This window comes from Chamaea fasciata, unplaced genomic scaffold, assembly GCF_029207755.1.
Source record: "Chamaea fasciata isolate MVZ Bird 193981 ecotype frontalis unplaced genomic scaffold, bChaFas1.0.hap1 SCAF_1, whole genome shotgun sequence".
Classification (NCBI taxonomy): domain Eukaryota; kingdom Metazoa; phylum Chordata; class Aves; order Passeriformes; family Sylviidae; genus Chamaea; species Chamaea fasciata.
Genome location: NW_027094086.1, coordinates 60,180,946 through 60,323,049, shown reverse-complemented (window position 1 = coordinate 60,323,049; position 142,104 = coordinate 60,180,946). Strand labels below are relative to the sequence as shown.

Here is a 142,104-nt window from a genome sequence, read left to right as displayed (position 1 = left end):
CGTCCTTGGATTTAGATGAGGCTATAAAGGGACAAAGGACTAAAACATCCTACTCTGTCTGCTGGGGGTTAAACTGGCTGTGACCTCCTTAGTAACTAGCCCCCCCCCCCCCCCCCCCCCCTTGCGGGAGCCTGTGTTTCAAGCCTACTGACAGGGGATCCAGATCTCTCGGATGAAGCCAAAACCTGCCAGTTCTGTCTGCAGTCGTTGCAATTATTGCCAAAGTTTCTGCTCTCTGTTGGGTATCTCCTGTGCAGCTACATGAAACAAGAAATTGAAAGGTAGCTATCCTTTTCAAAACTTACATAGATTCTTCTTTCAGCTGTAGGTCTTGAGAGGGATCACAGAAGTTTGGCTCCTACTGAGACCACTTTCATTGCAGGCTCACCCCCTATTGGGCTCAAATCTCATGCCCAGCTCCTCACAGATGATGTGACCTTCTGCCCACTAATTCAGAGGGACAAGTTTGTCCCTGTGAGACTCTTCCCAAGCCATTGCATAGGGTCCAGAGAAACACATTTGGGGAATACAAGAGGACAAGCCATCAGCAGCCTTGCAAAAATGAACCTCCAAGCTGCTGTGCCTGGGTGAACCAATTCCAGCTCCCTTTCCTGATTCTGCAGAGAAAAAATTCCTGCCATGTTTCCAATGCCTTCCTATTTGTTTGCTATAAGAAAGGCCTGATGATCATCACAATGGCATTTGCTCATAGTATTTGTACAACATGACTCTAATACACATCATAATGTGACTCATTTTGTCCCTAAACATTACATAGCTTAATTTAGATGGAAAAATTAGCACAATTATGAACTGAAGCCAAAAAAGCCATGCTGGGATGTTGCAGTACATCAAATTAAAATGCAAGATAGGCTAAATAAATATATTTTTATTCAGATAATGTGTCAGTCTGTAAGCAAGGCATATGTCATCCTGTGTGAGATGTTTTTCTGAGTGCTGTGATTTTTATAAGAGCACAGCTCCCTAAAAGAGCAGAATCACACTGGTGCTGGTAGCTGCAGTGTGGCTGCTCTGTGCTGGCCCTGTACCCGCGCAGGCAGCCAGGCAGCTACCCACTGCCCAGGGACTGCTCATGTCCTAGAAATACCCATTTTCAGAAAGCAGAAAAAGATGAAAAGCATGAGGGAAGCAAAGCAAGCAGTGAACAGCACTGGGTAGCAGGAACGGGTTGCTGATTTTCTGTTAGCACTGGCCTGATCCTTCACCAGGAAGAGCTTTACACCTAAGTGGAAAGAAGTGCACCGGGATATGCAGTTGGAGTTACTCACACTAGTGCTCCTCCACATTTGTGTAATTTGTACCTCCTTATTACTGTGATCAAGGTTTGACATGATCTGGAAGAAGCTGACTTCAGTCTCATTACTTCAGTTCCTGATTTCATGCTCATTACCCACAATAGTTTAATGCAATTCCTGTGTTTTTTCTATCATTATTTTACCACCGATGTTCCTTTGTTAAATACACAGAGAAGCTATAAATGGAGATGTCAATAGGAATGAATTTGTTAGATTGTTTGAGTGAGCCTAATTCCCCGTGACACTTATTAACACGCAGCTACATTTCCGTTTGCAGAACAAGGCTTCTGGCACCATGCAGCATTGTCTGTAAGCACCTATAGCTGTCGTCCAGAAGCACTCAAAGTATTTCGGACATGCTGCTAATTAAAGCCCAGAGCTACAAGAGGATTTAGGTGGGACCAGCATTCCTGACAATTGTAAATGTTGAATAGCAAAGTAGCACAGCTGCTTTGTGCGTATGCAATACGCATATGCTGGTGCATGTGTTAGAAGTCCAACAACCCACCCAGAAGACCCAGCTGCTCAGGGAAATTGTTCTGTAGCTTAGGTTTTCCTGATTGAGCTCCATCAATGGGCTCTTTGTGGGAGTAGATGAGTGCTGGTGTCAACAGCAGAGTGGACAGGACCACCATAAGGCCCATATGAATGGCTTTATCCTGTCAAGGAGCCTCCTCCTACTGCCTGGGGATACCAGGCTGCTGCACTGAAAATGGTCTCATGTGCTGAGATATTTGGTAGCATCTGTGGAAGTCAGTATGAAACTTTGTAGGGGTGTGGTTACTGGTGAAAATACTGGTGCCTATAACCCTTGAGGAGCTTTGGCTAGTCTGAGTTTCAGTGCCGTGGGGGGACTGAGAAGGGGAAGTTCCACCGAAGTTGCACTGTAGGGCAAACAGCCTTTGTTCTTTTTTGTTTGGGTTTGGTGTTGATTTTTTTTAGACTTTCCATTATGTACAAGCACAGAGGTCAACACAAGAAAGCAGGTGAAAATCTGATTTCACGGCACTTTTTGAGATCTTTGCTATAGGTTTCCACTGCACTTCATTCACTTTCTTTTTATGTGCCCAAACTTATGTTTGTAACAACTCCTTTGATTCTGAAAATATTCCTTCTCCTTTGTTCCCTCTGTCATTTCATTGGCATTGCAACAATATTCATGAGGGATTCAGGATTGGTAAAATTAACTTTGGATCCTCTTTTACTTTAGAGGATGATACAAAGACAGTGTAATTGGTAACCTGTGTATTATATAGTGACCTACTACAAGTAGATTACTTATGGCTAAAAGACAGTATTGAGGGGTTGAAAATAAGACCAAATGTTTGGTTTGGATTGGAAGGCTTCCTGCTGGATATCTGTGAGTGGTTTTACTTGCTAATTGCTGATGTTCAGTATTTAGCAATAGAAATATTATTCTAGTATTCCTATTTAGCAATGGGAATACTGGAGAGGAGGACCTGGAAAAGCCACAAATCCACAGTGTTGCTGAAATCTGGAGGAGGACCGGATGCCAGATACCAAGTATTAACTTTGTCATTATGTCTAATTATATAAACTGGATAATGGAGGGGTCACGAATATAATGCCGCTCTTCTTAATTTCAGCATCTTCCAAGTCTGTTCTCTCACTGTGAGGTAGTTGCTCTGTCTGAAATAAGACTCCTCACAGGAGAGAAGGACATATTCTCACTCCCACATTAAAACTGCTCAGAGCTAACAATGATGCTAGTTAATAAGTTTAAAGTATCAAATGAAGAGTTGCAGTGAGACAAGACTGAAGGGGACCTGCTCTGAGCCTACAGATATAACTGAAAGTGCAAACCACATGTTTTTGGGCACAGAAGCTCTTCTTCTGTGGGAGGGATGCAGCAGACAAAACCCAAGTCATGTGTACTGGGAGTTCAGTAATACTGCAGAGTTTATCCTGGCAGTACTAATCCTTTAGATACCTCAAGAGAAGAGCATGCCTTGTAACCATGGAGTAGTGGGGAATGCTAGACAGAAAAAGGGTGATTAAATCATTAGCCCCCATCATACAGACAAGAAATAGGTAACTATCATGTTAAGGGATTGACTGGGATAAGGACATGGGAGAATTATTGTTTGGTTTGAAATCAGTGTCTCAACGATTTTTTTTAATAATAGTAGAACTATTTATTCTATTTCCCAGTCTAGTATTTGGAAATATTTTGTGGAGCTATATTAGGGGGTTTTTTGTGTTTAAGATATGTCATGACATGCATCAAGAAAGGCTCTACAGGATGAAAACAGAACCCAGATGCAAAGAGTGCTGATATTTCAGTGTTGGAAAGAATGGCATGCCAGTTTCCTGCTGTGCCCTGGACCGACACATGGCCTTTGGGACATTTTTCTATTTTAGGTAATGGGGTGGGCTCTCATGAGAGAGGAACTGATAGTGCTATTTTAACACCCCGGTTTTAAGAAAAAGCCCACAAAGCTAGAACAGTTCCTGCTACAGCTGCATCTTCAGCCTCAGTCTCAAATGTCCTCAACCCCAAAACTATCACAAGTGATCCTTATAACTGAGTTCTCCTCTCTGCATATCACTGTGTGAGAGAGCCTGGAGCCAGTGCAAGGTGTGTGCTGAGTTAATGAGATTGACCAGAAATGGAGAACATTGAGAATTTCCATGAAAGGGTAGGAAAGCCTGTTCGACTAGTTAGATCCCAAAGAAACCGTTGCTGGCTGCAGCAAACTTGAAGATGAGATTTTCTACTTGGCTACAATTGGGGTTTTGTAAACATGGATTTCTGTTTGATGGGCTCAAAGAGGGAAATGATGGTAAGGGAAGGAAAGCCTCCAAATCCCTTCTCCAAGCATTAACTTCTACTCCTATCTATCTTTAAGCAGTGGGATGATTTCTTTTTTCCCCCACTTTTTTTTTCTTTAAAGAGGGTGTTGCCAAGGGGTGTGCTATGACAGCAGCATCCTGCAGTATGTTATTTGCTTCCTTCCTAATCAAAATATTATGGAGATGTTATTGCATATCCCTGCTGTAATTTTGGAAATGTAATCCCCAGCATTTGGGGGATCACACTCCTCCCTGCCATGTAAACTTCCTAAGCGGATTCTCTGCCAAGTTTTCAAGTGTTCCAATTTCAAGTCATTTTGATCTTATCTCTGTTATGTTTCCATAGTGCATTTTACCGTTAAAGATTCTTTATCACAGTCAGAAATCACATACAATTACACTCAGGATCTGTGAACACAGGCCATGCAGTCCAGAGCTTCCCTGTTTAATGAAGACCAAGCAAAAAAGTTACCTGGGCTGCTCCAGAAATTCAGTTTGAGGAGAGGCACAGATTTTGTAGCTTTGAACTGTTTGAACAGTTTGAACTGCTGGAATCTGGCTCCCCTAACCTTATACCACATGTTAGACATAAAGATGACCCCTCTAACTTTATCTGGTTTGGAATTTAAATCTTAATAAACAATTCTACAATTTTCTTGTCTAAAAGCAGCAAAGTTCTGCCAAGAAACCCAAGTTGACACGGGTATAAAAGAGAAGTTTTGCCTGGTGTCCCTCAATTACGAAACAGCACAAATAGGTAGTAAATGTCCTCTCCTGACTCCTGAAAGCTCTCTGTAGAGCTGAAGTGTCCTAAGGGAGTTCCCCCAGCAGCTGCTTTTCACTGCTTGTTGAAATGCCTGCAGTGCGTAGCAAGGGCGTCGATGGTTTGAGATCCCTTCATAGAGCCTTGCCTTCAGTCGTCAGCTGTGCTGCTAAAGATGACTCCCCTCAGCCACACGGCTTGGAAACACCCGCAGCAGCTCCGGCACAGCTGCGCTGCCTTTGCTCCCGGCACACAGATTAATTCAAAGATGGAGAACATCGTGTAACAGCCCAAATCTTTATGCTGATCCTGGGGCTCTTCTTCCTTAATGGGGAAGAACACTGTGTACTTTAGGAGGATTCCATGTTTGATGATTTTTTTTTTTAAACACCTCTTCTTAACTGCTTGCTGTTCTGCCCGCTTTCTTCCACACCAAGGCTCTCACAGCAGCACATTGCATGGCAGTGGAAGACACATTCATCCTTGTGAGACTCAGACTCGGTAATCCATGGATTCATTTGCACTCACACACTCAGAGACTCACTTCCACATCCTGAGTTAAATTCAAGGACCGACATACAAGATAGGAAGCATAACTTCTAGTATGAATCTTTGAAAATCCATAGTATATCTTGGATCAATGAAACACTTCACACACCAAAATGATGCATTATGCACAAAATGTACTTGTGTAGATATGTTGAGGGAGATGGAGGCAGAGGCTAACTGAGAAACCAATGGAAAACTGGCATTAGGAGAAGAGCTTTGGCAGCTTTGACCATCCCATGGAGCAGGCAGGAATGTGAGGTACTAAGGTCGCAGACAAAAGCAGAGAGTAAACCCAGGGTGCCTAATTTACCTACCTTGGGAGCAGCGGAGGCTGCTGCTCCAGGGCACTGATGACAGTGTGCCATGGCAAGGTGGGCACTGCATGATCCACCAAGCACTGAATGAGAGGCTAAAGAAAATACAGTGGGACATCAATAGCTCTGCCATACCATGTACTAGTGATAACCAACCCCATCTCCTACAGAAAATGAGCTTCACACCCTTATGAAGCAAACCAGCAGCAGTGGGGTCCTAATAGTCATTTTGAATACTGCCTCTTATTGCCATGGAAAAAGGGTTTTTGAAAAGCTATAAGAAACATTTTTACATCAGCCAGATTCTTGATAATGCACAGAAAAGCCCTGTGTCAAAAACTCCACGTGATACTAGTGAGACAAGTAAAACATTCATTTATGAGAGTTTTTCTCCCCTGGGAGCTGCTAGGGTTGCTGGAACGTACTTTGCAATCTTGGATGAGCCTTCTCTGGTTTATACCCCATCCTCCCTTGGATTTCAAATCGCATGCAAACCAGTACTCTCCTGCTGGGACAGTCATGCAAATAAACAGCTCACTGTTATTTTACAACTCCCCTTGATTTTCACAGTGAGACATTTCTCAGCAGCAAATGGCAAAAGCAATACCACATAGCATCATCTCTCCACACTTTCTTGGAGAGGTCTAGCACTTGCAGCTGGGCATTGCACATCCTAGAATATGGGCTGGCTTACATATGAACTTCCCTGTCTTCTATTTTCTTTATTACTAGTTTTAGTAAGCCTTTACTTATGTTAAGTATTTCTTTTTCTTATGAAAACTACTGGCAGCAGCTGATTCGTGATGTTATTCAGCTGAATTAACCAATTCATTCCCCACCAAAACCAGTGTACGTTCTGCCCCTCTATGTCACGGACAAAAAGAGTTTTCCCACCAAGACCCACTCAGAACTGATTCAGCTGGACATGCTTGCTCTCTGCCGTGCCCTGTACCTCCCAGCAGCTTGTGTGCTTGTTACAGCTCATGTACAGCATGATATCAGATGTTTGCTATCATGAGTGGCCAGCTACAAGCAGAGCTGAACCAGTGCCAAGCACAGGGGCTGCCGCAACACTTAAAACACTTAAGCATCCCAAACTTCCCCTCCTGGCAGCAACAAGTATCAGGTGTCATTCATTTGGGTTTGTTTGGGTTTTGTGGGGGGGTTTTTTTGGTTTTTTTTTTTTGTTGTTGGTTTTTTTTTTTTTGTTTGTTTGTTTTGTTTTTTTTTTTTTGTGTGTGTGTGTTTTTTTTTTTTGTTTTGTTTTGTTTTGTTTTTTTTTGGTTTTTTTGTTTTTTTTTTGCAGACCCAGCTGTGAGGTCAGGACAGGACAACATGGGAGGAGCCCCTGGCAGGGCACAGAGGGGCACTGGGGACAGGGAGAAAGCTGCTTGTGGGGGTGCCAGACAGCACTGTGCTGAGGGATTGGGAGCAGCTGTGCCTTGATTTCATCAAGGGGGCTGCTCACACATAACAATCATCCTGCTGCCTACCTGGTTGGAGTCCAAGAGGCAGCCAGTCTGTGGTGAACTTGTCTGACCAACACTTTGCATCTACCCCTTGGCACTGGGGGTAGAAACCCAACAGTTTCTTCTCTGTAGTCCATTTCTGTTGTAAAGCTGAGGGTGTGATATGAAACCAGGATGTGGTATGAAACCAAACATTCCTTTAACTTCAAAAAGGGGATGTTATACCCAAACCCATAACTCTTTTGAACAAGTACACATTTTTGTTTCCTGAATCAATCTTTGCCCTTGTGTTGTCCCTTTGACAAGTGACTGTTAATAAAATTCAGGAGAAGGCTTGACACTATTGCAAGTAAGGGCTTCCTAAATACCTTGATCAAGAAAATAAGGAAAAATCCCTGATCAGTATATTTCCTTTAAAATGTACATAAATTCAACATATTTGCTAAAAGTAAACACTGTATCGATGTTTAGTCTTGAACTTCAGCAGGACAGAACTGGCTTAGATTTTAGGCAACATTTTTTAAGAGTGGAGGCCACAGAGCAGTGAGACAGGCTGCTGAGAAAGGCCGAGATCCCCATAACCCAAGGTGTTAGGGAGCAATGTAGCAAACATCTGTGTAGAGTAGATCTCACTTTGGGGCAGAAGAAATAACTTCTGCAGGTCTGAAGTTGCATCTGTAGGCTGGAGGATTAGGTGGAGAGAAACTTTCTGGTGAGGTTCAACAAGAGAAAGTGCAGGGTGCTGCACCTGGTGAGGAACAAACCCAAGTACCACCACAGGCTGGAGGCTGACCTGGCAGAAAGCAGAGAAGGACCTTGGAGTCCTGGTGGGTGACAAGCTCGCTGTGAGCTGGCAGTGTGTCCTTGTAGTCAGGAGGGCCAATGCTATCCTGGGGTGCATTGGGAACAGTGTGACCAGCGGGTCAAGAGAGGTGATCATCCCTGTCTACTCAGCTCGCTGTGAGCTGGCAGTGTGTCCTTGTAGTCAGGAGGGCCAATGCTATCCTGGGGTGCATTGGGAACAGTGTGACCAGCGGGTCAAGAGAGGTGATCATCCCTGTCTACTCAGCCCTGGTGAGGGCTGTGTCCAGTTCTGGGCTTCTCAGTTCAAGAAGGACAAGGAGCTACTGGAGAGGGTCCAGTGGAGGCCACAAAGGTAATTTAGGTCTGGAGCATCTCTCTTATAAGGAGAGACTGTGGGGACTGGGCCTGTTTAGACTGGAGGAGAGAAGACTGAAGAGGAGCTCTCATTAACACATGTAAATATCTCCAAGGTGAGTGCCAAGAGGATGGTGCCAGACTGTTTACAGTGACAGGACAGAAAGCAGTGGCTGTAAACTAAATCACAAGAAGTTTCACCTCAACATGAGGAAGAACTTCTTTACATGGAAAGTGGCAGAGCACTGGAACAAGCAGCCCGGGGAGGTCATGGAGTCTGCTTTTCTGGAGACATTCCAAACCCACCTGGACGCTTTCCTGTGTCACCTGCTCTAGGTGACCCTGCCTTGGCAGAGGGGTTGGAGTAGATGATCTCTAGAGATCCCTTCCAAACCCCAACAATTCGGTGTTTTTGTGATTCTATCTCTTCCAAACCCATTTTAATTTTCTAGGCTTTTAGCTGTCCTTAACAAATGTCCCCATTCAGTGTAGGATAGCAGCCAGCAACAGCTCCCAGCATGGTGTCAAGGTGGGGGATAGATGCCATGCGGGATACAGGAGGAGCCAGGAGGGAAGCTTCCAGAGGCTCATCTCCTCCCTGAGCCACAGGAATGGTGATGGAGGCAGAAACACTGTCTCCTGCTGAGGATATGTGGCTGCTCCACACCACACATCACAGGCCAGGACTCCGTCCCCATCATCATCATCAAATGATGTCTTCACCACCTGGCTGTGTGGCTTCTACAGTCACACTTTTGTGCTAAAAGAAAAATAAATAAAAGTGCCAAAGTGTTCTTCTTTTAAGTTACTCTGTGAACGAAATTCTGAGGTTTTAGTGCATTTTATTTTCCTGGATTGCCAAAATTCTGCTGATGAGGAAAGTTGCTGAGGGTTTATTTTGTAATGAGAGGGCACAAGATGTAGAACACACCCTGGGATTTGCATAAGGCAACTGAGCACAAGCTGCAGTAATTTGTATTTATTTTATTGTGTCATCTTTAAACATTTTTCCTGCTCTTTAAAGACTGACTTACTGTCAGGAGAAGTAAAGGGTTTTACATGTGGCAAAGAACTTGTTGTCAAGCAGTGACCTCCTGGCAATTGCACCACCATGCTCAGCTTCTGCCCTAAGAGGACGTTTTACCAAGTTGCTTCAGCAAGAAATCACTCTCTTCCATTCAATGCCATGGATTTGTCTGATGATAAACCTTTTTTAGTTAAACATGTTCCTCATCTGTGCCTGAGTTTTCTCAACTCTCAAATATCCACAAAAGAGTTATGTGGCTGCTGAGTGTTTGCTGGTTAGATGGGCCCTACCAGTTCGACACATGACCCATGTTTTCAGAACAAGAGGGAATTATGGCTGATTGTGATTTCTGCTTCTCCCGATAAATTGCTTAACTTCACAGAGATGGTACAAAATGTCGTATCAGAAATTTATTTGGGATCTTTTCTGAGAATGAGATTTTCACATTCTGGTGAACTACAACTTTTATTCAGGGTTTCAGCATCTCTTTCTGTCAAGAGGCATCTCTCTCAGGCTTCCTGCACAGCTGCTGAGGCTTACCTGGGCCAGGGGCTTAATTTAGCTGATGCTCCATAACCAGCTCTTCAAACTCCTTCCTTCTTTGTCCCTTTTCTCTTCGTCGTCTCCTTCAATGGAAAAATCTGGCAAAGATGTATCCAGATTTAGCTGTGGTACCTGTGGGTCTTTCTCACTTTGCTTCTGCAGTTCTATAGTCCCATGATTTATCTACAAATTATAAATTGTCTTCCTGAGAACCATGCTTCCAGCCCATAACCAAATTGAGATTGCATAGACAGTAGGAGCTGGTGCTTGGCTAACAGTGATTTCATTGGATTTGCATTTGCTCTCCAGCATAGTATATTTGTGTTAGTTAAACTTGACCTTTTTTAAAAGAAAAATTACATCTTCTATTCTTAGATAAGTTTACTAACTGTGTACCAAAATGCTGTACAGCTCTGTATTCCCACCATGGATGTTTCAGGGGCTTCTTTTGTCAGGTGGGGTTTTTTTGGTTTTTGGGGTTTTTTTATCTTTTCAAACTGTCACAATTGAAAATTTATCTTCAGAGTTTAATTCCCAACACCAAAGTAAAAAAAAAAAACAACTCCCACTATTTGTTAGTAGGTGAGAGAATTTCCATTGGTGAAGTTGTGCTCAGAAAGCTATACCAATATACTTTTATTTCTCACAGTTTGAAATTTCACTCCTTTTAATAGGGCTGATTCCCAGGCATCAATTCCCAATTACTCTGGGGTGATAAAAGACATATATCCCAATTCCTTCTGCTGTCCTGCTTCCCTCCCCACCATGTAGAAAGCCATAAGAGGAAAAGTTGTTTCTCCACCCACCTTCAGTCTGTTGGCAACCACGAGGCTGTTTTGTACCCAGTGGTTGTGGATGCTGCAGTTGAGGGTGTGATGCTGTAGCTTTCCACAAGCTACTCTGGAAGCAGCTGAGATGGATGGAGCCACCATCTTTCCATGACCCTTGGCAGCTTCGCCTGCTCCTCAGTGCTCTAAGCTGTGAAGCTTCACATGGTGGCTGTCTCAGCTGTCACCACTGCTGGCCTGCCCTGAGGAATGTCACTGGCACCTTGTTGAAAGCCTCTGCCTGAGGGATTTGTTTGCGGTCTGCACTCTGCACAGTGTCCGCAGTGCCAGGATGGGCTTGGGGGAGAAACTGAGCGTGGGAGACCAGGACTTCTTCCTCACCCTCAGGAAAAGCCAGGAGGCTAGCCCTAAGCCAAAATGGTCACAACTGTGTGCATGGTCCATTGCTCTTGATGGGACTAGTGTTTCGATCTGCAGTGGTTTGTGTCTGATGGTTCCTTGGCCTGTCCATGGCTTGGGAGAAGAGGACTTAACTCCAGCAACCAGAATGGATTTTTGGTGCATCAGGCCATTAAAAGCAGCTATTTCTGTGCAGCTTGGGATGTGAAGCTTGCAAGCTTCCTAGCCTCCAGGGACAACTGAATAAAGGTCATTACACTCTTGGATCTTCCTGTGCCAGTTCTTTCCTCAGCACTAAGATACTCAGCAAAAGAGTTGTGCAAGTAATACTTTGAGAAGCAAAGTGCCACAATGCATTAAAGAGAACATCGTGAACATGATCAGAAGTGAAACCATGCAAGCAAAGCAATGGAAAGCTTTAGGCAAAAACAGCTACCACTGAGTCCTTGGTCCTGGGAGTGTGTTTCTGCCCAGGGCAGGTGACAGCAGGGCTGTGGGGCTCAGGCAGAGGTGTGAGGAGCAGAGGGGGAGCCCAAGGCTGAGCACAGAAGGGCTGAGCAAGCAGTGAAGGCATGCAGGGCATTTCCTAGCCATGCTCGCAGCAGTACATTTACTCAGTCTGTCTCCTGGGACACTGGTGCACAATCCCTCCAGTGCCTCCCGGGGCCACTGTGACTGAGTACTGAATGAATGCATCAGCCATCTGGAAAAGAGCTGCCTTCTGCCTCAGAGTGTTGCCATCTCTTGGCTATTTGGGTTGTTCCCATCTGACTGTTTCTCCCATCTCCATGGTTCTGTGATACTGTGCAGGTCCTGGCAGTGCTCCCAGCAGCACCATCTTCTTTTTGTTCTCTATTCCGCGCCCATGCAAAAGTCTTGGTACTGCCTGCAGGTACCGACATCCTCCTTGACCAGGAACCACAGTCCTACTATTACGTGTCTTACCCTGCAGTTCCTGAATACCAGCCACATGCTCACCTTCAGAAAGGGCAGGTTGTTCTAGCAAGTGGACTGGGGTTTGTGGGTTTTTGGTTTGGGGTCTTTTGTTGGAAGGGTAGGGTGAAGCTCTAGGACTACAAAGAAACCAAAAAGATGTGTCTTTTCATTTATCCCCTTTTAAACCTGCACAAAACTTCTGACCATCTCACCTGGTTGTCAAGGCCTGTACTTCTGTCAGAGACAGAAACAAAACTCTGAGTGACAACATTCCTGGACCAGAAATTTTTGAACTCTAGATTGCCTGTGTCCAAATGTAATATCTTCTAACATTTCATTTGAATTTGAGCAGCAGATAGTAGACTAGAAAACAAACCCAGCTCTTTAAGGTAAGACTCAGATTAAATCTTTCATTTAACACTCTCTGCAGATTTTATCTCCTAAATATTTGATGTTATCCTTTAAATGCCTACTTCCTGGCTCTTCCTTTTGCAAGTGATGAGAACCTATCTAGTCTAGCAACTTTGTATCTTCTGAATAGATCATGCTGTATGTGCTTATGCTGGCAGTCATTGCTTCCTTGATGGAGGAAATGAAAGGAATCAAGTTTTTCACCAACTTGGTGATAAAGAGAAATTCAATACCTTCATTGCCTACGCAAGCAGAGAGTCTCTTTTTAATCACATAGTACTAAAAGCAAATGAGTTTACCTCCAGATCTCCTTCCATGGATTCATAACACATCCCACATTCATCACATAGAATAATGAATAAATAATGTAGGAAAAATGCTTCTAGCTATGAGTGGCATTCTTATTACAGGAACACACAGCATTTCAGACTTGAGAAATCTGAGGAAACTCACTAAAATGAGCTCTAAAATAGCTGCCATAAAAATTCACAGAAGGCTGGTATGAAATAGAGGTGGCTTCTTCCTACCAGAAGCATCAGCAGGCTAAGAGCAACTGGAAAAAAGCTGCTGCCACTGAAACACAAAAACAACAGGAGTGGGATCCAGACAGTGCTACCAGAAGCACCTCTCACCCCGTGCTGTGAGGCATCAGCCCAGTGGTTGGCCCACAATCACACAGTCGTTAGGCTTTTATTACTGAATTTTAACTACAGCATGCTCAGTAAAAGAGAACCTCTCCATCCCTAATTTCCACACCTGCTGGATAAATCTGTGAGGGAATGGCAACCTCACATGAAAACTCCCTGGCTTTAGCCTCAACAGTGGCATCAGGACCCAGTGCAGCTGGCTTTTATTTGTATTTTTAGGTAGTGATCTGGGGGCTGCATGGCTATTTCAGCTTTGTTGGGCCACTCTCAGACCCTTAGGTGACAAGTCTGTCCCTGGCACATCCTACTGGCAGCTGGTCTGGTGGGGCAGAGCCAGGCAAGGGGGGTGCAAGGAGGTGCTGCCTGCGCAAGGAAGAGTTGCTGTGTGCATTGCCCCATCACCCTGATGCTGAGCTGCACTGCTGTGGCAGGGCTTGCCAGTGATGACAGACAATGTAACAGAGTGGAAGCACTCTGTTGAAAAAAACCCCAATCACAAAATTAATGCACTGTGTAGAGGTAGTCATTTATCTGATGTTGGGTTTTGAGCAGTGAAACAAGTAAAGACAATAAATGAGGAGTGAAATTCAGTGTAAGTAGTTTGTAAGTCATTCAGTGAGAATTTTATATATCTTTGCATGCAGAAAAGTTCTTATAGTTACCAGCTTGGTAACACTACCTTTGGTTATGAAGGTTTTATGTATATTCAGCAAATCTCATATGTCTTTTGTTTGTTCTCTTAAACTAGTTGTGGCATGGGGCATGTAGGCATCTTCCTGACACAGCAGAGCTGCTTCACTGCCCTCTGCCTGCCCCCCCCAGTGCTGGTGAAAACAGTTATTTGTCCCTAGCTAGAGTTGAGTCAGTTGTCCCAAGACAGTGAATTCTTCATGAATTTCCATTTGTATTTGGGTAATTAATCAAAGGAGTTATTTAGCTGTTCCCAACACTTGCAAAGTAGCAGCAATACCATAAATCAACTATTCCTGCCTTAATACACTTCAAATACTCAATCTCCCAACTACCAGTCGACTGTATATGAAGAGGGAGCAACACCACATATGAGCAGAGCACTCACTGTTGGTAGAAATTATGATCCTCTGGGATGCTGCAACTCTGGCTGAAAGGATGAAGACCATTCCTAGTTGCAAAGTAAGAGGAAAGGTCTGAAAAGGGATCTGCTGCTTGGTGTATTCTGTATTTTCTGCACAGAAAATTGCATTTTTGCCAAATATAGTGAGGGTGTCAGTGCATGGGGATTGGGTCATATTGTCTGAGCCTTCTGCACAACAGTCTTTGGACTGAATTACCTCAGCTTTTCACTTACAGACTGTGAGAATCCAAAAGGCTTTTTATGTCATTCCAGTTGAAATAAAACCCTCTTCATACTGAAAATTAATTATTGAGTGTTCTGCTGCTTTATAATATATTTATGTGCTCTTGGGAACCTCTTTCTGTTAGAGCACAGAAAGCAACATCTTCAACGCAGCTCAGGCAAGAGAAGTGCCCAGCTCTGCTTTGCGATGTCTTCCCTACACGCAGATCAGGAGGTCATGTGCTATGCACAAGCAGTGGGCACTGCCCACAATGGGTATGCCTGGATCTTCTGTGCACTGGCTATGAAATGGAAGATAAAGAGAACCCTGATGTTCAGGATAATCTGCTACTCCTATGCAAAGTGCTTTGCTCAATGGACTTCCCTCAAATTCAAGTTAAATGAGCACTGTGCAAGCCTGCAAGGAGCTGTATTCTATTCTCTACTGAGGTTTCCAGCTGGGCTTATGCCCATGCCAAGTGCACCTTCCAAGGGTGTGGCAGGCATTGTGGCTGGCAGCTGCCATAATCCCCTTATTCTTGCTTCCCATTCCCAAAGAGATAAATGTGTGCAGTGGAGTGTTTTGGTGACATTTTTGCCTCTGGCTTGTGCAAATTGTTTTGTTTTGTTTTGTTTTGTTTTTTAATGAATGTATTTTACTGTCATATATATGTTAAGAAAGGCCAGCTAACAAAGAGCAGTCTGAGCTGGGGACTGGATCACAGAAGCTCACCAGCTCTTGTAGCAGTCCTCTCCACCAGCACGAGCCAGCCACTGAGAAACATGTCCCTGTCTCAGCTGGCTTTGCTCCACTCGTGGGGCTGTGGAGCAAGCAGCTGAGGGGTGACAGCTCACCCACAGTCAGGTCTGACAGATGGAGGCTATCTGGATGGAGCACAGCTTTTGTCTGCCTCCCCTGTTTCCAGAAAAGAGGGCTTGAGCAAGAGAGGATTCCTCACCTCTGCTTGCTGGAGCTCACTAGAAGCAGGCAGAGTCCCTTGGCTGTGACTGAAAATGAGAGATGAAGGAAAAGGGTTGAAAGCTCAGTGTACTGCTGCTCTGGTAGCTTGCTCTCACTCTCAAAAAGCAATTGAAAAAGTAAAATCCACAAACTCATAGGGCTGGGTCAGTCCTTCTGTTGCTGTTATGCTGTTAACATGTTTTGTCGTCCTCCTACGCTGAGTTTCTTTCTTCTTATGCTTAACCTTGACCGCTAAGGAAAAAAAATCATCTAGCAACTTCAAATTCAGTGATTCATTCCACACATTACTGCATTTTCTAAAACACAATCTACTTTAAAGTCCTAATTGCAGGCTTATTGCCCGCCTCAAAAATTTGCTTTTGGCCTAGAAAATGGAAACAGCTGTATTCAGGTACACTTACAGAGTTGGGCCTGCCAACACAGCAGTTATGGATTGCTTACCTGGATGCTAAAGCAACTGAGGACAAGAGAGGATTTCACTAAAACTTTTGAGAGAAGGTCTTTGCTTTGCTTTAATCAGTCTTAAATCTCCAGGTATGGTACAAGAACAACTGGGTACTCTGGGAAGAAGTTTGGGTGAGTTGGCATTAGGCAGCATGCCAGCCATGTGGTGCAAGGAGAGTCAGAATCAAGCTGTCACTCCAACAAGGCACTCAGAGGACAAATATCAATAAACCTGAAGAAATAAAAATTAAAACTCTATGGAGGTTTCATGTATGAGAAGGCTCCTACATGTATGAGGTGTGTCCTTCAGGTATTTCCTTCCCACCTCCAGTTCCCTACTTCCCCCAGCAACATCCTCTCTGCAACTTGTCTGCTCCATTCATCATTGGCAGGCTGGAACAGCATTGCTCAGATGCTAAGAGATAAAAAACATCATTATTTGCTTTTAGGAAGGAAAACAGCAAAACCAAAGGGCTTGGATTCACTCAACTCTTTATTCAAAATACAAGCCCTGAATATCATCTTGGGAGAGTAACCAGATTTGGTTCATGGCCAGCTGCATAGACCTGACTGTGTTTCAGCCAGGGGGCTTTGCCTGCTCCCCCTGCACAGAGGAGGTGTGTGGCTCTGGAGGAAATTCCCCCTGTGTTTCCCATGGCAGCCTCTGTTTTCACAAATAATTTCCCAGGCAATGCTGGCCACACCTGGAAGCCCTAGCATAAATTTGTCTGCCTAGCATCTTTCTTTAGTCTTTTCTAAGTCTTAAATTTACCAGAAAACTTGCCAGCAAGATTTAGAGACCAGATTGAGATTAATTTAAAATTTGGCTGACAAAAGAAGGCTCAGAAGGAGCCAGCGCTGCACTGAATATGTCACCAGCTGCCTTTCTTCTCTGCTCTGCTCCAAAAGACAGCCTATCTACTTCAAACAGGCAGCCTTACTTTTCCACCTTTCTCAGATGTTTTTAAGCAACCTAGTTTCACTAGAGAGCAGTCCATGAGGGCTGGGGTTTCTTACTTTGAAAATGTGAGACTTTCTGGGCATCAACTACCAGGAGAGTGCCAGTCACCAAAAGCAGGCAATTTTGGAGGGTTACCAAAGCCGCTGCAGAGGCAATTCTCCACGGGGAGGAGAAAGGTTCAGAAATTGTTCTCAGCCAGTTTGGTCCACACTGTGAAACCCTTGCAAAAAGGAAATGGTCTTCCTACGTGTCAGTTTTGACATTGCCATCCTGTTTCTTTCTGCATTTCGCATGCTAATTGCTTGGAAAGGTGGGGGGTAAAAGATCTTATACTTAGATCTTTGTGTAGGTGCTGTTGCTAAGATGCATGATGGAAAAAAAAAAATCCTTTTTTCTTGTGATTTTATTCCCATCCCGGCCATACTCTGCAGAGGAAGAGGGAGGAGGGGTACCATTCCCTTGCACACCAACCCAGGGTCTGGCAGGAGGGAAGGGTGCTGTGGCAGGGGGCAGACACCCTGTGAGAGGTGGGGAGAGGCCCTTCCTGGGCCTCAGTGATGGCAAAGATGAGCTGCTGTGTCCTGGGCAAGGCCCAGTGCTCCTCACCAAGCCAGTCCTCACTCAGCTGCTCCATCCTTGCCATCCTCCCTTGCAGTATCATCTCTCTGTCCATCTCTAGGACTGTGAAATCAAATTGAGATAAAATATACTTCCCCCTCACCCCCAGGTTTTTTCAGTTTTTTTTGCAGCACTCTGCACAGAGAGCATGAAGTAGGGCATGCTGGTGTGTCTTCCACATTAGCTGCTTTGTCACTCAGCGTAGATCACTATTTTTATTATCACAAATTTCTTGTCTCCTCTGCAGTTTTGAAACCTGTGTCGAGGCTATTAGATCAACCACAACACTGTCCTCTCCTAGAGGAAAGACCCTCCCCACAGGGATATGCTGTTTGTTTCTGGTTTTCCTTCTTTTTGGCCAGCTTATGTTATTTTCTATTAGCCATGAATATTATTTCTGAATTGCCTGTTGTGCAAAATACTAAAACTCTTTAACATCAGACTGAGCCATTTTTTGTTTATTGTGAGAAACTAACTCCACAGTACACTGCTGTTAAGAAGAACCTCAGACTAGCTTCAATACGTGTGTGTGCGGTCTCTAAACAAGAGTTAAACTTGCTAGGAAAAGAAAATTCAGGAGATGCAAACAGGAAAAAAAGTAATTGCATGAAGTGACACATTTTGCAGAAACTCTTGTTGCTATTTTTACTTTTCTGTGTTGTACCGCTCTCTCTGAAGTTGCTCTCTCAGCAAACAAGGCCAGGATGAAAGACGAGCTGATTAGCAAAATCAAGGCTGCTGAAGAATCACTGATGCAGTGGGTGGTGATCTTTCCCTGAGCCAGCTGAGCATTAGTGCAGCAATGCAGCACGAGGGACCCAAAATCCTGGCCATGTACAGACAATGGAAGGTTTTAGGTACCTTCTTTGAGTGAAGTTTGTTTGGGGTACCATGGCCAACAACTGCCATTATTTAAAGGTAGAAAACCTGCTCATTACTTCCTGTCTATAACTACTTTATATTTTCAGAGTAGAGAACTGAAGATGCACTCAAATATTTGCAGAGATTTCCTCATTCTAAGATACTCTACAAATGTTATCATTGTTTGTCCACCCAGCTGCCAGAATTTCTTAATGAAAGATGTGGATGCGGCTCTTCACTACATTCTCTTGAGGGACCTCAGGTCCACATTCCTTCAACTGACCCCCTTGTGCTTTGCAGAGGAGGGAGAACTGTTACTCTTCAGTTAAAAGCAACCAAACCCAAAAATACCAAATAGGTCTGCTGTGGTCATTACACTGTTTCTGAGCTGCTAGTCACTTCAACAAATTGCAAAAAGGTAGACACTGCGCTAAAATATATATATTTTTTAAAATTCCTCTTTTCTGCCCTACTTTGTAGAAGCAAAAATGAAGCAATCCCTCCAGGAGAGCTATTAGCAGCCCTGTGCACATCCAGCCCCTGCATATACCCTGTACCACTTGCTCAAGGAGGAAGGCAAACAGGGCGGGGATGCCTTGCAGTGTGATTTCCTTTACCACAGGTTCCGTTCTCAGCTATGTATTTTTCCTAGGGCTTCAGATAAAGGAGAAGTAAATCCTGCTGTTGCAATTATTCGGAGAACTCGATCCCAGAGCATTACCAATGTACCAAGAGGCTGCAAACACAAAACAGGGACATTTTTCTGAACAATTTCTCAAAAAGCTACCTGAAATACAGAGCGGAATAAGCCCATCTCAGTTTAACCTTTTTTTGTCCTTAACGAAAGTGTTCTCCTCTGCTCGCACATGCACAATAGGCAATATAAAAGCTTATCCATCCTTTGGAAACAATTCCTTGTTTTTCTAAAGCTAAGTTGCTCCAGTTTTAATACAACCCCACCGCTGACTGTGTCATGGCCACCTGCAGTGTATGGATTGGAACTGGGGAAAGATTAAAAGCTTGAGTGCTCAAATTGCCACTATTTAGGAGTAAATGCTAAGATTCCCGGGACCTTGGCATCAGGTGTCAGGGACACACGGCCTGGGAGATAGCACCTAAGTCAGGGCCAGTATCAGCAAAAGTTTGACAGAAAACAGACTGGGCTTGAAACCAAACGATCCCCCCAGTGAAGCTGATGTTACACCATCTTTGTCATTACCTGTATGAGCTACAATGAAGTGATGCCTTCCTACAAAACAGAGGAAGTTTGAGGTTTAGGGTTGTTTCAGCCCTTGGAAATACAGAATCTGTGTTAATCAAACTTTCCCACCTGACCATTCAGATGCCACTCTGACAGTCACACTCCCACCACTTGAGATTTTAACTGCTGAGACCAAAGCCCCAGCACAGAGGGAAGTTCCACTGAACCAATGGGTCCCCCATTTGACACCCTCCACACACCATGCTCACACAGACAAGTTTCCCTTATCCCTTCAATCCTAAGTATCCCATAGCAAAGTCCCAGACATCTGGATTCTTTAAGTAATTTAATTGTGGTGCAGTGGCATAATAACAGCTCAAGCGGGGCGGGGGCAGAGGAGTCCCAAACAAAGGAATTCCTGGGCTTTGATACCCTTAGAGTCTATGCACCCACTCTTCACACTGCCTGAATTTCATACCCATGTGTGCAGCTTTATTTGCAGCAGCAATTCCTTATGTCCACTAGTCCCTGCTAAGTGCTCTGCAAGGGAGATGTTAAACAGTAATTTATGGCATTTTAGGGACTGACGAGAAGAATGCATTGAAGGCAAGGGAGAAACGCTGAGACTTGGCAGTGTCCTGGAGATGGAAGCAGCTGAATCAGACTGCCTGAGAAAAATGAACACTTGCTCCTTTGGGAGCAGCCCCAAGCAGGGTCTGAGCCATCTCACAACTGAAGCTGCCCATCTCACCCAGAGTTTGCCAGAATATGGAAGAATGTCTTTAAAAAATAACCCCTTTGGCATAGGAAAAAAACCCCACACTGTCTTGCAAAATATCCATTATCAGTTCTGTCAAGAGCCATCTCCCTGCAGCAGAAAGAACACTGCTGGTTGGAGCTGGAAGAAGCAAACACTAAGGGAGAGGGCCAGCTCCTGAACTCCTTCCAGCAGCTGGAGAAACTGGAAACACAATGTACACAAGGAAGTAAAGGCCCCCAAACTGAAAAGTTCACAGGCAGAATTATTAATGTGGAGGAAAGGCATTAATCCACAGACATCATTTGTTTGACAGTGTGACCTGGGAGTTTAAAATCAATGACCTGGGGCTTTCACTCCATTTCCAATGCTTTACCTAAAGGGAAAGAAGGGGACCTCCTCATATATTTTTTTAAATATTACTAAAATAATGTTGTGAATCACCTTGCAATATCCTTTGCCTGGGATGGAGGACATACAGCTGAACAATGACTGACTTTCTTGCCTGTATTTTCTCCAACACCCCAGGTAGTTAGTATTGGAGAAAAAAAGTACTATTAACAAGAATTATGGTTGAGAAAATTGAGATGGTCTTGTGGCTTTGGCATAGGCATTAGAATATTGTCTAGACCTCTCAGGTCAATTTTAAAATTTGTTCACATTGATAAAGATATAATATAGTTGATACCTGACTCTTAGTAAGACATAAAGTTTTGATGCTTAGCAGGATTGAGCATTGTTGTTGGTTATGCTGGGGATAGCAAGCTCCCATATTATTATGGTATGCAAATTGCTTCTCTTTAACAATTTATAGAAACAATCTGAGGTGCTTCTGAGAAAAACCCATGGGATTTAATCATCAAAGGATGAAAAATCCATCCTCTATTCTTTGCTGATGACAGTCACCTCACTGGATTACAGAGGAATAGGTGACAAAAGAACTAGGAAGAAAGAAAAAGCAAATAAACAACCAGATATGAAGCTTTCTTACAGAAGGAAAAAGGTAGTAGGGATACTTAAATTGCATGAAATAGCAAAAATATTCCCATCCCAGTCAAGAGCCACTGGAATGCGCTGGTCCCCTCAAGCAGTGGGAAAATTTAGCACTCGGCTGAGTGTCGCTGAGAAATAAATTTAACAAGTAGAAATCCAGTATTACTCAATAGCTGCGCTAGCAAAACAGCACTGAGTCTAACCTCAAGGGATCCCCTTCTCCCACTGCCCTCCCCTAAGACAGAATTAACCATTCTTACATTATTCCCAATAGCTGCTTTTCTGCTCTGTTCTTCAGAAGCCTTGTATATGCTTTGTAGGTTAAAGCAGCACTCTGATTCACTCAGCACTGACTCACCCAAGCACTGTCTTTTGCTGCTTCACTGTCTTGGCTGTTGGAAAGTCGTTTTTCCTAACTTACTTCTTCCTATTTTCTGCTTGTTTGCTACCTAATCTGCCTCCTCCTTTGCTTCCTCCATTCTGCAGTCTCACTTCATGACACCTGGTCCACAACAAAGGTTAAGAAGAGGTCTTGAGTACTGCTCTAATCTCCTGTATTTGTTCTCTCTCCCTCAAATGAAGTAGCTACAGTTTCTCCAATCTTCTCCTTAATTTCCCATTTCCTAGCCCTCAGTACAGTCTGGTTGTTCCCCTCAGGAACATCACCAAACAGTCTCTATCCTCCTTGAACTGAGATGTCAGAAAGTGGTGTCCTGCCTTGGCAGAGACCTTATTAACCTCAAACACTGCCTGAATTACTCTGTGTCTCTGCCTTTGATAGCAACCTGATGGCAAGCTGTCTGCTGGTTTTGGGTGCTGTTGCTGAATCCCCTATTGCTGCCTCCTGCCGTCTTTCTGAAAACATGCTACTAAAGTAGCCATCCTTCAGCCTGCGTGTGTAAGGATTATTTCTACTGGAGTATAGTACTTCACAGATCAGTCTCTTGCATTTAATTGTTTCCAGACTGCTTCTCCAGTTTGTCACTATAAGCTTGAATTTTAATTCTGTCCTCCAGTGTACATATGCTGGGAAGCCTGGCATCTGCAATTGTAATGAGTGTGATCATATCTATTCTGGGATATTAAATATCATCTAGGATATTAAAGTATATATTGAATAATACCAGATCCAAGGTTGAGCCCCACAAAATCATGCTTGACCATTTTCTTATCTTTTGATAATGAGCCACTTGGGAACTACTTAACTGAGTACAATTTTCAAGATTATATTCATTCTGTAGGAGTTTTGTCCAGCATGGTTTGCTTCCTCCCTTTGAACTGAAATAATATTTTGCTATGAGAAGATAGTAGGCCAAGTGATACTGGAATAAAAAAAAAATGCTGTCTTGGAAGAAGCCAAAGTCACCTTTGATGTGCTGGTGGGATGTGGTAGGTGTTGTAGATTGCAGTGTCACCTCTGAGTGTACACAAATGCCACTCACCCTTGGGGCATGCAATGGGTTCCCTGCTCACAGCGGGGTGGGGAACATGAATGGACACCAGAAGGGCACCAGGAAGAGGAACAACACATGTGCCATGGCTCCTGCTCACTGCAGTGTGTGTCTGCTGGGGAATTGAGCAAAAAGCTAATGCACTACAGGGGTCCTAAGGAGCTACTGTCCTGTCTGCTGTGTGAATGGTTCCTGGAGCCAGCCCTTTTTTCAGCTCTCCCAAATGCACGGTGTATATTTCACACCCTTGTGAAGATTGGTGCACAGGGCTCCTAATATCTGTGAAGTTGTATGCTGTGAGTCATGTCTTCTACTGGCCTGGACTGCTGACTCTCCTTCTGGGCAGTAAAAGGGGGAAATTCTCCCAGGTTTTCTCTGGAACTGAATATCCCTACGTAAAATAATAATAATGATAATAATAATAAAGTGCTTAGATTTTTGGAAAAAAAAGTGCAAAAGGTTTCAAGAGTTGGAAAGAAAAAATTATACTAAGCTCACTCAGACACTGACACAGACTGTTTAAACATAATCTAAGTCCCTGGAGTCCCTGTAACTTGCAAATGAGTTAAAAACTAGACAAGTTATTGTAACTCTATTTATGTTTTGCTAGAGGACTGACACTGCAGCAATATCATGAGCAAAACTTCTACAACTAATGCATATGAACACTCACTTTGCCAAACTGACCAGTGTCAGCCCCCTTTTTCTACATTCTCTTTCACACTGTCTCCACCTCTGAGTCATCTGCCCTTTCTTATTCACTTTTTTCCCCTCCTTGTTTTCCATGTAGATTATCCCACCAAATGTGATCTTCACTCCCAAAACAGCCTCAGAACAAAGCAGGGCACTAACTACCTGTGTGACCTGCAACTTTCTGTATCCTGAGATTCTTTCTAGTGCTGGAACAGGAGGAGATGTGAATAGGGCAGAGCTGTTTCAGACATAGAAAATGGCCCACTCATCTCTCCTGCTGTTTGTAGAGGTGTTGGTAATTTAAGGTTGGGCTGAATTAAAACAATCCCAAAACTTCTAAATGGCACAATTTTTTACACTTCTTTTTAATTAGGAATGGATTTTAGTCCTGTATCTGAAGATAAAACATGAGAACACTTGACTTTTTCCTGGATCAGAAATTCTAATAAACTAAGTTGCAGAGGAAGAAGAGTAAGGTTGGAGTAATTTAAAGAAGCTGCTGTAGAATTTGTCTCATTTTGCTTGATCCACCCTTGTTTTTGACATTTCCCCAGGCTCCCGTGCTTTTTGTTGACAGGTTCTTAGAAAATGGGTGGTTGCTTTTTCTGATAGCAGCATCAGATGTGGTTACATGAAAAATACACACGTGAGAGTTTTGCAGCGGATGCAAAATTGATTGGGGGCTTTTTTTTTTGCTTTTTTTTTTTTGCCTTTTTTTTTTTTTTTTTTTTTTTTTGTGTGGAGTGGTTCTTTATAAGCCAACAGGTGAAAAGAACTTACTGTGTTTCAAAATAGCTGAACAAGAATGAGAAAAAAGTACTTCTTGTGGGTACAGAAGGGAAAACCCCCAGATATGCTACAAAATAAAGCAGGGAGGAGGTCACTTTGTTAGGCTGGTGGTTGAGATGGTGGTTGAGATCAGTAAGCAGCAAAGACAAATTGCCAGGGCAAAATCCTACTGCCCCAAAGGCAAAGATGAAGCGGGGAGAAGGGTAACCTGGGCATCCATCTGAGCCACCTCAGATGTTTTTGTCTGTGTTAATTTGTCCTGTCTTGAGGGAAAGAGCACTGTGCTCCCCTGGGGAACAGGTCTCTGGAGGAACATCGCATGCTGAGAGCAATGCAGGTGAGGCTGCTGCCAAGGGACGATGTGGCAAACGGGAGCGAATCAAAGCAACTGCTCTTTGTGCATCTGCAACGGAGGCTGAGTCATTACCATTCATCACCAACCCGACTGGTGTGTTAATTCTGGTGACAGTTGTTTTCGGGAGAGAGGACAGCTTTTGATGCCTTTTAATTCCTGAAAATAAAAGAAAAAAGGGCTGTCAAGGTAACAGGCATCCAGAGAGGCTGACTGAAAACAGTGGGTAAGGAAATAGCTTTAAGTCCCAGGGAAATGCAGCATAAAAGGGAGCTGCCACGATAACCAGGACAGTGTGGCTTGCTCCTTCACGTTTCTGAAGGAAGCGATAAATGGCTAAAACTTGCCATGCCCAGGTTACAAATGAGCTCCAGTTGTGGGACAGCACAGGAAAGTTAGCACTGCTGTATTTTTTCTGTGATTCTTCCTGCTGGGCTGTCTGTCTGGTTTGAGTATTCACATCTGTATTTGTAGCATCATTCATCGTGAAACTTTTTCTAATCAAGCCCAAAAACCTTCTTCAACAGAGCAGAAGCCTCTTCTGGCCTACCCCGGTCCTCAGAGACTGACAGGCTCCGCAGCACCCTGGGGCAGTTTAGGCATTCACAAGGGCTCAAGATTTCTGCCAACCACTTCCTGCTGTTTCAAGGAAACCATGTGCAGCAGCTGCTCTTTGCCGGGAGTGGGTCTTGCCAGGAAGCTTTAAGATACACCCTGTGGCTGTATTTCCTTCAGCACTTCTCCTTTCCCTCAGCCCCAGAAATCATTTCACATGCTGGCCCCGCCAGCCTCTGCAAGCTCAGGGGTTCCCAGCCCTGACCCTGGGAGGCTGCACCTGGAGAAGTCCCAGCCTCCTGTGCCAGCATCCCTTCCCTCCAGGCTGATGCTTCTCCTCTGCAGCTTTCATGTCTCTTACTATTCCTCTTTTCATCTCTCTCTCTCTTGCTGATCCCCTCTTCTTCTCTGCTTCCTCTCATCATCCAATAATGGTGTTTCTCTCTTTTTATGACTTTTTCCATCTACTCAGCACCACGGCAGGAGGGCCATACTGAGGCAGAGGGATGCTCTTGTTGAGTACCATCTAATCAGAGATGGTCCTTGCCTGAAAAAATATTTTCAAATAAGCAGAGCAAGAGAAAGGGTGAGGGAGGATGTCTAAAAAAGGAGGAGTGACTTCCCCAAGGCTGTCCAGCAGGGCTAGAAACAAATCCTCTTCCTGTTGGACTAAACTGTCATGTCCGTGGGGATTTGAACAAATGTAATTTGAAAGCAAAAAAGCCAAGTATGAGGGAGGCATATTGGGAATGGAGTTCCTTAAGGAATCTTGCTGTCATGGTAGAGGAACAACCCAGTGGGCAAACCACAATGCCCTGCCAAAAACCAGTCCTGGGATGCTCTTTGCTTCAACCACATCCACGTAGGAAAACACAGCTTCCCAACCCTGGCAAGGCTGCAACTCACAGGCTGTGCAACCAAGACACCTGATGTGACAGCGAGGGGGAGGCATAAGCAGGTGAGATGCAGCATCACTTTCCAGGGACTCTGTACCCAGAGGAAGACTGTGCCTGAGCTGGGAAGGGTCTTCTCACTTTCCTATGATGACCAAAGTGCTGCCATAGGATTTGCTAATGAACATAGCCTAGGCTGGGGTGAAATCAGGTGCTTCTAAAGGACTTGTCCCATCATCTTTAGTTCAAGTCATGCAGTGCCTTGCAGACACCCACTGGGAGAGCTTTACAAAATCCCAACATAATAACTAGAGAAGAGCTCATTATGTCTGTGACTCATCTGCCGGAAGCTGCAGCAAACAGGGCTGCTGTGCTGGTAGTCTCACTTCCAAGGGTGTGGTGACACATGCAATTACTAGACTGAGTAATCACTGCTCAGTTCAGGTTTACTCTCATTACATTCTAACTTCTGATAGCAGAGCTGTGGAGGGCTGCCTGTGCTAGGCCCTGTAACAGACAGACGTATATATGAAATATCCCTAAGTGGACCAATTAAGACAGCAGGGCTAAGCAAGGCTCAGACACTACCCAAAGGCCAAACATATTTTTGTACAAGTTTAGAGTAAGTTAGTTTGTAGGTAAGGTCCTCTCATAAACTGAGGGACCTGACACAAAGGAGCAAACTTGCGTTATAAAGTTCAAGAAACACAGAGACAGAACAGACCAGTGTGATGCTGAATTAGTATGACAGAGATACTCAAATAATACGCCTATTGTTGGCAGAGAGCAAATTTTACTTTGGTGTTGTTCTCTTGTACACCTGATCAGGAAGGTCCTTAGGTTTGGTAGTGCACCACAGACTGTGACTCAGATGAGTGTAAGTGTGAGGATCATGTCCCTGCCAAGGCATCTGCCCATGGGACAACTGCCTATGGGACATCACCTATGGTTTTCCAGCTCATCCACATGTCCATTGCTATGGGCCACCCCAGCGTGGGTGAGAAAGTGATGTCACTGCTGCCATGCTAAAAGAAAAATTAGTTCCATGAACACATGACAGTGAGAGAGCCTGGGGGTTTCCTCATGTCACACCGTCCCTGGGGTGAAAGGGAGGAGTTGCTCTGCAGTCCGAGCAGGGTGAGTTGTTCTCCAGCTCTGCCTCTGCCACCAGAAAACATTCCCATTCATATGCAAAACTTTTAATACCCCAGGCTGACAGGGCTGCCGCTGCGCTGTTATGGCACTCAGCAACAGGGCAGGGTGCATTTCGAGCCTGTCCTGTCTCCTCTGCCTCAAAATTAACTTCTCTCAGCAGTTAGGACACTCCGCCTCAAAGCTCATCTCAAAGGCTGACTGTAAAAACAAGAGGCGCCATTTCTATGAATGAGATTGTTTTCGTAAGTGCAGATGCGGAAGCTGTTACCACCAAAATATTTAGGAAACTGGTGAAAGGAAACAGTCGAGCTGTAGCCTAGGAGCAGGTTCAAGCACTCAGCTCTGGCTGCACTCTGAGTTACGTCCTTGCCACGATGCAGCACTCCCAAGAAGATTTGACTGCACCCGGAGAAGAAGATGATTCCTTTGGGGAAGGTAAAGTCATCTTTTATTAAACTAATCCTTCTGCTACTCAGACTAGAGACTGGTTACTAGCCCTGGTGGTATTTCTTGTGTAAATCTGAAGTTGTCTGTGGGCTTCAAGGTCACAGGGTGACCAGACTCTTTTTCTCCTTAGAGAATGGAAAACAAAGGGACCACAGATACAATAAAAATACTTTCAGACTGGTTCAGCAGCTTCAAGGAAGTTACTGCAGAAGAAAGCTGGGGGGACACCCAGTGTATTTTCTACAGTGGCTGCACTGTGCAAAGTAGCACATTGAGCATTCAACACCACAGGTGCATCTGTCGTTAAAGTAGCAGGGGCTCTTTACAGGGGCTAAAGGTGACTTGCTAGTTAAATATCTGAGCAGAATTAGCATCCACCTCTCCAGCTGCCCCAACCTGGGATAGAAAGCCGGTGTGATAATTTCTTATCCCTAAAACAGCTTTTGCTGGTGCTTGATTCCTCTTTGCTTGCATCCTGTACCATCATTTACATGTGTACTGAGTGCTATCAAGTCAAAATAGCAGAAATGCGGAAAAGAGGGCCCAGAGGAGGAGGAATAATCTGGCCCTTGGTGTTCAGTTTCTGCCGCTGCTCACTGCTCCCCTTTGCACTCAAGCCAGGGGGAGAACTTGCTCATGCAAATCTTCTCCCGGCCCCCAGCCCTCACAGTTTCTAAGGGAATTGAAGGCACAAAGAGCTGCCTGGATCCACTCCAAAGACTGTGAACCTTTAAACTCACTTTCAGTACAGCTTCAGCAAGGCTCATTTAAACAAAGCTCAGCTGCGGTTGGTATGGAAAACTTAGCAGTGAATAGTGCCAAATCAAGTTATCTGAGCCCCAGTGAAAGGCATCAGCTCAGAAAAGAAAGCAGTCTCAATGATGTTCTCTCTGAACTCAAATACATTTCTCACGTCTCTATGCCCCCACTTCTCACCCTGTATCCCAGTCTGGGCTCAGAAGGGCCCAGAATGAATTTGCAGAAAGGAGAGGTCAGTGCATTTGCAGTGTGGAAGAAATCCTTACCGTCCAGGAAACTCCTCATGCCAGTGAGCAAATCAACTGGCATTGAAAGTACCCCACTGCATTTGCTGCATCCTGCATTCAACACAGGCAGATGCTGCTTCCCAGGATAATCATCCATGTGCTCTGACTTGATACAGACATTTGCAAGTGCTCTGAAGAGCCAGTGGTTTTTTAAGCTTCTTTGCAGTTTCTGAAACCTTTAGCCCATGTTCTTAATCAGAAATGTAGAAGGGAAGGAGAGAAACGTGGGCAGGTTAGTCGACATATATATATATATTGTGTTATCTGAAGGGAATGATACACCACTTCAAAAATCTGTCCAGCCCCTCAGCTAAGTTGTTTCTGGCAGGGCTGATCCAGAAACAGCTAGAGGAGGCTCTGCTTTTCAAAGGCAGAAACATTTTAAAAACCTCTCCATGACCCTTCTTGGAGCAGGAGGTTGGAATAAATGATCTTCTGAGGTCCCACCCTACCTGAGGTATCCTACAAGTATATGAGTTGGTGACATCCTCTTCAACTCACCTACGTGTAACTGGGAACAGTTGTATCCCAGCTGCTCTCTCAGACAGGGATTGTTGGCTCCCAAACCTGCCAGCTGGAGAACCCAAACAACACAGGCACAGTGCTAGACTTCCCCTTCAGCCCCCTGTCCTCTCTCTTGAACGGGTTAGCAAGGAAACATTAACTTTTGGCTGCTATTTCTGGAGCGCTGTTGACCCTGGACAACCCAGTGCGCTCCCTCGGGCTGGGTGGGATGTGAGCAGGGAGGAGCCAGGTCCGTTTGGGTCACAGGGCAGCCCCCGCCCCGCTCATGCTGCAGGCTTAGGCGCCAGCCAAAATTTAGTCACAGCCAAAGCTTAGTCGCAGATTTTCAGGCCAGATGGAGGCATTTGTCAGGCACTGAACTCCCAGCCCAGTGCAGACCTCAGCTCTTAGGGCATGGGCTAATTTTTATTATTTTCCACATGCAGCTTGATTTGGAAAATGATGGCAAATCTCTATCCACCTTTTTAACTCATCCCAAGGCTTAGTTACCATCACAGTTAAAGACAGCTATCTTTTATTTCTTCTAGCACTGATCTGTCTACTTTTTTGGAGCTAGTTTCCCTCCTGTCCAGGAGAGCTAAGGTTTTACTATTGCTGGTGCATATAAAATCTCGTGTAACTATCTACAGCCAATACTCAGACCACTCTTATCCTTTGCCAAGCAGACTATTATCAATAACTGTTTCCTTATAGAGTTTTAATCTGCTAAGCATTTTCATGGTTCTTGAGATCAGTCCCTTGGAGAGATGTGGACACCAGCCCAGTGCTCCAAAACTGTTAGACCAGTGACAAATCCAGAAGTTACATGATAATGTTTACTCATACTTTTAAAGTATATATATAATGTATCAGGATCAGTTCAAGGATCTGCTGAAGTCCTTTCAGGTTGCAGCATCACATGAGAGTTTGCTCTTCTCAGATTTTTCTCATTAATCCTCAAGTCTTTCAGAGTCAAATTTCTCAGGACAATGTCAATGCTGTCCTGTCAGGATGGCTTATCTCCCTTGTTCTTAGCTATCCCCATACTAAAGCCTGATGAATCTTCTCACTTCGAGTAGCCTGTTTTCCACTTCTCCAGGCATTGTGCCATCTGCATACTCAGTCAATCACTGTTTAAAGTTCCCTTTCGGATCACTGACAAAAAAATAGTTCAGTCCCATGAGGGATAACCAGTCTTTGTATGTCCTCTCTAGAAACTGGCATCCTTGATGATTTCTCCGCTGGGAAAGTATGTAAAGATCTCATGAAGTACCAAGTTTTATTTCTTACCAAAGTCTGAGTCCACTATCAATACAATGATTTTCTCTAAAATCCTAATGATTGCCACTGCTTGTACTCCATCTCCTTTAATTTTGCTTATATGACTTCTACATCAACTATTCCTTGATGAGGCCAAGACCACTGCCAGGCTATCGCATCATTAGTGACACAACATTAACATACAGCTCTCTGGAATCCCTCTGGTGTTTCAAGTTTGCTGAAATATCAACAAGGAGTTTGTAGGATAACTCTTCTCAAAATTACGATTTTAAATTCTCTTCTGGGAAAGATCAAGGGGAAAATATTTTCCCACTGACATAGACTGTCAGATGGCATTGATATTTTCCCACATGCAAACCATTTGTTGAAAACTTCTGTGTTTTCTTCAGTATAATTCATAATTCCACAATTTTCATTTACTAATGCTTCAATAGGCATTGTTTTTCCTTATTATACATTGAAATCGCAGGTCACAGAGCTGGGTGTGACGAAATAAGCTACAACTATCTTCACAAAAATGCAGTAGGTATTCAAAGCTTTGAAATGTTCATCCTCAAAGAAATGTCGTTAGCTCTTTCCCCTTGTTTTGTAATAACAGTGACTTGCACTTGACACGGTGCTCTGTACTTCAGAGGTTTTGCAGAGATTTTGCAAGAGACTGTGCTTAGGTTCAATGAAGCTCAACTCCCTCTCCTCTGCAACGTGGCCAGTGTTGAGCAGGGCACAGCTGTAGTGTACAAAAGTTTCAAAATTAAATTCTCTTAGCCATTTGAAAGCACAGGAAGTGATAGGTTTAATTTCTTTTAAGCCCTACTCACTGTGTTAACTGAAAGCAGGTGTCTTCAGTTACTCTTACAATTTTGTTAGGTCGAAACATCCACTTTGGGTAAAATGCTGTTTAATTTTTAGTGACTCTAAGTGCCTGAGATTCTGAAGTTATATTTCATTAAAAAGAAATCCCTTCCACTAGCACTAGGCTTCCCCTCATCACTGCAGCCTGCAGTGATGGTGTGGATTTTCCCTGACTCTGTCTAAAGTGAGGAGCCAAGCCTAGAGAGTGAGAGATCTGAGCAGGAGTCAGCTCTCTTGACAGACCCCGGTTTTCTTGGGAGAGCTGAGGGCTCACATGGAGGTGTGATGCCACCACACCAGCACAGTCTCTGACTTGGACCAGAGGCTCAGCACAGCAGGAGCTCCTAGATCAGGCAGACACATCCATGAGCAGAATTTGCAAGCAGTCAGCAAACATGGGGGGCATATCACAGAATCACAGGATATACTGAGTTGGAAGGGATCCATCAGGATCGAGTTCAACTCCTGGCCCTGTACAGGATACTCCCCCCAGGAGTCACACCATGTGCCCAAGAGCATTGTCCAAACGCTTCTTGAACTCTGCCAGGCTAGTGCTGTGACCACTTCCCTGGGGAGTCTGTTCCAGTGCCCAGGCGTCCTCTAGGTGAAGAACCTTTTCCTGATATCCTGCCTAAACCTCTCCTGACACAACTTCATGCAGTTTCCTTGGGCCCTGTCACTGGTGACCACAAAAAAAAAAGACCTGTGCCTGCTGCTTCTCTTCTCCTCACAAGGAAGCTGTGACTGCAGTGAGGTCTTCCCTCAGTCTCCTCTTCTCCAGGCTGAACAGACCAAGTGACCTCAGCTCCTCCTCATGTGGCTTTCCCTCAAGGCCCTTTGCCATTTCTTGCCCTCCTTTGGATGCTCTCTAACGGCCTAGTATCCCTCTTATACTGTGACACCCAGAACTGCCCCCAGCACTGGAGGTGAGGCCACCCCAGTGCAGAGCAGAGCAGGACAATCCCCTCCCTTGCCCAGCTGGTGATGCTGTGCCTGATGCCCCCTAGGACAGGGCTAGCGTCCTAGCTGCCAGGGCACTGCTCAGATTCAGCTTGCCATCAACCAGTCCCTTCCACAGAGGCTTCTCTCCAGCCTCTCATTCTCTAGTCTATACACACAACCAGGGTTGCCCCATCCAAGGTCCAGAATCCAGCACTTGCCCTTGTTGAAATTCTTACAGTTGATGATTGCCCAGTCTTCTAATTTGTCAGGGTCCCTCTGCCCTTGAGGGGGTCAACAGCTCCTCCAAATTCAATATTGTTGGCAAACTTGCTTGGTATTCCTTTGAGAATTAGGTCTAAATATTTTGTTAGCACTGACCACCCTATCTAAACTGAGAATGCACAGGAAAAGTAGAATTAAGCTGTGATTCATTGCTGATATTTTCATGCTCTACACTGACCTCTCCTCACACCTCCACTTCCCACTTCCTGTGTATGCCCTCTGGTTGTACTTGGCGTAACCATAACCTCTCAGGTCAAAGCCAACACAAAATCCCATCACTGTTACCAAAGAAGGGGGGGGAGGGGGGGGGAACCAATGCTGTCTTTTTCATTGAATTCATTGTGTGTGCTCCAGTTCAGTAGACCAGAGCCCCATTTTAGATGGTGCATTGTACAGTGTCAGAGTCCCAGGGCCCTTTCCTTGCCCAGGACTGACATGCTGTTTATGACATACAGATACATTCCAGCACTGCCGCCCATCAGGGCTCCTGGGAGAACAGTAACTGCATCAAACGTTTAAGGTGTGCTTCAAAAATGCACCAGATGCCTTTACATCCTTGTAAAGCCTGCCTGTCTTGTATAAGAGAGAAAAGAGCTTTAGTTCTGGGGTTTGGGACCAGCTTTGAGGCTTAGCTGAAATGAAAGGCAGCTGCTGTACATGGTTATGTGCACTGCCTGCACATAATGAGGTTAGAGATGTTAGAGAAAACTGAGGATAAAGCCTTGGATGTTAACTTATAGTTGAGACTCTTTATTCAGTAACAATTTAAGCAACTTTTAAGCAACTTTTCTCTTTCCCTAAAGCAATACTAGACACCTTGCTTTTCTCGGACGTACAACTGCAGTGGCTTGTCAAAACGTCACACAGGGTCATCCATGTCACAGCTTGTCTGTGACCCATGGGACCAGGTTTCTTTCCATGCTGTACCTAGCCCTGCTTTGGTGGACCCCTCAGGTATGACCCCTCCCCACAAAGTACATCAAAGTGGTGTAACTTTAGGAGAATTATGTCTTATAAGGATACTCACGTGTTCCTATCAGTATGGTATTCCAGCAGATGCCTACCTCAGAGATACAGAGATACTGTTTTTCCTATGTTTTCACCCGGAAGAGTTTGACATGGCTACTCTTTATCCAGCATACCAATTCCCAATACTTCAGGAGGCTGTTGTAAGGATGAGCAGCCTCGCAATGTATCAGGCATGGGAGCTTCTCCTTCCTGACTGCTGGGAGACTGTGAATCAGTGTCCTGAAAAGGTTTACAGATCCCACCAGCCCTACTTGTCCTTTTGGCTTATCTCACATTCCTGAAGAAAGTGTGTGCTGCACTACCCGCAGCCCACAGGATGAGAAGTCCCATCACCAAGGCAACAGTGTCTGCTTCATCCAGATAGATGGATTGTAGTGAGATATTTGGCCTATAAACTCAGATTGGAGCATCTTTCTGCAAGAGCATGATCAGACCTATTTAACACACAGGACAAGGATGGCAAGGAAGAAAAGGGGGCTGAAATGGAGCATTTTTGTTATTCCTGTTTACACTAAATGCTCCACTCACCTGCTTCTTGCAGCTGCTTCATTTTGGTTGTGGTCCATGGGCAGACACAGAGTTATGCAGACGGGGGAGGGAGCTTTATGCGGTCAGAGGAGTCAGTTTGAGACGCCCATCTCCACCCCAGGCACCCCCACACTGACCCACCCGCAGTGCTCTGGCACTTCCAGCTGTCATGGGCAGCTGGAGGGTTATTTTTAACAGGACATTGCACTCCATATATGAAGCAGAAAAGTTTGAGCCCACGAGGCCCAAATGAAAAAAAAAAAAAAAAAGAAAAAAAAAAGAAAAAAAAAAAAGAGAGATTGAAATGAGGGACATTTTCTGCTTTGTTCTCTTCTATTTTTTAATAGAGACCTTTGATCTTTTTGGTGTTTCCTTCCCCTTTTCTGTAAAGCAGCTTTTTTGGTTCATACCTGTTGACAATATTTCTAGATCACTAATAATAACAAGAGTGAGGGGAAAATCCAGGTCAAATAAACAAGTGGCATTTAACCAACCCTCAGAGAAAAGAGGAAGGTGCGTACAAGCCAGAGAGAAACCACTGATCAGGTGTGCTTGGGGCACCTTTTAAGCTTGCGAAACAAGAGTTGCACCAAAGGCTGAAGCAAAATTGCCTTTCATTTCACACATTTTTCTCCTCCTGTTTTTACATAGCATCTTTACGAAGTTCCAAGAAATACAAGCTTTTTGTCACTCAGTCCCGTCACTAAATTCACAAAATAAATGTGCCTTGGCTAATGTGAGCGAGTGGCGTAAACAACTTCACCCCTTTAATAATTCGAGGCACAGCTCAGCTGCCTGTGAAATGAGCTTCCGCCTGCCAGGATGCTGAACCAAAGCCTTGTGGTTGGCGTACCATGGGTGTGACAGGCACAAAACAACCGGGTCAGGAAGTACAGAGTTAAAAGGCAAGGAGTGAAAACACATTCTGTGTGTATGGCTGAGGCAGGGTGAGAGAGGGAGAGACTAGTCAAGCACTTGACAATGTCACAGAGGCACTAAAAAGTTGATCGTGGGAAGATTTCCCAATAGTAGGATTTCTCCTATGTCTCAGCATTGCTTGTGGGGGTGAGGGGTGTTGTCAGGCCACACAGAATTTTAAGCAGTGTGTTGTTGATCTGGCCCAGGAGCAGGGAAATTATTTGAAGCAGGGGTGATGCTGTGAAAGAGTCCCTGATATTCCTGTGTCTTTGGCACTTGAAAAAAGGTGAAGCAAAACTGCAGTGGAAATCCTGAGCATAAAAGGCTTCAATCAGCCTAATTTATGGGGGCTGGCATTGGCTTACTATGGTTTAATTGCAGGTAATCTGGAAGTTGGAAAGTTCAGAGATGCAGAACTTGGAAATGATACCTTCTAATAGTTGATAAGTCTGGAAGACAAGAAGTGAAGCAGAAAGATAGGAAGCCATAGAGAGTGAGAAATTAAACTGGCATTTTGGAGAAAAGTCCACTGTGACCAGCCCTTGCCTGAACAGATGGCAGTGGACAAACACACCTGGCTGCACACAAATTGGGGCAGTTTGAACGACCTCTATTCCAGCCTTCTCTGAGATTTAGTGTTCTAGCTCCTCAAACTGGTTACCTTATGTTGCCCTTAGTCAATAGTGAGCATGACTGAGGAGGGAGGGCAAGAATGGAAACAAGAAGTCCCTCCAGGTGCCAGTTCAGGGCATGGAAATAGGAATCCTTCACTGCTGGAAGACCTGGGCTCTTTCACTGACCATGGCAGTCCCCTGGTACTAGCCTGGCAGCAGTGGGCACAAGTGTGGTTGGTGCCTGTTGGGTTCCATAGCCCAGCATTCCCATCCACAGGGCAACAGGAGGCAGATCCACTGCTGGAGTTGGGTACACTCATCTTTGTGGCAGCAGATTCATCGAGGAAGCCTTCCAGCAGCTGCCTACCTTTAAAGTGGTATTTACTTGAGCTTTGCCTCTAGCCAGGATCCAGTAGCTAAGGTAAAGCCCACACTGGCCTGGGTTAGGTTCCCCCAGGGCACAGTGATGCTTTTAGCTATGCCCCAGTGGGAAAACTGCCTGCATTTGGTACTGCTCTGTTGCACCGTGGTGGGGGAGCTCAGCACCCAGGCTGCTCCTGTGGCATCACTAACCAGAGCCCTGCCCTGGATTTACTGCCCATGTCGTGACATTGCATGAGCCTGCCTACAATTAACCACAACCCATTCCACAGAGAAGAAAAGACACTCAAAACAGTCCAGCAAAATAAACGCTCAAGCCCAAAATCCCAGGTGAAATGACCACCCTGGGAAGCAAACCCCAAAATCACCCCAAAAACTCAAAAGAGAGAGCTCTCTGAGGTGCCTACAGCAGTGCACACAAGGGCTTGCAAAAGCTCCCCTTTCATCACACCAGGCTGCACCCCAGGCCAGCCCTGTCTTCCTGCCCTCCCTGTGCCCAGCCCTAGGGGAAGTGACCTGCAATGATGAGCTTTTGTGCAAGTGATCCTCTCTTCATGCTGTATTACACCAGAGTGAAAAGCCCCCAGCCCTCCTCACTCCCTGAGGAGTGCACCTATGGTTCAGGTACAGCAGCAGCTGAGCAGTATCCAGGAGGTTCCCTGGAGGGGAGAACAGAGAGGGGCTTGGCAGGATGGCTAAAAGCTCTGTGAATATACTCAATACGTGTCATTAACACAGACATTAAATTTTCAAGGACGCCTGCAGGACCTCAGGGAGATGTGCTTATAAAATCTCACACATGAGCTCCACGGCTTTCTCAAATTTGTGATTAAGATGCCAGTAGCTAACAAGGTTGGCTAGCGTTCAGGCTCCATGGCATAAATGGAGCTTTGTTCACATCCCTCTTATTTCATGGTAGCTCAGAGCAGTGGAAGAGCTTTGTTGTGAACGTGGTTATTGTCTACAAGGCACCGTGCTCTTTTTAGCATTTGGTTGTGACTGTGTAGAAATGCACTTTACCCACTGAGAGCTCCTGTAAGTTTTGGAGTCCTGCAACACTGAAATAACAGATTGCCTTTTCTCGAGGGTCTTGGAGAAGAGAGATACTTTTTAGATGTAGATAGATTTGAAACCAGATAGCATCTCTGAGATCCTCATGCAAGAAGTGCCACACTAGCAATCCCAGCATACACTTAGCATAGGAGGCTCTTTTTCTTTTTTTTTTTCTTTTTTTTTTTGAGAGGGGTGGGAATGTTGAAAAGAATCCATACAAAAATATTCTCAAAGAAAAAGAAAGCCACAGGAGGAGCAGAGCATTCCAGCACTGCTGAGCTCAGCTCTGGAGTTGGATGTCGGTAGGGTTTTTTTTCTAATTTCCCCATTGAAATGCAGGCATCTCAGGAGGTCCTGATGTCCTCTGACTCTTCTGTCACTCTGGGGAGCTTCCTGCCCACTCTATTCCCGACGCCTGTTGTGAGCCAAGGAAGAGTTAGCTTAATCAGCAACACCAGCCTCTGGGTAGTGCCAAGTTGTTGTCATTAATCACTTCAAAAATCACTGCACTGAAAATAGTACACAGGGTCAGATATTCAAAAACTGGCATGGTTTCACTGGTGTCATTTAACCTCAGCCACACAGCCAGAACACGCCCCTAAAGAAACACTTCTTGTTTGCTTTACGTATTATTTGTGAATTTTAAATCCACTTACACAAAGCTGCTCTTCACCTTTCCTAGAGGAAATAACTGCTATGAGTGGTCAGTCACCTCCAGGTGAAGGCAGGCTGGACCAACAAGGAACCTGTATCTCCCCCCCCCCAAGACATGCCTGGGGGTAATGGTCTGAGGGTTTGGTCGGAGCTTCTCTGTGCTACAGACCACCCCCTCTCCCTTGGAATCTCAGTCCAAATATTTGGCAGATGCACTTGGGGCTCATTACATTACAGAGGCAGCATGTTCACTGCGCTCCCCCGAATGGCATTTTGTGTGTGCTGCACTTGTTTTGTATTTGCTATATTTAAGCCACAGAAATATGCGCTGGTGAGGAAAAGAGGGAAGTGGTGGTATCTTGGAGGCAGGGAGGGAATGAAAATCGTTTCTCAAAGCTGCAGCCCTCTGTGCAGAATTTTGGGCCACAAGAAGGACAGAGGAGCATGGTCTCTGCACCAAGGACCTCAATGGGTCACCCATCAAGGGAATGATTACAAGGCAACTCTGGTGTTACACTAACATAACTAAGGATGGAAATTGCTTGGAGCCTTTGTAACTGAGGACTCCTTCTGGGTTTCTATTATGAATCTGCCCTTTTAGGGACATGCAGGAAGATAGGTGTGCAGCACTTCAGGATTCATACGTGGAACTAGTTTTTTTAAACTTGTCCAGCATTATTTGCTCTTTTGCTTCCACCCCAGCCTTTGCAGCTTTCTTCTACCTGACCACTGTTTTCCCCAGACCATGCTCATCACCCCTGCAGCTCCTCCCCTTCTTGCCATGACCTGTGGGGCTCACAGAGCAGCAGGAAGGCAGGGCCTGTCTCTACACTGCTGCTAGGGGTCTCAGCAAGGCAGGCCAAAGTCCTGCTTGCTTCTGACTTGCTCTTTCAGTCATGGACTTAGGATACCTTTGATGTTTGCTGACATGTCTTATGGTGTCTTCCCCCATATAATACAATCTTTCATGATCCTTGGTCCTTCCAGGCCAGTTGTCTGCTTCATGTCATGGGGTGGAGGAGAACCAGAGTGTGCTTGGACATGTATAAAGAAAGCTTTTCTCCTCCTCTGTGCTTCAGAGCTTGCCTAAAATTCTTTTCTCAAATACAGGTGAGGGTGCAAGGGGAGTATGGAGGTGAACATAGGCCGGGACCACATTTTAACTGTAGTGCTGATGTAACCAGCAAGTTTCAGTAGCAGGCATTACTGCTTGATAACATGGGAAGAGATTGGCACAGTGCCTAAGAGAACCCCAAACAGATTCAGAATCTCAGCCTGCTGTCATGATGGACGGTGAAGGTTGTGACATGGAGACAGGTCTGGGCATTTGAGAGCCAAGAAACAAGCAAGAGGCAAGAGATTACCTAAAGATTCCAGAGGATCCCAATGAGGAAGCTAGGAACATACTGGCTTTCTTTCTTCAAAGCTGAATCCATTCCTGGAAATGGTCCAACAGGGTGTTCTTGATCTTAAGCATGATGGTTGTACTGAGACAGGCAGCCCTGAGCAGGAATCTCACATGCTGCAGACCCATGGAAAGCAATGTGTTCTACTCTGTATTCCTCTGGGCAAGTTGGTTTCATGGCTGTCCAGCAGCAGGACTTCAAGCCAGCCCATTCCCAGCAGCATGGATGACATAGTCCTGCAGTCATGCTCCCAAAAAGCAGGCTGATAGTGCCATACCTGTCTGTCCAAGTCTCCAATCCCTCCTACAGCAGCTTTGATCATCTCATAGTGTAGCTGACTTCCAGCTGTCCAGGAAAGCAAAAATCAGCTTCCAGCAGTTTTTCAGGTGCCTTAACTAGAAAACAAGGAATGATTTTCAAAAACAAGAGACAGGGAAAAAATAAGGCTAGAGCTGCAGTACTAGACACGCCATCCACACACTTGGTGTGCACTTAAGAGCTGCTCAGCCAGCCCTGGTTGCTAAGCAGTCTGAGAAACTGGAATGTGCTGCTTCCTCCAACCCTGCATGAACACTGCCATGCAAAACCTGCCCAGAAGAGGCATCAGTGCTGATTTTGAAACAACTTCTGGGGAAAAAAATGCAATTGGTGGCTCCTTCGTCCTGCTCTCTCAAGTTACATAGTGAGGATAGGTAGGGTGTGTGCTTGTGCATACACATCCCGCATATCAAATGCTGCCAGAGGCACAGGCCATTGTGGGAATTGTTCTTGATCTGAAGGCAGTTATCTCAGACCACCACAAATGCAGCCAGGTGGGACAAAGAACAGATAAAAGAAGGATTACCTAGGGAAAGTGTTATCTCTGTGGTACACCAAAAGCTAAAGATGACTCCCCTTTTTGTCCCTGGCCCTCTCCCTCCGTATCCATAGCTGTTCTTTGGCATACCAAATGTGTCCTGACCACCATGCCACAGGACACTACCACTCCATTATGCTTCAGTCCTTCCCAAGGATCCAGCTGTGCTGAGCATCTGGCCAAAAGTCCCAAATGGAATTTGTTCCTGAATCACCGAAGATCAGCACTAGTAACTTTTCCCCACAAAGTGCCCCGGAGTAGCAAGTGGAAAGACTTGCAAAAGCACCCTCATGAGAAATGAGGAACTTGAGGGTGGAGCAGCAAGACAGTGATGGGAAGTAAAAGGGGGGAAATGATTGCACAGTGGTTAGAGGAGAGAAAAACAAGTGGGTATCAAACTCTTCTAGAAAGAGAACAAGAAGTGTTACAGGATGACAATGAATGTCCAACAAACTGGACAGAGAAGGTGTAAGGAATGGAGTCAATCCAAAGACAGCATAGGCAGGGTGCAGTAGGAGAATTGTGGCAACACTTTAATATGTATAGCTAGAAAGAGTAATGGCAAACTTGCATACAGTCAGAATGTTAAAGCCCACATCTTGCCCAGATTGCTTATGGCAGGGGTCAGGGTCTTGTCTTTTACCTCTCCCCTAAAAGCTTTCCCAAATGATGGTTCCAGCACCTGCCATGTTCCTCACTCTCAAATATGATCATTCACCTGTATTTTTGGACCAAGATCCCCAGGTAAGAGCAGTCAGGTTTGCACCCTGTGTTCCCACAGAATACTTCCCTGGGTGTGATACCTGCTGGAGATACCCTGTGGGATGTCCATCAGCAATATGAAGATGCCTTGTGCATCCCTTCTAAGCATGGGAGTTACACAGAAACACAGCAAAGACAAGTTACATCAGGAAAAAACAGGTATAAATTGTCTTCCTTAAAGGCTAGGGCAGGCCTGATCTACCTCAGACACCCAAAACTCAAATCTGTGGTCTGCCCAACCATCGCCCCACCTCCTTTGGCCTCTTGCTGCTCTGCACATGCTAACAAGAGACCTCCATGCAAATTGCTGTCTGCTTGCTCTGCTAAGCACTGCCACCCACCACCAGTCCTTGCCTTCAGGTGAATGGGGTCACCCAGGCCTGAGCTAAGTCTTTTTATCTGCATAACAGACATACATCCCCACAGAAGCCGGGAAATTTCAACAATATCCCACTTTTTTTGTGGGGTCCACACAGAGCCCTCCTACACAGTATCTTATGGGGAAAAGAGAGTTTCCCCTGGACCTCTGTCCAGACTACTGGGTCGTGCTCCCCCTTTCCAGGTTTGTCTAGGTCTGCAATGGACCTGAAAGCCTCCTGCTCTCTTGACTCAGAGGATTTAGTGGGCTGGGTCTGTGTGGCAATGGGAAAAGTGAAGTCTGTCCTTATATCCACCCCCCCCAGAGCGATGTGTAACTGATGCATATCAGCCAGAAAATCCTGCTCAGCCCTTTCAAGAAGATTTCAGAGTGCCTGGGAGGAGCAGAGCATTTAGGTATTCTCAGACTATAATCTCTTCTCTGATAATCCTGATTTACTCTTTGGCCTGGAAGCAAAGGCTAATAGAAAGCAAAGTGCCTCAGCAAAGCTCAGCAGGTAATTTAGTAGCTCTGGTTTAGTTGTCTCAAGTATAATGTGGGGTTACCACTGCTGAGAATTAATGTTTGTGAAGGTGCACTGGAGCTGTCACGGAGATAGAAGTACACCATAATTGTCAATTACTGCTTTGAAAAGGTCACTGTTTTCTGGAGACAAAGCTAAAATCAGCTGTTGTCACTTAGAAATTTCACTGGGGACACTCATGATGACCTATTTTTAACATAACAGAAGACTACGCTGCAATACCGTGAATAATTTATAGGCATAGTAGCATGATCACAGCCACAATACAATGGCAGCTTCAGTTCCTGCCTGATGATGGAGGGAGACAGAGCTCTCTGGCAATTTCCACTGAATTAGCAAAACAAGACACACGTGGAATGACTGTCCCAGCCTTTCAAAAGCATGTGTGTCAGGATGAATACATGTCCAGAAGGACTAAGTGGGGCAAAGATTTTATCTGGAGCATCCATAAACCTACTCAGTCTCCCAGCTGTTTCAACAAGCACTGGGGGCAGAGAGATGGGAGTGTATGTAGGGCTTGGCATGATGGGGAGGAGGAGGGTAGCTTTCTGCATTTGCTATGCTAAACTATATTGAGAAACCAAGAGAAACAGCTCATACATCCCTATCACATGTATTTTGCATAGGATAGAGGGTATTTCCTTGAAAGAGGAGGCTGCAATATGAATGAGGTAATTTGCATCTGCATCCTTAAGTGCAGAAAATCTTCTGCAAGATAAGATCAAAAAGGCCAGAGGGAATCGGTAACAATTGACCAGAACTGTAGGAGGCTCCAGGTTGAAGTAAGGTGTTGCAATTAGTCTATGGCACCGAAAACCTTTAACAAATTAACCAGGCTTTCACAGTGAGAGCTGCCACCCCCTAAAAGGCTGAAATGGACTCAAACACATATTAAGTGTGCATGATGAGACATTTATAGCTTTCAGCATTGCCACAAATATTTCCTCTCCTCTTTCCCTGGCATTCCATAGCCCAAAGTGCACAGCTGCTTTTTCCAGAAAGCGACTCCTCCGCCTTTGCCTCAGAGTTCACATCCTATGTGACACACATGAAATGGGGGAATAGTTGATTCAGTCAGAGATGTAGAAAGGTCACCCTTAAAATTTTGCCTTGGAGCTACAGCAGTGACACTGTGTTGGCAATAGCCCCTACACTTTTTCTAGTGGAGAAATGGGTGCCTCTGGAAATACCACAGACGTGATGGCTGTAGAGCCTGTCTGAACTCAGAAACCTTGGAAATGCCCCGTAGGCCCCAGAGGTCCACACACCAGCGTGAAGAGCATCCTTCTCTGCTTTCACTAAATCTGGAGTCATTTTCTCTCATTACTACTTTCTAAAGGCTATAAGGGTTTATTTTCAGCATATAATATAAATAACTCATGTTCATTATTCCTGCTGAAAATTACTTAAGATGATAGATCATCTGGAATTGGCAGCTTGGATTTTTTTATTCAGGGACAGTTTTGGGGGTAGTAAAATATGCACAATGCTCTGTAAAAACCTAGCTCTGTCTTCCTTGTCATTTGCTTAACTTCTTTATACAGTATTATCCTCTGTGTGACAGGTCAGTGTACTCAGCGAAAAACATTTGCATTTGAAGTGGTGAGTCTACCTATCCTGACTCAAAAGATACAGGAACATGGAAAGGGTATCAGCATTGACTCCTCACGCCTCCTTCTGAATTGTGTTTATTTACCCACCCCATAGATTTGCCAGGGATTGCTTCTGCCCCTCGCTCCCTTTTCCCCCTTCCCCTAAAAAAGAAGGACTTGCAGCTGTTTAAGAGGCACAAGGGAGAGCTTGTTGAAGGACCCTACAACAGCTTTAAATGCTGGCAGAAGAACAGCGAATCGTATAGAAAATGCAACGTGTATTTGGTACTTCTGCTGGCTGATATAAAGTCCAGTATTTTAAAAAGTCACAGAAGAGAAATTAAGAAGTCCTAAGGGTAGCAACAAATATATGTAAAATCCATGTCTCTCCAGAGAGATATATTGATAGTAAATAGGACTATACATTTTGGAAGGAAGACTAAATTTGAAGAAAAGACCTCACAGTCTCTGGGAAAATACGGTATTCCTGCCTTTTTTTCTTGGTAGGTATAACAGAAAAGATGCTTAAAGGAAGAAACGCAAGGTCCATTCATTGCAATCTTCTTTCATATACATTCGCCTTTAACTGCTGTCTTCAGCCCGCCCAGTATCCAAATTTAGAGCTTTCACACACACTGCTGAAGGGAGCGGAGGCTGCACCGAGTGGTGCACAGACACGGGGAAGGCAAGCGGCGGCAGCCCGTTCCCTGCCCCATTCCAGGCGAGAAGGGTCAGAGGGATTTTGCGGATGTTCCGTCTTTGGGACAGACGGCCTGAGGGGCCAGACGCATTGAATGGAAAAACGGAAGGGCCGCACCGCCGCCTCTCCCAAAAAGGTACGGAGGCACCGGCAGCGCCGGCTCCGCCGCATCCCGCGGGGCCGAGCCCGGGGGACTCCGCACCCCCGCACTGCCCGCGGGGTGGGGGCAGCGGCAGCAGCGCCGCCTCCGCCCCCGCCTCCGCCTCCCTCCCGCAGCTCCGCAAGGAAAAGCCGGCAGCGGCTCCGCTCCTTGCCAGAGCGGCGGTGCGCGGCGACGGGAGACGAGCTACTCTCGCTTCTCCTCGTTTTTAATTTTTTTTTTTAAAATTTCATTTTAAAGCTTTAATTTTATCCTCTTTTAAAAATCATTATTACTCGCTGTTTGTGAGTTTTCCAGCTGCGGGCGCTGCCGCCCGGGATGGGGCACCGCGGTGCCCGAGGAGCGCTGGGCGGCGGCGGGCGAGCGGCGTCCCGGAGCGGGCTGTGAGCCGCGACAGCACCGCCGGCAGCAGCAGGTACCGGCCGGGCTCCCGGAGGGGTGCGGGGCCGAGCCCGCGGGGGAAGGAAGGGGCGCTGCCGAGCGGGGACGTGGCCGAGCCCGGCTCCAGGGCTGCGGGGCTGGAGAGCCCCGCTCACGGGAGCGGGTCCCGACCCCGCTCATCTGCCGGCGGCAAGGTTTTGAGGAGGGCAAAGGAGCTCTTTTGCGGTGTCCTGGGCATGGTTTTGGGCTGTGATTGTGAGGAAAATCTTGAACGTGGGTGTTCGCTGAGGGACATGAAACTGGCTTAATATTTTCTCACAGAGCGTGGAAGTGCTTAGCCCTGCTTCCATAAAAAAAAGTCTCGGCGTTTCCTTAGGTCTTGTCTTTCTATTTCCAGTGGGCTTTTATAGCATTACTGGTTAGGGGAGAGCTTAGACCCTCTTAAGTTCCTTTTCCAGTCCTCTGGCTCGTTCCCAAGTACTGATGCAAACACATTATACACTGGCATTGCTCTTCGGTTTACCTTTGAATGCCCTGGATACAAAAGGTCACCCTAATCCTGTGACTGGTCTTTCTGTTGCTGTGTTAGCCGAGCATTTTGCTGCCTCTCATTCAAAGTTTCAAAAAGCTTTCTGGAAACTGTATGCTTGTGGCTGTGCTGCCTTTACACCCTTTCATCCATCTCTCTAGGAAGGGCTGAGTGTATTCCCAGTGTAATTTCAGCATTCATTAATCTGGCCATGCATTCAGCCACGCTCATTTTAATTACCGTGTTTGAGCTGCTGTCACGCAGCTGGAGCCCGGGGCAGGGAACGCGCTCCCAAACAGAAACATCATCTTCTCCAGTGGTTAATTAGGTTTTCACAAGTATCGCTCTCCTGCCTAAACAAAAGCAGGAGCATACCCAAACAGAGCTTTAAGGAAGAAGACAGGAGGAAGGTGTATTTCCTGAAAGATTCCTGTGCTGGTTGCCCAGCTGTCCTGGAGATCTTCACGCACTGGGAAGACACATAACCTGATGTGTTTTTTGTGACCAGACTCAGAAAGGTATCCACTGGGATGAGTTTGGAGCCCTGCTTTATAACCATAATGGGCAAATATGACAGATTGTTCCGCGTTTAAATGAGTGTGGGTGGGTATATATGTTGCACAGTGGGAGTCTAAAGGAAGCAAAGTTTATCTTTTTTTTTTTTTTTTTTTTTTTTTTTTTTTTTTTTTCTCATAAATCCTGCGTTTTCTAAGCTGGTAACTGAAGATTAGGACAGTCACTTAAGATGGTGTCTGTGCTGCTTGCAAATGCTGGTAAGCACTTGGGCAGTGTGAACTTTTACAATCCCAGCATCCATAACCTGATGCTGGTTTAACTTTTGGCATCCAAGTAGCATTTCCTTCACAAAGTGTGGGCTTTGGGGGTTTTCTTTGTTTGGTTTTTAAGAAGCAACATGTTAAGTTTCTCTCCAGGATGCTGCATAAGAAACAGAGCACTTAGCTTTGTCTTGTTGCTGCTCCTCTCTAGAGTGACAGTACAGTTATACCAGTTATATAGTTTTTCCTCAGCAGAATTAATATTTCTTAAATGCTTGGGAACGTGTAAGTGGAGAAGTGTGTGGTTTGTGAAGGAGCATCTGTAAGTGAAAAAGGTGCTTTTCTTCCCTTGCGCTTTCAAGGCACATGACCATTTTATTCACCTGTATCACAGAACAAACACTTGTGCAAAGAGTTGTACAAAGCACAGCCTCAAAGCTCACAGTGGCATGTTTACATGCCATGCAGGGTTACCTTTTGCTCTTTGATATTTTTAAACCCGAAGAGGCAGAATGGTAACTTCCACACAAAGTGCACTGCTGGAAAAGGTCTGGGGAAGCCTCCTTGCTTTCCAGCTGGGAGAAGTGGGAGTGAGAACTAAAGGCAGCATTGGCTTTTTCCAAAAAAGGGATGGCTGGTTTGACACTCTTTTTTCCCTGATGCTATACATGTGGCAGTTACAAGCTGCTCCCAGACAACCCACTTAACTGGGGTAGTTTTCATCAGGCAAGCTAGGCTGCAAGCAGCAGGGAGATAGACAGCCTGTGTCTGTGACCATTCAGCCTGCACAGAGCGTCAGCTGAAAGCAGACTGGGAAGGAAGTGAGGATAGCAATGCCTGAATATACACTCCTGGCACGGGCTTGTTAGAGAGGGTTGGGATGGAAATTAGTATCAGATAGAGGCCTGTCACATCACTTTAAAGCTGTGTGGTTCCTGGATGACTCTATTAACAAAATGGGAGGGGGAAAAAAAAGGTTATTTTCTCACTTAGCAGGAGCTTGGAGGTCATTGTTTTGTTCGCTCAGCTTACAGTGCCTGCTGATTTCCTGAAAGGGAGGTTGCTGAAGAAGTTTCTTAGTAAGAGATTTTCAAAATTAATCAGGAAGAACACACACTGATTTTTTTTTTTCCCCCCTCCACTAGTTTTGCACAGATTGTTGCATTGACTCCAAGATATGCTTGCCCTTTTAGGAGGCAAAGATAAAGAACTGGGCCCACTTGGAATTTAAAGTCAAATGTGAAATCTTTTGAGAGCAGAAGCAATTTTGCCTTGGGAGACTTAACAAACCATGGTGGCTGTGCTTTAAACACATAACAGAGTCAATGAGAATTTAAGTTGCCAACATCTTTGTTTCCCATGCTGTCCTTCAGACAGTTCAGTTACACCAGAGCAAAGGCAGAAGGGCAGTCGTGAGCAGGGGAGCCAGGCAGCTGGAGGAGGAGTGGCGGGATGGGCTTTGCCAGCTTCCCATGAGAGATCTGGAAGGAGATCGGCAATGGAAGCCAACCCTGGATGCAATAAACTGGATCATATTATATCTCTCTGCCTAATGTCAGGAATGGCTTAGCTAAGGCTGGGCAGTAAGCTCAGTTTGAGGTCCGTGACTATCCTCCCCTACATACCCCAAATCAAAGCAGAAACTGCATTTTCTGTTCTGCAGCTTTATTTCTGCTCCTCAGTGCTAATGCTGCTCATGCTCTCTCTTACCTGCACCCACGTGGGCTGTTTGGCTGGCCTGGGGCTTGCTTAATCCTGTCCTGTCCCTTCCCATAAAGCTGGTGCTCTGGCACCTGAAATAGCTCCAGGCAGGTATTTCAAGGGGAAAGGAAGCAGTGGGTACCAGGTAATCTCTGGGAACTGGTGTTATCCCCATCTGGCAGCCTAGGGACAGACAACCTTTGTCGTAATTCTGTGGGGACAGCTCTTGTTTTACAGCAAGTGGGCACCAGTTTTATCTCAACCTTCACAAAATCATAGAATGGCTTAAGTTGAAAGGGACCTTTAAAGGCCATCTAGTCCAAGCCCACTGAAATGAGCAGGGACTGGTTGAGGAACTTTCAACTAGATTAGGTTCCTCAGAGACCTGTCCAACAAGACCTTAAATGTTTCCGGATGGGGCGTCTACCACCTCTCTGGGCAACCTGTGCCAGTGTTTCATCACCCTCATTGTAAAAAAAATATTCTCATGTCTAGCTTAAATCTGCCCTCTTATAGTTTAAAACCATTACCTCTTCTCCTATCAGTACAAGTCTGCATCCAGGGGATTTGGAATAAATCCCTTGAATTTTTGCTCTTCAGCTCTAGCTTTGAAGTGTTTTTGCTGCTGGCTCTGGTGCTGTTCAGAAGAAAGAAGATTCCCTCTCCCCAGTCCCATCCAGATTAATTAGGGAGCTGCAGCAAGGCTCCAGGAACCAAGCCATGATCAAAATCAACAATCCCAGCACATGCTGCCCCATGGGATTTGGTAGGTGCGGAGAAGGGCAGGTTTGTGGTGTACTTGAATTGCTTTTTGGTACCCACAAATACAGACCTTGCCTTATTCTTTGCATATAGGCTCTGCACCCAGTGGCCTCAAGAAGGGAGTCCTCTAAGCAGCATGTCACTAGAAGTAACTGGCCTTTCTAAAAGTTATCTTTTTCTTATGTCTTTTTTGTTGCAAGGGTATCCTGTAATTTTTACTTCCCAACCAGCACAAAAGAAATGACGGATTAGCACAGAAGTACACGAGCATCTTTCTTCTTTTCAGTGGGAGGAACAAATTGAAGCTGACAGCTCCCTGGAACCAGCGCAACACATGAAGTAGTCACAATAATACATTTTATCTTCCAGCCCTTTTAGAGCATCAGAAGCTTTCTGGTCTCTGATGCCTCCAGTAAGCTGACCTTGGCTGGCAGAGCCAACCACCTCATTACTGCTGTCCCACTGCTCACAGCCTGCCCTCTCTCCTGGCCCTCAAACAGCCTGATTAGCTGCAGCAGCAGCTATTGCTTTCCAGGTTGTGCAGCCTGCTGCTAACCCTTCAGTAACACCAGAACTGTTTAAATAATGCCTTCTGAAATCAAGCCTTTCTTTGGGTTTTTTAAATTCAAAACCCTTATCTAGCTGCAATGCCCAGAGATTTGTCATAGACAATTTTGTCCTGAAAAGCCTCATCAACAGGAAAACTTCTAGTGATCCATTAATTCTGAAAAGCAGTTGCAATAGAGAAAATCTATCTGGTCATCACTGAGGTACTGGTTTTAGCTTGTCTTTAGCTCTACAAAACACCGGGCTAGACTAACCCTATCTTTTACTATTTAGACATTTCTATTTGAGCTGACCAAAGGAAGGAACTCCTTTTCAGTGAAATCTGTAGAAGACAGGCAAATAGGCATCTGTAAATAGTGGCAGGAGATTCATGTTTCAACAGACCATGCAGGGCTGAACACCAGTTTCCCTTCTCTTTCCCCGAATTAACATCTTGCTGTCTGAACAGCCAAAAGTGCTTGATTTGTGCCTCAATGAGGTGTCTTTCTTCATTGTCAGGTTTGTCTTGTATCTGCTAGACGACTGAATCTGAGAGAAAACCAGAGGTTTTTTCCTCTGACTGAACAGAGGAAAAAAATTTTTGCTTGTAGTGAACACACCCCTTGAAGGATGTGTCCCCAAGGCTTAGAAGCCTTGGGTATCTAGGCTTGTGCTTGGAGTTGAGATGGTGACACTGCTCTGTGATACTGCTGCAGGCAGATAGGGCAGACAGTGTAGCTCTGTGTTCAGGGTCTGATGGGCATGTGTAACATGCATAACATGGGGGAAAATGCCTTTTCCATAATTAAGCAGCTTAACATCCTCTGTTAGTACTCAATTTTAAAATGTTTGGTTTTCCAACTTTTGAACTGTGGTGCAGAAGTAGTGGCGTATGTTACAGCTTTGTGAAATAATATCCCTGCAAGTAGTCCTTGGCCAGTGAGTCTCCTTGGGTATGGACACACCCTTTTCTCTGGTCACCCCTGCAAGTATCACTGGGTCATGGCAGCAGCAGCTATCCCTGTGGACTTTCCCAACCGTACAGGCACGTCAGTGGGTGACAATGCTATTGCTAATGCTCAATTAAGTGTATAATGTGTTGCCCTGCATGATTGACTGCTTTTTCCTTGTGTCTTCTGTACATCCACAAAATAGTGTTCTGTTAGTTCAAAGAAGGACTTGGGTTTTCACAAAGAGGTGCTGGTGGCATTGGAAGCAGTTGGCTGTGAGATGCTCTTTGATCCATGAGACTTTTTCTTGAATTCAGTGTGACACTTGCAGGCCACATCTACTTAGTTATACACAAAATCTTGTATATAAGAAGGGATGTTTGCTAAAATAAACAGAGAAGAATGTTTAGTTTATTAGATGTTCAGATTAATAAAGCCAGGAGCTGGAATTGCTCACTGCAGTAAGTCATCTGTTCTACACAAAACCAAACCAAAGCTATATTAAAAATGCTAAGACTCAGCTGAGGACAGAGAATTATCAGCTTAAAATTCTGCCTGCATAAACTAAGGTTTTGCTTTCTTTGAAATCAGAGGGGGACGTTGTCATCATCTCCCCAGATGACAGCTGGACCACAAAACCTTGTTCCATCACACTGGTGCTGGACTAGAAGGGCTTTCAATACATGTGATTTCCATGCCCTATGCTGAAAACAAAAGTTCCCTGAAGGTTAGATGGCTTTTCATGTGCAGTTATCCAGCAAAAGGTTGTTTTTTTCCCATTCTCTCCTAGCTCTACCCTTAAAAAGAAAATAATCTTCTTTTCTAGCAGAGAAGGTGGCAGCAGTGGATCCAGTGTAACGGCTCCTGTCTTAAACTGAACCCTGTATGCAGGGTTCCTCCAGGCCCTGTATTTCTTGTGGGCATGTCATGCTGCCACCAGCTGGGGAAGACGACTGCCTCCATTCGCAAAAGGGCAAAATAGTTTTCTATCATGAAAAGCTGTGATATCCTCCTTTTCCAATATCCTTAATGATGGTCTGTTAATACAACGTGAATTGGAAAATGCAGAAATCAACATAGAAGGAAAGAAGAAAGGAAGGGCAGCAGAGGACAAGCTATGGGGTCATTCCTAAAAGCTTGTCATTAGCCTGCAATGGCCCCAGTAGGTCTTTCTTTTAAATGGCATACTGTGGAATAGCAGGGATGAGCCAAGATGTGCTGCCTTAATTTGTGCAATGAAAAGTTACACAAGATAATTACCTTGTAGTTCAGTGACAAAAAGCACTGTCAGATCTTTTTGGTTCATGCTCGGTTTATCTGTAATGTCTCTGTGTCTAGAAAATTCAAATGGTAACTAATCCTATAGCATAGCTGGAGCATATGGCATTTTAAACTCAGGATTTGGTTTTTTTTAATGTCCACTACAAATAAAATTTACTAGTTAAGCCTGACTAGATCTACCTTTTGTAGATTTAAGGGTTTCATCAGGTTTACATTGGCTTTGTCTGTGACAGTGAGCTACAGGCATTTGTGAATGTTTTTGGGCAGGAACCACAGCAGGCACAGACTAGCCTGTGTCTATGGCATTAAACTCTTCTGCCCTTCAAAGGAGGAAAGTACTTCAAGACTGCTTTAGGAATGGTCCTTGGTCCATGCTTCCCAAAATACGCACAGTAGTTATGTAAGAAAGCCCTATCTGGCCCAAACCAGAGCTGTGCCAGTGACTGTTCAGCGTAACCTCCTTTGCCCCAAGGGGCAGAAAGCTATTGCAGAGTCAAGAGAGAGCAACTTTTCTGTACTGAGAATCTCAGAGTTGTAGAATGGTTGGTGTTGGAGGGGACCTTTAAGGGCCATCTGATTCCAATCCTGCCCCCATCATGGGCACCTTCCAGTAGACCAGGTTTGCTCAAAGTACAGTCCAAGTCAACGTCAAATGTTTCCAGGAATGGAGCATCTGCAGCTGCTCTGTCGTAGATGTTCCAGTATTTCAACACCCTCGTAAATAATTTCTTTCTTACATCTGGTCTAAACCTACCCTCTTTTAGTCATAAAAGATTGTCCCTTGTCCTGTTACTGCAGGGCCTGCTGCGAAGTTTGACCCCATCTTTCTTCCAAGCCCCCCTCAGGTACTGAAAGGCTACAGTCCAGTCTCTGGAGCCTTTTCCAGTTGAATAACCCCATCTCTCTCAGCCTGTGTCTGGAGGAGAGGTGCTCCATCCCTCTGATCATCTCTGTGGCCCTCCCCAGGATTCACTCCAGCATGTTTGTGTCTTTCCTGTGCTGAGGGCCCCAGGCAGGGACGCAGTACTTGTCAAGGGGTCTCACCGGAGCAGAGGGGCAGCACCATGTCCCTCACCCTGCTGCCCACGTTGCTCTTGATGCAGCACAGAATACTGTTGGCTTTCTGGGCTCCAACTGCACATTGTTGAGTCATCCTGATAAGTGTTGAAATGATATGTGGTTTCAGAAAGTGGTGGCAAGGAGAGCAGGTCTCCCTAAAATTCTAGATATTTTTTCCAAGTGCATCCTATAAACACTTGGGTGTCTATAAAACTGTTCTGCTCTTTTTGTGGATGCCTGGTATATGATAACTGTGGGACAGGGTTGGGATAGCTGTGTCTTCTGTCAGTCTGCACATAGCAATCACCTTTTTTATTTTGCTCAGCTTCCCCCTTAGTAATCAGTCTTCTTTTTCCGGCACCAGTGTCACTAACACAAGCTTTTTCCAAGAGGGACCCTAGCACAGCCCCTTACCCCTTTATCCTCTTTCAGATACTTCTTACAGATCCTTTAATGATTCTGACCAGAGAAATTGGTGGTGTTTTGGGAGAAGTTTAGGCTGTTTCGTCATATTAGATATGTGCTCTTGTATCCTGTGCCTTCAAGAGGTTTTTAAAGCTTAAAATACTCTAGCTGAGAGAATAATAAACTCTGCCATAACTTCAAGTAAATTTTCCAAAAGGCATATATGTAAGAAGACTGAAGTTTTGAATTTGAAAATGAACAGACGCCAAGAGACAAGTGAGTTGCATCAGAGCAGACAGCCATTCTTGGTTGTGCGTGGATAGTGTTCAATTACTTGATGTCCTGGAAGAGAGCTTCAGACAGATGCTATAGCCAAATGTAAATGAAGTAACACAGGACTTTTATGGCAATGCTCTTTAAGCGGCCATACTTGTGAGGTGTCAAAAAGATTAAATAAATCCATTTCTGCAATGCTTATGTCTGGGAGAAGAACATCCAGCTTTAAAGATCTTCATCCTAGGACATATAACGGTGTGTCTTCAACGGTATTTTAGTGAGTAGTGTGCCATTATGACACTCCTGGAAATAGGACCGTCACATAAACATCCACGGAGTTTTAAGTCACCCTAATCCCATGTATTTAAAGAGGTGCAGCAAAGCATTTGTATCTCATTAGTGGCTGAAAGGATTTGACAACAATGATGTTTTACTTTCCTTTCAGGGATGGAAAGCCTTCTTACTTGTTTAATTTAGCTCACTCATGCTTATATTAGAGCGTACCTGGAGTGGGTACCGAGAACAGCTAGTTTTTCTGTCTTGGCTGAGGCAAAACAAATAATCTCTAGAGCAGCCCACTGGTTACCCAAACCATCCTGCATGTGTTTACTTGATGCATTTACTTTCCTGCAGTTGCAAAGAAATGGTATGCTCAGCTTGCTGTCCTTGCCCATGCCGCTACCATCTGTATTAAATGGGGTTGTAAGCAGCAAAAATATTGGTGCAAAGTAATTAAAGAAATCAGCATTCTCAAGGACAACTTTGCTAGCCATTGCTTTTTTCTCCTGTCATGGAGAAGATTTTTATATTCGTTCCTTGCACAGTCTGAGAAAGTGAAGCCACTCTGTGCTGCTTACACTTGACGTGCAGATTTAGGTCACTGCTCAGATTCATCCTGGATTTTGCCAAAGGACTCCCACTGGAGTTGCATCTATTGACATCAGGGCTGTCTGACCCTACCTGTACTCAATGTTACTCCTGGGCTTACTGTTGGTGTTACTGTTGGTCAGTAAGGGTCAAGGAAGACCTACCCACAGCACTCAGGGGTTCCTAAGCCTCTCTGAATGCTAATGCTTGCCAAAATGGGCAATCAGTTGGTCACTTTTTGTGGTCTGAGCTAAGAAAATTCTACCCAACGTCTACGGTCAACCAGGCATATGCTAAAAGAAGTAGAGAAGTAGCCAAACTGCTCCTAGATGGAGGAGTTCCCACAACCTCTTTTGCATCCTGCTAGTCCTACTACTGGTCATAAGATTGCTTCTAGTAGTTTATCTCCTGATGCAGGGATAGATAGCAGAGCTGCCCAAAGTCTTGCACCTTTATTACTATGCAATGCTGCCAGAACAACAGTGTGGTTAATTGTGTGCTCAGGCCACTCGCACTGAACCGCTTGTTAGGGATTTTGTGCAAGGTGGATTTAAAGCATGAGAGGATTGTTCTCAGTTGGGTTTCAGAAGTGCTTTTTCTGTGGATTATTTGCCAGCACTTGAATGGCAGTGGGACTTCGTTTTTAATTAAATCCTACATTGACATAAAGAATTATCAGTGATGAGGAGAATTGGAGTTGACTTCTAATCAAACATAATTCCGCATACTGGGGTGGGTTTGAGATGAATGAATGTCAAATGTAATTAGATGGTCAGATTCTGATCTCTCAGCCACGCTCATAAGTACAGTTATAGACCAAATTTTGCTTATTTATGCTAATGCCAGCTGAATATCATGATTGCCCTGTGTCTCTAATGCTGTAGGGAGCAAGATTAGGGACGGCTCCATGTGGGCTCCTGCGCATGCTCAGCCCAGCCACCAGTGTGAAATAAATGTTGGAAATGGAAAAAAAAAAAAAAAGGAGGTCAGCTGCCATGAACCCATCTGTTGTGTGTGGAGCCATTTAGGATCAAATTTATTTTCCTTGGGTTTATTACAGTGAAATAACTCATTTGCATTTCCCTCTCCTTAGGTTTTCAGCTGTACCAAGGGGAAGGTGCAGTGTAGTTCTTTCTCTGAGGGGAGGTTAAGCAGAGGCTCCCTGGCAACAAAAGCAGAAATGGAGGCATTGCACTGAGAGCTCTGGTGAAGCAGTAGCTGTAAAAAGGGGAGGAAGAAAGCTAACTGTGGTATGAGACAAAAAGGGTGCTGCTTTCACCTTAGCCACTGCCTATCCTTATTTCTGTGTTCTAGCAAGGTGATGAGAATTAGGGCCAAAGGCATGTTTTAAAACAAAAATAAAATGAAATGAGAAGTTCTCACATTGGCTTTGGTACCTAGACTGGTGTGAGAGATGACTTACTGAATTTATGGAGCTATATTTCAGTGGGAGCATCATCTATCAGGTTCTGTGCATTTACAGCCATATCTACCTTACCATTTAACTCTTGACCTGGATTGTGAGCTTTTTTCTTACTGTTACTATTGCTTTTGGGTTTATGTGCATCATCTAGTTTAGGTAGGAGGAGCAGAACAAACAACATGGGCTGTTCCAGATGGTAGACAATTTGTATTTCTACTCAGGGTGTCTAGTGATGAGCTAGCAAATACTGTAGCATTTGAATTGAAAATGCCCTTACGTGCAACATTTAAAATGTTCTTACAGAAATGAGACAATAAAGTACAAGCCTTGCTATTAACCTTTTTCCAAAGGCTTGATACTATTTGAAACAAAAGCTGAAATTTGGTACTGAAATGCTACATTTTAATTTATTAGGAACAGGTAATGGCACCTTGTGCTCACTTGAGTGAGTTTCTGCATGAAAAAGTAAAGCCCTCAGCTTGTGGGCTTAAGAGCTATAAAAGATGCATCAGTTGCATAAACATTTCTTTGTGCATTGTAGAAACTGAATCCACCCAAATGGAAGGTATTGAAATACAGCTAATAAAAGAATCACTGTAGGTGTCCCTGATGGACATAAAGTCATCAGTGAGAAGTGTGTTCAAGCCTTCAGAGAGATCTTGCTGGATAATCAGTGCTGAGGATGTCCATGATGGGGAAGAGGCCACCTCAGCAAGAGCGGGATGAGCTAAGCTGGGCTAAGCTAAGCTGATTCTTGCTGCAAGAGATGGGGCAGAAATTTCTCTTCCTGTGCTGTGGCTACCAATGCCTTTGATGCCCACCCAGGTGTGTCCCATGTGCTCCCAAATATCTGGTTTGAAGGAGGGGGCTCCGTCTGAGCTGCAGCTCCTTCTTTGTGCAACACTGCTCTCTGCAGCCATGCAGGTAAGCCCACATGGCTCTTTCTGTACTAAAATTAACGTCTGAAGCTCATGGATCTGCTGGCCTTTCACCGGCTCATGTAGGCTTGGGAAGCGTGCTTGTCAGTGTAGCCATATGCTACTATTTAGGAATATCTCTAAGCCTTGGACTTCAGCGGAGCAAATGCAAATGATTTTATTCTGGCAACCAAGAATAGTTCTTCAGATGGAACTCACATGTCTGTACAGCTCTAGCAAATGCTGCCCTGCACAAGGGAGGAGCAGCCCAATCACCAGGAGCATAAAATGTGCCATGAAGGTTGTAATTTGGGTAATTGAATGACCAACAGAAGACACCTTTCTGCAGGTGCTTCCAGGAGACCCCCACCTAACAGAAATCTTCCTCACATATACAGAAATTATGAGCCTGCTCACTCATGCCTAAGTTTTTGTCTTGAAAGTGTAAAAACTCTTGTTCAAGAATTAAATTTCTTGTAAAGTTTTCATAATGCTCCTGAGCACTCTTACCCTCATATCACTGTCAAATTTTTATATAAAAAAACCCAAAGGGATGTCTACTTTTTCATCCAAGATGCATACCACTCTACCTTCTAGGAGCCTAGGGAACATGGAAATCATACATTCCAGGTGGTTACTTGGGCTACTGGCCATGCTGGCCTTATATTGCCAAAGTGATTCAGCTAAATCAGAGGGAAAACGTTGGAAAATAAATATGAAAAATTACTAGACCTGAGGCTACAAAAGCAAGCAGCATGAGTTGAAGGTGCACAGAATGAGCTTGGCACTGAACTGAGCCTGTGTAAGTTTAGAATTGCATTATGCTCTTTGGGCTTATGAATGCAAAGCAGAAAGAAATGGCTGTTTGGGAGTAGGACATGACTTCTAGGGCATAACAGTTCCTTCTCTTATTGTGATTGTCTTTTGGAGAGATGCACGGTCCTAAATGTCATCTCATTGCATTTAAAAGTTTCTAACTTTGTAGGCCAGCCAGCTTAATAAGCAGAATACAGACCTTGGCATAGATGAGAGAGGAAAATGTTCTTTTCTTTCATTAGTCACAAAGACACCAGCTCATTTGTCAGACATACCCCAGGTTTGCAGGTAAGAAATGTTCTTAGCATGCCAAACAGAATCAATTGACTTTTATTGCCATCCACTCACATTAGTTAGTGGACCCCCTCAGCTCCCCTTAACCTAAGTAATTATCACTTAATTTTTAACAGACAGCCTGCAGATCATCATACACCAAAGAATCAACATACAAACCATCTCACTTGGAGGGATTACTTCTCCTTAGATCCAGAATGGACCTTGAACCATTTGTCACACAAGAAAATAATATAGGAAAAAAGGATTATCAAGGATGGTTTGTCACGCAGTCCTACCCCACATTCCCATTTAATCAGTGATTGTATGTAATCCTGGAGTGTCCTCGAAGCCCCAGCTGCAGACAGCTTCCTGACACCTTACAGCAAATTCTAGACCTGGAACCATAACTGTAGCTGCTACAAGGAGAGAACAGGAGGAATCAAGGGCACCATCACCACTCTGTATTGCAGCTTTACGTGGTTGCTAGCACATGTCTAGCAAAACCAACTTCCCCTCATCGTGTGGTGAGCAAAAAATACCATCTCCAAACTGGTCATGGGGAAGAAGCAAAGAAAAAAAGCTGTGCAAAAGTTAGACTAGATTTGGTAAATATGTTTCTGCCTGAATTTCCCTTCTTAGCTTGAATCAAAGTCCACACTGTTTATAAAATATTTTGGCACTGTGGGAGGTAGAGGTCTGTGATGAAGAGAGGGCAGCCCTCTGGAAGTGATTGTCCTTTCCCCACTCATTAGCTCAGGCTCAGCTGTTTCCCCATTTCCAGACTGAAAGGAGAGCTGAGAAAGGGGACTTTTATTTCCCTGGGGACAGAGACATCATCAATTATCTGCCATTCTCTGCTGCAAGCTGTCAGCGAATAGGGCAGAGGAGTACTGATAGGATTTCACCTTATCCCTTGACTCACTGATGGGCTCATCATTCAACTGCTGTGCACTTAGCATGGGCAGTACTAATTATATTAATTATACTTCTGCACAGGGCGTGCTTATATTAGCAGTAAGGAGAGTGGTGTCTTTTTAAAACGAAACATCCCTGGTTCATTAACTATATAGATTTAAAAGTGTAAGTGTAGTCATTATATCCACTGCTGAAGTGGATCTCTCAAATCACGGAAGCATTTAATATCATTTTAGATGTGCCACTTGCATTATATTGAGAGCAAAATTTATACTGCATGTAAAAGACAGTAGCATTATATCACATAACTGCTAAATGTAGACCGAGAAACTTGATCACCACCTTGGCGTAGCACCAGAATCCCCTTAGCAGTGTTCAGCTGTGGGGATACCCGTCAGGTCAGTAAGAGATCTGGGTGAGTCCTCATGGGCTGAGCCTTACTGAAATTATACTACCAACTGCATCCATGCATATCATCAGGATACAACTGTATGATTAAATTCATAGGTAGGTTTATGTAGTTGATAGCAGACAGACCTGTGAATGGTTTAAGAGGCAGAAAAAAAAAACCCAACCTCTCAACAAAGGGTATCACAACAATGTGACAGATACTCATCACTCAAAGTGTATTTGCAAGATGAGTATCGTTAATAATCCATCAATGCAGTGCCCATATGCAGCCATTGTCTCTGTGAATCTGGGCCAAGGGGCTGATGCAGAGTCTGCAATTTTCTGAGGTTGGTTGGAAGTGTCTGAGATGTTATATTATGAATATTAGTTTAAATCTTAAGAACAGATGGTGTTTGTACAATGGAGTCAACCTTTAACCTGACCAATGGAAAATAACTGAACAGAACTGGGAGATTTCACTCGTTCTGACTCTGTTACCTCCTTTTATCTCAGTTTTTTTCTGTACAGAAATTAAACATACATTATTCACCAAGATTATATATAATATATAGGGAGAGGCCATGAGCCTATCTGGGCTCTGAGTTCTGACCATTTTATGCAAAAGCAAAGCAAAAGTAGCTCCAGGCAGGTCTTCAATTTGCATTTCAATTGCACTTCTTGCACATTTTTTCTGGTATCTTGGGGAAAGTCTCAGCTACTAAAGCCTTTCAAAGCCATCTGAGTGCTTGAGCAAAATAAAGAAAATAAATAAGTACATTCCTTTTCCAAGATTATTTATTTTTTAAGTTTGCCCAAAGGAAAAGAAAATCAAAACAGTTCCAGTGTTTCTGCACAGTCAGATTTGAACACTAAGATTCTGTTCAGAGTGAAAGCCATTCATATTCTGTTCAAATTAATAGAGAAGAGACATCATGCAGAAGATGTTATTTTCATTTTCATAACAGTTTTGAATCTCAAGCCGTTTTTTTTCATAGCCAGTGTGGTTGTGATGAGCACCCAACTTCAAGCTTTGTTTTATCTCTCTTATTTTTTGAGGAATGGTTGATGTTTATGCAGCTAAATCTCCTCTGACTATCAGTGTTGTCTGGCTCCTCCTAGGTCTCCAGATGTTGTCAGGGTGTGTGTGTTAATCATCCTGTCAAACGATGCAAGTGCTGAGCACTTGCAAGGGATTTTCTGCTCCTTGGCACTCTGAACCCAATTTTTAATGCAAATCCTTGTATGGGAGCATGCAGATTGCAGCCTAATTGTCTAAAGGCTATTTGCAAACCCAAAGGGAACTTGCTGTGCAGACCCCCAGAGTACTGTGGTCAGGTGGTTTCCGCTCTGTCTCTCAGGAGGTGGCTCTCTATGGAGTTTGAACTGATAGGCATAAGCTGGCACAGGGAAACTCTGTACCATCTGTAGGGATGTGAGGTTTGACCCTGGAAGCTGCAAAATGCCTTCTGGCAAGTGCTGTGCCAGAAATCAGCAAGCCTGAGCACAGCTCAGCCCTGCAGAGGTGTGCAGAGAACCTTGTGGATGTAGGGGTGAGTACAGAGCCAAATTTGGGCTCTCATTGACTGAAGACTCAAGCACCTCCAGCTGTGGCTGGAGCATGTTTATTCCTGTAGGAGTTAGCCAAAATGCATCCTCTCCATGTAACTTCTGAGTTTGTGAGGAGCAGCTGCTCCAGAGCCTCCCTGCTCCTCCACTCTTTCCCCTAACCGTGGTTTCTGCCCAATACAGGTGCTCGTGGTCCTGGTCTGCCTGACAGCAGCTTCTCTGTCCCAGGGGTTTATCCTTGCTGTGGTTAAACTCTCTGAGCCCTGAGCTGGGTGGGCTGCATCTGGACTGGGCCAGGGACATGAATGATGAAGTACCACTACCTGCTGACCACAGGGGAGGAGAAAACTGTCTTTGCACCCTGTGTGTTATCTCTGAGGCTGTTCTGTCAGGGGAGCAGCCCTCACTTCCCAAACAGGAGGATGTACTCTGGTTGGGTGGTGCAATAGAGAAAATGTCTCATTAGCAGTAGTGCTGGCAATGCTGTGACTGGAAGAAGTGTTTCTGGCAGATGTCTTGCAGAAATATTCCTGAGAAAGCAGCTCCGTGGGCAATGCAGTCTCCTCCAAAGAGAAACAGTAGTTTGCCATGGCACCCACTGTACTGCCACACCAAAGAGTATTTGCCCAGCTTAATGCTACAAATTAAATATAACTGAGCAGTGCACAATGTTTCTTCACATATTTGCTTTCTGCAGTGAATGTTTGCCATGCAAGCACCAACCATGTAGCTCTGCTGCTTATCATTAATAAATACATTCAGTTGTGAAGGCTCACAGTGTAGATCTCTGGCTTTCACAAATGGCTGTTTTTTGGGCACTTGCAATCATTCCTGATCTGTGGGATTGAGAGGGTGGTTTAGACTTGCTGTCACCCCCTCAGCCCTGTGGGTCAGAGTTTTACAGAGCATCAGCTCCACTGCCTGCAGGCAGCTCCAGCCCTTGCCATACCATCCTGCTTCATTACCAAGCTCATCCCTCAGCCCAGCTACTGGAGTGAAATGAACTGGGGGCATGGGGCAGGCTCAGTCCAGCTTTTAAAATAAATGGAAAAAAATTGCTAAAATCCGTCTTTTTCATTTTCTGTCAGGTTATTTTTAAGCTGGCCTAGTTTCTCAGTCCATTTCACAGCACAGTGGTGTCATCAGCTGAACTGACATCCCAGCAAGGATGGAGGCAAGTGAGAGGATGGGTCCTGCAGGACAGGGGAGCTGTGTCTGGCAGCACCCACTGACCAGCTCCCTCTTCTCCAGCATCCCCATTTTTCTCCTGCTCCCTGCCCTGTGTTGGCTACGGTGTTCCCCACAGATCAGTGGGGCCATTCCTCTTGCCCGAGCAGCACAAAACCAAGCCAGCAGAAAAATCAATTTAATTGTCTGCCGAGGGCAGAGACAAGAAAAACAGTGGATTAAGGAGGAAAGGAAGATAAAGGCATCCCCCTTTTCCCTTGTGGCAGCAGATAGAGCTGTTGTGAACCGTAGCACTTCTCTGCTATTTATTTGTGGATGGATTGAAATCACCCTAATTTAGTGCAGATGCCAAGCTGGGCATTGGAAATGAGCACACAGAGGGCAAGGGCTTCCTCCCTGCTGAGCCCCACCCCCCCCCCCCCCCCCCCCGGACACATGAAATGCAGAGCATACAGTGCCTGGAGCTTGTTTGCTCCTCTCCCTGCATGGTGGAGGGCATCCCTCTTATCATGGCATGTCATGGCTGCCCGTGGCCCCACCCTGTCTTCTTTCTCAGCAGCCACTGGGCTGAACAGCCATGGGAGCAAGGATCAAAGTGGTGCTGCAGGGCGTTCATGATGTATCAATCCTTATTAAAATTATTATTGTATGTAATCACACTTTGCAGTCATGGTGAGTGCCTCCTAAGAGCTCTGCACGCTCCCATAATAATTCCCAGGACAGATGGGAACACTGGGGCTGGGGGTGAAGCATGCCAGGCATGGCAGAAATTTGGATTATCACACTGAAGTATCTCGTTTCCAGTCCCAGATCCAGACCCTCTTTTGTCTCTGGTACATTTTCAGTAGACCCTGGGCTGGAAGTCATAAGTTAAAATAGGACCATTTTGGTTTTGAGTGGGGATGATTTGGAAATGCAAATAAATTTGTGCTCTGGCTTGCAGCCCCTCGTGGGGGTCAAATGCCCTGTAATGTCACGGATGGACGCCAGGCTGTCCCACCTCACTGCCTGCCTTTTACCATAACTCCATCCTTACTGACATGCTTTCTGTTGTTTTTCAGGAATATCTCCGAGGCTCCCTGAAATCATGTCAATAGGATCGCATTCATTCTCCCCAGGAGGTCCTAATGGGATTATTAGAAGCCAGTCCTTTGCTGGCTTCAGCGGGCTTCAGGAAAGACGGTCCAGGCAAGTGCCCTTGCTCTCTAAGGGGAACTTCAAAATCAGGCTGTAAGGGCGTCCTGGGCTTTAGGGGATGAAGGGGGAAAGGAGGTGAGAGAAGACTTCTTTCTCTCTGACTCTCTACCAAATAAAGTATCCTAGGCTAAAATGCCTCTGTATGTTGTTTGTATAATTAAGATGTTACCCTCTGCCTGGTTGCCTCTCCCCCATTAATGCAGGGCTTCCTCACATGCCTCAGAGCTGTGAGAGAATTTCAGAGAATAATTTTAACTTATGCAGTGATCTTTTCAACATGTGAAATGTGCAGGAACACTGCACACAATACACTTGCCATCAACTCCTGTTTAAGACCACTGCTGCCTAAAAGACAGTTTTCTCATTGCTACACCACTATGAATTCAAAACAAAGCTCTTTCCCTGAGATTGGCTGCAGAGCCTTTCTGTTCACTGTCCCTTAGCTAGACAGGACTTAGGGCTTTGGGTCAGGCATGCCCAAGCCATCCAGTCCTGGATGCTCCCAGAGGCTACTTTACAATTCATTTTAACTTGTGTTGTCTCCCAGTGCCAGACCACCAGTTAGCAACTGAGGAGTAACAGCAGGCAAAGTGTTGCCTCCTACTGTCAGCCCAGGTCAATGATGGTTGTTAGATGCTGACCTACCTGCCAGCAAAGTCCCCGAAGAGGCACCTGTATGCAGCACAACTGTCCTCACTTTGCCACACACTCCACACTCAAGACCAATGGTGTGATGCTGTTCCCCAGAAACTCTCTTAATCAAATCCCAATCTTCCTTAGGACCCGCAGGCTTTACACCTGAGATTATCTAGACTCCCCCTTTTTTTTTAGCACACCTGTATGTAGCTCAGCTCTCTCATGGGCTTTCTAATGTGAGTTAGGACAGGCATGGTATAAGACAGAGAAATGTCTGATGAGCCTCAGACTTGGCTTTGCATTTCCAGACAAGCATTTGTCTTGAGAAGCACATATCCGAGGCTGCTCAGATTCTTAACCTGTAAAGAAATGCAGTCCTTTAAGTTGCAGGCACAGAAGCAGATTCATTTTTCCTAGCAGAGATAATATCAGAAGATTTCTTCAAGCTACACTCCCTTGAGATTTCTATGATTTATAGGGATTTCTTCCTCTTTGATGTTCATTTTGCAGGTGTAACTCCTTTATTGAAAATTCCTCTGCGCTCAAGAAGCCCCAAGCAAAGGTGAAGAAAATGCATAATTTGGGCCATAAGAACAGCACCACACCCAAAGAACCCCAGCCTAAAAGGATGGAAGAGGTCTACCGAGCCCTGAAGAGTGGCCTGAAGTAAGAGCTTTTATCCTGCTTGTTGGTTGAAGCTTTCTGTGACATTTTAGAGCCTAGAGAAACAACAACAGGTATCCTTCCTCATAAGAGACGTTCGAACATACACCTCTTGAAGTCTGGATTGTGACACTTGGTATCTAAAATATTTGTATGGAAAACAGGAATACAGGAGGCAGAATCCCATTTCCATTCACATTTTCAGAAAAGCTCCCAAAGCCTGGAATTTCAACATCAGATTTTTTTTTCCCTCTGAGTTTCCTAGAGTCCTATCAAAGCTTTATATTGCCTTTCAGATAACATCCCAGATGATAACAGGGCTTTTATCAGCCAGATACAGGAGCAGCGACTGGAAGGCACCAGCCCATAAACTAAGCAGCAGATTAGCTTTCTTGAAACTGGTTGTTCAGTGTAAAGAGAACACCGAGCTCCTATACACAGTTAAATAAGTGGGCTCCTATTTATTCCCAAAAAGGCAGCAGGGAGCTGCTTTTAGGACAGATCAACGTAAATGAGTTTTTGTCTGTAAATACATCCAGTGAGGCATCCATTTGTCAGGCAGATTTTGTTTTAGGATGGTCATCAGCCAGCTTGGTATGTGCTGCATAGCTCATGCCTCGTTCTCTGGTTTGTGTTTGCAGTGAGTATCTGGAAGTTCACCAGACAGAGCTGGATAAGCTGACTACTCAGTTAAAAGACATGAAAAGAAACTCACGCTTGGTACGTGCCATGCCTTTTCATTGTGTAGATGCACAGTGGCCTTCTTGAGATGCTGGAGCAGCCAGGGAATGGGTGTGGGATACAGGGAATTTGCACTGATGCACTTCTTCCCTTCTAGCCATGGTCTTGTTTGTGATTTCTGTTGTGTCAAACACTACTTTCTCATGGTGCTGTTGTGTTGCAAAATTAATGAATTTTGTGTTCTCTGTTGCAGGGAGTCCTGTATGATTTAGATAAGGTATGCTACTCCCTTTAACACTCATTTTGCAATTAAGCATTAATATCCATACCATGTACATGGAAACCTTTCTCAGAGGGATCTGCTAGCCACGCCAACATCTGCACTTTCAAAGGAAGAAATCCCACTTCCCTCCTCTTCCCGGGGGCTCTGGTATTGCCCACTAATTCAGCATCAAACACAGTGTGCTCACTAATCTGGCATCAAACGTAGCCCACCAACCCTTTTTCTGAGGTCTGTCGAGTCAGCCTGGCTCTGGGATGGGCACAGACAGAGAGATAAACCCCTGCCAGGCAAGGAAGGAAGGAAGTAAGGAAGCAGAGGAGAGACCTCCTTTTTCTGTAAGCTGACAGCCATTAAATCCATTTCCTTATGCAAATTCTCTCAGCCAGCTCCAGTCAGATGGGGGCTGATAGTGGCACACCAGGGGGTTGGCAGGGGATCCAGGTCAAGCCCCAGTTCATTCCTGCTCGTGCCAGTTCTGAAAAAAGAAAAATTGAAAATACATTTTCCTTGCATGAAAATTTGGATGAAAGAAAAGCTTTCAAAAACATTTCCTTAACAAGTCTGACTTTTTTTTTCAGTCAAAATGCCAAGCTTGGGTTTATTCTCAAAACGAGCTTGCTAGGGAAGACAGTGGATCTTGAAATGCAAAACATGATCGATTCTAATATGGGAATTTAAAGTATTGAAAATATTATTTTTTAACCTAAAAAAAGCTCTGCTTTCTTTTTTTTTCTTATAATAATTAGAAAAACCTAGAGAAATCCCATCAAATAAAAACTCTTTTTTATTTAAAAATATACATTAGGTAATGTACAGTAGTAGGGTGGGACAACTGATTCCAGATTCATGATCAAGGAAATCCTGTGTGTTTTAAGGAGGAATATCTTGGATCCATGGGGACTAGCAGAGCAAGTGTGGCAATGTCTTACTGATTTATTTAAAGGTGCCTCACCCTCTGCCTTTTCCTCTCTTTCAGCAAATCAAAGCGGTTGAGAGATACATGAGAAGGCTGGAGTTCCACATTAGCAAGGTAATGCGCTCTCTCCTATCATTTTTCTTCTGCATCTGTTCCTATATTATTGAGGAAACAAACCCTTGGCCTCCTGCTACCCCTTTGTGCTGGGGAAGCCACTCCCAGATTTGCTGTTTTCTTCACGATAGGCTGGCGGTCAGAGCCAAAGAAAGGGTTTCCACATAGACCCCAAGGTCCAGCCGTGCCCCAAGACACTCCCACATGCTTTTAGGTACAGAGAGAACATAGGGTTGGAGACTTGCTGGGGAAAAGCGATCTCACAGCATGCTTACTGTCAGACTTTAGGTAGAAAGAGAGTTGCATCTGAAAGCAATTTAATTCAGCAGTTATCTCTAGCACACACAGCAGCTAGCTTGGATTTATTCCTGGATTTCACTGCTAATGCTTTTGCTGCATGGTCTGGGGCCCACATCCACTTGAATGCATCGATGAGAATATCAGTGGAGGTACTTGTGATTTACACTAATACGTTTTAGAGCTGGATAAAATCCATGGCATGTATTCTCTTACTTATAAACATATCTGGTAGTGATTAGTTGCTTTTTTGAGCCTGACAAAGGAACGAATTATTTTTGACAGATGAAACGTCTTTTGAGAGTCATTTGAAAAGCATTTGTGCAGCTTCAAGTCCTCTAATTATGACAACCTATCCAAACCTTTTAATTTTAGTCCTCTCTTACTCTTGGAGCCAAAAATAAAAATATAAATCATAAGGCGATAGACTTGAGATTTTGTTCCCCAAACCACCTACTCTCTTGCTGGCAACATGAATGGCAAAAATTAGTACTTGAAGAACATTTCCATTCAAATCCTTCCCACTTCAGCCTGCTCAGAGCTAATGGTTTCTGGGTTTATAATAAGAGTGAAAAGCACCAAATGCAAGAGGTAACGCTGGTCAGTGTTACTCAGGCTTGCCAACTGCATGAGTTCACTCTCTGTAACCCACGGCAACAGAGACAAAAGGAACCGAGTGCGTGGCATTAAAACCACAGGCTTGGGCAGGTGGAGAAACATCTTTGGTTCTAGTGATAGAAGAGGGTTTTTTTCAGCAGTATTTCATCAGGGACACAGAGATGCCTTCTGTCTTTTACCTGCCACTGCTCTGTAAAGGAAGCAAAGCAAGGAAAACAGGGTGCACAACAGCAGATTCCACATGCTTGGGGAGCAGATGAGCACGTCCTAGCCACACTCACATGGGCAGGAGCAGGATATCAATCCTGGACCAAGGCTCCGCTCTGATGTCAGATGTAAATACCAAGTGACAGCTATTTATAGTAGCTGTCTTTAGCTTGCTGGCTTGCAAGAGAAATAGGAGTCAGTATGAGTGCAGAAAGCTTTTTTTGTAACTTCAGAATGGTGAAATGCTACCTGTATCTTCATTACCTTATGCTGAACTCCTTCACTTTGCAAAGCATTCCCTGTTTTGGGTAGGGTGCCCTCAGGTCAGAGGCTTCAGCCACCAGTTACCCAAGATAGCCTTGTAAAAATTGACCCAAAGCTTTGAAGCCATCAGGAAGACAAATCCTGTTCCAAACAAATTAGCAACAGCACTTTTTGTTAGAGGTTAAGCAGGCTTGGAAAATGGGATTTGAAACATGCCTGGATTGTCACATCAGGCTCATCTCTAATGCAGCACATAGTCACAGACTGATGAAGCCAAGGTGCTGGATGCTTTCATAGAGAGAAATTCTGCCATGAAAATCTAGTGCTGAGCAGGAGCACTGTGGGACACAGAGTGACCTCTTGATTTCAGAGATAACAATGGAAAGAGTTATTTAAGAGTTATTTTAGGTAAAACCCTAATATCCTGTTTCAAGAGGGACATTAGAAACCAAAAGAAGAGACAGCTTCTTCCATTCCTGTTCTTCTCCTCACCCTGACAGTCAGGTTAGAAAACCCACATCTTCTGTATCTGACAGATTTAGTTTATAAACGTATAAACCACTATATATAGCTGGTGTATATATGTACACATATTACTCAGTTGGAGTAAATGTATACGTTCAGTACAGGGATTAGAGGGAAAAGGGAGACCCAAGCGTGAGGTGTGTAAATCCATTGCCCCTCTGAAGCTAGATCCAGGTGAGACTTCAAACAGAGTGTGACTATGTTTTGCAAAACTTCCAGCTCATTTACAGTATGTTGGGTCCCTAAGTTATGTCAAAGGAGTGTAAGAAGCTGACGAGATGTAAATGTCTGGGGGGGTTGAAGTTCAAAATACTTTTTTAACTTGTCATCAGCTGTTTGTAAGCCCTTCACTTGTGCTGATTCCTAGCATGACTCCCAGTTTCTGGAGGATGGAGGGTAAGAGTTCAAAATATCACTCCCAGCTTCCAGTACTACCTGTTAGTCAAATATTGCTACAGCCTTGATCCATGGCTGATATTAGGGAACCAAAGCCACTGCTGACCCTGTTAAATGTGCCATTTACCATTTCCATTCACATTTGGCAGTGTGGGCATTGCAGCTGCCTTTTAAAGAGCTGTTCCACAGTGATACGTTTGAGAAGCTGGCTGCATTCCTGCCTCACCGGTAGGGTGGGGAGAACATGAGTAGCAATGCTTAGAGGCATGCAGGGAAAGAAGGTGAATTGCTGGCATTTACTGTTGCTCTGTTGAAATTTTTACAGAGGAAGTTACTTTTATCTTGTGTTTCTTTTCCACAGACTGTAACACTATCACAGTTTCATTTCCTCAGCCCCTCCATTGGATATAATGGTTCAGCTGAGCTTTCTTTTAATGAAAATGACTCCATTGTGTTGGTTTTATTTTGCTGGGTTTTCTGGGGGTTTTTTTCAGTACATTTTCCTTGTTCCCACTAGGTGGATGAGCTTTATGAAGCCTATTGTATCCAAAGACGTCTCTGTGATGGTGCCAGCAAAATGAAGCAAGCTTTTGCAATGTCTCCTGCCAGCAAAGCAGCTCGAGAGAGTTTGACTGAAATCAACAGGAGCTACAAGGAGTACACAGAGGTACATCCTCATCAGTTCATTCTTTTCACTCTCACACTGCTTGAAAGCCATGGGAACTTTGCCACTAATTTCAGGGAGTGTTTCATCGAGATAGAAGAAATAAAACCAAACTCAGCAAAGAAGAATTGGTGTTTGTTTTTCTTCAGGTGAATACCTGATGACTGACAAAGACAAGTTACGTGGGCCCAAAGAGTTCCTTGAAATAATAGTTTAGACTCTATGAGAGCCGGATTATGCCTAGGAACTCAGCACAAAAGCATAAATCTGCCCTAAACCTACTTAAACTCCAACTACCTCCTTCCAGCCTGCAGATTTAGGGGTGGCAAGTTTACTGGAAACCATGTGCCTACAGACATATGCTGCATCCTACATGTTGCACTTGCTGTGATGAAAATCTGTTTTATTAAACAGGCAGTAGATGATGAACAACAGTCTGATAGTGTTGCAAACATCCTGGCACACAAGCTGGGACAACCTTCCAAAATCTGAAGGAAGAGCTGGAGAGGGTCTAATACCCAGTCTCTCATAGTCTTCTTTCTTAATGTAGTTCATGTTTCTTGAGAGATTAAATCATGCTGGGAGCCACTCTGGCATAGAGCTGCTGCTGTTGGCACAAGTCCTGGCTGGAGAGCACCAGAAGAGTGAGCAGGTTACGCCCCAAGGGGAGATCCTCCTTTTGCTATCAAGAGGATTAGCACACATCAGTAGAGGAGCATGGGGTTGCAGTGTCAAAAAAAGCAGGCATGGCTGCCACTTTTTGGGGCCAGACCTAGCTAAACAAGAAGGATGGCTCTGAGTTTGATTTTATTGCAAAATATCTTTAATTTGCCTAACAGAATCTATCCTTACAAACAGACCTTAAAAAAAAAAATCCCAAAGAAGTTTTGTCTGACCTGACTGTTCTCTTTTCCAACACAGAACATGTGCACCATAGAAGCAGAGCTGGAAAACCTATTGGGGGAGTTCTGCATCAAGATGAAAGGTAAGTGCCATTTCACCTTTCCCTTCTTTCTCAGAAATAGTAGCAGTTGCTGCAGACATTGGTAAGATAATTGAGACATGCTGTGTGACATGCATTTATGACAGGTGGGGTTTCCCCAACCCCCACCCATTGCTGAACCTTCAAATCCCCCAATTTACACCCCTGCCCACTGGAAAGGATTACAGAAACAGAACACCAATGCTTACAGACTTTCTGAGATTCTGCTTTTTGTTTTCTAGACTAATTACCTCCCCCCAACCGCCAAAGCAATTCAGTTTCAAAGACTGCTGAAATTTTTGCCTCTATTTCCGTAATTCTTCGAGAAGTTGACTGGGAAGTTATCAGAATTTCCATGGAATTGAACTTGAAATTTAAAATACCTTCTTAATTTGACATCAGCTATTTCTAACTCCTTTACTTTTGCTAATTGTGACCAATACTATTTTTGACCAAATGTAAAAACAGCAAAAAGCTGGAGATAGTTTTCCTAGATAACTCTGTGATGGCATTCACCTTTCTGTTTTATTCCTTGTCGTTATGACGGAGAGTTTATGGGTTGGAATACAATGGAATCAGTTTTACTTGAAGCCTCAATGGATCATCAGGTATTGCTAATGCTGTTATCCCTTTAAGACTCAATGTCTTAAGAGACTGGGAGAGGGTATCTTTTTTGGATCTTCAGTCACTGGCATGAGAATAGTTCTATAAAACAAAGTCAGCATCTAAATATTCATGAACTCTTAATTCTTCACTTGGTATCTTGCCATTTAAAACATCCACAGCATTGCTGGTGGAGTTGTGAGAGCTCACAAATCTCATACAAGGTTTTGATTCTGCCTGCCTTGTCACTGTTGTTTCCCATGATTGCATTGCATAAGATTAAGATTAATCTTAGATTAAATTAAAATAGCTACTCTGCACTCTCATATTAGAGAAAACAATTGCAGCAGATGTTGGAGTTCTCCTAGCTCTGTCCCTCAGGTTTTAGATGAACACACAGAGACTGAGCCAGACATTTCTGTACAAGAACACACAGCAGAACCACAACATGGACATGCTGAGTGAAACAATGTCACAGAATGTATAAAGGGATTTTTCCAACTCCCTTGGAGCATTTCTTTGCTTGCTATAAATGCAGTGCACAGTTCCTGACAGTGGGACGTTGCAGAAGGTGTCACAGTGTCACAAATGTCTTGGCTGAAGAGGTCTGGTCCCTTCTCTTTTGGATTCCAAATCCTCTGGCAGAACTCAAGGGCTCTGCAGAAGGCAGGTAGTGCACTCACGTGTGGGAGCAGAGTACAAAGCACAAGCAGCAGCTGCCTCTGAACAGTTTGCATCACTTAAAGAAGGCCAAATTAGAAAACAGCAAAGAGAAATGCCGTATTAAGTATTCTCTAATTAGGGCATCTGAGATTTCTATCTAGATAGTTTTCCCTAGGAATAGGAGTCCTATAGGACACTACAGCCATCACTATTGCTAAGGCTTGCAACAGCTCTGGCACAAAAGTCTGCGGATCACACAGCAAGTTTTCCCCTTAAGTTACACTGCAGCATATCCAGCTAACTTTAGGATCTAATTTAAAATCAAAGCATTCCTCTCTCCAAAGCTTATCTGTTCCTAGCCATTCCAGTGAAAGTTATTTTTATTTTGTGCCCTCTGTCACTTACACTGAAAGCAAGCCAACCTACACAATGCTGTGAGGAAGCAGGGGAGCTGCACAGAGCTTTTATGACTGATATTTATAGAAAAAAAAAGCCTAATCATTTTTCAGAATCAAGATAATAAATGTGCCAGCAGGCATAGCTAACTGGTCAGGATTAATCAGTTGTTGAAATTTACTGGGTAGACCAAGTGTGGAAATTCCTGCATGGAATCTGTGTCCCCTGTTGTGATGTACAGGAAAGTGCCTTTGCAGCTGTTTGATGAGCCAGAACAGCAGGAGGTGAAAAGCCCAGGTGTTTCACTCGAGGGAGAACAATAGGCTGGCCTGACACACGGGTGGCTCTGCAGCACGAAGCCACCACTAGCAGCCACGGTCCAAGAGCCCAGCATCCTGCACACCAGCAGAGCTGCACATGCTGTGTGAGCTTCAGGTGGCCCTGCCTCTTTACCACAGCCACGTGATGGCCCTGTCCCCTAATAACTTATGCTGACCCCGCAGAAGCAATCTTCTGTCCTGTCTGCATTACAGGCCCAGTGCTTTTACAAAGGTGTGATGTTTGAAATTGTGCAATAGAGCCGTTGGTTCCTGCCATGTTTTTTTAGTCCCCAAAAGCCATTCAGTCACCAAAAACTTGTTTGTTATGAGAGTACTTGGGCCCCATTGTCAAGTCAGCATTTAGCCTCCTCTTCATCATGCTGAAAAGACTTGACCACCCTGGTTGGGCCAGTCACAGCTCACAGACCTAGACATCCATATGGAGTTTTAAGCTGGAGTTTCCTCACCCACCCACCCCATCCACTGGGCAAAAGAAGGACCTTTTATTTTCCTCACGTGCTTTTGGTGATGTGTCCCAGGAGAGATCAAATTCACTTACAAAAGCATGCCTGGGGAGAGAGAAGCAGTGGTGGAGTGCTAGCAATCTTAAATTATTTATAAACAGTAAATAAATTAGAAAGGAATTGGTAATGTGAGCTCTGTGCAAGGGCCTCTCTGTTCTGCTAAACACTGAGATGAGCAAAGAAAACTATTTTCTGGTCAAAGAAATGGAAGAGGCAGATAAGCAGATCATGGGGGCAGTCCATGACTGCTTGCAGGGATTGAGTTTCTCCTACAGTACAGCTAGCAGGACTAATTCATCCCTGCAAATGCAGCTAGCACTAGGGTTCCTCATGCTTGCCTTGATTTAAACACACCCCTGTATGTTCTGTTGTGGCATCCTTTTCTCTGCCACAGAGAAATGTGTGCAGCCTCAAGATGGTTTCTTTGGGCACTGCAACGCTAGAAACAGATTTAGGCTCACACAGGCAAAGCTGGGTAAGTTTTTATACCAAAACAAGTGCAATGGCTACATACTGAGGGGATCTGTGAGAAAGGAGAAGCTAAGCTCTCTCTGTGGGAAAAATAGCCAGTTGAATCCTGTAGAGAAGCAGGTCAGCAGGCCAGGAGAAGGGTGGTAATTCCCCTTGGATTTCAGCATGGTCCCTCAGGAGACTTTCATTTCATATGCACAGTGCTGATATAAAAATAGCATTGTTGCATCCTACCTTAAAAAGCCCCCAAAACACACATAGATCACAAATGCTTTGCTGTGCTACTTCTCCCACTCTGGGGAAAAAGGGGATTAATCTGGTATTACAGATGTCAGTCATATTTCCTGATGCACTTACTATTGAAAGATACTCAGCTATTATGGGAATGATAATGTTATGGAAACGCCAAGCAGAAGGAGCCCCTGTTGCTTGCTGTGTCTCTCTGAAGATGTACTAAAAAAGGAATCTGTTGAAGTGTAGAGCTGGGTCGGGTTAGCATTGAGCAGTACTACAGGGGGATCAGCAGCTCGCCTACACCTCAGCATGGGAAGGGCTCTCAGCTGAGTGTCTGAAGCCAGATGATGTCAGGAAGCAGTTTCTCCTTTCTCTATAGTTACCATATAAAAGGAAACCTTAGGCTCTCATGGGGAAAAAAGCTGAAAGGTATAAATCTTTCATGTGCAAAAGACCACAGCCCAACAAATTTTATACAAAATAAAGAAGAAAATAGAAAATTAAGATGGTAGGCTGTCTTGGTTAGGAGGGTGCACAGGCAGCAGAAAGAGGGAGGATATGAACAGCAGCAGTGGGGGGCTGCAAGAGAGTGTTGCTCTCTTCTGTCCAAGTGTGGCCCTGGGCACACCACTGTACCCCACTTCTGGGCTCAGCCATGCTTGGCAGCCCAGGCCATCCCACAGCCTCTCTGTGTCTTTCTTTCTCAGGTCTGGCTGGCTTCGCTCGGCTCTGCCCAGGAGATCAATATGAGGTATGTGTGCATGAATTTATTGTTTATTAAATAGCAAAAGAATCAAAAGGAAGGCATACCTCTGCTGCGTTTTTATATCATGATGAACAAAACCTTTTCAAAACAGCACCTCAATAAACAGCTGTTATTTTTCCCATATGTGCTCTGAAAAACCTTGCTGTTCTCTGTGTGTCTGCTTTTGTCAGGGCATCTGTCAGAAGACCTGGATTTTACATGCAGAGGACTGGGTGATGGCTGTTTGAAGAACTATGAGCTTCTATTTTTTAGCTTTTAAAAAAATCTTATTTGTGACAAAAGTTTCTAATTCCCCTGGAAAAAAAATATGCCCCATCCCATTCACGTAGGACAAATGGCACACATCCTTGCAAGGATCCTTTACTGAATGCAAAGGCTCTACTTCATCATAGAGTTAAGTAGCAGAGAGACACTGAATTTCTCCCATTTCTCAAGACCAGATGTTACCTGCTGTGAGGCTGCATCACGATCTCTGGTCATTGCAGTGTTTCAGTAGAGAATATCAGGAGCCTGTTAATTAGAGATGGATTAAAACAAAAGCCTCCAGCTCTACCAGAACAGAACTAACCTTGCAGGAAATTTGCAGTGGATTGATAGTGGATCCCCTCAACCAGTATTTCCTAGCTGCCTTGATCATAGATTCATTTGTTCCCACTCTCATTCCCTGTGACAAATGACTCCTGCTGCTCTCACTCCTGCTTCCTCTGTGGGGTCAGTTAGTTGTCTCCCAGCTGGCCCAAAGTGGTCTTCCTGCTCTTGATGCTTCGAAGTTGGTTACTGCACTATGGATGTCATTCATTTCCATCATCAGACAGCCAAAACCTTGCAGTTGGGGAGGTCTCTGATGGGGAATGGCTAACATCTCACCTGCCTGGAAAGGCAGAAGATCCAGCAAGTTGTAGACGTTAGGGTATACCACAGGTGCTTTCATCCTGCCCTCCCAAATCTCCCTTGCCCTGCCACTTTCCCTGTAAATGGAATTTAATACCTTGCAGCTGTGTTATGAGTCATCAAGTAACATGAAGTTAAAAACTTGTGTGAGAGGTACATTACCAAAAGGAGCAATTAGGAGAGCTGAGAGATCCTTCAGTAGATTTTTCCTTCTGACTCGATGGAAAGTGAATTGGCAGCACCTATGCCACTAACTCTTCCAACCTTTCTGAGACCCTTTCCCCAGTTCTGTTTCTGATATTTGTGCCTCATGAGAGCAGATTTCTCAAGAAAATAAAAGGATTTTTCTTTTTTAGATTTTCATGCGTTACGGTCGCCAGCGGTGGAAACTGAAAGGCAAAATAGAAGTGAATGGCAAGCAAAGCTGGGATGGTGAAGAGATGGTTTTTCTCCCTCTCATTGTTGGACTGATCTCCATTAAGGTATGCATGCTGACTCCTTTGCCTGCAAGCAAGGCAGGAGTCAAGAACGTGCCCTCTCATGCACCATCAGCAAAAACACAGAAGCAGATCATTAAACTCCTTAGAAATAAACCATTTATTAGTATTTCTGACACACTTACTAAAGTGCTGTGGTATTGTCCAGTTTAGGTACTACAAGACTAATCAGTTTGTGAGAGCTGTGGGAGAGATTTTCTTCTCAAACTGGAGTCTTTCCATCACTGTTCCATCTCTTCATTGCCCCCAGTCTCCCAACACAGTTTTCTCCTGGCAGGAAGTCCATATGCTTTCTTTCCAACAAGCCTCCGACCTAGAGATACCCGATCTCTGACCCCTGTCTAGAAATTGCTGCTAAAAAACATTCCAGATGTCCCTGGTTAGGTAGCTTAAACAGAAAAATGTCTTAAAAGTCTTAGGGGAAGTGCCCCACTTAGACAGTGCAAAGACATTATGAAGAAAAATGCAGGTGATTACAAAACCCACAACCAAAATAATCCCAAATGCGTGAGACAGTAGGTTTTCAGTGAAAGGCAGGTTGTGACACACGGTGAGTTACTCTCCTCAATCTAACACACAGGTTTAAGGTGGAAAGCTAGGAGAGAATCCCTTTTTACAGTACACAAGAATCCCAGTATTATTAAGGTTAATGTGTATATTCTCTTCCCTTTTTGGACTCTGTCCAAACACTTTCACATAAAAGGTTCAAGAACTGAATTTCAAGCAAACAGCCAAAGGCTGGTTTGTGTAGGAGCTGCATATAGAGCTGTCACTCTGAATTTCCAGGCAAATATATCTCTAAATATGAATAGTGCTCTACTCTTACTGTAACAACATATATGGAGGTGGTTCCTCAGCAGTAGATCTGTGGAAGTCCTCACCAAAGGCCATCCTTGGTGCAAACAATTACATGGCTTCGTGTTACAAGAGAGAAATGCCTGGAATAGAGTTCCCATGGGAATTATTAATTAGGCAGGTTACATCAGGAGATTCCCAGTCAGGAATTTGTCGACTGCTGAGACACTCTATGCCCTCCCTGTTCTTACTCTTCCCTTGGCCTCTTGTCATCATTAGTGTGAAGGTCAAATACAAGACTAGACAGCCTGTTGGTCTGAGCCAGTATGGTTTTCTCTTCTGACTCCTATAAAAAACATAAAGAAAACATGGAATCATGATGATATGCAACTAAGCATTTCTTAAAAAACAGAAACAAAACCACCACCAAACCCTAGATTTTTTTCCGTAAGTAATGCAACAAACAATCGTACTTTTAAAGCTTTTTAGCAAGAGGGCCAGGCCAAACAATCAAAATTATTATCTTGAGATAAGGATTGCAATGCTTTGTGTGGTCTTAAATATCCTGTTCTTGTCTCTTGCAGGTCACAGAAGTTAAAGGGCTTGCTACTCATATCCTTGTGGGAAGTGTAACCTGTGAGACAAAAGACCTGTTTGCAGCTCGGCCTCAGGTGGTTGCAGTAGACATTAATGACCTTGGCACAGTAAAGCTGAACCTTGAGATCACCTGGTAGTAAGTAGAACAACTTGGTCACTTGTTCAGTCAATCCATCAGCTGTAAAACTTCAACCAAAGAAAAATGGTTCATCCATGTAGCTTGTTCTCTCTGTATTTTTCCCTGCCAAGGAACATTGTGAAGGAACTGTGGCCCAAGTTTGGTATATGAGAAGTAGTTCATAGTCAGCCACAGTTTCCCTGCTTTTCCTGTGGTAAAGAGGGTTGTGCCTAGTTTCAGCTGTTAAATTAGGTTTGGTAAATACTGACATTACAAGGTATGGGAACTGCTTAGTGATGATAGATCTCTGAATTGCCTAGAGCTTAAAAATGGGATATAACTGAGTGCTTTTTATATACATACATACATACATACATATATATATATATATTTAATATTTTTAAAAATCAGTGCTGGATTTATGGATTTACACTAGCATATCAAAGTTCAGGAGCTTGCCCATCCTGAAAAGCTGGATTTTAAGGGCTTCATAGACCACAAGAGTGATGGGAAATCTCTTGGTGTTTTCTATTCACATTTGTCAGCATAGGTGAGCTGGTAGCCTTACGAAACAAACCAAATTCTCACTGCATTTTTATGAAATAAGTAAATGTCATTTCTGAAGAAGCATTGATGCATTCAACTTTTTACAATCATGTGTGCTGTTTCTTGTAATGCAATAAACATGAAGCCAGCAATAACAGCTCCTGGTTTCCTTTATAATGCAACAGCTCTATTAATAGTTGAGCACCTTTCTCATTAGTATGTGTGACACTTGGCAACTCAAGTCTAAGAATACTTTTCATGTGAGAAGAATAACATCAGACTACACTACATAAATGATTTCTGAGGGAACACTTTTATCAGAACTGAAAACCACACTTCTGAGACTGCTGTCTAATTAACAACATTTTTGTTAAACACTTTAGTTTAAAAACTTGGTACCTCTGGGTTTTGATGTGCTAATAAACCATCCTTTCAAAATGGTTTCTATGGACCTGAAAGTCCCTCTTGCACAGCATAACAAGCCTTTATTTTCTCCTCTCTTGCTTGTGTAGCCCCTTTGATGTTGAAGACTTGACCCCATCCACAGGAAATGTGAGCAAGGCATCTGCTCTCCAGAGGAGAATGTCCATGTACAGCCAAGGCACCCCTGAAACACCAACCTTCAAGGACCACTCATTCTTTGTAAGCTGTGTTTGGCTTCGTGTTTATGTAATGAGAAACCTTAGAGCAAACACTGCAAACATTTCATTGCTTTACATGTCTAAGCTTTTTTTTCCCTGGTTCCAGCAGGTTACCCTTACAAATACTTATAAAACAAGTGCATTCCTAGCTGCTAATCCTAAAAGAAGGTGACTATGATCCTGGCATCTTTGAAACTATGTGGCCAATTAATGCATACCTATCCTTCCTGCCTGAGTGCTGTGATACTTGAATAATCTTTAAAAAATGTGTTTTCATTTTGCAACAGTAGTTAAACAACCATTATAGCACAAGTATTTTTAAGTATCCTGTGATAAAATTTGCCCCTGTACTGAAGATATTCACAGGGTGTTCCTACATTTTGCATGAATCAAATTCTGAATGCTTAATCAGGCCATCTGTACAGAGATTAACTTTACAAGTGCTGCATCCCATGCCTGTAATTTAGTACTCTGCTACAAAGCATTCATTTAACTTGCCCTTGCTCACACCCTCTTTGCTTTAACTGTTGAAGAAATGGCTGCATCCCCTGCAAGACAGGCCAAAGTTGACAATCTTAGATGCTCTTCAAGACACTTTCTTTGACAAGCTTCGTCGCAGTCGCTCTTTTAGTGACCTGCCATCGCTCAGACTAAGCCCAAAAGCAGGGCTAGAGCTATATGTGAGTCCTGGTTTTCATTTGGTGAAGGATTTTTTCAGTTCCTGTGTGGCATTTCCATTCCCACGCATGCTTCATGTGCTGCTCTCTGTTGCAACTCACTCATTTTGCTGACTGATTAGAGGGCAGGACATAACTGTGAGCCCATGCAGCTCACATTAAATAAAAATTCCTCTTGGTTTCTATAGAGATAATGATCAGAAGTCAACTATCTGTGGGCAGAGAACAGGGCAGGAGTACAAGCCAACAGTGTTCTTAAAAATCACCTGCTACACTGATTGACGCTCTACGTTTGCCTAGTAACATGACTTTCAGAAGGTAAAAGCATACCCATGTCAAGGGAAAGAAGAAATAAACCTTTGATTATGATTAAGTTTAGTGGAAAAAAGCTGCTAATAATACTAGAAAAAAAATTCAAGTTTTGGACACTTAAACCTTGAGCTTAGCAACATGTGAGTGCCTACAGTTCTTTCCAGCAAATTGTCAGCAAAATAGTAGTTGCCTTCCATCTGTGCCATGCATTTTCTTGAGCTGGCCACAAGCAAGGTCTGTAGGTCTGATAGGCAGGTTGTGACTCCTACAGTGATTTTCCCCCATGCATCAGTCAGAGATGAACATATATATATACATATCTGCCCTGATAAGTCTGGAGTCTGCATAGGCTAGTTTTACTTCTTAAATGATCAACATCCAGCTCAACACACCACCAATTTTGCTGAGTTATTTCAGCAGAAACTCCTGTTGGATGGGCTCCTGTATAACTCTTGTTCAACAATTGTTCCAGACATCCATGCCACATGCAAGACATGGGATAAAAAGAAATAGCACAGTACTATCACCATTTAACCGCCATGACACTAGAGAAACTTTTGGAGCAAACTGTGTTACATTTTATGGATTGCTACTTCAGAAGTCAGAAAATACGTAGAACAGAAATCTGTAATGAGTAGGAAAATGCAGACATGGTGGCTTATGTACAATTCCATTAAAAAGAGCCATGGTACAGGAACTAGAGCAGTGCACTGGAAATGCTGTTGGAGAGAGTATAGTAGGGTGAGCAGTATTCATGTCCCTCTTCTAGGGATCTTTTCCTAGAGCTCTCTATTTACCAGAGAGATGCTGAGCCCAGGTTTTCCAGCAGTTTTCATGCTGAAATTGAGGAGCTGTGCTAGATGAAACCGGACATTTGATTTGAAATATTTTTCCATCTCTCAAGTCTTGAATGCTTCTTTAATCTTTTTCCTTGCCTTTTTCTTTCCTGGGCATGTGCTGTATTTCTATCCTCTTTCCAATGCAGCATGAAAAACATTTTCTCCCTATTATCTTTTCAGTCGAATTTGCCAGATGATGTATTTGAGAATGGGACAGTGGCCACTGAGAAGCGGCCTCTCTCCTTCACTTTTGGTGACCTGCCTTACGAAGATGCTGTGCCCCCTGCCAACTCCGCAGAGTCGTCCTCTGCTCATGTCAGCTCCAGCCCTGACATCACTGCGACCCCCACCCAGCACCGAGGCCGGGAGTCCTCCCAGAGCTCCAGCCTAGACTGCAGCAGCAGTGACTCCCGCAGAGACTCTGTTGCTGAGCCAAAGGACCTGCTGTCCCATGGAGAGGGAGCAGTGGCTGAGAGCAAGAACACCCCAAGGGCAGCTCCTGAAGTTTGCCAAAAAATCCCTGATGCTGGGAGTGATGGTGTCTTTGTAGAAGTGAGTGTCCCGGTGTCTCTCCTGCAGGACACAGATGAAGGTTCAGAACTCAAGCCAGTGGAGCTGGATACCTATGAGGGCAACATCACAAAGCAGCTGGTCAAAAGGCTTACGTCAGCAGAGACACCCCTGACCCCAGAGAGGCTGCCGTGTGAGGGATCCATTAGTGGGGAATCAGAAGGATATAAGTCTTATCTCGATGGAAGCATTGAGGAAGCCTTGCAGGGGCTTCTCTTAGCTCTTGAGCCACATAAAGAGCAGTATAAAGAGTTTCAGGACCTGGATCAAGAGGTGATGCATCTAGATGACATCCTAAAAGTGAGTACATTTTCAGAAAATACTACCCTAAAGAAAATCTGATCAGGTAGAATCTCCTCACCTGCCTCACAAACGTCAAAGTAGGCTTTCTGGAGAATAGTAGAATTCCCTGGTAGCAGTAGATTTGCTCCTGCTTGGAGCGTCCTTTCACAATGTTGCATTTTTAAACTTCTGTCAGCAATGTGCTTATCATAGCCTTGTGTCCTCAGGCAGCAGATCTTTTATCAAAACCTGGGGGGAAGAGAAAAAGGTTCTATGACAGAAGGGTAATTAAATTACACCCTTCTCTGAACGCTTTGTGAATCATTGTGAATCACCACTTGTGAACCCATTGCTTGTGCCATACTGGAGATCAAATACAGCCAAACTTTTACCTTTGAAATTATGAGTCACATCCTCAGTGGGTGTACTTTAGCATAGTACCCCTGAACTCCATGGAGCTGTGCAAAACTACACTAGCTGAGGATCAGGCCTTGTAGCCGTAGAAGCTGAATTTTCCAAATTGCCAAAGGGATTTAGAAGCACGGGTATCACTTGAAGGTTGCTCTCCCCATGTCACCTAGGCATGGCCTTTTCCTTTTTCCCTCATCCATTTTCATAATGAGAGACATCCTGTCATTACATCAAGATGCAGAGAATAATGCTAGAAATCGAAAGAAAAGGGGGTTGCATGTGTGTTGTTAATATGTTCACTGGGGATCACTGTTACTCCTATCTCCCCCATGAATAACAACTCATGACATGTTACTCTGCAAACAGTATTTTATGGGAAACAATCATTTCAAATGCTTCATATTCATATGCAAGTTGGTCTGCTAGTCATTTAAGCCTCATCATTCAAAAACACGGCTGAGGAGGAAGCAGGGGATCATTTATCCTTCTGCATTATCTTTTTACAAAGAAACTTTGTTAACCTCCTCATTTCCATTGGTGTTTACAGCTCCATGGTACTTTCCCAAGTTAAGTGCTTTTTTTGACAGCCTGCAGCCTCTGTTCCTTGCATTATTTATTCCTAGAGAGGTTTGAGCAGGCAGAGGTACCATTACTATTATTTTCTAACTTGGTACAAAGAAATCAACTATCCAAAGGGCAGAGGGACAATGAAGACTCTTTATTTAGGCTGCTTTGATCAAAAGTTACAAACAGAGAGACATGGGCTGGGGGCAGAGAGGATGGACGTGTGCAGACAGGATTCCTGCACATTCGAGATGGACACCTCTTCCAGATCTCTTGAAGTCTGGATGTCAGCTATTGATCAGCTCTCAGACTGACACTCAGCATCACCAGAAACCGTTCAGAAAGGGGCTGCACGGGCTCCTCATGCAGAGAGGTTGAGCTGGAATCCAGCTGTAGCTGAAGAAACCTCTCTTGGCCATATTAGATGGACAGAGAATATGGCCCACATGTTGCTGTTTGTGTCTGCTTGAAGAACCTGCACTGCCAAGCCCTGAAGGAAATGGAAGCTGAAATCATTAGTGCCACACAAGAGGCTGGATACAGCACTCATCCTTGTCACAGATGTGTTGGGAGGTGTGTTTTACCAGCTAATGACTGTACAGTCATTTTAAGGACTCAAACATCCTATGTGCAAATGTATGACCATTAGTATTGTGTGCAAATGAATTGCAAATAGAACTCCCAACTCCCTTCAGCTCTAGAGCAGCTGGTGCTGAATCTGACCTCCTCGAAGGTCAATGCATTTTTCTGTGAGCTGAGACAAAATCATGGCTCCTGCTTGGGACTGGAGGATGTGGCTTGTGTAATGGCATCAGTGGCTCACGTCTGTTTCTGATCAAATAATCACATAGTGTGAAAGATGAAGTCATTGCACCAACCAATGGAAAGATCTCTCAAGTTACATCTGATTCTTCAGGATGACCCTGGAAGCAATTCTGTGGCTGCATGTGGATGAATTGCCACGTGGGGCCACGGTCTTTCATACTTCCTACAGCAACAGCAAGGTTTCCTTTGAGTTTCTTCCTTGCAGTGAGGTGGGATGGTATCCCTCCTCTCTAGCGCTGTTAATTTCAGAGTTACAATACTGCCTTTCTCTGTCACCTAGGAATCTGATGCCTTATTGGCTTTTCCTTGATAATCCATTTGGCTTCAAAGGCCACAAAACTCCTCTCATTCCATTAACAGAAGTGCGACTTTGGGACCAAATTCATCCCTGGCTAAGGTCTGTTAGAGTTATGTCTGGAATAAATCAGGTAGTGCCACTGGATATGTATAAATTGGCTTCTGTAGCTAGAACAGCAATTAAGGAATGTGCCTTCCCCTTTCAACTTCCATTGCATTAATTCCCATCATTCCTTTTGGAAAATGCCGAGAGCTGTGAAACTTGGATTCAAGAAGTACTTCTCATTTCTACAAAACACGTTGAATTTTGCCTCTGAGGGTTTTCCTTTGGGGAAGAGAGTGGGTAACATGAGGAGGGGAGGAGGAATGAAAGGCTTTTCCCAGTTCTCAGGCTTTGATTGTATATGCTATGAATATGAAGGCTTGAAATGAAACACCCAATAAAATGAAGTTTTAAAAATAAAATGAAGAATTTGAAGTTTTAAGCTTTATCTTTTTTTTTTTCTTATCTTTCTTGTAGTAGCTAATATCTGGGGTTTTCATTGGTTCGTTCTGCCTTTGCAGTGCAAGCCAGCAGTAAGCCGAAGCAGGTCCTCCAGTTTAAGTCTAACAGTTGAAAGTGCTTTAGAAAGCTTTGATTTCCTGAACACCTCTGACTTTGATGATGAGGATGGTGGTGGTGTGGAGGTTTGTAATGGTGGAGGAGGTGCAGACTCAGTATTTTCAGATACTGAGATTGAGAAGAATAGGTAAGTTTGTAGAACCTGCCAGCTGTGCTTACGCCAAACTAACACCCTGGCTCTTTGTTGCTAACAGGGGATCCTGGTGCACAATTTATTCAAGGAAGACTGACTTATCCTTGATGAGTTTTAGGGTCAGAGGACTCCCGTGGCTGCTGCATACAAAATCTTTAGTTTCCAGGACCATTTTTCTCCCCCTTGTTCAAATATATGCAATCTGTCCTCCAAAGGAGAAGGGTAAATTAAATTAAGCTGACATCAATACTGGCAGAGCCTCTTCCTTGACATAGGTTTGGACCTGGCTTTCCTTGGATGTAATTACTAACTCCTCTGTGGTTTTTCCCCCCTCCCTTTGTCTTTTCTCTCTAGCCGAATGAGTCTTTGCAGTGGATTAAGCTTGTCAGTAACAATAACACAGGGCCAGATTTAAGCAGCATGATGTAGGTTGCCTTTGGAATGTAAGAGTGATGACTGGTACTCTGTTCATGGCCCTGCGTGTTACCTGCCCTTCTTTCATCACTTTTGGTCTTTCTGAGAAAAAAAAAAAAAGGCAAAAAAAGAGAAAACAAAAAAGCTGTGGTGTTGTGCCGTGGCCTGCCATTGTTGTGTGACTTTAAGATGCTGTGCTTCAATCATTAGATCTTAAAAGCATGTTTGCATCCTTTGAGCTGACACGATGCCCAGCAGGCACGTAAGCGGCACTAGAGCTGGAAAAAAAGGAAAGGAACACAGTTTCCTCCCTGCCTGCACTTTCCAACCAGGGAGCTATACTACTCACAGCTTGCTTAAAGCAATTTGAGTGCAACAAGCAACCACCATGCAGTTCCCATCATCTCATGTCCTCGTTCCAGAATAAGACTTGGTGGGAAAAAAAATTGGGGAAACTGTGTTGCTTGCTAAACTGCCACTCTGACCTCAGTCCAGTCTGCCGATTTAAGGATCTAGCTTCAACCAGTTAAAACAGAAGTTAAAATTTCTTTCTCTCCCTCTGGCTCATCCCCAGACAGTGCAGATTCCCGCTTCCATTTTTAGATGTGTAAGTGTGTGACTCAGTGTAAAGATTGCAAGTGTTGAAACTTCTGAACTTGCAGCTAAACACACTTGCCATCTGGGGACTGACCTCAGGCTTTGCATTTAAACACAGGGAGGATCATTTGTACAGGAAGACAATATTGGAAATAATGATTTAAAACACAGTAAGACTAGCTCTACGCTCTTTCAGAAACAATTGGCAAAGTAAACTGTACCTTGTGTCTAAAACTGCATGTGAAAACGTCATGTCCCTTACTTCAGCAGTGGTTTTCTTTTCCTTCTGCAATGAACCTTAAATTTGGCAGCAGGAGGACTCTGAAAGCACAGAGCTGTTCTTAGCAGCTCAGTGCATGGGAAGGTACAAATTGTCATGGTGCTTAATCCAGAGCGACTGGGCAGGTGGTTCATCACAGATGGGAGAAGCTGTCACCACCAAGGGACAGTAACCACGGGTTAACTAAGCCTGCTGTTGAGGGCATCACATCACTCAAGGCAAGCCAGTCAGGGCACAGGTCTGTCCCCTAGATGGGTATGTGTAACCATTCCCCTAGAGAATTACAACAGGTATGTCCCTCTTGTACACAGCCAGGGCAGCCCTGCTCCTTTGTGATGTGATGTGCTCGTCACCAGGTCTGTGTGTGCCTTCAGCTCTTCTGCCGTGCTCTTTGCTCACGTGGTGGTGTGCGGGTGTGGGTGTGTGTGTCTGCCGCGGCAGCTGCCGGCCCTGCACTGACCTGCTCCTCCCTCCCTCCTCCCCAGTTACAGGACGGAGCACCCCGAAGCCAGAGGCCACCTGAGCGAAGCTCTCACCGAGGACACGGGTGTGGGCACCAGCGTGGCTGGCAGCCCTCTGCCCCTCACCACAGGCAACGACAGCCTCGATATAACCATAGTTAAGCACTTGCAGTATTGCACCCAGCTCATTCAGGTACCAGGCCTGCTTCATTTGGGGCATTCATTTTAAAACCATTCCTGCCTGCAGCATGGGTACAAGCAGGCTGGCGAGGTCAGTGCTGCTCCTACAAGGCAGTGGGAGGGGCAGGGACAGACAGACACCATGCTGGGCTGGGATGGTGACACCCTCACCCTGGCCAGAAGTGCCTCCATCGTTTCCATCCTGACCCGTTTCAGAGCAGACTTGATATGTGAACTGTGGGGCCCATGGCACAAGCTGCCCAGGAGGGCTGAGGGGCAGGGCAGTGGGGGACAGGGGCATCCCTTGCTCTGGGTTACAAACTCCTGCTGGCTTTGCTGGGAGGTCCTCAGTGGAGTCAGTTCCCAGTTAAAGCAGCCTGTGTCTTCAGAGGTAAAACAGGAATCCTGTCTCCACTGTTTAACTGAGCCCCAGATGAACCTGCAGTGCTCAAGAGCAGAGATGAATTTTTGCACATGAGGCAAAGAGATTCTGTCTGCAAAAGGCACAGTGAAGGCAGCACGAGACAGCCCCCTGAAACATCAAAATTGTCACTTCCTGCTCACAACTAGAGAGTTTTTTCTGTATTTTTTTTTCAGAGTCTATCCACAGGAAATGTGAATTTAAACATCCAGTAAGTGAGGTCACCAGGGTTTTCCTGACAAATCAAAACATGCTGCAACTTCCTCTTCACAATTATTTTACTCTTCTATCTTAAATATAATTAGCTTTATTTTCCCAAAGGCTCATTGAAGCAATAGAGCACAAGCCTGATTCCAGCACCCTTAGTGCCGAGCTGGAAACGCTGCTGACTCACAACCATAAGAAAAAGGGAGTTTTTTTGGTTTCAATACAAGAGTACACAGTAAATTTGCAGCAGAGCGAGGTGAACCTGAACCATGTCCACACGTGGAGCAGATTTGATGTGAACGTTATTTTCATAGACTGCTGAAGAAGATGCAGGTATCAGCAGTAGGGAATATTAGCAAGGATTAATTAATTAACAAAATTAAAAAGGCACCTAAGTAATTGATCAAAGCTGAAACGGAATGGAGAAAGAGCAACCTGTGAAGAACCTGAAAGAAGAGTCTCTTCTTCTTTGCAGGGTTGTCCTGAAAGTCTGCTGCCTATGTTGTGTGAAAGTCAGACTGATACTCTTGCCTGGCTTTAAGTTTTGTGGTGATGGGTTTCTTTAGTTTTGTGGAGTGTGTAAATCAGAAATTACTTATGCAAATAGCTACTTGGATACTCGGATGTCTGGATCTGGATGTAGATATTGAAGGTACAAGCAATGATGCATATCAACTAGGACCAAGAAGTATCCCAAAGACAAAAAAAAATTTTAAGTTAAGGAGATCCTGTGGTTCCAGGCAATGAATTTGTCATTGCACTTCAGGTGTTTTGGAGGGTTGTGGTTGTTTTTTTATTATTTTTTTTTTTTTTTTTTTTTTCTTTCTGAGGCCGGGTATCTTTTTGTTCAATGATTCCTTTTTGTCTCTTCCCATTTGTCTTCACCAGCAAATTGTGTTCTCCAGTAAGACACCATTTGTGACAAGAGACCTCCTGGATAAGCTGTCCAGGCAGATCCTTGTGATGGAGAATATTGCAGAGATCAGCACTGAGAACTTGGGAAACATCACCTCTCTTACTGATGGTAAGAAACAGCTTAAGGGCTTTCCTTCTGACAAGAATTTGCCTGGGCATGTGTGTCTGCTGAAATAATCACTGTGCAGAGCTCACCAGCAGTGCAGGAGATGCCACTGTAATAAGGGCTGGCTCAGGGTCACCAGGAGGTGTAGCAGTCAACACAGCCAGGCAGGTGTCACTACATCTGTCCTCACCCTGGTGTCCAGAATTTTGCAAGTGAGAAGACAAAGGATAGGTATCTAGCAGAAGATGGACAAGATGTCATTGGTATTATGGGGTGAGGATGCTTCCACTTCTGAAGACCCAAATTATTCTTCCACCTTTTTTTCCTGAGGAAAGGCAGGATTTGTATTACAATATCAGAGGCAAAATACAACTTCTTGGAACATTTTCATTTTTAGTCATCTCTATGGAGAACTTCTTAGTTATTTTTCTTTTTGCATCTATTTTAATACTTTGAAGAGTTTGACAAACACATAGTTTGTCAACCCTCATGTACACTCTGGCAGAAGAGGTAAATACTGCAAGGTGTATGTACTATATCAGAAAATTGAGGCAAAAGTTGAGTGACTTACTTGAAGCCATAGAGCAGTACTAGGACAGGAACCCAACTTGTGCAGACTATTTGTGATGTTCCCCTAGTATTTTGTGCCATTTGAAAGGAAGAGACATCAAGGCCAAGAACTGGATCAGGAGCAAATTTTCTCACATTACCATGGGAAACAGAAAAAACATGCTACAAACCTGGCCATGGCCACACTCTGTGAAGGTAGTGGCTCAGGGAGACCCAGCAAACAGTAACTGTTTATCAGTGGGATATGGTGAGATTTCCACCATTCTTACCTTCTTTTCTCCAAGTTGATGCTTCCAGCATGGCTTTGTTTAATGATTCATCTTGTCTTCCCCAGCAATTCCAGAGTTCCACAAGAAGCTGTCACTGCTGGCTTTCTGGATGAAGTGTACTGGCCCTTCAGGAGTGTATCACACCTCTGCAGACAAGATGATGAAGCAGCTGGATATCAATTTTTCCACCACTGTGAATGAGGAGTGTCCAGGACTTGCAGAAACAGGTACAAACTGCTGCAAAAAAAAGTGTTACCCATCCAAATGGAGAACAGTTGTGTAGAGCTTTGTTTTGCAACCCCTCAGAGATCTGTTTGGCCACACTTCCAAGATCTCATATGAAAACTAATGCTACAACTCTTGAAACAGTTTTGGCCCCAAATAATGAAAGAAAAAGAGGTGAGGTTAACAGAAAAGAAAATACTGTTTTAAGGTTTATGAGCTAACCAGAAAGAAAGTCTATATAGATACAGATACCCAAATACAGATTTGTAAGTGATTCAGTGAATCAGGGAATCCTTGCACTTAATTTTTTGTATCTGTATAATCCCACCCCCCATTACAGTGCACTGGGATGAAATTAATCCACATTCAAGTGAGTTTGCCTGAGCACAGGTTCTTAACTTGTGTGGGATGTACCACACCTGAAACTCCAGCTTTACTGACTAGCTCTCTCTTGGACAGAATGGGGATGGAGGCTGATTTGCCCAGGTGTGCACTATGGATGCCTACACAGGGCAGTGTTCTCATTCCTGCTCCATGCTACAGCTCTCACAGACAGTGCCTCAGACTACCTTTCTGCATGCCACACTAGTGCAGGAATATAAAAAATAGCAAAGCCAAATCCTGCCTCTGTGCACATCTCCCCTGCCTCAGTGGCACTGTGGGGATGTAACAGGCAGTGCATGTGGAGAGGGGTCTACAATTCAGGGTATTGTTTAGGTAGAAATGATGCTGTATTGATTGCACAGGAAGCTGCACTAGCCATCTGTAAACTGGCAGAGGTTCATCCTTACAAAGATATTCTCTGGTAATGAGACCAGTGTTTAGATGTTCCCAATGTTTACAAACACTGGGAAGTACCTGGCCTTCCAGATGCGGTTCTTTCTTTCTGGTTTTGAAGTGGACTGTGTAATTTTGCCTGCAGCTTTTGCCCTCAGTAACCTGTCCCTTTGTCCATGGCTGCCTGCAGTCTTCAGGATCCTGGTGTCTCAGATCCTGGACCGGACGGAGCCTGTTCTCTACTCCAGCATGTCCTCTGAGACCATCACTGTCTTTCAGTATTACAACTACTTTGCCAGCCACAGTGTCAATGACCTTGGAAGCTATTTGCTACAGCTTGCAAAAGAAGGTAGGGTACATAAATTCTGCTGGCTAGTTAGGGAGTATATCCCTGTCCTTCTGAGTTCAACACAAAGCAGTTCAGCCCTGAGGCTGGTTTTACAAAAGAAGAAGAAAAAAGAGACAAAAAAGTGTCCTGCCTATTAAGTGAATGCACCTGAACTGTTGTACATGTCAAGTGAAAGGAGCTGATGCAGACAGACCCTCAGTCACTTCTATTTCCATATTCAAATGGGAAAAAAAAACCCTGTTTTGAAAGCATTGCTTTTCAGGAAATGTGTGATGGTGGTGGGCTGAGCCCAAGGTCTGGGAAGTTTTCTGTGCTCACAGCTTGGGTGATGTCTTGGTCTTTCACCATCTGTTATGGAGACACCTTCTGAAGTGCTGAGCAATTCTCAGGAACCAAGGGATTGATCACAGCACCTCAGAGTTTTGCAGGCTCTGCCACCATGAGCTAAAAGAGAGAAGCAGACACTGCACAAAGTGTGCTGGACTGCAGTCTCTGGCAAGCCAAGTTCCCTTCTCTGTTTGAGAGGGAGTTTGAGAAACCTTGCCTAGTTTTCCTTTTTATTTGGGCGTACTAGGGGAGCTTTTGCTCGAAAGCCTGGAAGCAAAATGGCATTTCAACTCACCCCTGAAACACATTAGCCCTAGCTCTTGTTGGCAGACATCAATCTATCCAGGAAAAGCTCTCACAAAGATTATCTGGAAGTCAGTACTCTGGCAAGAATATTTTGCTTCAAATGTTGGAGTGAGAATTTACATCTTCCAGCAGAAAGCAGAGATTTGGCAGGTAGGCCTTTAGGTCTGGGAAGGCCTAAGTGCTGCACTGTCCCACAACCCATCTTCTCATCTCCTCAGTTGAAGAATGTCTGAGAAACTGCCCCAGCTCAAAGCCCAGACAATTCCCCATGCAAACACTGCCATGCTGCAGTTGCTCAGATGGGGATATTTTCATATCCTTAGTGTGTGTAGTATAAATCAAGGATTGCTATGAGGAAAGGATCAATGCAAAATACTGAGAGGTTAAAGTAAGTAACACAGATCTTTTTCTTGCACTTCCAGCGTCTGTGGTTCAGGTGCTGCAGTCAGTGAAAGATGGAAAACTGCAGCAAAATGTGTCCAAAATAAACTCCAATAACCTTCCACCACAGCAGGAAGTTTTAAGAGCTTTGGCTTTACTTCTCAATGAAAATAAAAATGAAGTCAGCGAGACTGTGGCATCACTTCTGACAGCAACTGCAGAAAACAGGCACTTCAGGGAGAAGGTAAGTGGCAGAAAGTCACCTGTCACATGAGAGACACGTGTCATCATGACTTTTTTCTACCTGTATATCTCAAGTATTGGTGCATATAAAGTAACTGATCCAAGCTTGATTTAAACTGATTCAGAGGGATATCCTGTGTAATTTTTCTGCACATGTGAAGGTCTTCTGTTTCTATCTTTATGCCAGTCTGCTTCTATCTGTTATTACGCTAATCAGGTACTAACCAAAACTGCAAATACTTACTGAGTGCTGTGCTCTCCAGCTGTCTTCCACACTTCAGCATTTCTGCTGCCCTGTCTCAGGCTTGGCTTCAGTCCAGGGCTTCAAGGTAACAGTCCCCAGCATCACCAACGCACAAAGACATAGATTTTTATTTTTTTTCCAAAGGACTCTGCCATCTATGAGACTTCCCACCATTTCCAGAGGGGACTGACTGCCTTGGGCAAACACAACTGAGTTGTGAGAACTAAGATTTGAGTCTGTCTCTGATACCAAATGCAACAAGCAGGGCCAGATTAAACACGGAAATTAAATAGAGGGGTGAAGGAGGAGTAAGAAGAAATTAGGGATTGGTTCCTATCCTTTCATGGCAGACCTTTCCCTACTATCGTTCTTGTTCTCTGTCAGGAAATATCAAAAGAAAAGGCAGCTGGAAGAGGAAGAGTGGCAGAAGGAAGGCAAAGGGAAGAGAAAAAGGAGCTCAGTCTTTGCTTCTCTTGTCTATCAATCCAGTCCCCTCTTTGCTTGCCCTCACACTTCATCTTCCATTTTTGCTGCCTCTTGGTATTTCATACCATCCTTCTCCATCCCCAGCTTCCTGGAGGCAGCATCTCAGGGAAAATAGAACCTTCTCCTGGAACAGGCATGCATAGCTGATACCTGGTCCACTGCCTGCAGGAAGGACCACAAAGTGGCTTCTGTGAGGGTACTATGCAGCCTTATGCTGCAGATGAGCTCACTGTACAGCTGAGTCCTGCTGAGATTTGCTGCTCAGTAGCTACTAATTTCTAGGGTCAAGCTGGTCTAGCACCTCATGCTGACATTGTAATCATTATTTTAAGTCTCCCTGGGGTCTACACCAACGAATTCATTATTATCCCTACATTAAGGAGACTGTCTCAAGGGCCACCTCTTGAGATATTTAGACTCCAAAGCCCATTCAAAGCTCTTTGGTGGGGGTGGTGATGAAATGGTATGATGAAAGGTGCCAGATTGTGCATCTCACTTTAATGTGAACTCTTCCTCACCAAAAACTGGCCTGAGACTGCTGATCTATGACTAGTGGTCTGGCCTGGGAATTATCCCACCCTGGACCACCCCACATGCTCACTGTCAGGGAGGCAGGCTGCAATTGCTCTTCCTTTAACAGGGTAGCAATACCTCCATGCTCCACCCTTCTCCACGGAGGCACAGACATTTTCATTGCTATTCTTCTTTATCTGTTTTCAGGCCTTGATTTATTACTGTGAAGCACTAACCCAGCCCAACCTCCAGCTGCAGAAGGCAGCTTGCTTGGCTCTAAGATACCTCAAGGTAAGAGACAAGGAATGCACTGTGGTCCTTGGATTTGCTTTATAGAAAGAACATCTGATAGGTACAAACAACAAAATTTAAATTGCAATAACAGCAGCAGTAGTGTTTTTGTTTTGTGTTGCTGTGCTCCATCCTTTCTCAGATAAAGGGAATGGTTTAGAGCCTTCTAAACAACACCTGGGCTCTGTGACCTTGGCCAAGTTTTATCTTTTGTGTATCTTTTCCTCCCTCTAATACTGACTTCAGGAGACTCAGTTCCACATCACAGGGAAAAAAAATGTTCATCTCAGTCCATAAAGTACTGACTGAGAAGCATAAAAAAATGCTTTCCCAGGATAAAATTAACTCTTAATGCATGTGGGCTGCAGTAGCAGAAAAGACAAATAACTGGTATTTGTTTTGTGACAAATAACTGGTACATCTGGGCACTACAGCTTCAGCTAGCATTTGGCACCATCTTTGCACTCTAGACTATGACAGGATGGGGAAATGCACTTCTGTTTTGGTGGTATAGTGCCAAGGATGGGAGACAGCAGCCACCCAAGCCTGGCTGGTACAGGACACTGGGGCAAAGAATGTGTTCCATCAGACAGATGCACTTTGGACTATTTCTTCCTCTAATCTGTCCCCTGGAAGGCAGCTCTAAACTGTAACTTCATCCCAGTCACAACTGATGCCATCCAATACATAATCCAGTATTGTTTAAATATGAAAAAAACCTTTCCCTTAAATGAGAAGCTAGCAGGCATCCCTGAGAGGAAATGGTGAGGGACATCACATCTCTGCTGCATGCAGGGTGGCAGTGGGGTTTTTGATTGCTCTGGAAAACTCAGACTAGGAACCAGTGGTGGGAACTGGAGCTAGACAAGTTTAACTTGAGCAGTGTGGCGCCAGTGAGTCTTGAATAGTGAGAATGGCTGGAGAAAAAAGCTATTGAGGGGAAGTATCATCATTTGGGATCTTCAAAGAAAAAGCTGAAGCTGGAAGTTATTACTTCAGAGATGCAAATGCTACAATGGATAGGTGGCTGTGGATGGGGTAACCCAAGAGCAGTCTAATCCACATCACTTGCACAAGGTCCCACTGAATCTCTGAGGGGTTTTTCAGATTACAGCAAGCTCTGTGTTGCTGTGGCCCCATCACTCGCAAGCATTCCAGCTGCAGTCACCAGCATGCACCCAGTGCAGCCTTACCCTGAGTCACACACAGGCGACCACACTGAAGACAAGGTGGTGACATTTAATGCCTCTGGTAGCAAAGCTCTCATTCAGAGCATGTAGACCAGACCTTGTGCCCCTTGGATTGACAGGGCTCATACAATTCCTGACTCTGTGGCTCAGTGCCTCTTCCAGGTGTCAGAATGGGGTAGTACCTGCCCTTCCTTTCACTCATCTCTCTTGTAGTTTTAAATAGCCAGACAGAGACACTGTGACAGTTGCTTTCCCCAAAGACCTGACATTTTTGTATCACAGAACAGGATTATTCCTTACTTTCTTCCCAAAAATAGCAGAGATGAGGCATAAGTCTGCAAATATTGGTGAGCACAGGCTTGACATGCTTTATTGGAAATCCATTTGCTAGATCCCTGTCTCCTGTTCATTTCCCTGCAGTACCCCTTACCTTGGCATTTTATGGCCTTGGTCCGCAGCCCATCACCTATCCTACAGTCAGAAGTGGCAGACAGAGCTGGTCTGCCAGATTTATGTATGTAGTGCATAGGGTAGGGAAATGAGAAAGGATCCGCACCAGCAGCAGGAAACATATGTCCTCCAAATTCTTCCCCTCAGGGAAATCCCATTCCTCCTGTCTCCACCAAAGCCCTTTGCTTGGAGTGGGAAGGGCAAGTGCAGGGGATGGTTACTATTTCCATGCAAGGTTGTGGAAAAACCCCAGAGTGTACTGTGTGGTGCTAATGCAGGGTTTTTTTGCACTTCCCAGGCTACTGAGAGCATTAAAATGCTGGTCACGCTCTGCCAGTCTGACAGTGAAGAGATCAGAAAAGTGGCATCCGAAACCCTGCTCTCCCTTGGTGAGTTGCCTGGTTTAGAGCAGTATTTAATTTTGTTCTTTAACAGAGCAGCATGTGAGACACCTGAGGTATGTAAATCCGAGATTGTAAATTGAAGCAAAACTTTACAGAGTGATTTAAACAAGTCAGAAAATACAAATTCTTAAAAATAATTCATTTTGAAAATGAGCCTAAAAGAGAGAAATTGGAATTGTGTGAATCTGGAGGGAGAAGTAGTAGAAGGAAGCATAGGAAAGGAGAAGTTGAGAAAGAGAAATAATTGAGAATGAATCTGTACAGTTTCCAGGCACCAGTACTTCAGTGGCACATAAAAATTGTGTTTTTCCGGCCTTTTGGTGAGGCATGAATTTCTTCTCCGTGGGGGAGGTGTCCCTTGTGTGATTTCAATTATGCAAACCCTTCAAATATGCTCTCTTCCATTCACCACTTCAGCAGGAATTCAGTCTGCTGTTGGACATGTTATTGCTCAGGTTATAAAACAACTAGCCCAAGGACAGTTTTGAAAACTGATTGTCCTGCCATTCTTCTAGACAACATACAGAGACCATTTTTGGTTCCTAATGGCCCGTTCAACGCATTAGGCTCTTACTGAAAGTGCATATAGATGGCAGTAGCTAAGGAAAAAGGATTTGAAAGACAATTATATTTATCAAACATACTGCTTCCTCTTTTTCAGCAGTATAGAAGTAACAATGTGGATAGACTCACTTCTTTAAAGTGCCAGGAAGTGGGAGGTGGATAAACTTTGTATTTTCCAAGGTTGAAGTGGATAAACATCATTTACCTCAAGTACATCACAGCAGCAGCCAAGACCTTGACAAGTACAATAGGTCATTCAGTACAAGTGTGCAGATACTGTCACCTAATCATCTAAGCCACATCTGCTTCTATTTGGCTTTAGATAACCAAGCAAGTTACATGGGGGGGGGGGGGGGGAAATTGAAAATTCAGAGCATATGTAACTTTTCCAAATAATTTCTGAAGTTGCTTCTAAAAAGATAAATTTTAAGAAGGGGTAGAAGTTACTGGCCAGTCATACTTTCTAATAGCAGAGAATCCAGTATTTTAAATATTCTTGGGCAATGACATAATACATTATTATGCTTTATCATTTTGCATTCAGGTGAAGATGGGAGACTGGCATATGAACAGCTGGACAAATTTCCCCGGGAATTTGTTAAAGTTGGAAACCGCCGTGGAACTGAAGCTGCCACAGCTTTTTAGATGGAAAAGAACCTGCTAATATTTAACAGGCATTAAAGTAGGATTGAGCTGCACTTCAGTGTGGGGAACAGAAGGAAGACTTTAAAGAATTCTATGAGAACGTTCCAAAATGTAGCAATTTACAGACTTCTTAAAGAAAAACAACATCTAAAATCCAGCTTAAGGTTTCCTATTGGCTCCTCGTTGCAGCTCATGAGGGAACAGTTGGATGCTGAGGAAACAATACTTTCTTGACTGGTTCTAAACAAATGATGTAATTGCAGTTATTCAGCCTCAACAGAGTTCTGTGAGGTTTTTAGAATTTGGCATCTCCATATATTTTCCTATTATATTTACTTCCTTGAAGTTGTCGTGAAGACTTGAGAAGTGTGATACTGTATCTAACAAGGACAATCAGGAGGCCACCTGAGCAGGCATGCAAAGAAGTTCTCCTTTGAATCCCACACGAAGTGTCTGCTGCCATGCAGTGTCCCCAGCAACACTCCAGGGGCAGGAAACGCTGCTGAGCTTTCTCCGTTGTGTCCTGGTAATGAAATACAGGGAAAGTTCTACAAGTTTTGCCTGGAGAAACAGCATGATGTAAACCCTGGGAGGGAGGCGTCACTTTGGTGACTCATTCAAAATGCCTCCACTGGTCTTTTATTCCCCTCTCTTGCCTTCCAGCAACAAACCATCATTAAACCAGCGATTTGTGAGGGGGATCAAACAATCATGTAGGTTTCTGAAAACTAAATGAGAAGGTAAAGTGCATTGATTTATTCTAAGAAGGAGGACTGAATACCGCTAATTGCACGAGTCCCCAGAATCGTGTTGTCCTGGAAGTTACAAGCAGGATTGGATTTCATACATTCTAATTAGTGGAGCATAGTTTCTATAGAATGATTTCAATATAAAGAACAGAACAAACTCAAGTGGACCTCGGAGGCAGTAATAAACAGAGGGGGAAGTGAATGCACCTCCCCTCCCCGCACTGCAAGGTTGAAAGACAGTGAGTGCTTCAAACTGTTGATTACAAGCCTTAAGTTAACAGAGGAGGTGAATAGAATTTAACAGAAGAGTGTTCCTGTACTGTGTTCATTATGCATGAAATGCTATTTAGATGTCAATTGAAGTATCCAAATTTGCATAGACGACATAGAAAATATTGCAAACAGTTCACATCAAAAGGAAACCTTGTGAGCCAAACACTTTGGCAAGGCAGGGGTCATTTGTTTTGTTTTTTCTACTGTGAATGTTACAATAATGTACATATCTGTATATTTATAAATATATATATTCTTCCTTTAATTAAAGAAGTACATTTTGTACAGTGCAAAATGGTTTCTTGCTTACTGAGGGATACAAACACTTTTTGCAGAAGGTGAAATAGCCATGTTATGGTTTTTATACTACACCTGTCCCTTCAGTTGAGTTCTTTCAAGGTGTCCTTTTGTATCTACTTTTTTTAATTTTTTTTTCTTTTAGTTTTGTGGCATTTGTACTCAACATATTTCCTATCACATTTAAGTTATAATAAAGATTATTTTTTAATTACTAAGCACATCAGTCCATATGTACAGTCACTCTTTCCATCAGCAGCCTCTTCACTATCAGGCTCATAGTTTAAGTTCAGAGCAAGCCAGTTTTGTGTATCGTTCAAGATACTTACCAAGAAAGGCTCCACAGGGACTACCAGAAAATGGGCTGGAGAGGCTCCAGGATTGTTACCGAACTTGCACTGATTACTCCTCCCTTCTGTGAAGGCAGACTCTCCTCAGACAGAAGGCATTCCTTCCATTCATTTTCCCTTTTAAAACATTCAGGCTTACAGCACACACCTTGGGGAATGTAGAGCTGCCTACAGAGCAGGGAGCCAAAGCTGCAGAGGACGGGGCAGCTCACATATAGAGGTATTGCATCGCATGGAGGGTGTATCTCATCTCATCGTAGTTTAAAGCCACCCTTTGAGAAGTTTATTAATATAAAGTTCATCTGCTACAGCATTACAACCATTAAAAATCATTCAGTTCAAAGGAGGCAGATAGGAGGGAGCAAGTTGTGCTCTGAATAAAGTCACTGAGGAAATGCACAAGAATTTTAGTATGAGCAGTCAGATTAAACTTAGTTCCTGCTGTGGTATCTGAGACTGACAAGCTTGAACGTGGGATGCAGATGTATAGAGACTAAGTTTCACCTGGAGCATTAATGCTGTTTTAGAAAACTAAATACACAAATAACTATCTTCTAACAGGATTCATGACAGCCATGACAAAGTGAACAGACCTTAAAGCTTCCAAAACCTGAAGGCAAATAAAAACACCCAAACCATTTATTTGTCTCATAGTTTGTACATTTTTATGCTTGCAGAGCTGACAACGCTGCCTCTTCCTGGCACATTAATGCACTCCTTAGTGTAGTAGGAAAAACCAGATGCACAGAGGTGAGCATCATGAGGTTCATGCTCACCAACTAGTAAAGGAGGAAGCAGCAGGGAGTAATTACAAAAGCTCTTAGGGCTGCAGCAGGCTGACTTGGACAAATTTAAAGGTCAGGGGCCACCCCAGGAAAGTATGTTAGGAAAAAGTTCCCATACCAAAGTAGCTCAGCAGCAGTGGAGATGGAAGAGATGGGCAGCTCGCTACAAGTCCACTTGGGAAAGGGGTTTATCTGGTGGTAAAGGTATCCTTTAAGTCCTTCATATCCATATGGAGGTTTTTACTCCCCCACCATGCTGTCACTGTCTCAGCTTTTGGCCCCATAAGTAGAAACCTATAGCACCCCCATACTACTGTAGCTACAGCAGCATCATGTTAGGCTACCCAGTTTCACACTGCTACTGGGCAAGGCTGTTGCATCCATCAGACCTCCAGAAGTTATCCTCTGGAGTTTCACCCTAGCTTGCAGTCTGTGATACAGTGTTTGGCAGTTGTATTGACTCCCAAATTTGAAGTCCATGTTAATCTGTGTATTTTAAGCATGACTCCCTGCTTTGCAGTGGGATTGTCCTGAGGAGAGAATCCACAGCACGGAGCTTCAAACGGCTGCAGTGCCTGAGGGTAGGATAGATGTGTCCTCACAACTGATCACATTTCATTACAGGCAGCTGCCAGCAGTTCAACAAACAGCAGCCAATTAAGGTTCCTCGTAACACCACTCTCAGTTTCTGAACTGCTCTGTGTTATTACAAGAATGGAGAGAGAAACGAATAACACAAACATTTTCTGCTGAAAAAAAAAATGATGACAATGCAATTCAGTCTTAAAAACACTGGAGTGCTGGAAAAGCACAGCCTTGGCAAAGTTTGCACGTTATTAAATTCTCATATCCAGTTCTGAAAACAACCTGAAATGGCCCTTGAAGTAAATGAATATGCATTTAGAACATATTCCTAGAAAAAAATAACCTCTAACTTCATGACTTATGCAGAGGCCACACCATAAGCTGCAACATAGGACAATGGTGCAGGCCCTGACGTAAGCAATCCAACGCCAAAAACCAAGTGAGTTTCAGCTGCCCAAAGAAGTAGCTATTATAGTCTAATTAATTTCTCCACACATTGTCTTAAGTACAATGGGTGTTCAGCAAAATTAACAATTGTTAGTGTAAACCAGTTAGGAGTTCTTCCTCCCACAAACAATCCACCTGCCCCATGGTTGATTTGTCCCTGCACAGCTGCTTATTCTTGAAGCATCTGGTACCTGCAAGTGACCCACCTCCCCGCTCTTCACTCTTGCATGGCTGAAATTCAGCCCTGTTCAGACATGCACATTTTATGGGAGAAGTGCTAGGACACTGCAGATACATCCCACATCCACACAGCCTGAGCCTGCCCCAGTGAAAGACAAGATTGTGTCTGTACCCTCTGCAGTGAAAGGAAGTCCATGTGCTGGTAGCACAAATGCATTTGACTTCTTGGAAAGAATCACATTCTGTAGTTAGGTTCCAGAACTGATAATTTTATTGTGCTACATAGAATGTTCCCTCTAATTCATCTGGATATAAAGGTTGTCTTCAGTGATGTTGATTTTCAGCTGCTACATAGCTATGTTCCAGTGATAAATGAGTTTCCCTATATACTTAAAATGTCAGATGGTTGTAAGAGAACTAATCACAAAAATCTCTGTATAAAACTTACACCTTTGACAAACCCTTAGCATGTAAATACAAAGTTCCTAGACTTAGTATGTTGCACAGTGTTACTGCACGCATGTTCAAAAAAACACACAGGAATTTTCAGAACAATAAATAAACCCAATCCTTTCAGAACATTTTTAAACAGCAATTATTGAAGCATCCTAATACTGCTGAGCATTTCTATACATTAATGTCTGATAAACAGGCATAGTCAGTGTTTGATCAAGGTTCAATGCATCTGTGACAAAGCATGTATATAGGTTTTATTATTATGGCAGTTTGGATCTCACACCTGGCTTCCTCCTGCATCACATTTTTCTTCAGTTTATACAGCAAACTATCCTCTCTGCTAACAAACTGCACGTAATACCACAGTGGTCTTTAAAACATTAGTATGCATTACTGAGTGGCACACGCCTTTTTGATGTAAAAAATTACTCTATTACAGGTGGGCCAAATGCTGCTGTACATCCATCAGCCTACTTGCAGAACTTCGTGATTTATTTGTACACAGTCTATTTCAACAGAAGGATCCAGCATATCAAGGGACTGTCACAGCTTTTATTTAAATAAAATCAACCCAGAAAAAGGACAAGATTTAAACCTAAAAAGCATTCTTCTTGATCAACCTGAAGAAACACAGACACTGCACACAAATTCTGGTTTTGTCTCTTTCTGGCAATTCTGTTTCAACAACAGCACCTCCACTACAGCAGATCACAGAGCAGGAAGTGAAATAGTGGGAAAGTTGCATTTGCTGTCTCATTTTGGTCTGCTGTTATGCCACAGCCCTTTCTTCCCTTCTACTGCCTCTGCAAATACAATATGCCTGACGTTGAAAAATAGAGCCACCTCTAAAAAAAATAGAGTTAACAATGAATAACAAACTTGAACCGCAAAAAAAATTATATCAAAATGAATTTTATTTACTAATGTTGAACTACTTTGTTATGAAAATTGCTTAGAATCTGAGATAGGAGAGGTCTAAGTCACTTGACAAGCTTATCCATTTCTTAACAGAAAACCAAGGTTGCTCTACAAAGCATTTGCCCAGCACCCAATTTTGTTTTTTCAAGACAGCTTCACTGCAAGATAAAGGACACACCTTTATCACCTTTTCAGCACTGTGATGGAAAGGAATACATCAAAGCACCCTCTGGAGCACACACTGGAAGATGTAATCTTGGGATTACAAAGTTCACAATAAATTGCGATGCCTCATTTTCTAGTTAACATGCTTGAGGTAAAATGGCAGCCAGGAGTATCACCTCCTACTAAAGGTTTCTGACATTTCCTGGATGGCACAACTGAAATCAGCTGTAAAACATCTGTTAACTTACCAACAGCCAGACGAAGTACAACAGAAGGAATATAAAAGGGCCAATCTGATAGCTCCAGAGTCATTCACACATATCCTGAAGCAACCATCTTTGGCAAGGCCAGATAGATCCACGAACCAGGATTCTTCTGATCACTTCTGCCTCCTGAGAGCCACTCAGTTTTAAGATCCACCCAAGATTTGGTAACAGTCACCATTGTCAAAGCCTCTCCTGCATATCTGTGTCCAATTTATTCTCCTGCTCCATCACACTCCATGCAGATGCCAGATAAGGTGCTCAAGGTTTTAAGGATCACTTTCTATTCCTGTAAACCTTCCAAAACCCAACTACCTTGGTAAAAGGGTGTCTCATCTCTTGGTAAATACCAGAGCAGTACCTTTCCTTTCAGAATAGCTGCTTTGTCTCCACCTAGTTTTCAGCACAGCTGCTGCTGGGACCAAGAACACAGCACCTTCTCCTCATAAGCCAATGGAAATTATTACTAAAAGAAATGGTCTAGTATTTCCCACTTAAGCTCTCATTACACAGCTTGCAAAATGTTTCCACAGAAAGCAGAGGAAATTAATTTTAAAAAACCTGAAAATCCTAAATCTAACTGACCTTTAGATTTTGACTCTTATTACCCAATCCTGGCTTTCTCAAACATCACCAACAGCACACAAATTTTTGTGTTTTTCCCCTCTCTACCCACCAGAAAAGCAACTTTGTTCTCCAGAAGTCTGCAAATCTAAAAAGATTTAAAAACTGCCTAGGCATTCCCCCAAAAATCTTGAAAGCTTCCATCTACAGTAGTCATAATTGATTTAAACCTAGGATTAGCCATTCCCCTGTCAATTAAGAGGCTGGTTTGGTAATGCAAAGATTTATTTATCAATTTTCACATATCATGTCAGACCAACTGATAAGAAAAGTATTTACACAACAGTTGAAATACACAGTATTTGTGTTTCATACAAGCAACTACATGCAGCCTGTAGTATCTTTTCCATGCAATATTCAGATACTCCTCCCACTGCTACATAATTCCAGTTAAAAATACCAACATCTGTAATGTTCCCACAAGAGTTTCTATACCTGAGGTTTAGTATATCCTTTCAAGAGGAAGTCTGCAATTAAAAGCCACATACATAAGCCTATTTAAAGGTTGTCATTCCAGTTGCAAATGGCTTGCTTCCTTTGAAGGAAGATCTGATCTAGTCTCCCTTAAGCCAGACAATACTTGCGATGGCTCTTCTTCAGAAGGGCTGTTTGCCTCATCTCCACAGGTATGCTCTTTATTTTCCTGTCTGGATTCCTCTAGAGTCAGACTCTCCAGCGTCTCAGGACTGTCAGGTGCTTGCCCAGTTAGCCTCTATAAAGGAACAAGACAGTGAATTTAGTATTTTTTCTACTTAATAACTATTAAATACTGAAGTAAGACTCTGCATATTAAATTAAGCAAACTATTTACCTTCATTTGGAGGTTGTTGATATAATCAAAACATTCCTTAGTTACAAAAATCTTAAAGACACAAGGTGAACTCAAATTACTAGCTCTTAACTTGCACACCACATCTGCTTTGTTAAGTTTTTCTTAGGTTCTACAGTACGAAGAACTGTTTATCTCAGGCAACCTAAAGTTAAGTATTTGCTATAGTACCATATAGGTTTTACTTTAGAAAAATTACTGTGCAACCGATTTACTCCATTTTTAGTTACAGACAATGAAGCTACATTAAGTCTAGATGAACTTTAAGACCCAGCAGTCTCTAGCACTTGATCAACCCAGATTTGTCAGGCACCAAGCTTCATATCACAGCTTAGTCCCTGCAAAACCAACCTGAAAGCCAGAACATCGAGGTTCCACAGCTATCTATATATTTATTGCAAGTTCAGAGACTCTTAAAATCAATGCATTCCTGCTAGAGGAGCCATGGAATTAGTGACACAACTACTTGCCCCAAGGAATTCACAGAGGGAGCTGTTAGGATATTTACAAGTTTATGAACCCTAAAGAGACTCTGTGTACAGCCCTTTTTGGGCCCTGCCTTGACAAGAAAACCTTGACTTTAAAGTCCATAATGGTCCCTCTCACCACACTACTTTGGTTCTCTGTTCCAAGTTTACTTTTCTAAACTGGACACAGCCAGTACCAACCTATTAAGCACATGAACTTAAGTCATCCCATAAAAGGGAAAAATCAACTCTTCTTTCCCTTATCACAGCCTCCAACATGCAAATCTTATTCTGTTAAGAGAGTAGGTTGAATCCCTCCTTCAGAAAACATCCATCTTAGTATTCTCACTACTCCTGTAGGTTCTAAGATGGGAAAAATTCATCCCCTAGAAGGAGCTTTATGACTCTAGAATTAGAGCAATAATCCTGCAGGAAACAGGTCAGAGAGCAATTTAAAATGAAGAGTCACGTCAGCACATATAACAGAAGTCATGATTCATTATAAATACCTTGGCTGGTTTCTCACTTTTTTGTTCTACAACATTCACTGAAAATTGCTTTAAATACCTCAATCACACTGGTCATATAATGCACATGCTCAGCAAGGGACAGGAGCTCGTCATTCTCTTCTTTCAGGCGGGCAATTTCACCATCCTTCTGCTCGATTTCTTTGTGCAACTGAGTTCAAATAACAAAATGTTAGAAGAAGACAATAGCCAGTGATGAAGTAGTTAGGTATCTTTGAGTAGCTACCTTTTCATTTTCTTGAAGCACTTCATACAGAGCCTTCCTCCTTTCTTCAGCCACTTCTTTCCAATACTGAGATGAAGGGCTTCCTGAAGTTAGAGGCTACAGTAAGTCTATGGTGAGACTTCTCAAGAGCACCTTAAGATATCTAACTTGTAGACAAGTATTCTGTGAGGTGAGGAACTAAGAACTCACTCTGTGTAGTGCTTTCAAAGATTCGTTGTGGAACTACAACTAGTGACACAAGCTTAGAGGAAACAGATCCCACACTGCAGTAATGGCTGTACAGTGCCTTCAGGAAGCTGCCTCAAGCATGGCAGCAGGCTCTGCAAGATGGCCACATTTGCAAATGCTGCTCTTAACGTGTGCTTTGTGGAAGACAGAAGTGCAACTTCCAAGTCACTGTCCACACTGGGCATAAAGGTTCTGAGAAACTGTGCACACAACACAGTTCCAGAATAGGTTCTCATTTCAGCTTAATTACTAGTCACTGGAAAACTTATAGCCCAGCCAAAATAACAAACTACTTAACAAGACTACTTAACACTGCTGCATACAGTACTTCTCAGCTTCTGGTTATCCTTAACTCATTCGTAAATACTAGTCATCTATACTTTAATACAGAGGATAAGTATCATCAACTCCTGCTAGACATTATGAAAAACCCACAGAGCCCTTACCTAAATGACACGGGAAATACATCTCAAGTAGTCCCGCAGCAGCACAGCATTTAAAGTAAGAAAACACTTCAGGAACTACCACATACCTTTTGTCATGAGATCTTCAGCTTGAATGACATCATTCTCATTTTCTTGCTCCTTGTCCACAGACACCTCAGCTTTACAAGTCTTTGAGACAAATTTGTTATTCCAGAGTTTCCTTCGGACTGAAGAGTTCTTCTGCATAAAACATAGAGCAACATCTCAGCCTTCACAAAAATACAAGCTTCCAAGCCTGGAAGTCTCTAATTCTTCACATTATAGTGATAGTTTAGACATCTGCCTTAATACCCAAAGAATTCAGAAATTTCTAGGTTTAAATATTGGTTATTACTATAACAACAGTAAGCTTAAGTTGTGTGATACAAGTTAGCACATTATTTTTTCTTTCATATACATTAGTTTTCAGTTAAGAGCTCAATAGCATTTCACCATGACTAGAAATAATTCTATATCTACAGATTATCTTTCAGTTCATACCTCATTACGTCTGCCAACCAGGCTACCTGCTGCCGAAGGCTGGATCATTTTCAGAGTCTGTCTTGGGGCAGCACTGCTAGTGGTATCTGTGAGGTACTTCTGAAAAGACAAATACGGTTCAGACAGTAGCCACTCTTCTTTTCACAAACTGAAAATTATGAATCCATCATGCCTCCATTAAGCTAACACACAATCCATCTTTTCAAGACAAAAAAAAAGGACACTGTAGCCTATATTAAGGCTTTTGTAAGGAAGGGGCTCTAATTATTTGCAGCAGAGATGGATCTTAATCACATGGAGCTATGATCAATCCCTGCCTCTTAGGAAACATTTGCCTTTCAAAAAGGAATTTGAGCAGAAATACTCTGATTTCAAGGCCAGTGACTTTAGCTGAAACTCTCAAACTTGAGTTTGAGAGCAGCAGTCTCAGACTCTTGGGGACAGGGCCAAAAGTGACTGCAGTTGCAAGGTTAGGTGGGGTAAAGGCATATCACTTGAGGCAACAGCTGTTTTTGTAACCTGTGAACACACCATCAAGCAGAGTTCATTTGAATAGATGTGTTACTTTGATTATCCATTAAAACGGATCAAAAGCTTCCTTGCTTCGATCGAGACAGGCTATTGTTTTGTCTAACCAGCATGTTTATCACCCTTCCTATCATGCATAAATGCCTCTTTCCCGCATCAAAGCTTTCTGATTGGGTTGGTTACACTGCCACCACGGGACAGCAAACAATGGCAGACAACCAAGGAAAAACAGCCAGGATACAATGCCACACCGGCGTGAGAAAGTCACCGATTCACACCGTGGTTCATAGGACAAGAGCTCGCCTTTCCCACGGTAGTTGCTGCCACCAATTATCCTACTGTTCCACTGAAGGGCAAACATTAACTGCTGTGGGAACAAGAGTCACACCGTGTGTCAGGCACTGCTTGCTGCTACTTAGGATTAGAGTTAAGTACACTCTGCCAAAAAATTATTGGCCAATACTCAAGTTAACCCACTGAAAGTGCAAAAAGCACCATCGAGCAATTTATACCCCAGAGACACTATGGAACAAGATCGCCATTAATCAGATCTGTCAATTGGCAATTTTCATTAACACCTGAAGTTCTCATTCCAGTAACTACGCCTCATCATACAAGAACTACTAGTCTCTATCATATACAGTTTTGTACTATTCTGATTAGAGCCTACGTTAAAAGATCTACCGAGAAAAGTTACTAAGGTTTGTACCTAATCAGTTAACTCTTAAAAATATAAATTGTTTAAGCATTTCCACCAATTCCAAGGCAACTATGATTCACGAGGGTCACTTTAGAAAGTGAACTGCCTGCTTGAATACTTCAATTAAAACATGTTCGACACAAGACAGACACAACTCTTGGTAAGTTCCCACCCATGAAGAACAGCCTACAAAACCTACTCTACAACCCCTAGGCATAAGCCAGACAGATTCAGTAAGCAAAGGCACATAGTCAGGACAAACAAACCAAACTAACCCGGAAAAATTAAACGGAGAGACAATAAGCTCAGTGTCAAAGTAAAAAAGACTTGCTGAGCAACAGGGAAAAAAAAGTAGTCATAAGCACATAGGCCCAATCAGGACAGCATGTTCCCAAGCCACACTGTCTGCCAGGAGGTTTCTCAAGCCAAATGGACATAAGCCAGGTGGAAGCACATTGCAACACATCCCTTTATATTCCTTGAGTGGACAGAGAAGCTTGTGTCAGTCAGGGGTATAGCGTCAAGGCTTTAAAGCCTATACCTGCAAAGATCCTGAGGACTTCTCCGCGGCCAGTTTCTGTTTCATTTTGGAATTCATAAGATCAACTGCAGTAGGAAAAAACAATAAAATTAATACAGCATCCGTCTACTCCTTTAGTTCGGGAAACACAAGTTAAAGAACATTAAAATTTCGGATTATCAGCTTTCATGGCAGCCGTCAGCAGTCCGCCCTGCACAGCGTGGTCAGAGGGCCGCTCCAGAGACTGCACCCGAGCCCCGAGCGGCGGGCGCGCCGGGAATGCATCGCCCCGCGCCGCCACAGCGCCCGCAGCCTTCCCGCAGGGATGGGGGTGTCCCAGAATGGCTGGGGGGGAACCGGGCACTCACCCACACGGAACCCCGGCCCCGCTCCCGCCAGGCGAGCTCGCAGGGCCCCTCCCGCCCCGCCGCGGCCAATGGGGAATAGCGAGGCAGGAGCCCGCCAACACCCAAACTCGGCCACGGAAGCTTGCGGCGGCGGCTCTACCGAGGAGAGGAGCCCCTTCTCGTCCCTCCCGGCCCTCTCCCGAGCTCGCCGGCCCCGCTCACCGGCGGCCGCTCCCGCACGGCCAGCGCCCCACGCACCCGCACGGCCAGTCACCCTCTCGCGCCCGGCGCGCGGCTATGAGGAGCGCGCTGACGGTCACGTGATCGGGGGCCCCTCTCCGAGCCAATGGCGCGCCGCGGCCGGTGCTGAGGGGGCGCGCGCCGCGGCCGGTGCTGAGGGGGCGCGCGCCGCTGCGCCTTGTCGTGTGGGGTTCGGTCGTTTCTGGGTTCTGTTTTTCGTTTTAGTTATAAAGGAGTTGCAGCGAGTCAGATTTAATCACGTCCCCGCTTATTCTCAACGCTCCTATCTGAACGCGGTGCAACCTGCAAAACAGGGGAAGAAAATTAGCAGTGTTAAGCCACAATAACTGCTGCACCACACTAATTTTATGCACGATATAGACTACAGCTCTTATTAATTACGCCTAAGGCTGCTGTTAAATTTGTTAGAAACCACTTGACAATTATATTCTTGCAAATATTTGCACATTTATCTTTTATTTATACTAATAGTATCTTCTGCTGACTTGTGAATAAACATTTTGTCGAGTTAAGGACACATTCCTTGCAATCAAGGTCTCACAGAACAGCTATCAACATTTTTTCCCAAGCAATATAATGGAGCTATTAGAAATTGGGATAATTACAGACAGAAGTATTTATTTAGTCTGCCATTCTGTCAGTCTCCCGTTTGGAAATAAATTCTAAGGCACTTATGAGAATGTTTTAAATAGAATGACATGGTCCGATGAAAGCAAGAAAGGCAGAACATAAAAAAAGGTGCATTAGGAAATCTTTAAACAAGGATAGGGAAATAAAGCTGATGTCTCTTGCATAAACTTATTCAGTCTCTCATTGACCCATTTAAATTTTCATTGTCCACAATATCCTTTGGCAAGTACCTCTCTAGTGCTCAGATAACCTTTGGTCTGAAAAGCATCATCCTTTTTTTTTTTTTTTCTTTGAACCTGATTCCGATGTTGTCACTTGATGTCCCAGTCCTTGTACTGGAAGGGACAACAAACAACCTGTCCTCATCTAGGCCACTGTTACACAGTGCTCTCCAGTTCTCTCTCCCAGGCCTACTTAGACATCCCTGACATGAAAGCTGTTCCATGTTCCTGCTCTTTTATGAACTGTATAGCATTTGATTTGCCACTACTGAACACTGGGTTAGCATTTCTGTGGGAAAACCTGCCATAACTGAGATACTATTCTTGAGTGATGGTCAGTTCAAAGTTTGTCATTCAATGTGTGAAATTAAGATTTTTTTTTCTTATGCATATTCTTTGATGTTTATCTGCATTGAATTTCACTGCTGTATTTGCCCATCACTCAATTCCATAATGTCCTTCTGCAGTTTTTCAGTCAGGTCCTTTCTTGTTATCTTGAATAATAGTGTCACAAGCAAGGTGTCACCTCAGTATGCTTTGTCTTCTATACAGAAAATGAAAATAACACATGCAGAAACATCATCTAAATTAACATTGTTCTGTTACAGTACCAAAAAAAAAAAAATAGTTCATGCTCTTAGGTCAGTTTAATTCTTGTTGATTCTGGAAGAAAATTTAAAATTTCCAGGTTTCAAAACACCAGCAGATATGCTTATTGAATGTCCTTTCAGAAAAATCTCTATACGCTTAGTGTCTATATAAGCACAATATAAAAACATTCCTATTTTTACATTTTAAGTTTTCTCATAGAGAAATTTAAAAATCCAATAAAAACTATACTAAGCATTTAAATTAGAGGCACGCATCCATTTCTATCATAAATCATATGTAAGAGGCACTGTGCATTTTATGGCTGCAATACATAAATTATACATCTTGTAAATACTTTGTTTTCAAATGAAACTTTCTCAGACATTACCTTCTCAAAATTCAGGTTTAATTCGTAAAACAAATTCAGGTGGATTTACAGTTCAGAAGTGGAATAACTGCTTTTGGAGATGTTGGTAATTGGAAAGGTCCAAGGTAATGGGAGATGGTTCTGATGTGACAGTTGTGTTTGTTTTTCCTTTAAATTTGTTCCTTGCTGGAGGCATACACTCTGGAGGTTAATTACAAAGCTGCCACTCCTTCAATTTATCCAGCTGAAGAACGTGTCCTCTTACGAACCACCATGTCCCAGAGTTCAGTCTCTTCACTTTGAGAGGTTTGTAAAGAACCCCATCACCATCTCAGAAAGAACTCTGATAGTTATTATTAGACCCTTATTCATAGCCTTGTGGGAAACCAGTATAATGATATAAAAACCTCACCAAACAGACAAACAAACAAAAGTGTCCAGGTTACTTTACTGTCGTAATTCCCCTTTTTGTAGCCAAGGTTTTAATTTAAATAGGGATCAGGGCATTTTTACATGCAAAAATCTGTCAACCTAATGCTAGCAGAATATTTTTTTCTTCAGACTGAGCACAAAATAATGCATTTCAGCTTGTTTGTTTCATAAAAAATTAAGCCCTCTGTCATGAATACTTATGACTATTTGCACTTCAAGTGAGCCTAAGCAAACATGCCGAGGTTTCCCATAGAGCTCAGCCAATTTGTTAGATTATTCATGGCAGAAGAGAATGTGTACTTTTTAAAGCTTTTATACTCCATTGCTGTTGATAACTCAAATGACAACTGAAAAAAAAAAAAAAAAAGCTCCTTTTTTGGAGGACTTCATGTGCCTGGGAACGTGGGAATAGGTGGGTCTCCAGCAGCTTGGGGGTCCTGTATTGCTTATACACCAGTGTGTGGAAACTTCGTAAGCATTGCAGAGAGAGAGAGTCTGGACTTTGCTATCTGGATCAAGTGCTGGCAAAGACGTATTTGTACTTGACAGTCACACGGTACCTTTTGTCAAGGCCCTTTTTATACTTTGCAGATAATGATCCAGCTCTGGGCTGCTTAAGGACTCTTTATTTCTACCTGCCAGGTAAACCACATCGAGATTTTTAAAAATTTGGTGCACTATGTTATTACATAAATATAATAAATGAGCTCCTATTTGTTGGTATTTAAGCAACGACTGTAAGTGTTTGGGACGCAGAGGAACACCCTGGGAGAGGGGCCAGGGGAACCACTGCGGTGCTGAGCCTCTGACACACGGGAATGTCTCATCTCAGTCCTACCCTGGCCGCAACCCTGCAAAGGGGCCGGGGAAGGAAGCCCCGAGGCCGCCGGTGGCTCTCAGGGTCCCTCGCTGGCGTTCTCTTGGCCCTCCTGTCCAATATTAATTTCGGGGATGAAAGAGCTCCCCGCAGTCCGCTGGGTGACAGTAGGTGGCAGCGTGGCATCACGCTTCCCCTCCCTCTGCCTCTTGTTTTTCCGTCGAGCTTCGTGTGTTACAGACCAGAAATTCACGGTTTGTCTTCTTTTCCCTGGGTTAATCAGCATGGAAGGCTGCATGGTAATAAAACTCGTGGGTTATGTACACGGCACAATCCAAGTATAGTTCATAAGGCCAGCTGGGTGGGTTTCGATGATGGCCACTGTTAATAATTAGATCTCTCCAGAGAGCACACAATTTTCATGTATTAGAGCAAAAGACTGTCCTGTGAACCGTGATCCTGACTTCCTCAGAGGTGAAAAGTTAAAAGAAAAATCTACATCTCACCTGTTTATTTTTTCCCTAGTTAAGTACTGTGTGAGCCACCAACACATCCCTTAAGACACTGTTATGTGCTAACACACGGCTTCAAAAATCATTTATACAAGTGCTTTAAGATTTAAAAATTAAACATGCTCTATGAAGGTTATAAATTAATAATAAACTAAAGTTACTGTTGACTGCAAGTATTTAGAATATTATTTACAGACTGAACAAATAAAAGAAGTTTTTTTGAATTTTACCCTTATTCTTGCAAGCATCTGCTGATCAAACACAAAACCTACATTATTTAGTACCAAATACCTCACATGCCCAAGAACTTATGTCCCATTTTATGACCACACCCTCCTGAAACTAGAAGGGGGGACATAAGGAAGTGCCAAATGAAGCTCAATATTGTAGCAACAGCTGTGCAGTGGTGTGCTGGTTTTGGCAAGGGTAGAGTTAATTTTCTTCTCTCCACTGCTGTCCATCACGACAAGATGTGGGCAGTGGTGGACAACCCAAGTCATTCTATGATTCTGTGATTCTAACTGGGTCCAGAACACAATATAAGGAATGTTGTACACATTAAACACTGACATTTCTTTGCACACATGCATTCCTGTTATGCCTTAGAAACTAATGTTTTCTCTGAAGGCAGAAAAGAGTGAATCAGTATGTTCTGAAGTATAAGAAAGAGTTTTAATTACCATCTAATTTGTCTTGTTTGAATTTACAAAGAATACTAATTTATTTTTGTCTGATGCATAAATATTTAGCACTGAATTAATCATAGTTCTGTTTTTGAAGCAAGTAGCTTCAGGGCTGATTCTGCTTCTAACATACAGTACAGTATGTGTGGAATGTACAGAAGAAAGAAAACAGAATCCATCTCATCTTTTCCTAAATATGTCTATAACAATATGTGTTATTATGTAAATATGTCTATACATAATAATTTGTGACAATCTATTAAAAATGAATGTCTATAAATATGTCTATATGTCTGTAAATATGTCTATACATAACAATTTGTGACAATCTATTAAAACTAATTATTAACACAAAATTACTAATTTTTAAGTAACTAATCGTTAAGCTGGAAATTATGAGCAGAGGCATTAGAGTACAATCTTGCCCACATGCTTATGAGTAAACATGTAATTCTGAAAACAGGAATTAGACTCTGAAATTACAAAAATTTTAGGAAAAAGAAACCCAAAATGTCAAGGTGTGTCTAGAAAGTTATCAATTGTTTTTAATTTACAGAAAAAGCACAAGTTATTGTGCAAATGAGTGCTTGATTTCACTGAAAATGGTGAGGATATGATAATACGGTGACTAGAAAATACCAGATTTTTAGAGAAGAATAGGTAGCAACCAGATATTCTAAACTTTCAGCGCTTCTCAAAATTCCATGACTCACTTTCCCTCCCAAGGAATATATTTTTGCCGCAAGGTCTTTCCTACCTTCCCACAAGCCACTGCCCATGCTGCTGGATTCTGTATTTCTGCAGGGTGGCAGCCCTGATGCTGCAAACGCAGTCCTCAGAGGGGTCTGTGTGCACCTGACTCCTCCAGCGGGGGTACAGGACTGCAGCTACGTGGTGTTGTGCACAGTCCTCCTCACTCTGGGGGAAGGCCTCAAGGACACCAGCTGATTTCTCTGTGCTGTGCTAAGCAAGCAGAAGCTGACCCACTCTCCTGGCTGTTTTGCTCAGCCTGGATTTAACGTGCACAAGAAACACTATTTTTTTTTTTTTTCTGTGTTAACGGGATTTCAGCCTAAAAAAAGAGAACTATTACTGCATATAATGCCACAACCTACTTGCCAGGTTTGTTTTGTATAACATGCACATTCCTCTCTTCTCAGTGATAAACCTTATATTGTTCTAAATTGGATTTGAAGAGAGGCAGTCTGTCATTGGATCAAGTGTTATAATTGCAAAATACACACCCAGCTTCCAGGCCCACAAGCTTCTCTTATAAATGATGCAACATTGCATAACCAGTATGAAGCATAACACTAATATGCAATTATGTAGTCAAGAGAGTTATGGATCAATAGCATACAAACATTTATTTTGCTAAGTCTTAACTCTCCCTTCATTAAGAGATGTTACTCTTTAACATATGTTTTAACTAACATGATGAGGATGTTTTTCTACCCTTCGAGCTTCATCATTGTGCATGATGGAGAAAAAGAAGCACAACTATATAAAAGTAGGACAAGACTCAGCCATTACTTATTAATTTAATAGTGCAAATATTCCTGCATGTAAATGTATAATAAACATACCTGGATTAGTTAATTTACTCATGTTGTCAGGGTACCTTTACTAGACAATGAGCCAAAAGGAAAAAATCTTCTCTGAGCTTGCTAAAGGAAAGAAGTTGTCTATATAAGGAGGAGCAGCAGTCTTTACAGAAGGAACCTGGAGTGATTCCAGCTCCCCATCCCTTTCTGATAGGATTTGAGCAGCCTGAGTTTGCAGAAGACAGGTGGTGGCTGCTTAACATGTAGTACTTTGCACTTGATCTCTCTTTTCCTTTACACAGACACACACACATCTATATATGTATATGCATTTTTCATCTAAGTATATATATTCCTCATAGCTCTACTATAAAGCCCTCCAGAACAAAAAGTGCTCCTGCACCAGCACTACATTTGACAAATTTTTTTGGATGCATTCCTCAGCCTGAGGCCGGGCAGCTGCCCGATCCCTTGTGACTGCATCCCTACCCACAAAAGGGCAGCTGGAGTCCCTGGGCTGGAAGAAAACGTCTTCTTTCCCCTGCGCAGGTGGGCAAGGCGCCAGTTCCCTCCGCGGGCCTTCTGTGCCGGGGCAATCCCCGCGTCAGGCGGTGCCGAGCTTTCGCTGCGTCCGCTGTGCCGGCACAAAGAGGGTCACAGGCCAAGTGTGAGTCATGGCTTAAAATAGCAGCGGGCGCAAGGCTGCAGCACAAAATGTCGCACAGGGCAGCCTGGAAAACAAAACTGGACTAAACTGGCTGGAAGAGCGGATATTTAAACGCGGCTCTCCTTATGGACAGGCTGATGTTATAGTTAAAAACCTCTGTCAGTCAGAAACAGCCACAGAAGTGCAGAGCTAATGTAATCCTCCTGTTTACCTCTCTTGCTTTCTACCACCAAGTAAAGGGTTATTTTTAATCGGTATTGCCCATTAGGACTGAACAGCAATATCTAAGTAGGTAAAAATGATCTGTTTCTGCTCTGTTCTTGTTCAAACAGCAGAGGAATGTTCTGGGCAATGCCCGTGTCGGGGAAGGCAAGAGGACTGTTCCTATCAGAGGGTCTGACTAACATCTGGGGAAGATGATGAGGTCCAAGGGCTGAACACAGCTCCTGCCTACAAGACAGGCAGGAGAGAGATGTCCCAGGAAAAGTACGTAGAGGAAAGGCGTGCTAAAGCAAAATAACTAATTTGATGATCAGGAGAGAACAAGGGGGATTGGCAGGGACAAGTAAGAGACTGGGGGAACAAAGACTGAAATGTGGAGTTACTGGAGAGTGCCATTGCTGTGCTGCATGGGCTTTGAAACACGATCATGTGAGAGAGACGGTGCCCGCACTTGTCTTCTGCCCGTAATCTCTGTAATATCGCTGCTGTTCCGGTGAGTCACAGGCGCCAGCTTCCAGGGAAAGGTGGGAGAGACGCGTTCACCCACCCTGGCAGCCCGCGCCTTGCTGTGGCGCAAACCAGCCGATCTCCAGCCCTTGGCTCCCCAGCGCGACCCTGCGCTGCCGGGCCCTTCGGGAGCACCGCCCGTCCAGGGCCTGTCGGACAGCGAGCTTTCCCCGGCACACACGGCTGCGCCAGCAAACGGCCGGGCCCGGCGCTGGGATGGCGGTTCCTCCTACTCGCCCTGGGCCTTCCCACAGGCAGAACGCCCAACAGAAGGCTGTGTCCTCGCTTCGCTTCCATTGCTTCCATGCCATTCCTCCATCCTTCCAGAGAACGGCAAGGGAAGGAGGGCATTTGCCTGTCCTTGTCGTGCAGAAATAAAACCGCTTACCTCTCTCCAAGGATTAGGTTTGTGTCTCTGGAACAGCAATTACTTATTTATAAAACTTAGCCAGCCTCCTCGGGAAGCACTGCGACCTCCACGGAGGAACACAGGCTGTCACGTTGGCTGCTGTGGCGAGATCACTGCTGCAGACAAGCCCCAAGCCATGGCATACATATTTGAATACATACTGGACTTTAATTGTGGTTTTATTCACAGTTTTACTTCGCATACGTGAGACGGGCTGAATACAAACCCCGACGGACCAAATTACACAAAATATGCCACCACAAGACTTGGTCTACCTATAACCTCACCACCCTTAAGGCTGCAACAAGTTTAAGCATTCGCGTAAGGTGACGGGATTTAGGATCAGGGAGGGAGGGAGGGAAGCTGCCCCGGGCACATACCACCTCGGGCGGGGGGGAGCGATGTTCCCTCCCTCCCCTTTGCCTCACACCCTGCCCGTCGTACCCCCCTCCCCACCCCCGAGAACGGCGTTGAGCAGCCCCATCCGGGTCCTTGTCCCGCGGGCACCACGCGGGGCGAGCGGGCGGTTACACGAGGCGTTACCACGGGGGGTGGAGGGGAAGGAAGAGGAAGGCAGTGCGGATTCCTGGCGCGGTGAGAGCTCGGAGACGCTCCAAGCCGCTGTTGTACTTTGCTTTCTGCCATTCCTGACAAGGCGTGTCCACGGTGGCTACCGAGGTTGAGCTCTACTGCCTCGACCACAACAGTGCCTCGCCCCCCCGGAGGCACGAGCGCTTGGTACGCGCCGGCGGTGCGGGCAGGGCGGTGCCTGTGTGACTCAGGCGCTGCCATTTTGAGGGGTCCGTGGTGGCTGCGTAGCTCCACTCCGCGCTCGCTCCGTGCCGAGGCACAGGCACTCCCGCTCCCTCCTCCTCGCTCCTGCCGTCGCCCTCGAGGACGTCCCGGGACCGCCTGGGCGAAAAGAGGCTCTCCTCAGCCTTTTCATCATTCTTCCCGGCTGTCCCGGTCTTCCTTCGACGTCGCTCCGGGATCTCTCTATGCCCGCCGCCCTCCTCCGTAGGAGCCGCTAGCGCAGGGACAGCGTCCTCCTCCTCTTCCTCTTTCCGCCGCCGCCGCCGTCGCCTCTTCCTTCTCCTTCTCTCTCCGCCACCATTTCCCCACTCCCCGGCCCCGGGGCGCTGAGCTAGACTATGGGGACCAGGTCGGGGCCGAGCAGCGGCAGAGCGGGCGGCCCGGTCACCGTGTCCCCTGCGGCAGGGATGGGGGGGCTCCGCGGCTTCGTGGCTTTATCTTGACATGGCTCCTCTCCGTGCTGCCAGCACCGCCGCCGCCTCCTCCTCCTCCACTGCTCCTCCTGCGCCCGCTGGCTGCGGGTAGCGAGCGGGCCACGGTCCCGGGCTCTCGTCGGAGCCTCTCAGTCTCTTGCTTAACTGGGGGGGAAGCTTTGGGAGGGGTTCCTTTTTTTGTTTTGTTTTGTTTTAGTTTCCTTTGTTTTTTTTTTTTTTTTTTTTGTTCCTTTCTCTCCAGACAGAGAAGGGGGAGAAGTACTTTCCCCCCCTCCTCTTCTTAACCTGGTCCGACGAATTTGCTAACCTAAAAACTTTTTAACCCCGACTAATTAAACACCTGGGGAGGGGAAAAAATGTCTGGAGAGAGGAAGAAAATAACCTGATAATTGGGGATTTGCTTTTTTTTCGGGGGAGGGTGATTTAGAGGTTTAAAATTGCAACCTAGATTGCAATTTAAAAAATAAACCAAACCAAAAACCTCGCAACAAATTCTGTCACCGAAAAGCAGGAGCAAAACGCACTCCATGTTTTCCGAGTCGTGGCCATGAAGTGAGAGGGGAGACAGGCGGTGCTGCTGTGGGTGTCCCGCTGCCCCGGGCGCGGCCGCCCTGCGCGCAGAGAGAAGCCGAAGGGAAAGCCAAGAGCGCCGGCCATGCACAGCCTCGGCTGACCGTGCTCGCAGCAGAGAGAGAGGGAAGGATACCCGGGGCATCAGCGACCCAGGGAGTGTGTGAGGTGTCGGGGGATGTAGGGCTCTCCCACTGGTAGGGAGCCCGGGTTTGGGGCACTGATTCAGGTCTAAGTCTCTCGGTGAGAATACTGTCTTTTGAACCCCTGTCCGCCCCTTGTCAATGGCCATCATGATCCGTCTTCTCTTCGGCAGCAGTAGCCTCAGGGCAATGATGAGCAGGATGAAGTTAGAAATGACTCCGCTGTCTTTTCTCTTTGCTCCCCTGCAAACCAGCGCTGTGTTGACTGTAGTTGATTTTGTTGTTGTTGGCGGCAGAGAAATGTCATACTTCCCTGGTTGTGCACTCCTCCTTTGCACCCTTTTCTCTGCTCTCCACCAAGTGTAATAATTCTAAAGAAAAAGACGGGCAGCATAGCAATAGTGGAAGGCTGAGAATAATAATCAGTAGAGTCATGAATCTGGCTGGGGTAAAACGCAATTTGTAATTTCAGCTTCGGGTTTTTTTTTTTTGTAAGCAGAGCAAAAGTACCCCCCCCATGGATTGGGCTTGTGCCAGTTGCTTTTTATTGTACACATAAATTGTGATAAGATTTGTTTGGGGTTTTTTTTCTTTTTTTTTTTTCTTTTTCTTTTCTCCCCCCCCCCCCCCCCTTTCATTCTTATTCACTTATTCCTGCGGCTAAACTGTTCAAATTTTTCTCTTCGAAATTCTTTGGGTTCTTTTCCTTGATTTATTGTAAAACTTCTTGTCCAGCCATGGCTGGACAACTACTTTCTTTTTTTCTTGACCCCTTCAATACGACATTGTCCTCAAATATTGCCTGAGGTGCGGTTTTGGGTTACATTAGCGTTTGATCTATTCAGTTGTATTAGCAGGAATCAAACGACTTGTTTCTGTTGTACTTAAGTCTTACGAAAAGGTGCCCATAGTTTAGCGACAGTTTCCAAAGGCTTTAGTACCACCTGTATTACAAAATGGGGGACCCAAACTCCCGGAAGAAACAAGCTCTGAACAGACTTCGTGCTCAGCTTAGAAAGAAAAAAGAATCTTTAGCTGACCAGTTTGACTTCAAGATGTACATTGCCTTTGTGTTCAAAGACAAGGTAACTTGGTTTTTAAGCGTGTCTGTGTGTTCGCTGCGTGTTAAGTGTTTTGTGCAAAGTCTTGCTGCCTGATTGCATCAAATGTTTTATCCTTAACTGATTCCATTGACTCTTTTTTTTTTTTTTTTTTAATTGCTAGGTGGCTATAATATTTACTTCGTTCATGTTTGTCATTATGGTTCTTCGTATTTTGTGGTTCTGTAAGGCAGAGGGTTCCAGTGTATCATTAAGTGGTTACTTAGTAACTTCTGCATAGGGTAGATATTTTTCAGAGTTAACACTACGACTCGGTTAGCCCAGTTGGGGTCAGACCTGCACAACTGCTGGCTGTGAGGGGGATCTGGCTGGGGCGATTGCCCTGTGTGTTTATCTGGTGAAGGCAGAAGGGAAAACCGAGCAGTTGAAGGGAGGAGTCGCAAGATGTGATGTGGGAATGGCCCAAGTGCGCAGGCATATGTGGAACTGCTGCTGTCATTTTGAAAGGGAGTGGGGAGGGCAAAGAGGAAATCTTCATTTGCCTGGCTGCCTCCTCTGCTGCTGGATGCTGCACATCTGGGTGGGGAGCTGGGTCTTTCTAAAGCCAGCTATAGACCCGCAAATGTGGAAGAGTTTTTATCCACAGAATGCTAAGAAAAGCAGGCACTTAGAGGAAGTGAATGTGCTGAACAAAAGAGGAAGCGAAGAGAGAAGCAAATGGCAACAGAGTACATAATGTGCAAAATGCATATAGATGAGCACTGAAATAGTTTAATCCCCTCAGATGTACAGTTTTTGTATTTGCTGTAATAATTACGTGTTTAAAATTAAGACTTCTTTGAAAAGCTTCTTTAAAATTCCTAAGTTCAGTTTGCTTTTGTTTGTCAGTTCTAATGCAAGCAGAGATGGATATATTTGGGGGTATAATTTCTGGTTACTGTGACATAGTAACATAAAAATGTTTAAGCAGGGGCAACAATTAGATTTTTTTAGATGACACCCTTCTAACTCTGAGTTGAACATTGATGCTACTTTTTGGCTGCTTTGTAGAACTTGTTTTAAATCGTGTTATATATTCCTACTGAGTATAAAAATTATTTAACAAATGAAAAGAGGTCTCTGAGAAGATTATAGCTAACTTCAGATGGGATCTCAATCACCTGCTGTCACCAAATGTGGCCTTGAAAGATTTCACTTCTCATAAAAGCCCAACTAGAAAAAACTGAAAAGCAGAAAAAAAAGTGTTATTTAAATGACATTTGCAGAGAGAAGCTTGCAGAAGTTCTTGGTCATCCCTAAGTCACGTGCTTTACTTGAAGAAGGGGCAGTTCTGTTAATGTTTAGGTAGAATTTTAGTGTTTGCAAGATTGGTATGTAAGTCTGCATTTTTGGAGACTACAAAAACCTGTTCAACTTCTGTAAAAGTTTTTAGTCTGATTCTGTTTAATTTATAAATGTCTGCCTATGAGTTTTAGCATGGTTTCTGTCGAAGTCCTAGCCTGTGTGATGTTTACTTTACACATTTATACAGAAACTCACAAACCCTGAAATAAACGGTTACTTGTAGTTTCCTAAATGGGATCGTCATCTTAATGTAATCTGTGCTTTTTTTTTTTTTTTTTTTAGAAGAAAAAGTCAGCGCTTTTTGAAGTGTCTGAAGTGATACCAGTCATGACCAATAACTATGAAGAAAATATCCTGAAAGGTGTGCGGGATTCCAGCTATTCTTTGGAAAGTTCCTTAGAGCTACTGCAGAAGGATGTAGTACAGCTCCATGCACCCCGCTACCAGTCTATGCGCAGGGTAAGGCTCCTCTTTACGCTTGCTGAATTAGACTTTTTCAACGCTTGGCTTTTCCTCGTGAATCTTAAGGCTGATCCTGCCTTTTTGTTTTCTCATTCGCTGCATGAGGGCTTTGTGGGCCTGTGTTTATGGGGTCTAGTTTGAAGGGTAGCAATAGGGTAATAACAGTTCTGAAACTCTTTAAATCTGTAGTTCTTAAGCTTTATCTTTCATTTGTCTCATTCAGAGATGTGCCTCAGGAATTGTATCTTCTTGCCATCTTTTAGATCTTCCTTTAGAAGGCATGTGTTAATAATTCTTGCAACAACTCCTGCTGTGCGACTAAGTGATTTTGATTTATGAATATTGGAAGACAGTCTTTGCTATTGTTTTCTGAAAGTTGTAGTTCATATTAAGTGGGTACTGATACTAAAATTCAGTGGAAAGCAAGGAATACTTCAGTTGTGGTACGAGTAACACAAATGGAAAATCAAACAAATGTTGTCTCAGTATCACCTCTAAAGTATGTACGTGTGTAGATAAGTTGCTTATCTGTGTCTTTGACCACTGGAGGGAAGGAATGTAAGCACAGAACTTTACTGCTTACAGGATGTGATCGGCTGTACCCAGGAGATGGACTTCATTCTATGGCCTCGTAATGATATTGAGAAGATAGTCTGTCTCCTGTTCTCTCGGTGGAAGGGATCTGATGAACCCTTTAGGCCTGTTCAGGTATTTGGTTTTGACTTCAGTAAGTAATTTATTCCTGGAGGGAGTGTTCTCTTTAACCAATAAGTTGATACATTATGCGAGTGCTTGTTAGAGAAATATGCTGTCTGGTTTTATTTAGAAAGCAGTTGGTAATCTGAATGCCAAATTCTACCTCCTGTCTTTGTGAGCTATTGTATTATCCTTTCCAAAACGTAACTTTCCAAAGGGCCTTTGCAAATGTATAGATGCAGTGTGTTTGTATTTGTAGAAGTGGATTAGATGTGCCTCTTAGTCCAATTGAATCTTTGTCTAAATGTGATGGTGTTGTTAAGGTTCTGTCAGTATTCCAAACTGCTGTATTTGATTACATGGAAGAGTGAGATGGATGGATCCTTTGCATTATAATTTTACCTAGAAATTGTTGCACAGGTATCTTCTGCCACAGGAAGGTAAATTGGGTTTTATAAATGCTACAGGTAAAGTTGTACCTTTGTGTTGTTAATGTGTCATTGCAATGGCTGATGTCAGTGTTGGCAATTAAATTAGGGGATGTTTTAAGTTGTGTCACGACACTGCCATGGTCCCCAGTTTCTGCTTTTCAGAATAGATCAGAAAAGGAAAGAACAAAAGTGGTTGTAAAGTCCCAGATTGAAGGAAATTAATGGGTTACATGTGAGCTCTGTCTTGAAAAAAACTTTATTCCTCTCCCTTACACGATGTAGGCCAAGTTTGAATTTCATCATGGTGACTATGAAAAACAGTTTCTGCATGTTCTGAGCCGAAAGGACAAGACTGGAATTGTTGTCAACAACCCTAACCAGTCAGTGTTTCTCTTCATTGACAGACAGCACTTGCAGGTGAGCTTCTTCTGTCCTCATCTTAACAGGTGTATTTTAATCACAAAAAACTTTTTCCTCTATGCAGCATCAGTGATTTTGCTGTGAGATACTCAAATACAAAAATCGATCATGCATTCATGGTTGCATTTTGGCAGTTTCAGGCGAAACTTATGCTATGAATAGGACTCATACATGCAAAAACTATGGGCCACATATGTATTCACATGGCATTGATGTTCTTGTATTGAAAATGAAATAAGTTCTAAAATAGGGTTAACAGTGTTTAAGAGAAATTAAAGCATTAGTTTGGTTTTGGTGACAATACAGAAATAATTCAAGTGAAAAATGAACAAAATATTGAAAAGATTTTATGCATTAGAGTTTGCAGGCTAATTTTAAGCTCAGGCTGTTTATACGTATGAAACAGTGAATTTTAAATGTCTGTGGGGGTCTGCCTATTACTTCTGAGTTAATTTCTAGGTTTAATACCTTTTCTTTGGGTTTTCTTTGCCTCTAGACTCCAAAAAACAAAGCTACAATCTTCAAGTTATGCAGCATCTGCCTGTACCTGCCACAGGAGCAGCTCACTCACTGGACGGTTGGCACCATAGAGGATCACCTCTGTCCTTACATGCCAGAGTAAGGTACTGGCCAGCAAAATGGGGAAAATCACAGAATGCAGCAGTGGATTTTCACTTTCCTCACCACTTTATTCTTTCAGAATTTAGAAGAAAATGGACTCATGTTCAGAACACTATACATTGTGAAACTTGATCATCCTGGATTTTTTTAATCATTTGTATCTCAGAACTTTGCAGGTTTTTTTTTTTTAGATGTTTTCTGCATGGACCTTGTGAAAGAGAGGATGCTCTGCACACTTTCTGCACTGCATCGGCATCTTACTAAAATGTGAAATGAAGGGACTGTACATTGAAACAAATGTATCCGAAAGCACAAGGTGATCATTTGTGGTGGTGTTCCCATTTGTGCTGGTCATGCCCCCTAACATCTCTAATGTTAACCATCAGTATTCTGAGGGTGAGAAGTGAATGTAACGGGTATCAAAGCCTTATAGCTTTGCTGTTAATGATTGTATCGAAGAGCACTATCATTCATTCTAATGAACGAAGAAGTGGCTATTACAATAGGAAGTAAGTGTGGGAAAGAAATCTTTCTTAAAAAAAAAAAAGCATCTCATTTAATGTATAGGCATTTTTTGCCTCTCTTATTTTGCTGGGCCATGTCTTAAGTTTACTGGCACTTTTGTTTTGGATCTCTTTCCCCAAGTTGCTGTATTACTGTATGAAGGTATTCTTTTGAGTTAGATGCATTTATACAGATGAGGCAGACCTGGAGTCTGAAGTTGCTAATGCAGCTCAAAAAAAGGTTAAATAATAGCTGCAGAAACAATGTTGGTAGAGGATTATTTTTTCTTGAGAGTTGAGACTTGTAAGCTTGCAGGTGAACTGTGCAGGAAATACTGGTTTCTAAAACATTTCTGATGGAAAACCCATTGAGGTTTGTTTTTTTTTTTTTCTTTTGGAGTAGACATTATAAACCAATGTAAAATAGTGTTTGGAGTGTCAAAAGTTGGTTCTGACAGAACATTTTAAGATTGTGCAATGATAAAAGGAAGACTACTGTATAGTTTTGATGACAGAGACGGCTCTGCTTAAGGGTTGAGTACTTTACTGGAGTAAACTGCATAAGCCTACTCCCTTTGGATAAAACTAGTGCTTACCTGTTAAAAACTTGTATTTAGCTTTTGTTTGGAATTGGAAAAAATTGGAAATTAAATAAATTAGGTGAAAGATGCCTGGTTTTATTTATGGAAATCCCATTAATTGAATCTTAGTAGTATCTTGCATCTTAAGAGTGTCACCCACTGTAAACACTGCAAATGTACAGACTGTAAAATGTTAAGATCAGTGGCAAAGGTGTTCTTGCAAATGTAGGCCATATGTTTCGAAAAGTACTGATCAGAAATAATGGCATTACTGGTACCTTACTTCCTTGGTACGGAAGTATTTTTACTTCCTTGGTATGGAAGTATTTTTACTTCCTTGGTTATAAGTTCCTGCAGGTTACTATGAAACACCCTAGAAGAATACCACCTGAAAGCACCAACTTCACTTTTGCAGTTGGCTTAGGTTACAAAGAAATACCTTGAAAGTGCTGCTCTTCAGAATGCTAAGACTTTCTAAAATATTTAGTAACCACCATACTTGCTAATTGTATTGCAAATTTCTCAACTTTAAGTGCTTCTGCTTTGAATGATCTGTAAGACATAATACAAAATGTCCGCGTGAAGCTTGAGCTAAGTTTCATAGGGTCTTGAACATTCAAGTTTCAGGAGATTACAATTTGCTTCCTAATTGCCATCCTTTGTTCTTATTTTGTCATTTTCGACATCATCTCACCACAGTGAGAATAGGGCCACAGTTTACTTGATTAGCAAACAAATGACAGTTCTTGCATTAGGTGTTTTGGATTTCTTCAGTCTGGTTTCTGCTAGAAGCAATCTCAAGCTGTTGGCTTGAGTGGCTGTGTGCAGTGCTCTCCAACTGTCAGTAATCACATGGATTTTAACTTTAATTCTCTGTATTACAGGAAACAACCTGTTCGTTTAATTCCTTTTTTAGTTCTGTACAGGGGGCGTAAGACAGGCTGCTCGTTTGTTCCTCATGGCAAACCATACCATGCTTCTTTGGGAGAACACAGTTAGGATTAGAGGAAACAAACTGGAAAACTAATTTTGTTATATGTGGTCTATACTGCCCAGCTAGCAAACCTTATGCTTTTGCTGTGCTATCAGCATGAGTTGAGAACCATCACCATTGTCTAAGTAGTGGGGGAAAAAAAGATAAAGGGGACCGACAGGTTTCAGAATATGAGAGTGTTAGGGAATATGTGAGTTTGTTCTTGTCTCATTTGGTATCTTTGAAGAGTTTCTCTTCCCTTAAAACAGGACAGCTTTTGAGGGAAGAGATTCAATTCTTGTTCCACTTCTTCTCAATGGAACTCCCAGTTCAATCTCAAAATACTCTTCCATTATGTTACTTTAGCAAAATGCCCTTCCAGAAGTGAATAGAGGTAGTTCATGATTTCTAGCCTTTGCTTTCAGGCCCTCTTTATATCAGCCTAATGGCTTCTCAGTAGTCTGTTTTCAAAATGTAGGTTTTATCTCACAAAACTGATTTTCCTAGGCACAGTTTGTCATGGTGTGCACCTCATTTTTGGACTGTCTGTAAATACAGAAAGGCTCTCTTACAAGAATTTTTATTACTACCTTCTGTCAACTGCTTTGTGTGGCTCCCTTGGACATACAATTGAAATACATTCAATATTGCATCTGAATATGGGAGTTTAACTGGGCTGTTGCTTAAGGATTTGCCATGAGAACTAGGTAAGTGCCAAGGGGGCAGGGATAAATTTGAGTAGACAGAAGGCCATTAAATGTTAAATGCATCTCAGTGAACTGTCAGGTAAAGGGAAGCTTGCATCAGGTGCTTCCTGGATGATGAGAAGCTTCTTAAATGTTACAGTCTGTACATGACCATGAAGCTTCACTTCACATCTCAAGCTTCCTCAGCTGTGCAAGAGTTACCAAAATATGGTAAGATGGACAGTACTGCTGTACAAGTACTGCCAAAATGTAACAGACCTGTTGTTAGTTTGCAGTTGATGCTCTTTGTCACGTCTGTCTCAAAGTATAAGTTCCCTCTCAAAAGCTATTTTACAGCTTTAGTGTTTATTTTGTAAACACAAAAATTGATCTGTTAAGTGATATACCAGCTAGTAGAAACACATTGGGATTAGTCAGTGCTTCTCTATAAAAAGGAAGAAACTGGTTACTCAATTGGGTACTAATCTCTGAGCATTGAAAGTTTTGTATCAAAGGTACTGATCGCTCACTGATAGGTTTTTTTTTTCACTGCAAAATGTCTGTTCGAAAAGCAACAAGTGGAAAGATGAAAATTGGAACTTGTAATATGACCTAGACTTTTAAAAAATCAATTTTTACTTGATTTTACTTTGAAAATATGAACCTGAGGATCAGCCTGCACTGCAGGAAGTGGCTGTGGTCCTTGGGAATGACATCAGTGCAATGTATTAGTTCTGAAATTACTTTAAAACCTCATACAAATGCCATAAATGCTTGGTTCTTGCACATACTTGCAGCTTGTGAGCTCTGCAGGCATCCTTCCCTTCCCACCCCTGTTCGGCTGCCAGGAGAACACCTTTTCCTTGTCTCCTGAGTCATTTAGGTTACTTGCAGTTACTGAACATCAGCTTAGGTTGAATCAGGATCTGGAGGGTTGATCAGTGAGAATAGTCACTAAAAGGTTTTTTGCCTCTTAATAATGAGATTAGTCTAATGGACTGTTGGAGGCTTCATTTAGTATTACATTAACATTACTGCCATTGAGCACGATAGTTGAAATCAAGAAAAAGTAGAGAACATTTTCATTCACTAAGCAGATAGACATGCCATGTGAGTTTACTTAATTGCTATTTACTTTTATTAGCCTGGAAAATCATCTCAGATTTTTCATTTTGCATTTATTGCAGCAGTAAATCCACAAGCTGTGTAAGCCTGCAGATTCTGGAACAGCTTTCTGGAGTGAAGTAATGAGACAAAACATTATTAAAACCCTTTAAGTCTGCAGCAGTAGGTGCTGCTTTGTGCTGTGCAGCTGGGAGGGAGCTCACGAGGCTCACTGGGTAGTGCAGATGCTGTGGAGGGAGGGCTGTATCAGCTCTACAGGTTAACTGAAGCTAAGTGTAATTTGTCTTCTGCTTGGGTGACTGAAATGGTTTTTAGGGCTAAAGATATCCGTGGCCTACTTCTGCTTGGAAGGGATTTACATATGGAAGGTCCCTTAATTTAAGCACAATTACTGATGCTAGAGCACCCTCTAAACAAATTGCTCTTCCGGACTCCTGAAATCTATTCAAGCAGCTACTGCTTTTAAGCCAAAGAAATCAAAGATCCAAGAATTCGACTACAGTGTTACAATCCCCAGGTACTGTCTTAGTGAACAAAAATAAGGGGTTTTTTGTTTGGTTAATTTATTTTTGGGTTTTTTCCTGAAGGATAACAAATGTGTCTTGTCTGATAAAAGCTGGCAGGTAATTTATTCTCTTTTAAGTGAGAACTGTATACGCTGCTGTGTCCCTCAACCATGGCAGCTTGGAATCCTGGTCTGGTGGTAGCAGCAGAATCATGAAGGTGATAACTGTCATCATGTTGACCCTGAACTCAAGTAGCAAAATAGGCATCTAAGCAGGGTTTTTTCCATTACTACGGACAATGAGGTAAGGGAGAGGTTTGGGGACTTCTGGCTAAATGTTTTTTTTTAGCAGATGGAAATTCTAAAATTGTGAATGATATAATGCGGTTGGAAGTTCTTCCGTATGCCCTGGCAGTGGCTCAGAGCCAGTCAACGAAGCTGAAGAGATTTGAACTGCTGCTCAGAACAGTTACTTAACAGCCTAATTCACCTCACATCCCTGCTCTCCCTGCCCCATCCCCATTAGGTGGTGGTTTGTGAATTTGAGTCGTAAACCAGCAGCTCAGCCTTGAGGAGTTCTGATAGCTCAACACTTGTTTCAGCAGTGACACCCTTCCTTACCTTTTCCCTAGTTTATCACTGCTGTCTTACGAAGAGCTGGAATCCTTAATGACTAAACACCTTCTCACTGCATCTTAATCTGTGATCTGTATCTGCCCTGATTAGCATCTGGACCCCGGTTTCAAATGCCAGTGGGAACAAGTCTGTTCTGATTCCTTCTTTTCTTAAGGCATCTGTAAAGCACTGCTGTACATGGTGCAGGCCCGTGGGTGTCAGTCTGAATGCATTTGTGCAATAGCAGTGATGTGGAACCAGCATGAAACACTTGGCTGGACAGGGTATTGCATGAAGTGGGAAGCTGAAGTTACTTCCACTGAGAAAGACAAACTGTTCCTCAACCTTTCATACCACTATGTCCCCTCCATAAGAACAGACATCTAGACAAAAGTATAATTTGGGTATTTGGTATATTTAAAAGAAAAACCCAAACCACAACAAACTGCAATATAGGAAGGTTGGTCTCATTTTTAGCTGTTAAGATACATAACTTGCAGTTGTCTCTCACTTACTGGATATGTAATCTAGCATACTACTAAGACTCACAAGATGAGCTCATGAAATCACTTTATTTGCTTACTTGTAAGGGAATTATGCCTAAATCTGCAGTGATGGAACCAGGTCAGCCCCACAGGGGGTCTTGTTTCTTCATTCACATGCCAGGTGGAGCCACATACCATTTGTCCTTACTATGGTAATTTGTTTCCATTACTTTGAGATTCAGCTAAGGCAAGATACAGATTTTTCAACATGTAGGTTAGAGTGAAATCAGTAAAGAACACTTCCAAGCATTAAGTCTGATGCTTGGCAATTTACTCTCCATGCTAGGCAAGCTCAATGGTGTCAGTTCGTTCTAAGATCATCTCTGCACCTGAGTTCAGTTGTGAAATAAATTACGAGGTCAACATACTGCTGCTGGTGAGGGGTAACAGACAAGGTTGTCTTAAAATAATCCATTTAATTAACTGCTTCTGAAATAACTGGCCTGCATAATAATGATGTCCCTCTTATTAATTAGGCAGTACTAAAATACTGTGTTGAATAGTCTGTTGTAAGGGAGAAAAGAATTCGCTTGTTATTTCAGGAAGGTTTATTTCTGTTTCTCTCAGCCTGAAACAGTCCTTGCCAGCCTGGAATGGGAACAGGAGGATACTGTTGTTTCTGTGTTGAGGTTTGCCACTCTTAATTGGCCTGGACGCTTTTCAGTTGTAATTATGTAGATATGATGAATGCTAAGTGATAGAATGGGACCACTTAACGCTGATAGGTTCCTGAGGCAGCCAGCGCTGATTGAGGGAAGTCGTGTTAACTTCCAGTGGGACAGTTACACAAGGACAGAGTGGCCCCAGCATGTAGAGCTGAGAGTGTTCTCTCTGTTTTGGCACTTAATGAATTTGACACCTCCTTCATTCTCACTCTCTGCCTTTTATTTCAGGTAATAGTCAGAATTGCTCTTGTGTTCCAGTGGAGGGAATGGGTTTATAGCAGTTGGAGGAGAGTGGTTTTAACAACTGTTTTCTTGCAGTCTACATGAGTAACCCACATAAGAAAACTGGTAGACTTAAGAATAAGAAAAAAGATAACTGGAGATGCCAGAACACGTTAATAGGAAGTTAACAATTGAACAGCAATTGCCAAAGTCAATAAGTGCATCCAGTTACTTTGATGGATCCTCTCTGCTCACCCAAGTAATAGCAGAGGAACTGGAGATGCCTAAGACTCCTACCAGCACTCCAGGCTGAGGGAGCTGTAAAGTGAGAATTTCATACAGTGAACCATCTAGTTCTGATGAGCAAAGACTTAAACCAAAAAAGGTTACTGCTTGGTAGGCACCTTTGCAGAACTGTTTCAGCATAGCACTGTGTTTCTTTAAATGGGATTCAGGGATTATTTCTGAGTTTGAGTGCAAGTACTGGGGGAAAACCAATTATGAATGAACTGCTAAAGAGTGGATGCTACTATTAAAAGTTCAGCTAGCCATAGGCATGTAAGCTGTGTATGCTTCTTGAGGCAGCCCCAGAGAAAAAGCTTTTCTGAGAATGTATCTATCATGAAAAACTGTTCTAAACTTGCAGCAAAAACACATGCTGGTGGCCTGAGCCCACAAGATACTTTTTTAGAGAATTTCCACTAAAGGGTTAGTTGCCCACTCATATTAGTTGTTTAAAAGTCATTTTGGAAAGATTAATGACACATTAGGAAACCTGTACAAGTTTCTATTGAAAATCAATCTGCATGAACAGGTCACCTAATTCATTGAAAATTACTTCTTCAGGTTTAGGAATGCACAGAAAACCCTAACTGCTCATCACAACAGTCAAATGACTGAAGACAATGAGTCAACTTCCACAACAAAAAGGGCTTACAACACATGCCCTTTACTAGCCTAGATTAGCTTTTTGCTAGAGGAGAAAAACATGCACTGCATATGTAGCATTGCTGTTCTTATTACAGCTTGATAGCCTTACCATGGATCGTTTGTCAACAGTTTGAAGAAAGCAGTTAAGCCTGTCCACAACAGTCCAAGAGGAGACCAGGCTTCAGCTGATGAACAGCAGCTTAACTCTACCACATTCAACCCAGGTCAGATAATCTACAGCCTTAGCCTGAATGAAAGCTCACCAAAATTACTTTTTTACATCTCTAACATGCAACTGATAGATTTTAAACAAATATAATCACAACCTGAGGTAGGGAGAGCTGAAAAGCCCACATTATATAACTGTATTCTCACATTCAGGGATCAGAGGGAGATAACATCTCTGGTGAATTTGTGTACAAGGGTTCTACCACACCCTCTCTCAACCACTCCATGCTGGCAAGCTTTTACTTAGTGCAAAGAGGCTACAAAACTATGAAACAATCTTTAAAAAGGTAGTTTCAGAAAGCTTTATTGAATACTTCTGGATTTGTTATAAATCCATCAGTAAATTACATTTTGCATTAGCTGCTTTACACTTTCAAACCAGTTTTGGCTAATGTTATAGGAACTCTGTACTACCATCTCAGGGAGCAAGTACAGTTTAAAAGCACTACCAGTGATGTCTAAGTGTGACTGACAGCGTTGCTTTGTCACATGACAGCACAGGTAGAGAAAGCAGATCTCTCAAAATGCTGTCCTGCTGCTAAACCATATGGCTGGTCCAAAGCCTCTTCCCTTCTGCTATCTTGACCAAAAAAAGCCAGGTGCTTCCCTATGTTGTCACACTCTGTTGTTCATGCCAAACCCAGGCTTGTAGCCATCCTGGTGGTAATTAAGAAATCTGTTCCATTTATTATCGAAGGGAGACAAATTCACTTGACAGAGACTATCACAACTTTGTGCAGATATTGTGTGAGAAAATAATTCTATATGGGATTCTGAAGTCCAACCCTATTATTTAAAATACTTTTTAATATTAATTTCCTATGAACTTTGTATGTCTACCTTGTGCAATCAACTTCCCTGTAGCCTTATTTGTTAAATCAACAGTGGCAAATGCAAGAGATCTTCCTTGCTTCAAAATCTGAGCTGTAATCAGTACCTCTTCTCCAATCTTAGCAGCAGACGTGTACCTTCAAGGAAAGAAAAAAAAAAGAAAGGAACAGATAAGAGACTGCACAGAGGATAAATCCAAGAATATTCCTGCATTTTATATTATCAAAGACATTAGCAGAAGTGGGTAATAAAGACACATCTCTGTCTGCCTGCCTACTTGCAAACCTCCACTTAATGGATTTGAGCTCCTCTGACTACTGGCAGTTTTAAGTAAGTCTAAGAGTTCTCTGAGAAAACAGAGGCTAGAAAGAAACCCATTGGCTGGGTTCTGAGGAAAAGTCTGTGTTGGAACAGAAACAATGAGGTATCCAAGACTTCAGTTAAAATTTCTGCTCCAAGTCCTATTCCAACCACTGCTGGCTTCCTACAGCCTTTCTAAACTAGTCTGGCTGCTTCAGCTGCAAAATGTCACTGTTAAAAAGGCTACAGAAGGTCATTTCCTGTGGAACTGTAAGCATAGGTTAACTGTTCCCATACCCTGGTTAGAGGAAAGTAATGGAAATCTGGGCAGCCCTCAAATGTTGTTTCCATTCCTTAGACAACTCTTTGTTTTTATTTACATGAGCAAGAGGGTGTGCTTTTAAAACACACTCTTTGGGGAATAGGAAGAAATTTCTGCAGAAATAATTCCCTGGAAAGAATTAGGAGGCACATGAGCCAACCATGATCTGAGGTAAGGGAACAACATTCAAATTCAGAGCTGCTGAGGAAAATGAAGAATTGGTGGATGTTAATCTTGTCGAGATGAATTTCATCAACCAGTCCATTTTTATACATGACACCATGTCAGAAGAATGTCAGTCATGCCTCATGCTGATGTAGCACCAGCTCCATTGCTTGACAAGGGCAGGATTTCAGCCTTGTCTCACTTCCAGAAGCTCCTGCTGATCCTCTTGTGGTTACAAAAAAAAAAAAAAAAAAAAAATTCTCCGTTTCTCTCTGTTCTTTCCAATACTGAAATAGCTTCCTCATGACAACTTTTTAAAAAGCTCCTTCCCAAAAAGGAAAAAAGTTCTTGAAACAGTATTTGATATCCAATCTCACTTGTTCAATGAACTGCAGTAGTCCAAGTTTAAAAGAGCTATTAATATTGCTTCATGTAACATTGCCTAAGGGTAATTTTGGATCATCTCCAGAGACAGCACTTTCTTCAGATTTCAGCCTTTATGTAATTGGGTGGACATAACTGATAGTGTCAATAATTCAGCCTATTGTTATACTACTGCAGGAAAAGCCCTATACTGACAAGAGAATTTTAGGTTTTAATTTCCAGTAAGATCCTAGTCATCACAATGGTAGTATGAAGTTTAAATATATGCTTAATCCCGTCTACCCAGTGGAGAAATCAAGAAGGTGCTGGGAGAGAGAGAAAGGAGAGAACCTGGTGAAGAGCTTTTTATTCTTTTTTTTTTTTAAGGCAGTTTGATGAGGGGTTACTTTTCTAGGATATTTAATGCTCTGTGTTAGTTATTCCAAGTAGGATTAGTTTAGTTCCAATTTGCTATAATCTCTTCATTAAAAGTAATGAAGCAAAGCTGACAAGCCACAACAGCATTATCAAAGAAAGTTCCAGAACAACTGTTTTTTAAGACACCGTGCTTTGAATTTTCATTACAGGAAGAACTATTCTCAGTATAAAACTATCTTAAAATGACCTAGAGCAAAGGATTCTTCTTCCACTGAGAAATTCTGATTCAATCTGTAATTGATCCTCTACATGAGCACACAACAGAGGTAAAATGTTTCCTGCTTTAATACTTTTATCTGGTTTATGGAGTAATACTAAAAAAGGGTTTATAGAAAGCTGCTTACCCTAGAGCTTGGGCTTTGAGGAGACATTAACATACCTGCACAAGCAAAAATTGAAACCAAACCGATTTCTTAAGAGTAAAATTAACCACATATCAACATCCCATTACATTCATTGAGGGAATGGGCACTGGCTTGTGAACATAGGTAACAAATAAAAGCTTAAGAGGGTCCAGCTCAAAATTTGAAACCAAATGGCAGTTTCCAAAAATACACATGCAACCCCTTTAATTTACCAAAACAGAACTTCTGAAACCAAAGAAAACATCCATTTTTAGTGAGAGCCACAGCACAGAAAAAATATACAACAGAGTCAACAGGGGAAGAAAAGTTAGCATGTTTTGGTAACCATAGTGGATGATACCTACGTGATGTTCATGTCCACACTGACCCCAGGCATTGCTCTTTCTGTGTACAGCAATGCTGCTGTTGACACCACATCCACAAGTGTGGCTGTCAAACCTCCGTGCAACGTGCCACCTCTGTTTGTATGCTCCTCTTCTACTTTCAATTCACAAACAACTTTTCCAGGAGTTGCAGACTGAAGTTTCATCTGTATAACCAAAAAAGGAATAAAAAGCTTAGTGACAGTAGTGCCAACACCTAATACTGCCCTCAATCAGATTGAAAGTAAATTTTGGCTGACTCTGGACTCCTGAGACAAATTAAAAGACGGAAAATACAGTAATTCAACTGTCCCATTAAATATTTCCATAAATTTTGAGCAGAAGACTGTTGCCATAGAAAAATCTGTACTTCTAACACTGAAAAATATTTAAACTGACAGCCCAACAGAGCTTCAATATTTGCTATGCTGTCAGGAATTCCTTAGGAGGAAACTGTCTTCAGTTATCCTTTTGCCTTAATCTGTGAGTGAAAGACCAGATTAGAGGGAACACAAAACTGCTCTAAGTATCTGTGTGTACCATGGTTGTGAAGGCATTTTCGTTAGCTCGCAAAATGGAAATGAGACCACCAGTAACTCATTAATCATTATATTAGCACAACCTCAATAAAAATCAGTATTTTGAAATGAACACTGGAAATACTAATCAGATTGGCCTCCCTGATTGGAAATTCATATTCAGGAGTAGAACTATCCAAGGCTGTATCACAGTGTTATGGCATCGTTATTTGTATTTACAGTTTTATTCCAGCCCACAGGTGGTAAATCCAGAATTATAGCTCACCCATGGTACCATGCTTCCCTCTATAACCAACACAAGAAGCTGGAATTTTGAGACCAAGAAGTTACTGCAAGTCAGTATTTCAAAACCTCTATTTAAATTTCTTCAGTTAGTAGCACTATATTCAAAATCTGAAAGCAGATGCAACACAGGTAAGTTCCACATATATTGACATGTGTAACTAAAACTTTGAATTGCCTTTAGATTATTAAAAGTGAAATATGGACATATTTATTATATTTACTCCTACTAATTTTCAGACTTTTTACAAGGGCTTTTTAAAACTTGAAAGTTTCCATTCTGTTACCAGCTGAGTTGATTTAAATCCTTTTTGATCTTAAAATGTATTAAGACTGAAATGTTTCCAGTTACATTGTTCCTTATTTATAATGCAGTGTAAGAGCTGAGTTTCACTCTTTCTGATAAACCAAATTTTATCGAAATTTTGCAGAGAAATGATACTAAGATCAATGATGACGTAGTACAGTCTTCTAATGGAAAAAAACCTGGTATTAAACAGAGAGAAAATTACTGAGGCAACATCCTAATATAGAAATAGCACCTATATCAATGAAAACCTGAAGTCCTAAATCAGGCATGCTGCACTGCACTGGAGGCCTAAGCTTCTGACAGAATTTCTAAGGAGAACTTTACTGATGCTCAACACTGGGAGCAGATGGCTTCCACTCCCGTCAGGGACTGGTGCTCCAACCCACCAGCGAGGTGAGGAAAGCATCTGCTCCCATTTGTCATTGCTCGGATCTGGCACTATATGCCTGCTCTCCTTGACAAAAATAGTTCAGTACTTAAACACTTCCAGGACCTACTCAGCTAGAGCTGCTGGTCTGTACTTCTCCCAGCCCTGCTGTGCTTGTCCTCCCACACGTCTGCCTTGGGGAACAGCACACTGCTTCAGCTTCCAGACTTGAAACACACAGTCATTAAACCCTGGCCAGATACCACATTGGAGTTAAACCAGAAACTACATCTGAGGATGTGAAAGGTTTCAGACTAAAATGTGTCTTCTCCGGAATAAAAAAATCTTTGAGTCATTTAGTTATGATAAGAGAGATTTCAGGTATCTCCCAGAAAAGCAACTGTACTTTTATTGTTATTATCATCAGATTCCTAGCATCCTAATTCAGGAAGGCTGCAGGAAAAATCTGAAAGTATTCCAGAGCAAGACTGGAAGCCTGTCTCCCAAGGCTCACTTCCAGCCAGCTACCTTTACAAGCTGAAATGCTCATATTTGCTCGCCATTTATCAGGATTTAAAAGGAGAGGAAAGTGAAGTGGTGACTAAGAACTAAATGGACTCTACAAACTATCTTTTTAAAGCTTCATGCATTTTTAAAAAACTTTATACTCACCAACATGTCTTGGAAAAACATGACTGTAAGAATTACTTTGTGAACAGTTGATTTCTATTAAATCTATCAGATCATGGAGCTGTCAACAAAATTGCTGCTTCCATTATAACAGTTGCTCCTTTACAATTCAAAGCATGTAAATTTTTACATGGCTGATTTTCTTAGATATATTTACTACATCACTCCATGTCACAGTAACACAACCAAATAAAAATTCAAGGGAAAATTTAATGAGAACACTGAAACTGCTTCACAAGAACTCTCCTACACAGCAATTATGCTACTCGACACTACACAATTTACAGCGTAAATGAACAACAGCTTCAACTTCTTTTTGAGCATAATACAGCATGACACTGTAGCAGTACCAGTCAATTATATTTCTTTACACCAGAAGGCGCAGTGAAGGTATAGTGTAAGGCCTTGTGTAGAAATTCAGAGAGCGCTGGCGTGTGCGCTGTGCTTTCAGTCTGACTTCAGGCTCAGGCGCCAGATGTCATAACGAGGTTATCTAAGTTTAAACAGGGCAGAGTTTATTTCACAATTCACGGTCTTGGAAGTTAGTGGCTTCGCACATACTGCGAAAGGGAAGAATGCCACCTGCTGAATGACTCCTGAAGGTTACTCCGGACAGCCACCTCCAGAGAGCTGCTGCAAGGCAGCCGGAGCATTTAACGAGAGTTCCTGAATAACGATTGAGTTATTATTCTAACAATTGCGTTTTTTACCCCGTGTTAGCAGCACGGTGCCGAGGCCTGGAATGCGGGGGAAACACCGGCGAGCCTGGCCCGCACCACCAGGCTCCTGCCGTGCCCAGCCCCGCCGAGGCTCGGCCCTCTGCAGCCCCACGGACTGACCCCCGATCCCGGTTCGGCCCCTTATTCCGGCAGGGGGCACAAGGCCGCATACACGAGCTGTCCCGGCGGGGCCGGGCTCCCGGAGCCCTGCCCTCCAAGCGTCCGTACCTTGCGGAGCACCCGGTCGAAGCCCTGAGACTCCAGCATGTACTTCATGGCCTCCTTCAGGCTCTCCACCGTGAACCCCATGCTGCCGCCCCGCCGACCGCTGCCCGTCCGCGCCCCGGAACGGCAACCCCGGCGGGCGGTGCCTGCCCCCGCCTTCCGCCGCAGCCATGGAGCAGGGAGCCGAGGCAGCGCCGAGCCCGCCACCGGCGCCGCGCAAGCGGGAGCTGGAGGATGAGGAAGAGGAGGCGCTGCACGTCGCCAAGCGGAGGAAGGAGCTGTGCTCCGAGTTCGCCGCCATCACCAGCAGCGACGCGGCCGTGGCGAGCCGCTTCTTGGCCGACAGCGACTGGCACATGGAGGTACGGCCGGGGCCGGCGGGGCCGCGGGGCTGCCCGGCGGCGGCCCCTCCCTGCCAGCCGCCCCTGTGTTTCAGAGGGCGCTGAACGCCTATTTCGACCCGCCGCGGGACACGGAGGCAGCGGCGGGCAGGGCGGCCCCGGCCTGCGCGGACACCGGCGGCTGGTAGGTGACAGGGACAGGGGGGATGAGGCAGGAGGAGGGGGGACGGGGGTCGGGGAAAGGAGCCTCCGCGGGCGGAGGCAGGATCCCCTCCCGGGTGGAGGCAGGTTCCACCCGGCGGGAAGGCCCTGGGGCTCCCACACCCGAGGAGAGCCATCGCTGGGCCGAGATGTAATTCGGGGAGCAGCGCTCCGCTCCCGCCGGGCATCGCACCTGGGCTGACACGTAGCGAGGCAGGTGGCTCCTGTTCCTTTTCTGTACCCATTCTCGTCCTGTCTCGACGTTTCTCTCCCTTGGAGAGTCTGTCAGGCCTTTGGGCTCCATTTTCCGTCTGTGCATCCTCTGGACTACTGGACTGTGAGCCTTTTGGAGAAGGCACAGGCGCATTTTCTTCTCATTGCTTTGTGTTGTACAGCAATACGTATGCAGGTTTTACCGTACACACATTTGTATATATGTGTAAATCATGCGTATTTGTACTTTACTGGATGTATGCATATTTTTATTTCCATAAATAAAATTGGTACGTACACGCACACCTTGTTAAATGTACCTGTGAAAGTTAAGGTGTAAGATCTGTGTCTTACACACACCATCTCACAGCACACCTGGAGGATGTTCTGAATGTATTGACCTGCATGTGGAACTGAACTTTTCCAGATCTCTGCCTGCTGATGTTTAACCCCAGATACCAACCATGACACCCTCACATACCACCACCCTCTCAGTGGGATGGGAAAGAGAATTGAAAAAAAAAATGAAGCCCATAGGTTGAGTAAAAACAGTTTTACAGTAGAAATAATGATAATGATACAAAATTGTTGTAATAAAAACAGAGATAACAAAAATAGATAAATGGAAGCCAAGAAAGATAAATGATGCACAGTACAGTTGCTCAGCACCCACTGACTCATGCCCAGTCCATCTCTAAGCAGCAGTTGGCTCCTCCTGGCCAATTCCCTCCAAGATCATTCACTGAACATGATGAGCTATGGCATGAAATATCCATTTTGTCGGTTCAGGCCAGCTCCCTGAGTCATGTTTCTTCCCAGCTTCTTATGCACCTGGCAGAGTGCATGGGAAGCTGAAAAGCCCATCTTGAAGGTAAGCACTAGTTAGCAACAACAAAACCATCAGTGTGTTATCAACATTGTTCTGACCGGGTTTGCTTGGCAAGGTTTTGGTAGTGAGGTGCTACAGGGGTAGCTCCTGTGAGAAGGTGCCAGAAGCTTCCTCTGTGTCAGACAGAGCCAAGGTCAGCTGGCTTCAAGGGAGACCCACAGTGGAATCATGCTGTGCCCATCAGTGATGGCGGTAGTGCCTCTGGGATAATGTACTTAAGGTTAAACAGTTGCTGCACAACAACATCTGCAGCAGAAGAGAGAACTGAAAGCAGCCCTGCAGACACCAAGGGTCAGCAAAGAAGGAGGGGTAGGAGGTGCTCCAGGTGCAGGAGCAGAGATTCCCCTGCAGCCCATGTGCAGAGCATGGTGAGGCAGCTGTGCTCCTGCAAGCCCATGGAAGACCACAGTGGAGCAGAGATCCTCCTGCAGCCTGGGGAGGACTCCACACTGCAGGAAGTGAGTGCCTGAAGAAGGGTGATCCCATGGGAAGCCCATGCTGGAGCCGTTTCCTGGCAGCATCTGTGGGCACATGGACAGAGGAGCCCATGTTGGAACAGGTTTGCTGACAGGACTTGTGACCCCAAGGGGAATCCACTTGGATGCAGCTTGTTTCTGAAGTACACAGGCATAGTGGTTTGGAAGCAAAACTAGTGAGACACTTCAAGTCAGCAATTTAATAGGAAGAGAAAAAAATAAGTAAAATAAAATAAATGAAATAATACAAAAGACCACTGACAGAGTCAGAATACAACCTGACACCCTGTTGGTCAGAGTGTTGGAAACAGTCCAAACGTAAACTCTCCTGGAGTTGCAGATGTGGTCCTGTTGGAAGTAGAGATGGTCCTGTAGAGAAGAAGGGTCTAAAGACGGGTCCAGTCTTCCTTCTGGAGTCCTGTGGGAACACTGGATGTCTGGTGACACTTGAGGCTCCTTTTTATCTAGGTGGAAATGGTTTGGCTCCTCCTCCCCGGGTAGAGCATCTTACAATGGGATGATGTAATGTATCATGTCATTGGTGAGCTTTAATGGCCCATTAACAGAAGATATCCCCATGGAGGTAGTGGAAGACTGAACAGAGATAAGAAACAATGCCCCACCTGGTTTTAACAGCTGGCTTGTTATCAGAGAAGGCAGTTACCCTCTCACTTCTGGAGTTACAACAGATAAAAAAACCACCTCCCCAAGTGGGTTTCAACAGATGGAATAGAATAAACTTTTTTTTTTTGGTTACAAAAGACTGGGATCCCAGGGTAAGACTGGGATCGTGGGGAAAGAGTTGAACTACTCAAGTGCTTTGGATTATGTTAGTTGCCATCTGATTAACTTACATGAATATGGTAAATGCTATCTTGCTTCTGAAAGGAGGAGGAAAAACCACTTGCTTCACCTCTGTAGCACAGCCCTGTGTAAATGGGGCCTTTATGTTTTATTTACTGTGCTTTTAAACAATGTTGAGATCAGTACATACTTTAGAAGGTGAGTCAGTCACAGATAGGTTAGTATTATTCATGTTAACCAACAAATAGACTCTCTCTTTAGCATTGACCTCACTGCAGATGGAACCACAAGTAATGCCGGTGTCAGTAGTGAAGACTCGCAGCAAAAAGAAGATGACAGCAACTTCTCGCTCATCACCTGGAACATCGATGGGCTGGATCCAGGAAATCTGATAGATCGAGCTAGAGGAATCTGTACCTACCTGGCATTGTAAGTACAGCTTCCTCTTTGTATTGTCACGTACCTGGATTCAACAACAAAAAAAGCTGCTTGATTGAAGTACTGACAAACCTTCATGCCTCAATTTTCTTAACGTTAGATGCAACAGATCGATCACCATATAAATCCTAAGTAGCTGAGAGTTGTTTTACTGACTGTAAGAGGTGTGAACCTGTGCAGCATTCCAGAGGTTGAATATTTTGAGATAGCTACTTTAAAAGTCAAATAATGTGCAATATTATTCAAGTTGCAATCGTACATCACTGACATAGTTCATAATTGCATCCTGTACATGAGAATCTTCCAGAGAACATATCCCAAAGCTACTTTGCAGCTGCGTAAGTTGAATTCCTCATGTAGCATATGAAACCTGCAAGGTCGTGGTATAAAGAAGTCATGCATTTTATTACCATGTTGGTTTCATGTTCCTAGTTACGATTGTTTATTCTCTTTTAGTAATGGTGGTGTCTGCATGCTGTTAAATACAATGCAGATAGGATTTTCTTTTTTGAAGAGCAGATTCTTACAAAGCCTGGGAAAATGAGGGCAAGGTGCACCTGAAATCCCTGACTTAGTTCCATTTGGCCTCGGATTGTTGCAGTACTACTTCTGAGTAATTAACTGAAATTTTTCTTGCCTTGCTGATTTCAGATACAGTCCAGATGTTGTGTTCTTACAGGAGGTCATCCCCCCACATCTCCCTCTTCTCCACATGAAGGCAGGCAATTACACTATTATTCCAGGTAAGAAAAAGCCCTCAGGTGCTAAAGACAAAAAAACCCCCAGAAAATAAAGTTCTGTCTCCCTTGCCAAAACCTCCACCCATTTTAAAGAATATAAAGAGTGAAGTGAAGAAGGAAGAACTCAATGCTTTTGTGTTTTGGTATCAGCATGTATCTTGATGCAAATTATGCATGTGAAAAGCTTGCTTTTCTGGCGTTTTCCTTTGTATTTTTTCCTGCATTTTGAAAGACTGGTAGAGCAAGGGTAGTCAATAGGTACCATAGGCAAGAAATTTTTTAAGTATTTGCATTTAAAAAATCTGAAAAATTCAGACCATTATTATGCAAAAATCTATGTATTCTCACAGGTTGTGATAGAAAGGTCTCTTTTGGAGCCTTAGCTGCTTTAGGGCAGTTCTGCTGTGGCACAGCAGAAGGTGTCCTCAAATATTTCTTTGCTGGGTCCTCTCTAGGTAACAGAGAAGAGTATTTCACTGTCATAATGTTAAAAAAATCGAGAGTGAAGCTACTGAAACAGGAGATAATACCTTTTCCAACAACTGCCATGAAGAGGAACCTTCTGGTTGTGCATGTGAGTGAGTCAGAATGTACTAAGCAGCTGTACTTCTGCCTTCCAAACAAAAAATCCCAGGAAAGGCTGAACTGGCTTCTTCTCTATGACAGTTTCAAAACTTACCATTCTTTGTTTTCAAGCATCATAACCTTTGATAACAAAACTAAAAGCCTGTTATACTTCAGTAAGCTCATTTTCTTCAATGTAGAACTAATATTAACCAGAGCTCTGTCATTCAGTTATTTGCTTTGTGATTAGATTTTGTCTTTGAGCCTATCATCGTGATGTGGCTAAGAATGCTGCGTCTTTGTTTCACACATAGGTGAGCATATCTGGTATTGAACTTTGCCTTATGACTTCTCATCTGGAGAGCACTAAAGATCATTCCAAGGAACGGATAAAGCAGCTACAAACGGTGTTAACCAAAATGCAGAAGGAATCTGAGTCCACCACTGTTATATTTGGAGGGGATACAAACCTCAGAGACAGTGAGGTAAATAGAAATAAGCAACTTTGTCATTCAGAGAAGGTATTTTGACAAAACCTTCTCTGGCTTTTCTGTTGTCTTTCTGAGGAATTACCTGCTGAGGCAGAACAGAGATATTCAACACTTATTCTTAAATGTGGAACTGTGAGTAAGTAGAAGTAAGCGTTGTTGTAGCTGAGGTGATTTATATGGAGACCCATTCCCAATAACAAAATGCTTTAATAACAATATGCGTTGTTATTAAATAATAAATAATATTGTTATTAAATAATAAATAATAAATAATCTGCCTGAGCAGATGCAGGCAGATTTGGTGGAAGTTTTGACTTCAGAAGCATCTTCTCATTTTCAGAACCTGGTCTTTACTTGTTCAACTCTCCAATTCTCAGAGCTTGTACAGTCAATGAAGGAAGAGGGTGCTTTGGAGAAATAGATCTTAATTCCCTGTTAAGCAAGACTTTCAAAATTAGAAGTAGTTTTTTGCTTCTGATTTTAAAAGGGAAATTAGTGCATTATTACAAGAAGGTCAGAGTTTCACGTCTCCCTATCATGAAATTCCATTGCAGTGAACTGGAATGACATTGGTTTAGGAAGCATGGTGTTGGCTCCTATACATTAAAATTTCAGAGCTGAACATTTGTTTTGGAACATGTTTTGGTCTTAGAAAGTGCTACAGGAAATGGTCATGCTTTAGAGTATGTAGAAATATCATAGTTTAGAAACATTTTTAACAACCTCAGTTTTGCAGAAAGAATCCAATGCTGTGACAACTGAGTTCTATTTTTTGAAGGTACAGTTACTGAATTTACTGTCTTGTGGAATCTTTTTCCTCATTCTGCGTTCAGGTTACTAAACTTCGTGATCTGCCCGACAACATTAAGGATGTCTGGGAGTTTTTGGGCAAACCTCAACACTGCCGCTACACTTGGGACACCCAGGCCAACACCAACCTAAATGCACCTTACAAGTGCAAGATGAGGTTTGACCGTATTTACTTTCGGCCTGCAGTGGAAGGGGGGCATTTTATTCCACGAAGCATGGACTTAATTGGGTTGGAAAAACTTGAATGTGGCAGATTTCCCAGTGATCACTGGGGCATTCTGTGTAATTTTGATGTTATATTATAAAAAAGAAGACTTCCATCATTAGTTTCTAGGTGATTTATTCTTGTTTTTACAAAATTTTACCCTCTTGGTTTAAGGTAGGGCATATTTACGTTCTCAACCCTAATACATTTTTGTTCTTGGCTTCTGCGGGAATGGCTTAATTTCAAGCCAGGCTTCCCTTTTCCTGTTGTATGCATCTTTTCTTGAACCCTGTTTTTTAATATTTATTTTTAAAAATATCCACAAAACCAAACAAATTCTAGTTTTAAAATGACAGGAAAACCCTGTAAATACAGTTCATAAACACTCAGTGATTTAAAAGACATTTATTTTGGCATGTACTATGATCTCACAATAAAGGCTGCTTTTTTGTATTTTAAGACTACTTTTATTGTGCCTTCATTGTTTATTTAACCTTCATTTAACCATTCCCATCATCCTTTACCACCTTGTCTTTTGTAGGGTGTTTTGTATTAGCTTCTGAAGTTTGTGTTGAATGTACACGCCCCTTCAGGCAAGACAGTAAAGGAGCTAAGCAAAGAACGACTACATTCTCACAAAATAAGGGTTTCTTAAGTAGAAGCTGAACTACTATTGAACAGATTTAACAACAACATGCCTTCTATTTGACAAGAAAATGATATAGGCAGGTGCATAGAAGTTGTTCACTTGGGATGGTGTGCACCTTACTTTGTGGTTATTAGCCTGGGTATGAGGTGCAGATTAAGACGTGCTGTGTTTCAGTGAGCTCCTGGAAGCTCTCATAAACTG

The 142,104-nt window shown here is 43.6% G+C and overlaps 5 protein-coding genes across 8 annotated transcripts; 3 read left to right on the top strand and 2 right to left on the bottom strand.

The window, feature by feature from the left end:
* Positions 1-27,481: 27,481 nt before the first annotated feature.
* On the top strand, positions 27,482-96,490 carry RIPOR2 (RHO family interacting cell polarization regulator 2). 2 transcript variants are annotated; one of them, XM_066184636.1, is made up of 22 exons: positions 27,482-27,589; positions 62,149-62,275; positions 63,431-63,586; positions 64,225-64,303; positions 64,518-64,541; positions 65,524-65,577; positions 68,402-68,551; positions 69,470-69,533; positions 73,449-73,492; positions 74,755-74,880; positions 76,275-76,423; positions 77,464-77,593; positions 79,601-80,290; positions 82,934-83,118; positions 84,901-85,069; positions 86,573-86,708; positions 87,610-87,771; positions 88,737-88,895; positions 89,951-90,153; positions 91,603-91,686; positions 93,625-93,715; positions 94,839-96,490. In XM_066184636.1, the coding sequence occupies exons 1-22, from the start codon at positions 27,529-27,531 to the stop codon at positions 94,937-94,939; spliced, it is 3,144 nt and encodes a 1,047-aa protein (XP_066040733.1). In that variant the 5' UTR covers positions 27,482-27,528; the 3' UTR covers positions 94,940-96,490. The 2 variants fall into 2 exon arrangements, with proteins under 2 accessions (XP_066040733.1, XP_066040729.1); XM_066184632.1 differs by lacking the exon at positions 27,482-27,589 and adding an exon at positions 43,864-44,039.
* Positions 96,491-98,853: 2,363 nt separating this feature from the next.
* GMNN (geminin DNA replication inhibitor) lies at positions 98,854-106,690 on the bottom strand. Of its 3 annotated transcripts, none has more exons than XM_066184611.1 (7): positions 106,591-106,690; positions 106,043-106,107; positions 104,274-104,372; positions 103,841-103,973; positions 103,081-103,163; positions 102,895-103,005; positions 98,854-101,743 (listed from the first exon to the last, which is right to left on the bottom strand). In XM_066184611.1, the coding sequence occupies exons 2-7, from the start codon at positions 106,097-106,099 to the stop codon at positions 101,540-101,542; spliced, it is 687 nt and encodes a 228-aa protein (XP_066040708.1). In that variant the 5' UTR covers positions 106,100-106,107; positions 106,591-106,690; the 3' UTR covers positions 98,854-101,539. The 3 variants fall into 3 exon arrangements, with proteins under 3 accessions (XP_066040708.1, XP_066040716.1, XP_066040724.1); XM_066184619.1 differs by having other exon boundaries at positions 106,627-106,666; XM_066184627.1 differs by lacking the exon at positions 106,591-106,690 and adding an exon at positions 106,390-106,495.
* Positions 106,691-115,019: 8,329 nt separating this feature from the next.
* Positions 115,020-122,399, top strand: CUNH6orf62 (chromosome unknown C6orf62 homolog). Its single transcript, XM_066184604.1, has 5 exons — positions 115,020-117,276; positions 118,879-119,055; positions 119,644-119,766; positions 120,468-120,602; positions 121,102-122,399. Exons 1-5 carry the CDS (start codon positions 117,148-117,150, stop codon positions 121,225-121,227), a joined length of 690 nt encoding a protein of 229 aa, XP_066040701.1. The 5' UTR covers positions 115,020-117,147; the 3' UTR covers positions 121,228-122,399.
* Positions 122,400-126,767: 4,368 nt separating this feature from the next.
* On the bottom strand, positions 126,768-135,194 carry ACOT13 (acyl-CoA thioesterase 13). The gene is made up of 3 exons (XM_066184594.1): positions 135,086-135,194; positions 131,933-132,117; positions 126,768-129,772 (listed from the first exon to the last, which is right to left on the bottom strand). Exons 1-3 carry the CDS (start codon positions 135,164-135,166, stop codon positions 129,616-129,618), a joined length of 423 nt encoding a protein of 140 aa, XP_066040691.1. The 5' UTR covers positions 135,167-135,194; the 3' UTR covers positions 126,768-129,615.
* Positions 135,184-141,713, top strand: TDP2 (tyrosyl-DNA phosphodiesterase 2). The gene is made up of 7 exons (XM_066184586.1): positions 135,184-135,444; positions 135,519-135,607; positions 138,268-138,435; positions 139,096-139,187; positions 139,640-139,758; positions 140,063-140,233; positions 141,073-141,713. Exons 1-7 carry the CDS (start codon positions 135,253-135,255, stop codon positions 141,352-141,354), a joined length of 1,113 nt encoding a protein of 370 aa, XP_066040683.1. The 5' UTR covers positions 135,184-135,252; the 3' UTR covers positions 141,355-141,713.
* Positions 141,714-142,104: the final 391 nt, after the last annotated feature.

Bases quoted from the DNA above. Each gene is read 5' to 3' on its own strand.
- RIPOR2 (XM_066184632.1), top strand. From the start codon at position 43,952: ATGTTCCGTCTTTGGGACAGACGGCCTGAGGGGCCAGACGCATTGAAT. The intron at 63,587-64,224 runs GTAAGAGCTTTT...TTGTGTTTGCAG, and splicing joins GCCCTGAAGAGTGGCCTGAA to TGAGTATCTGGAAGTTCACC. The intron at 91,687-93,624 runs GTAAGAGACAAG...TGCACTTCCCAG, and splicing joins TGGCTCTAAGATACCTCAAG to GCTACTGAGAGCATTAAAAT.
- GMNN (XM_066184611.1), bottom strand. From the start codon at position 106,099: ATGAATTCCAAAATGAAACAGAAACTGGCCGCGGAGAAGTCCTCAGGA. The intron at 104,373-106,042 runs GTATAGGCTTTA...TTGTCTTTTCAG, and splicing joins AGTCCTCAGGATCTTTGCAG to AAGTACCTCACAGATACCAC. The intron at 103,974-104,273 runs GTATGAACTGAA...TGTTTTATGCAG, and splicing joins TGGTTGGCAGACGTAATGAG to AAGAACTCTTCAGTCCGAAG.
- CUNH6orf62 (XM_066184604.1), top strand. From the start codon at position 117,148: ATGGGGGACCCAAACTCCCGGAAGAAACAAGCTCTGAACAGACTTCGT. The intron at 119,056-119,643 runs GTAAGGCTCCTC...TACTGCTTACAG, and splicing joins GCTACCAGTCTATGCGCAGG to GATGTGATCGGCTGTACCCA. The intron at 119,767-120,467 runs GTATTTGGTTTT...TACACGATGTAG, and splicing joins AACCCTTTAGGCCTGTTCAG to GCCAAGTTTGAATTTCATCA.
- ACOT13 (XM_066184594.1), bottom strand. From the start codon at position 135,166: ATGGGGTTCACGGTGGAGAGCCTGAAGGAGGCCATGAAGTACATGCTG. The intron at 132,118-135,085 runs GTACGGACGCTT...TTGGTTATACAG, and splicing joins TCGACCGGGTGCTCCGCAAG to ATGAAACTTCAGTCTGCAAC. The intron at 129,773-131,932 runs GTAGGTATCATC...CTTTCCTTGAAG, and splicing joins AGTGTGGACATGAACATCAC to GTACACGTCTGCTGCTAAGA.
- TDP2 (XM_066184586.1), top strand. From the start codon at position 135,253: ATGGAGCAGGGAGCCGAGGCAGCGCCGAGCCCGCCACCGGCGCCGCGC. The intron at 135,445-135,518 runs GTACGGCCGGGG...CCTGTGTTTCAG, and splicing joins ACAGCGACTGGCACATGGAG to AGGGCGCTGAACGCCTATTT. The intron at 140,234-141,072 runs GTAAATAGAAAT...TTCTGCGTTCAG, and splicing joins CAAACCTCAGAGACAGTGAG to GTTACTAAACTTCGTGATCT.